Below are 144,179 nucleotides of genomic sequence, written 5' to 3' on the forward strand. Positions count from 1 at the left end.
CCTACACACCACCATCTCTCCTCCAGCTCTGACAGAGATGTTTGGGAGATAATCTGGGTAAGAATGGAGATTGCATGTTCTCCCTGGACCACAGAGGAGCCACACACTGGCGCCGGAGGGGATGGCTACTCCCAACCAACTGTGCTATTTTGTTTGTTTTTTCACATTGTTTGTAACTCATTTTGTACATAATGTTGCTGCAACCGTCTTTTATGACAGAACATAGCTTCTAGACATCAGAACAGCAATTACTCACCTCGAACTGGACAAATATTTTTTATTTAATGAGTCCGACGCGAATGATATACTGCTTTGTCAAGACAAGACCCAAATCTCTGTCATCAGCGTGAAGAAAAGACAGCATTATTGGCCAACGTGCAATCAAAACAGGAAACCAAACTGGACGATCTATGATTAAGACTATACTACCAATGGGACATTGGCTGAACGACAACACGGATAATATAAAGCTGCCTAGCTTCTCCGTGCATCAGCAGGACAGAGCAGCTACGTCTAGTAAGACGAGGGGCGGGTGTGTGTGTCTATTTGTCAATAACTGCTGGGGCGCGATGTCTAATACTAAAGAAGTCTAGAGGTATTGCTCACCTGAGGTAGAATACCTCATGATAAGCTGTAGGCCACACTATTTTCCAAGATAATTCTCATCTATATTATTCAAAGCCATCTATTTATCACCACAAAACGATGCAGGCACTAAGACTGCACTCAACGAGCTGTATAAGGCCATAAACAAACAAGAAAATGCTCATCCAGAAGCGGTGCTCCTGGTGGCCGCGGACTTTGATGCAGGCAAACTTAAATCCATTTGACCTAATTTCTACCAAAATGTCACATGTGCAACCAGAGGGGAAAAAAACTCAAGACCACCTTTACTCCACATACAGAGAAGCATACAAAGCTTTCCCTCGCCTTCCATTTGGTAAATCAGACCATAATTCTACCCTTCTGATTGCTGCTTACAAGCAAAACCTAAAGCAGGAAGTACCAGTTACTCGTTCAATACTGAAGTGGTCAGATGATGTGGATGCTACGCTACAGGACTGTTTTGATAGCACAGACTGAAATATGTTCCGGGATTCATCCAATGGCATTGAGGAGTATACCACCTAAGTCACCGGCTTCATCAATAAGTGCATCGACGACGTCGTAATCACAGTGACCGTACGTACATATCCCAACCAGAAGTCATGGATTACAGTCAACAACCGCACCGAGCTAAAGGCTAGAGCTGCCGCTTTCAAGGAGCGGGACACTAATCCGGACACTTATAAGAAATCCCTCTATGCCCTCAGATGAACCATCAAACAGGCAAAGCATCAATACAGGACTAAGGTTGAATCCTACTATGTCGGCTCCTACAACATTTTATGCTCGCTTCAAGGCAAGCAACACAGAAGCATGCATGAGAGCAACAGCTGTTCCAGACTGTGTGATTACGCTCTACGTAGCCGATGTGAGCAAGACCTTTAAACAGGTCAACATTCGCAAAGCCGAAGGGGCCAGACGGATTACCAAGATGTGTACTCAAAGCATGCACGGACCAACTGGCAAGTGTCTTCACTGACCAAGTCTGTTATACCTACATGTTTCAAACAGACCACCATAGTCCCTGTGCCCAAGGAAGCGAAGGTAACCTGCCTATATGATTACCGCCCCGTAGCACTCACATAGGTAACCATGAAGTGCGTTGAAAGGCTGGTCATGGCTCACATCAACACCATCATGCCAGAAAATCTAGACCCACTCCAATTTGCATACCACCCCAACAGATCCAAAGATTATGAGATTTCAATCACACTCCACACTGCCCTTTCCCAGTTGGAGAAAAGGAACACCTACGTGAGAATGCTGTTCATTGACTACAGCTCAGCATTAGACAATAGAGCCCACAAAGCTCATCACTAAGCTAAGCACCCTGGGACTAAACACCTCCCTCTGCAACTGGATCCTGAACTTCCTGACGGGCCACCCCCAGGTGGTAAGGGTAGGCAACAACACATCTGCCACGCTGATCCTCAACATTGGGGCCCCTCAGGGGTGCGTGCTTAGTCCCCTCCTGTACTCCCTGTTCACCCACAACTGCATGGCCAAGCACAACTCCAACACCATCATTAAGTTTGCTGACGACACAAGTGGTAGGCCTGATCACAGGCAACGATGAGACAGCCTACAGGGAGGAGGTCAGAGACCTGGATCGTGAACTATAGGAAAAAGAGGGCTGAACAGGCCCCCATTAACATCAAAAGAGCTGAAGTGGAGCGGATCGAGATTTTCAAGTTCCTTGGTGTCCACATCACCAACAAACTATCATGGTCCAAACTAAAGGTCGACCGATTATGATTTTTCAACGCCGATACCGATACCGATTATTGGAGGACCATAAAAGCCGATACCGATTAATCGGCCGATTTTTTTATATTTTTTATTTGTAATAATGACAATTACAACAATACTGAATGAACACTTATTTTAACTTATAATATTTATGTAATATAATACATCAATAAAATCAATTTAGCCTTAAGTAAATAATGAAACATGTTCAATTTGGTTTAAATAATGCAAAAACAAAGTGTTGGAGAAGAAAGTAAAAGTGCAATATGTGCTATGTAAGAAAGCTAACGTTTCACTTCCTTGCTCAGAACATGAGAACATATGAAAGCTGTTGGTTTCTTTAACATGAGTCTTCAATATTCCCAGGTAAGAAGTTTTAGGTTGCAGTTATTATAGGAATTATAGGACTATTTCCCTCTATACCATTTGTATTTCATTAACCTTTGACTATTGGATGTTCTTATAGGCACTTTAGTATTGCCAGTGTAGCAGTATAGCTTCCGTCCCTCTCCTCGCTCCTCCCTGGGCTCGAACCAGGAACACATCGACAATTAGCGTGCGCTAACTAGCTAGCCATTTCACTTTGGTTACACGAGCCTCATCGCGGGAATTGATAGGCTTGAAGTCATAAACAGCGCAATGCTTGACGCACAACAAAGAGCTGCTGGCAAAACGCACGAAAGTGCTGTTTGAATGAATGTTTACGCACCTTCTTCTGCTTACCACCGCTCAGTCAGATACTTGTATGCTCAGTCAGATTATATGCAACGCAGGACACGCTAGATAATATCTAGTAATATCATCAACCATGTGTAGTTATCTAGTGATTATGATTGATTGTTTTTTATAAGATAAGTTTAATGCTAACTAGCAACTTACCTTGGCCCACTGCATTTGCGTAACTCCTTGTGGAGTGCAACGAGAGAGAGACAGGTCGTTATTGCGTTGGACTAGTAAAGGTTGCAAGATTGGATCCCCCGAGCTGACAAGGTGAAAATCTGTCGTTCTGCCCCTGAACAAGGCAGTTAACCCACTGTTCCTAGGCTGTCATTGAAAATAAGAATGTGTTCTTAACTGACTTGCCTAGTTAAATAAAGATTAAATAAAGGTGTAAAAAAATGTAAAAATAAATTCAGATCCCAAAAGTTCTACAGCTGCACCATCGAGAGCATCCTGACCGGTTGCATCCCCACATGGTATGGCAACTGCTCGGCATCTGACCGCAAGGCGCAACAGAGGGTAGTGAGTACGGCCAAGTACATCACTGGGGCCAAGCTTCCTCACATTCAGGTCCTACAGTTGAAGTCGGAAGTTTACATACACTTAGGTTGGAGTCAATAAAACGTGTTTTTTTCAACCACTCCACAAATGTCTTGTTAACAAACTATAGTTTTGGCAAGTCGGATAAGACATCTACTTTGTGCATGACACAAGTAATTTTTCCAACAATTGTTTACAGACAGATTATTTCACTTATAACTCACTGTATCACAAAACCAGTGGGTCAGAAGTTTACATACACTAAGTTGACTGTGCCTTTAAACAGCTTGGAAAATTCCAGAAAAGGATGTCATGGCTTTAGAAGCTTTTGATAGGGTAATTGACATAATTTGAGTCAATTGGAGGTGTATCCGTGGATGTATTTCAAGACCTACCTTCAAACTCAGTGGCTTTATGCTTGATTTCATGGGTAAATCAAAAGAAATAAGCCAAGACGTCAGAAAAAAAATTGTAGACCTCCACAAGTCTGGTTCATCCATGGGAGCAATTTCCAAATGCCTGAAGGTACCACGTTCAAGCCACTGCTCCAAAACCGCCATAAAAAATCCAGGCTATGGTTTGCAACTGCACATGGGGACAAAGATCATACCTTTTGGAGAAATGTTCTCTGGTCTGATGAAACAAAAATAGAACTGTTTGGCCATAATGACCATCGTTATGTTTGGAGGAAAAAGGGGGAGTCGAAGAACACCATCCCAACCGTGAAGCACGGGGGTGGCAGCATCATGTTATGGGGGTGCTTTGCTGCAGGAGGGCCTGGTGCACTTCACAAAATAGATGGCATCACGAGGGATGAAAATTATGTGGATATATTGAAGTCTCAAGACATCAGTCAGGAAGTTAAAGCTTGGTCGCAAATGGGTCTTCCAAATGGACAATGACCGCAAGCATACTTCCAAAGTTCTGGCAAAATGTCTTAAAGACAACAAAAAGTCAAGGTATTGGAGTGGCCATCACAAAACCCTGACCTCAATCCTATAGAAAATGTGTGGGCAGAACTAAAAAAACGTGTGCAAGCAAGGAGGCCTACAAACCTGACTCAGTTACACCAGCTCTGTCAGGAGGAATGAGCCAAAATTCACCCAACTTATTGTGGGAAGCTTGTGGAAGGCTACCCGAAACATTTTACCTAAGTTAAACAATTTAAAGGCAATGCTACCAAATACTAATTGAGTGTATGTAAACTTCTGACCCACTGAGAATGTGATGAAAGAAATAAAAGCTGAAATATATCACTCTACATTATTCTGACATTTCACATTCTTAAAATAAAGTGGTGATCCTAACTGACCTAAAACAGGGAATTTTTACTAGGATTAAATGTCAGGAATTGTGAAAAACTGAGTTTGAATGTATTTGGCTAAGGTGTATATAAACTTCCGATTTCAACTGTATATACTAGGCGGTGTCAGAGGGCCCAAAAAATAATCCAGTCACCCAAGTCATAGACTGTTCTCTCTGTTACCACATGGCAAGCAGTACCGGAGCGTCAAGTCTAGGACCATTGGTCTCCTTAACAGCTTTTACCCCCAATCCATAAGACTGCTGCTACACACTGTTTATTATCTATGCATAGTCACTTTACAAATTACCTTGACTAACCTGTACCCCCGCATATTGACTAGGTATCAGTACACCCTGTATATAGCCTCGTTACCGTTATGTATTTTTCTTGTGTTGCTCTTTATTTTGTTTATTTCTTACTTTAGTTTATTTAGTAAATATTTTCTTAACTCTACTTCTTGAACTGCATTGTTGGTTAAGAGCTTGTAAGTAGGCATTTCACTGTAAGGTCTACACCTGTTGTATTCGACGCGTGTGACAAATAACATTTGATTTGATTTGAACATAACAGTCAACAAGGCAAGGCTGAAAAAAATTATATGCTGAAATCTGTTTTAGAAAAACTGGTCGGTCTGACGACATTTGTGTGACCTCCTGGCCTTTCCCACAGATATAAAACCCCTAGAGTCTGAAGGCTGGAGAGGGCCACTGTGGTGGGCAGACACACTGCTCTACCTCCTCTCTCCATCACTATATTATACTCTGTCTCTCTCTTGTAGGCTCCAATGGTAGAGTACAGTACCAAAGTGCCTGATTGGTAGTGAGTGGCAAGATGTGTCTCTCACCTGGTGTTGGGAACACCAGGGTGGATAATTCATCCAGTTTACTGTTTCAGACATCACATTGAGCTAGGCCAGCTTACCACAAAACACTTGTTATCAACAAGGCATAAGTCAGATGATACAGGGCGCAAAAAAATAAGACATTTGTAGAGAATTTATTTTTGAAAGATGAGAGGCAGAAGGGAGGCAGGAAGGAAGGGAGAGAATAAGAGAGACAGTTAATTGTATTAACATCACTGTATTAAACTGGTTGCAACAGCAAAGCTCTTAAAACATTCTTTATATAGTTTGCGACTTGCTAGCTTGTCTACGCAAACATTATACCTTTAAAGTATTTATAGACACTATGTTAATTTATACTTTTTGTCCCATGGATATGGACCGAACACATATAAATTAACCAAAGAAGAAGGCTTTTGCAAGATCATGAAGTTTAGAATTATAATTTTTTAGAGATGAGAGATCCGCAGTGAGTTTTACTGTAACCTGAGCTGTTTCACATACAGTCTTTAAGGGTTAATCTCTTCACAGGTTCGCCTCTTATCTTCTCACCTCAGAACAGAGATTGTGGTCGAACAAGAACACATGCCAGATGACAGAAAGAGTTTCCTGTCTTTAAGAGAAGGTGGCAAGTGAGTGTGTATACGTGCATGTGTGTGTGTGCATGCCTACGTGCATTTCTTAACGTGGGTGTGTGCAAGAGAGAAAGAGAGGGGAATACTGTATAGTCAGTGGACTAAATCATTCTTCATAGCCGTGAAAGATGCTCATTCTCATGGACTCAGACTTGAGGGAGTTGATAAATAACCCGTTTGAAATCGTCCGGAACTGTTTCAAACCACATTTGAGCGATCACATATCCCACTTTTTTTCCATTGGTGTCACAATTTAATAAGAGGAAGGTTGAAAATGTACTTTCAATAGATGTTATAATTGCTTAGACCTATTCAGTTTTATATAGAAAGTATAGCTTGCATGCTGTGTTGAGATGAGCAAAATGGTGAGCAAAATGTCTCATTACACATTCAGTTTGTGTATCAACAACCCTGCTTAATTGCAAAGATTAAATTTAAATGATTAAATTACCATCTTTGTCACTTTTTAACCACAATGGCCAGATTGTAAATTGATGTGACGATGCCAACTTGAGCAACTAGCACTGCCAAAAGTGCACAACAACAAACTCATGATCACAAACTGAATTTACAAGCAAACAAGTCTGTAAAAAAATGTATGATCTTACTAGTACAACCAACATATGGAATCTTGAATCCCTTAATGAGATGAAATGAAACGTGAAATAAGGATAAATTGTTAATGTATTAAATAAATTAATCATGAAGAAGGAATATTAATGCAGCAATAAAAAAGTCACAATCATTTAAAAAACTGTCCCAGTCAGAAGTATGAGTGATTAGACTGGACTGTGTAGCTATCGGCTCTATCCCCTCCCCCACTCCTTATCTCCCTCTCTAATCGAATATCAATGCAGGGCAGCTTTCACAGATTTTGTCCCCTTTTTTTTCTCTCTCCCAAAGTCTAAAGTCTAAAGCTGTTACAGATGTACAACCCAGGGAAGGCTGTTGTGGGTGTATTATACAGCGTGCGAGTTTAATCTGTGCTGAAAGGCTTAGTATCACAGCAGACTACTCTGGCCTGCGAGCGGCTGGGCTTGACCAGTGTGTGTGTGTGTGTGTGTGTGTGTGTGTGTGTTAGGGAGCTGTCCAGTCAGAGGCTGCATTTATCAAGTCCCTTGATTAATTATCTGACCCACTCTATTGGCACAGCTGAGGGATTTTCAATAACAATGTAGGGTTAAGAGCATTTTCTTCACAAGCAGTCAGACAGTGAGGGAATACTGCTACAATACACTACAATATACTACAATGCACTATAATAATACACTACAGTGCACTATAATACTACAGTACACTATAATAGTACATTATAATACTACAGTACACTACGATACTACACTATAATACTACACAAGATTACACTATAATACTACAGTACACTATAATACTACACAATAGTACACTATAATACTACAGTACAGTATAAGACTACAGTACACTATAGCACTACAGCCCACTACAATTCTACAGAACACTATAACACTGCAATACACTATAACACTACAGTAAACTATAACACTATGTTGATCTGAGACTGGGCAGAAAGAACATTGGCAGTCCCAAAGATATGCCACAAAAATATTTAAAAATCTAAATAAAACAGTGAAATACAGTACTACAACAGCCGAGACTGTAACAAATACAGTACAACTTTGTAATAATTGAAGACTATTGTTAACAGCGTGTGTGTTGTGTCTGTATTGTGTTCATGGAGGTCTATGAGTACAATATGGCTATTTTGGGAGTAGGTAGAGGTGATACCTAACCCCTGGCATAGGTTCACCCCTCTAGTCAACTTCTAGATTGAAAGCGTTCTTACATTCAACATTGCCTTCTGGTTTGGGAACCTCTCAGTCAAGAGCAGAGATGTTTTTTAATTGTGATATTCTACTCTCTTGTGTTTGGTGTCAGTCATATGGATTTGTATTTAGCTACGGTATTCAAATTCAATTTTGAATTAACGATAATTCGCTACTTACTAAAAAAGCCTATAGGGAACACAAGGATAATGCGATAGATATGTATTTTTATAACACATTCAAATGCCACAAAAGCTAATGCAAAAAAAAACAAATGCAACAGCATGCAACAGCATGCAATGAAAGGTTAGTTGAGATCAGTTGACATCAGTTCAGTCGATGATCAGACCCTCTGTCTCTTCTGATTGGTTCCTTCAGACTCTGAACTTCCTGGTCAAACGGCTGATTCCAGTGTCCTCTTCCGGGTGACCCTGGTCACACTTGAGGCGATCCCACTGTCACTGACCTTATCTGACCTAATAATACAAATATAAATAAAATGTTTAATTTTAAGCACTTTCGAAGTCACCCAAGTACACTTGTACATATGGGGGAGATAACACAAAAGCAAGAAAATGTCAAGATAAAAAATAAAACAAAACACCTTTTTGGCACTGGCTCATTCTCTTACAGGGAACCCATGGTGGCGTCATAGGGACGAGAAAACTGTCACAGTCCTCCAATCTTCTCTTCTTCTTGGAGAGCTGGCCCTCTGGCTGAAAGTCTCCTGGGTGACTAATGGCTGATTCTTGAAACCATAGAGGTGTTCTCCTTTGGTGAGTGGCTGGGGACTGCCTGGTCGGGTTGCGGCTGTGGCTGACTCCACATATGTTGGCACCCCCACAGGGACAACAAGGACGTAGTCAGGCCCTGGTGATCTCAAGGCTGGAGCTCTGGGGGTTCTCATGTTGCTCTCCCACTACGACCTCCAGGATCTCCAGGCCCAAAGGGGCCATAGCATCAGCCACTGCCTGTTCCAGATCACCCCGGCTCAGGGCATCATACCTGGCCACTGAGGCTTCTTGATCCTGGTCTTGGCCAGAGGGACCAAGCAGATGATGTCTGTGAGGGTGTGGGTTGGTATAGGGATGTTGGTCCATACGGACATGATGGCATCACGCAGTTGCTGCAGATTGGACAGCGGTACATTCATGCTGCGAACAGCCCATTCCATCGCATCCCAAAAATGCTCTATTGTGTTGAGGTCTGGGTCCTGCGCAGGCCACTCAAGTAAACTGTACTCGCTGTCATGTTCCACTCCTCAATTGTCCAGTGTTCGTAATCGTGTGCCCACTGGAGCTGCTTCTTCTTGATTTATCTGATAGGAGTGGAACCCGGTGTGGCCGTCTGCTGCAATAGCCCATCTGTGACAAGGATCGAGTTGTGCGTTCTGAGATGCAGTTCTGCACACCACTGTTGCACTGTACCGTTATTTGTCTGTTTGTGGCCTGCCTGCTAGCTTGCATGATTATTGTCGTTCTCCTTCGACCTCTCTCATCAACAAGCTGTTTTCACCTACAGGACTGCCGCGGATGTTTTTTGTTTGTCGCACCATTCTTGGCAAACTCTAGACACTGTCGTGTTAAAGCCCGGGAGGGGCGGCTGTTTCTTAGATACTTGATCCGGGACGCCTGGCACTGACGATCTGTCTTTAGAATGTTGACGTAGCATGCTATTAATGGTTTCCATGGCTCACCAAGCTGATTTCCTTGTGATGCACTAGATTCGTGCAGGTGTTGTCATAATGGTGGTTACTGTATGTGGCCAGGGAAAGACGGAGATTTAAACATTTTTTTATAATATTTGTCCAATTCAGATAACTATTTTTCAGGAACTTCTTGTGGTGGTTCATACAACAAAACCGTACAGACAATAGAGGACATGATATAAATTGCCAAACAATACTTCAAAAAGGCAGTCAGTGTGTGTATACAGGGTATTCTGGTCTCCTTCCCCAGAGAGCTTGACTGTGCACACTTCCTTTACTCTGCAAAGTGGGTGTGATGCTGCTATATGCTCTCTCCCTCTTTTTTCATTTGCCGTTTAAAAAAATAATAACCTATATAATAACCCCCTCCCTGTCCCTGTATTTAACAGTAATGATTGTAGGAGCCCCCTTCTGTCCTTTCCTCCTGTCTGAGGCTGAACCACTCTCTGATCACTTCCTGAGGGCCCCGGGGCTTCTCATCATAATACTCCCATCTCTGACCACCACAGCTCAACGACTACACGTCTCCTTACACACAGCTAAATGACAACTCTTCTCTCCTCTCTCTCCGCCCCTCACATCACAGCTGAGTTTGGGTGTCTACACACATGTAACCAGTTCAACTGAATAATGAGAACTCATCTATGATGTTGCAATCAAAAGCTGCATGTTATGCAAAAAAAAAAAATACATTCTTCAGTATTATTCATGTGCAGCAAGACACATTTTTGGAGGATTGTTTTCTTTGGGCCAATTGGGGTAGAGAGAGAGTAGAAACAGAGGATAATGCCTTAAAAATGTTGTGTGACTTGGTGTCAGGCCGAGACATGGATTGTCCTGACAGAGAGCAGTGAGCACTTTGTGGGATGGAATCAGTTCACCATCCCCGCTGCGGGGAGCTTGGCACAGAGCCTACTAATGTCACATGTGGTAGGAGACAGACAGGGCTGTCATTCACTGACAAAACAGTCCCTGCAAAGGGGAAGGCCAGCACTGGTCAGACGAGTTAGGCTCGACTCACCTTGGCGGCTCTGCAGATTCCAGGTATTTAGTAGCTTGCTTGGCTGACTGGGGCGCAGCACAGTAATGACAGGCAGCAGTAGCTCTGCGGAACTAGCCGAGGAATCATAATCAACACAACATTAGGGGCATGTCATTTTTTTGGGCTGCTATAGACACCAACTCCTGGGCTTTAGTGTTAATACCTCAGTGTGTCCTATATGTGCAGTGACACTATGTATTATATTATAGAGGTGTCTATTAAGGTGATGCTGTAGGTACCCCTGGTGTTGTGGTAGCATGCAATATTCACCCTCTTGCGACCTGGATTTGATTCCCAAGCGGCACCCCCCTAGAAACCAGTCATGGTGAATGGTTGTGCATGGGGATAGCAACCTCATCCTATAAACAGCAACAAATATACACTACCGTTCAAAAGTTTGGGGTCACTTAGAAATGTCCTTGTTTTTGAAAGAAAATCACATGTTTTGTCCATTAAAATAACATTAAATTGATCAGAAATACAGTGTAGACATTGTTAAGGTTGAAATGACTATTGTAGCTGGAAACTGCAGATTCTTTATGGAACATCTACAGTGGCTTGTGAAAGGATTCACCCCCTTGGCATTTTTCCTATTTTGTTGTCTTACAACCTGGAATTAAAATAAATGTTGGGGGGGTTGTATCATTTGATTTACACAACATGCCTACCACTTTGAAGATGCAAAATATTTTTTTATTGTGAAGCAAAAAAGAAATAAGACAAAATAACTGAAAACTTTAGCGTGCACAACTATTCACCCCCCCAAAGTCAATACTTTGTAGAGCCACCTTTTGCAGCATTTTCAGCTGCAAGTCTCTATAAGCTTGGCACATCTAGCCATTTGTCAAGGCATAACTGCTCCAGCTCCTTCAAGTTGGATGGGTTCCGCTGGTGTACAGCAATTTTTAAGTCATACCACAGATTCTCAATTGGATTGAGGTCTGGGCTTTGACTAGGCCATTCCAAGACATTTAAATGTTTCCCCTTAAACCACTCGAGTGTTGCTTTAGCAGTATGCTTAGGGTCATTGTCCTGCTGGAAGGTGAACCTCCGTCCCAGTCTCAAATCTCAGGTTTCCTTCAAGAATTTTCCTGTATTTAGTGCCATCCATCATTCCTTAAATTCTGACCAGTTTCCCAGTACCTGCCGATGAAAAACTTCCCCACAGCATGATACTGCCACCATGGTGTTGGGTTGCGCCAGACATAGCATTTTCCTTGATTGCCAAAAAGCTACATTTTAGTCTCATCTGACCAGAGTACCTTCTTCCATACGTTTGGGGATTCTCCCACATGCCTTTTGGCGAACACCAAATGTGTTTGCTTATTTTTTTCTTTAAGCAATGGCTTTCTTTCTGGCCACTCTTCAGAAAAGCCCAACTCTGTGGAGTGTAAGGCTTAAAGTGGTCCTATGGACAGATACTCCAGATACTTCATGGTTACCTTTGGTCTCTTTGTTGCCTCTGATTAATGCCCTCCTTGCCTGGTCTGTGAATTTTGGTGGGTCGCCCTCTCTTGGCAGGTTTGTTGTGGTGCCATATTATTTAAATGGTTTAATAATGGATTTAACGGTGCTCCATGGGATGTCCAGTTTCAGATATTTTTTATAACCCAACCCTGATCTGTACTTCTCCACAACTTTGTCCCTAATCTGTTTGGAGAGCTCATTGGTCTTCATGGTGCCACTTGCTTGGTGGTGCCCCTTGCTTAGTGGTGTTGCAGATTCTGGGGCCTTTCAGAACAGGTATATACAGTGCCTTGCGAAAGTATTCGGCCCCCTTGAACTTTGCAACCTTTTGCCACATTTCAGGCTTCAAACATAAAGATATAAAACTGTATTTTTTTGTGAAGAATCAACAACAAGTGGGACACAGTCATGAAGTGGAACGACATGTATTGGATATTTCAAACTTTTTTAACAAATCAAAAACTGAAAAATTGGGCGTGCAAAATTATTCAGCCCCTTTACTTTCAGTGCAGCAAACTCTCTCCAGAAGTTCAGTGAGGATCTCTGAATGATCCAATGTTGACCTAAATGACTAATGATGATAAATACAATCCACCTGTGTGTAATCAAGTCTCCGTATAAATGCACCTGCACTGTGATAATCTCAGAGGTCCGTTAAAATCGCAGAGAGCATCATGAAGAACAAGGAACACACCAGGCAGGTCCAAGATACTGTTGTGAAGCTGGATTTGGATACAAAAAGATTTCCCAAGCTTTAAACATCACAAGGAGCACTGTGCAAGCGATAATATTGAAATGGAAGGAGTATCAGACCACTGCAAATCTACCAAGACCTTGCCGTCCCTCTAAACTTTCAGCTCATACAAGGAGAAGACTGATCAGAGATGCAGCCAAGAGGCCCATGATCACTCTGGATGAACTGCAGAGATCTACAGCTGAGGTGGGAGACTCTGTCCATAGGACAACAATCAGTCGTATATTGCACAAATCTGGCCTTTATGGAAGAGTGGCAAGAAGAAAGCCATTTCTTAAAGATATCCATAAAAAGTGTTGTTTAAAGTTTGCCACAAGACACCTGGGAGACACACCAAACATGTGGAAGAAGGTGCTCTGGTCAGATGAAACCAAAATTGAACTTTTTGGCAACAATGCAAAACGTTATGTTTGGCGTAAAAGCAACACAGCTGAACACACCATCCCCACTGTCAAACATGGTGGTGGCAGCATCATGGTTTGGGCCTGCTTTTCTTCAGCAGGGACAGGGAAGATGGTTAAAATTGATGGGAAGATGGATGGAGCCAAATACAGGACCATTCTGGAAGAAAACCTGATGGAGTCTGCAAAAGACCTGAGACTTGGATGGAGATTTGTCTTCCAACAAGACAATGATCCAAAACATAAAGCAAAATCTACAATGGAATGGTTCAAAAATAAACATATCCAGGTGTTAGAATGGCCAAGTCAAAGTCCAGACCTGAATCCAATCGAGAATCTGTGGAAAGAACTGAAAACTGCTGTTCACAAATGCTCTCCATCCAACCTCACTGAGCTCGAGCTGTTTTGCAAGGAGGAATGGGAAAAAATGTCAGTCTCTCGATGTGCAAAACTGATAGAGACATACCCCAAGCGACTTACAGCTGTAATCGCAGCAAAAGGTGGCGCTACAAAGTATTAACTTAAGGGGGCTGAATAATTTTGCACGCCCAATTTTTCAGTTTTTGATTTGTTAAAAAAGTTTGAAATATCCAATAAATGTCGTTCCACTTCATGATTGTGTCCCACTTGTTGATGATTCTTCACAAAAAATACAGTTTTATATCTTTATGTTTGAAGCCTGAAATGTGGCAAAAGGTCGCAAAGTTCAAGGGGGCCGAATACTTTCGCAAGGCACTGTATGTACTGAGATCATTTGACACTTGAATAAAGTCCATCTGTGTGCAATCTAACTAATTATATGACTTCTGAAGGTAATTGGTTGCACCAGATCTTATTTAGGGGCTTCATAACAAAGAGGGGGAATACATACAGTGGGGAGAACAAGTATTTGATACACTGCCGATTTTGAAGGTTTTCCTACTTACAAAGCATGTAGAGGTCTGTATTTTTTTTAAATCATAGTTACACTTCAACTGTGAGAGATGGAATCTAAAACATAAATACAGAAAATCACAATGTATGATTTTTAAGTAATTAATTTGCATTTTATTGCATGACATAAGTATTTGATACATCAGAAAAGCACAACTTAATATTTGGTACAGAAACCTTTGTTTGCAATTACAGAGATCATACGTTTCCTATAGTTCTTGACCAGGTTTACACACACTGCAACAGGGATTTTGGCCCACTCCTCCATACAGACCTTACTTATGTCATGCAATAAAATGCAAATGAATTACTTAAAAATCATACAATGTGATTTTCTGGATTTTTGTTTTAGATTCCGTCTCTCACAGTTGAAGTGTACCTATGATAAAAATTACAGACCTCTACATGCTTTGTAAGTAGGAAAACCTGCAAAATCGGCAGTGTATCAAATACTTGTTCTCCCCACTGTATGTACACACCACTTATATTTTCAAATTTTTTGAAATAAGTTATTTTTTTCATTTCACTTCACCAATTTGGACTATTTTGTGCATGTTCGTTACATGAAATCCAAATAAATATCCATTTAAATTACAGGTTGTAATGCAACAAAATAGGAAAAACACCAAGGGGGATGAATACTTTTGCAAGGCACAGTACATAGGCGTACAGAGGCCCATTATTAGCAACCATCACTCCTGTGTTCCAATGGCATGTTGTGTTATCTAATCTAAGTTTATAATTTTAAAAGGCTAATTGATCATTAGAAAACACTTTTGCAAGTATGTTAGCACAGCTGAAAACTGTTTTTCTGATTAAAGGAGCAATAAAACTGGCCTTCTTTACACTTCTTTACAGCTTCATTAAATAGTACCCGCAAAACATCAGTCTCAACATCAACAGTGAAGATGCGACTCCGGGATGCTGGCCTTAAGTAGAACAAGGCTGTCTGTATGGGCCTGACTGACTGACTGTCCCTCCCTCCAGGATCAATAGTGAGCTCTTAGGCGATCGACTGACTGTGCTCAGAGGGCTGTCGGCTGTGCCTGCCTACCTGCCACAGAAAGAGAGAGAGAGAGCTGACTGCTGTTGGTGACGTCACCTCCCATGGGGCTGTGCACCGCCTCTCTCGTTATCCCAGCTTGGGCTCTCTGTGGAGGCAGAGGAGAAGTCTAAACATCCCAATCTCCTGTCTGACACACACACACACACACACGCACACACATACACACACACACACGCTCATGCATGTACGCACACACAAACACACATGCTTGTAGCGTGCACTCACTCACTTACACACCGTCGTGCACACAAGAGGCCACAGAGTGGACTCGCTTATCCTGAAAACCCAAGCCTCATTTCTCCTCATTTCCTCCCTGAAAACATCTTTCCCCCTGAGCAAATAGCCCTCCACCAACAGAGTAATCTTATGAGAAATGCTCTTGGATCTAAACACAAATACACCCCCCCCCCCCCCCCCCCCCCCGACACTTATCCATCCCCAGTGGGAGCAGAGTAGAGTGAGTGCTCAGAGACTTTTAATCCCACTCCGGGGGTGTCTCCCAAAAGTGGAGTCACATGACAAGCCATGACCTGAATCCTGCCCTTGTGGCCCTAACAGGAGGACGGGGATGGAGGTAGAGGGGGGTAGCTGCTATCTCCTCAACCTCTGGTGCCATCTGCCAGTGACTTTGCAAAAATGCAAATCATCTACCCATAGTGCACAGCAGCCTTGCTCCATTGGAATAGCCTACGAAAATAGGTCAGACGCACCATGAACCTAGTGTCTCCGGCAGCATGCTTAACTGCTTTGTGCGATGGGGGATAAAGATGAGTGGGGGGACTCTTCACAGAGAGAGACACACTGTCTGGATCTGGAGAGGCCCTTTTGTGCATGCATGTACAATGCTGTAAAAAATCACAGAGAGAGACAGAGATACAGAGAGAGAGAGAGAGAGAGAGAGAGAGAGAGAGAGAGAGAGAGCGAGACAGAGACAGAGGGCGAGAGAGGAGGGTGGATAAAAGAGAAAAGGAGTCGGGGGAACATTTTAAATGAGTTCTGGCAGTGAAACAAAGGCTTCACTTGACTTTGTCATTTACCAAGCCAGCGAGTGCTCTGCCAGCCAGCCAGCCAGCCAGCCAGCCAGCCAGCCAGCCAGCCAGCCAGCGAGAACGACACAGTGCGCGCCGCTCTTCTCACTGCTCCAAACGTGACACTGCTCTGTTCTGTCCCCCTCTCGCTCTTCCCACAGAACAATCCCCCGGCAGTCCCCTATCCAACCAACAACACACAAGCCCGCTGGCAGTACCGGGTTTATTCTACCAGCACCCCACATCCTACACACCCTCCTCAACAACCCAAATACAAATCCCCAGTATTCTTCTCCCCTCCGCCGCCTAGCTCTCTTCAACCTTAACCAATTAATTCTTGTCGGACGCTAAAAAAAGATCAAAGACCCCCAGCTGAGGATGGGCGTGTTAATGAGAGTCAGACAGGCAGGCAGAGCGGAGAGGCAGGCAGGCAGAGCGGAGAGGCAGGCAGGCAGAGCAGAGAGGCAGGCAGGCAGAGCAGAGAAGCAGGCAGCTGATGCAACGCCGTGGCAAGGCTAGTGCAATCCAGGCAGCTGACTTCTATTTCTCGCAGGATGACTGCGATGAATTATGCATCCCCTTGGAGCAAAAAGCTAGTCTCTCCCCACCCCCTCTCTACCCGTCGCTCTCCTGCTGCATTTGGGTTCTGTTCCAACCAGTCTCTGTGCCCTGGACGAGCATTAACATGTAATCCGAGGAGGCTCCATCTCTCTCCTCCTGCCCCTAACACATGTGACGCTCAGTGTGGCACAAGGGGCACAGTCCACTGACGGATGTAATCTACTGTCCGTGTGCTTTGTGAATGTCATTGCGACCTGAGTGCATATGTTACAGGATATCAAACACATGCATAGTGTTGTATTGTACACAAGCATGCACTCACACCCCTTGGGCCTTTACAATGATGCACTCGTGCAAGTTGTGGAAGGTCGGTTTCATATCACACTCCCATTGGAAAGCAGACAGTCCTGCACTGCAGTAAAACTGGAGAAACTGGAAATGAAACACTTCCATTTTATTCTACCATTGTGTTTATATTCTGTTTTCATATACTCACATATAAGATGACCCTGAGCGAAATGAGCTTGTGTCTGACCTTGAATTCACCTATTCAGTTAAGTGGAGGAGAGAACACTCGTCATTTAATGCACTGTTCAGTGACTGCCGGGGGAAAGAAGTGTTAGATCGATAATAAAAATACATCCAAAAACAGGGCAAACCCTTTAATAAAGGACAATAGCGAACCTGTCAAGCATGAAGAACAATACCCAAACCCCAAGAACAGAGATCAGGGTGATCCAATCAGCTACGATAGTGTCCTAAAACCACTCTCGCTCTCGTTTGTTTCTCTTGATGGTTTTGGCCTCTTCGAGCCAGTGTGTGAAGTCTGTGCAGTGGGCTGTTCATAATTCAGCATTCTGGGCTTTCTGTGGCTCACTGTGTTGATAGTGCTAGCACGCGAGAGGGCATAGCCTAATCACACACAGGCCTTTTCCCACTGCCAGTGTGGAGGCAGAGCCTGGTGCCATTGCGGGTGGTACTGCATGGGGCCTAAGGGCGATCAGGGTCCTGCAGCTGCAGGCTGGGTGTGTGTGTTTTGGTGCTGCTTGTTACTGCAGACTGTAAGTAGAGTGGAGTGAGCCTACTACTACCCCAGCTGCAACAGCCTGGATCTCCGGCCCAAAACGCTGTAATTATGTCGGATTAGTGGGGGCTCTTTCTCCAGACCGGCTGCCAAACATTTTGTCCCAGATTACTGTCCCGCCACTAAGCTGCTGAACTCGGTCAGTGTCGGGAGGCTGCCCCGGGTGGAATTACACCGCCACAGGCGCTGTATGGGGGTGGGGTGGCAGGGTTGGCAGGGCCACAGGGCTCTCACTGGGACACTTGACCTTCATGAGCACAGGGCAGACCTGGTGTAAGCCATACCAGGCAGTCATACCTAGAGTCCTCTGGCTACATCAATGGTGGGTGAGGTATGGTGTTAGCCATACCAGGCAGTCATACCCAGAGTCCTCTGGTTACATCAATGGTGGGTGAGGTATGATGTTAGCCATACCAGGCAGTCATACCCAGAGTCCTCTGGCTACATCAATGGTGGGTGAGGTATGGTGTTAGCCATACCAGGCAGTCATACCCAGAGTCCTCTGGCTACATCAATGGTGGGTGAGGTATGGTGTTAGCCATACCAGGCAGTCATACCCAGAGTCCTCTGGCTACATCAATGGTGGGTGAGGTATGGTGTTAGCCATACCAGGCAGTCATACCCAGAGTCCTCTGGCTACATCAATGGTGGGTGAGGTATGATGTTAGCCATACCAGGCAGTCATACCCAGAGTCCTCTGGTTACATCAATGGTGGGTGAGGTATGATGTTAGCCATACCAGGCAGTCATACCCAGAGTCCTCTGGTTACATCAATGGTGGGTGAGGTATGATGTTAGCCATACCAGGCAGTCATACCCAGAGTCCTCTGGCTACATCAATGGTGGGTGAGGTATGATGTTAGCCATACCAGGCAGTCATACCCAGAGTCCTCTGGCTACATCAATGGTGGGTGAGGTATGGTGTTAGCCATACCAGGCAGTCATACCCAGAGTCCTCTGGCTACATCAATGGTGGGTGAGGTATGGTGTTAGCCATACCAGGCAGTCATACCCAGAGTCCTCTGGCTACATCAATGGTGGGTGAGGTATGATGTTAGCCATACCAGGCAGTCATACCCAGAGTCCTCTGGCTACATCAATGGTGGCTGAGGTATGGTGTTAGTCAAACAGAACATAGTGTGCCTACTTTGCCTAATGTATTTAGAAGTCATTAAGGGATCTTGATTACTTTCTAATTGCTTTTTGACTACCCACATCCATTTTGTACGACTTTGCTCTGAGCTCTGTGCTGATTGGTTCCCATACCACCTGCCATCTTTCTAAGTAAAAAGAAAGTGGAGTAACAGACACAAAGGGGAGATATAGTTTTCAACTTTTTTATTCAATCTGAACCAAAATCAGATGTTTATAGAGAAATGCTGAGTAGCAACACCATATTTACTTTCAGTAAAGTACTTCATTGGAACGGAATCATGGTCCACCTTGTTGTATTAGTGGGTCATATACACACCGGTTCCACATCTAACCACAAGTGAACACAGCATAGCATCAACATGTTAAAAAAAAACATATACTTCAGTGGACAGTTCAACTCTTCTATTTGACAGATTTCATCCATGATGTTGGGGGGGGGTAATGGATCAATGGCAGTACCCCCCTCTCTGGGCTAGCATACTGTACACATAGAGGCCCCCACACTATACTCCCATCCCCCCTACCACCCCTGAAGGCATCAGAGAGAGGACTTCAGAACGTCAAACACCTTCAGGGCAGACTCGATACAGCCGTCGAAATTGGAATGTGTGAAGCCGTCGCCCCCACATACCAACAGAGGCTGGGACAGCGGCGTCATCTGCCCTGGGCAGTCGGCCACCGAGCTCGTCACCTAATTAGTTGAGAAAGAGAGAGGGGGTGGTGGGGTAGAGAAAGAGAGGGGGGTAGAGAGAGAGAGAGAGAGAGAGAGAGAGAGAGAGAGAGAAGGGCCATAGAGCAGCAGGTGGAGTGGCCCTAACGGTCACTAGACCCAATAGAGAGGGCTGATTAGACCTTCATGCTGCTGCTGAGCTATTGAGTGGAATTGGCAGCTCACTGTCCTTCACTGATAAATGACGCATTGATTGTGTACTACACTACTGAAGCCAAATTGTTGTCATGGCCACAGATGTATCTATTTCCACAGCTACAGTAGAATGTGTATTGAGACAATGATTTGTTTGTGATACAGTTATCCTGCAATCCAAAAAACTGTCTGTGCTCAAGTTACCTCTGGATGAACGTGGTGGGATACCACAGATCAAGCCATAAAATGCACCGCCTTTGGCCAGACAGGCAGATATCAAATCAGCCTTGCGGCCAACTGTCTTCCTCATGTTTAAGTCCTGAATGCTGAGAGTTAAGTGTGTTAATGACTTGGGAGTGTAAACACACAAGCCGGTGTACGTGTCGTAGCTTCTGTCAGAGGCCTGTACTAAGAGGAGAGGCAGCAGATGGATAAACATCGAGGTACGCTGCCCTGCACCGCTAAGGGTAAGGAAATAGTATCCATTTCCTGCTGGGGCTTTTAATAGGCATCGTTATAGGCTACTATGTGCTGCTATCATAACCCCCACCCTCCACCTCCCTCCATCCCCACTCCTCCCCAAAAACATAATTGTTTGTTTGCTCATGCATCCTTGAAAAGGTCATCACCATGTAAATCAATTGATGATAAGCATTTTTGTTGAAATGTGGCCATGGACAAATTGTTTGGTTCACTCTAGTGGTACGTTGATAAAGTGGCCCTGGGCCCTGCCGTCTCCATATACAGTGTGAGGCTGACTTCCCATGGCAAAGAGCACGGAGCGCCAAGGAGGAGGGTTTGGGACCTTAAGATAAACGCCCCAATATAAACACGTTTTATCGCAAGGAAAGCAAGAGAATTCGGCAACTGAGAATACGTCTACTTCAAAAGAGAAGTAATCTAAAGAGCACGCAACCTATATCCTATATTTTAGCAACAGTTAAACTGATATAACTGTTTAATCATGCATTTGTGTCTCTCTGTCACAATGGTCTTTGTTAGAATGACTGCTAGTGCATTTGACAGGGAGCTGATGTGTGTACAGTATGAGTGAGTGTGCATATGTGTGTGTGTCTGCGCATTCCATTATGAATGTGTGTGTGTCTATATTATAATACAAATGTGCTTGTGTGTGTGTGTGTGTGTTACAGTACAAATGTGCGTGTGTGTGTGTTCTATCATGGCCCATCCAGTTCCAGTGGGCCTTGGCCCATGCTCTGGCACTCCCAGTGATGTGGCCTCCCACACAGATGTTCTGTGGCCTCTGACCCCCAGCCCAGCCCAGCCTCGCTTAGCAGAGCGTGTGTGGGTGTGTGTTGGAGCAAAAGAGAAAGAGAGAGAGAGAGAGAGAGAGAGAGAGAGAGACAGAGAGACAGAGAGAGAAATACAGAGAGAGAGAGAGAGAGAGAGAGAGAGAGAGAGAGAGAGAGAGAGAGAGAGAGAGAGAGAGAGAGAGAGAGAGAGAGCACATTTAAGAGATTGAGTGATGCAATCGCCGAGTGTGTACTTCAATCACTACAGAAGAGTGATGAACAGCTACGAGAGCCCTTGGAGGACATATTCTTGCTGGACATAAATAATGTAAATAAAGTCACAGTATCTGGTCCAAGAGGAACATGGAGATCCAGGGAAACATCACAGTAAACAGGACATTGGAGCTACTTGAAAAAGGAACACCATGTCCAAGCAGCCTCCGTACACTACACTCGTGTGGTATACAGAAGCAGAAAAACGTAATATGTTCAAGTTTAGTACGGCGTGATCATGATCGACACAGCATGTCACTCATCAACGTTCTTTACACAGACGATGAGTTTACTGAACCGAGTCTAACCCTCTGACCTTCTTTCCATGTATCTTGACAGGACTGTGAAGTAGCGACAGTTATTATCTCTTAAAGTTTCTATGAAGAAGAAAACAAACACTTCCTCTTCTCTCAATGAGTGAATGAAATAAAACTCCTGGTATTTTCTCTCCTCACTCGATGAAGTAATACAGTAAAAATCCTGGTCTTATCTCTCCTCACTCGATGAAGTAATACAGTAAAAATCCTGGTCTTATCTCTCCTCACTCGATGAAGTAATACCGTAAAACTCCTGGTATTATCTCTCCTCACTCGATGAAGTAATACCGTAAAACTCCTGGTATTATCTCTCCTCACTCGATGAAGTAATACAGTAAAAATCCTGGTCTTATCTCTCCTCACTCGATGAAGTAATACCGTAAAACTCCTGGTATTATCTCTCCTCACTCGATGAAGTAATACAGTAAAAATCCTGGTCTTATCTCTCCTCACTCGATGAAGTAATACAGTAAAACTCCTGGTATTATCTCTCCTCACTCGATGAAGTAATACAGTAAAACTCCTGGTATTATCTCTCCTCACTCGATGAAGTAATACAGTAAAACTCCTGGTATTATCTCTCCTCACTCGATGAAGTAATACAGTAAAACTCCTTTCTGAGTAACCCCTCTCACCTGTAAGTATCTCCATTTCTGGCACTTGGTGCTGTCGGGCTGTGGCAAGCCAGGCAGCAGCTTGTTCAGCTTCACCAGGATGATAGGCTCCACCTGCTCATTGGCCTCCTCCAGGTGTTTGACACCAAATGGAACACTGATGTGGACCACCATGGAGGGACCACACTCTGGGAATTCTGCACAGGCAAGCACATACAGCACAGTTCAGAACCATACCACCATAGACGGACTGCACTCTGCAGACTTTGCACAGCACAGGGACACACAGGAATACGGCACAGCTAAGAACACAGTTCAGTTCACAATTCACAATGCAGGAAAGTTGTGGTAAAATTCTGGTTTTTGAATTGAATTTTTGATTCAATCTGTTTTTTAAGACATTTATGTTTTGGCCATACTGACTTTCATCAGAATCGACATCTAAGTCAGTGAATGCGCAATCGTTCAGTTGAACAGTAAACAGTAAACACTATGAAAAACACTATGAAATATACACATCGTTCAAAGGTTTGGGGTCACTTAGAAATGTCCTTGTTTTTGAAAGAAAATTATATTTTTTTGTCCATTAAAATAAAGATCAAATTGATCAGAACAACATTGTAAATGTTGTAAATTACTAGTGTAGCTGGAAACGGCAGATTTGTTATGGAATATCTACATAGGAGTACAGAGGCCCATTATCAGCAACCATCACTCCTAAGGCTAATTGTTCATTAGAAAACCCGTTTGCAATTATGTTAGCACAGCTGAAAACTTTTGTTCTGATTAAAGAAGCAATACAACTGTCCTTTTTTAGACTAGTTGAGTATCTGGAGCATCAGCATTTGTGGGTTCGATTACAGGCTCAAAATAGCCAGAAACAATTACTTTCTTCTGAAACTTGTCAGTCTATTTTTGTTCTGGGAAATGAAGGATATTCCATGCAAGAAATTGAAGATCTGGTACAACGCTGTGTACTACTCTCTTCACAAAACAGCGCAAACTGGGTCTAACCAGAATAGAAAGAGGAGTGGGAGGCCCCGGTGCACAACTGAGCAATAGGACAAGTACCTTAGAGTGCCTAGTTTGAGAAACAGATGCCTCACGTTCTCTGGAGTTTGAGAAACAGACGCCTCAAGTCCTCTGGAGCTCTGTCAGAGTGACCATTGGGTTCTTGGTCAATTCCCTGACCAAGGCCCTTCTACCCCGGTTTTTCAGTTTGGCCGGGCAGCCGGCCAGCTCTAGAAAGAGGTGGGTCCTTGGTGGGTCCAAACCTCTTCCATTTATGAATGATGGAGGCCACTGTGCTCTTGGGGACCTTTAATGCTGCAGAATTTTTTTGGAACCCTTCCCCAGATCTGTGCCTTGACACAATCCTGTCTCAGAGCACTGCTGACAATTCATTTGACCTCATGGCTTGTTTATTTACCTGACATGCACTGCCAACTGTGGGACCTTAGACAGGTGTGTGCCCTTCCAAATCATGTCCAATCTATTGAGTTTACCACAGGTGGACTCTAATCAAATTGTAGAAACATCTCATGGATGATCAATGGAAACAGGATGCACATGACCTCAATTTCGAGTCTCATAGCAAAGGGTCTGAATACTTATTTCTGTTTTGATTTTTTTTATACATATGCAAAAATATCTAAAAAAAACTTTTTTTGCTTTGTCATTATGGGGTATTGTGTGTAGATTGATGAGGATTTTATTTAATCAATTTTAGAATAAGGCTGTAACATAACAAAATGTGGAAAAAGTCAAGGGGCCTGGATACTTTCCGAATGCACTGTATGTTGAGTGTTTGGTAACTGTACACACAACAGCAAGGCTTGGAGCCCTGTCTGCTGAGGATCCGGTTGTGTGGCGGTGACATCATGCGGGGAGTGGACACGGTGAGATCCTGTTTCTAATGACAGACAGACAGACAGACAGACAGACAGACAGACAGACAGACAGACAGCTCTCAACCATACAGGATGTTTTGCATTGATTTATCGAGGCTGTACGTCATGAAGTTATCTCTCTAATGACATCGTCTTAAAACCATATTTAAACTGATTGTGGAGAATAATGGTTTACTGCCGCCAATAAACATGTCCCGCAATTGACCTGCTGGAGCGGGAAACAGAGTTACTACGAGGTCAATCATTTCCTCCAGCTTGGTTCGTTTTTTAAAAGCGGCAGACGGGACAACGTTGCGTGAGGGAGTGCACACACATCAAACACAGACGGTTGTTTTGTTCGGAGCCAAGCTGGAGATGCTGAATTCCCTTGTAGGGAACTAGGGATGGTCACTGTGTGGACAGTGTAGGGACAGGGAGACTTCAGTTTGGTGACAGTGACTATAGCACACAGACAGGCTACAGCACCCATTCCCTGGGGTCTGTCCAACTTCTGTCCAAAAGGCCATTCTGGTTTGGCTCATTGCTTAGATAGCCACCCTAACCAGTTTTTTGACATAGTCCCCTCCCATAGGGCCTGCCAGAGATACAAGAGAGAGGGAGAGAAAAAAAGAGGAGGAAGGCAAACAAAGATGAGAGAAGTAGGAGGAAAGTTGAATATAAAGAGATAAGATAGAAAGAGGTGGGGAAACAGTCCGTATGATGGTAGCAAGGTAGGCAGGTAGGCTAGAGACTGGCACAAACTCGGCTTCTGAAGGAGAAGTAAGAAAAAAAACCCACACAGGTTACTAAGTTCACTAGGTAGACAGGCACCAAGTTGGCACCAAATGATGCGTTGTGCAATTTGAACGAGTTGCTAACTCACATATTTCATTCCAATCGGAGTACAGATGAAACTCGGAACATGAAGCTGTTTACTCCTAAATCTTCCTCAGGGGGCCGTCCAATCTTGATGACGCAGGAGGGCCATTGTCCTGTCCTGTGTGCTCTGTGACCTGACACCTGTTCCCCTGGTCACAGCAAGCTCCCTGTTTTAGACCACTCGAGAGAGTTGGAGAGACGCTCCACAGCTATTCTTACAGTGCCTCTCCTGCTCTCTGCATTCCTAGGCCTTTCAAAGGGCCAGTCAGAAATCATCTGTGCTTGCACCCTGCTTACTTGAGCTACAAGCAAAACACATTACACAAAGGAACAATAAGATTAAAGCGTAGCGGGGGAGGGCGAGAGGAGGAGGGCGAGAGGAGGAGGGCGAGAGGAGGAGGGCGAGAGGAGGAGCGCAGTAGCAGCACCGGGGCAGAGGAGACTTGTAGAATGAAACATTTACCAGCTCCTCTAATTAGGATGTTGCCTTCTGAACACTGGAGTGGATGAGAGGTGACAGGTGCGTGAACACTTTCAAAAGAGTATCTATCGCTCTCAGTTTGTCTCGCACTCTTTCTCACACATACACAAGTGACGTGCAAACACACACACACACACACACACACACACACACAGAGAGAAAGGCACTTATCGTTTTTCACTGAAGCACACACGCACATATTTGTCTCTCTGTGAAACACACACACACCCCTCCAGGTCTGATATAAGATGTTGTTCCTTCTCATAGAAGCCGAGAGGCAGTGGTTTTCTAGCAGAGCTGATAATGAAGGCTGGTGTGTGTAGAAGCCTGATCTTAGGGTGTTGTGCTGTGTGTGCTCTCCTGCTCAGTATCTGCTTCATCTCCCTTCTGCGTTCACATCAGCAATGAAGTCGGACTACCAATGGCCAAGGCTTTCCCAGCACTCACAGAGCCAATCAAACACTAAGGTCTACGGAGGCTCTCAACAGCACGGCAGCGCCGTCAAATAAGAGAATGATGTGAGGTTGAATGGAAACAGAACAACTTAAACACTTACATTTACACACCAAATGCAGCTTGAAAGTCAAGAAAGAGGGGGGGAGGGGGGTGAGACAGAGATGCAGAAAAGGAAACAAAAAAATAGAGTGGAAATAAAGAGAGACAGAAAAAGAGAGTGGAAATAAAGAGAGACAGACAGAAAAAGAGGGTGGAAAATAAAGAGACAGACAGAAAAAGAGAGTGGAAATAAAGAGACAGACAGAAAAAGAGAGTGGAAATAAAGAGACAGACAGAAAAAGAGAGTGGAAATAAAGAGACAGACAGAAAAAGAGAGTGGCAATAAAGAGACAGACAGAAAAAGAGAGTGGAAATAAAGAGACAGACAGAAAAAGAGAGTGGCAATAAAGAGACAGACAGAAAAAGAGTGGAAATAAAGAGACAGACAGAAAAAGAGAGTGGAAATAAAGAGACAGACAGAAAAAGAGAGTGGAAATAAAGAGACAGACAGAAAAAGAGTGGAAAATAAAGAGACAGACAGACAAACGCACACAGAGAAAGAGAATGACACTGACCTAAATTGCGCTTTTGATCGTCGATGGCGATGAAGCGAATGCAGGGATTATTGGAGACGTACTTGGCGGCCCAGGGGACGTCGAAGTGAGCCTGGGCCTTTGTAGAAGAGGCCCAGCGCATAGCGCCGACGAGTAGCTTACCGCCAAGCTGCTGCCGCGGAATCTCCTCTAGCACTGTCGCATAGGGAAACAGAGGGACAATGTCAGGGAGTTTAAGCCTGTTACCAGGCCGGCATCAGTTAGCCGAGCATGGATACCTACAGAACCTACAGTATGCTTACAATGGATACCACTGTGAGGTGATGGGACTGCACCCCGAAGTCTAGGAATCTGTCAAGCTTTCAGGTAACCAGGGTCAGGCTTCACTCATTTATTCCCACTGAGCCCTCAACAATGAGACATTAAATGACATGGATTACATTTTCTTAAAGGATTGGATCCAAGCAGGCTTACGGCAGTAACATTAATGCATTATTGAAAAAAGGGACATATCATTCATATCAAAACTGGAGTATCCTATCTAATGATGTTTGTGTGCTCACAGTATAATTAACGAGCAAGCATTCAGTCTACTGAGGCAAGATAGCCACATGCATTCATCCTGTAAGCTTGGGCGCAACTAAATAACTAAACTAACGTCCATATTGCATATGGTAGAAGAGATGTTCTCTCCTTAGTTTATTTATAAGGGTTTGAGTTGTTTTTTCAAAGCAAATCTCTCCTTGTTTCCAGTCTGAAACATCTGTTGTTTATTGGCCTCTGAAGCGCTAGCTTGGCCGCGCTTTAGTTATTTAGGGCCCCAGAGTATGGAGCATACACAGGTCAGAGGTCAACGCTGTGGATTCGAATACATATTTCCACTAGAACACGTTGAACAGAAAAATAACTATTTTAATCTAGGCCAACAGTGAGTCCTAAGAGAAGCAGCAAGTCAGCTAACCTGGCGGTCGTCTCTGGACGGTCCTAAAAAATACATGACTGAGGCGATTCTTGGAGCGCAGAGCTGAAATGTGGGTAGATAAACTTTAGTTAAACTTAACCTATGTATGTAGGACAAATGGACTGGTTGTTCGACAGCCGTTTCTGAATCTGAACAACGACTTACAGCAGGGTCAGTAGAATATATTTGGAAATAATTGCAAACAAAATAACCATAAAGTAAAACAGGGGCAGAGAGGCAAAGAGATAAAAATGTGTGAGGCTAACGAACACAGAAATAGTCCTTGAGCACAAGCCATCTTAACATGTTGCACAGTACAAACAACTACAAGCACCACAGCTGTATGCCTAACGTCCCAGTGACCAAAGCTATTAAAACAACATAATTAAAAATGACCCCACCTATATTCCCCGTGCTGTAGTTATACTAACAAGCAAATGTTCATCTAATTAGCTACACAACAGGCTGACGATGGGGGAATATGACAGCGCCAGTCACAAGGTCACATGACTTTCCCAGGGTATGGGGCCTTTTATCATTTTCTGTGTCATCCTGGAACATCTGGCCCAGATTAGGCCCATGTAAATGTGGACCTCGGTATGGCCGGACAATCTGCTGCGGCATCGCACAAATACACGGGCGCACACACACACGCGGACGGACAAACACACACACACACACACACACACACACACACACACACACACACACACACACACACACACACACACACACACACACACACACACACACACACACACACACACACACACACACACACACACACACACACACACAGGGCCTGTCTGCACAGGGGAGAATGCAATACCACTATCTGACGCATCCATAAAGAGGCTTTCTGGTTTCTCATGAAAATGGAGCAAGCCCATTGTTGATGCCATTTAAAGATCTCAGATATGGGCAGGGCGGAAGCTAATCTCGTCTCAGAGTACCATTTTAAAACAGAGTACAGTCCCGCACCAACTGTGGATTTAGTACTCTTACTAAATGCATTCAACTTAAACACAGTCGGTCAGAACCTCGGCGAACATCTGGTAATGGAAAAGATTCTAATGATCTGAATAAAGACAAATCTTTTAGAAGACTTTGTTCAATTTAACAGTCAGCATTGGGGTCCACCCACCATACTTTACCTAGACCTCATTCATGGAGCTGTTCAAGTTATAGCCCTAGTAGATGTGAGGGGAATGTTTACTCAGGATCAAAATTACCCTGAGTAATGTGGCTTGTCCCAATGCTTGTTAATGGAATCCTCACAGTCCTCCCGCTTCAAATGAAGGCATGCTCCATTCCATCTCCTCTGCATGTCTCTACTAATTGTGTCCTGATGAAGGCTTATTGAAGGCTCATTCATCAGTTCAGTGCCTTCTCTGCTCATTCTCTGCTCTCTTCAGTGGTTTGCACTCCAGTGTTTTGTTGTGGGTGGGTGAGAGAGATGCCGTGCGTTTTTCCAGATGACTGTCCAATGTGGCAATCTGGGGGAGTTATTGGGTCCGGTGCCCAATTCTAGCACAGATGTTTAACAGGTGGTGGGTAGTGTTGCATTAAATGTTTTGGTATGAATAAATATGGAACAGGTGTGTGTGTGTGTGTGTGTGTGTGTGTGTGTGTGTGTGTGTGTGTGTGTGTGTAATACAGTACCTTGTGTTCAGGTCTCTAAATATACATTGCATTACTGTACATTACATTGCATAAAGATCTATTAGTTAAAGTCATCAATACATTAGGAACCATTCCATATTAGGGCTGACCCCATTTAGTCGACTGGTCAATAAATAAAAAAATCATGGTGTACAAGACTGTCTGATTCGCGCCTGTCTGAGTGGACTGATCCATCGCGGAGAGAATGGGGATGGCACAGTCCATCAGTCTAAGACATTTGCTACTGAAACTGTATATGGTTATATTATGTAAGAACAATGGTGCAACACAAATACAAATAACATTGTTTTATAACAAATGCGTTGTTTTCCCCACGTTAGCGTTTGCTGTCCACAATTCTGAAATATGTCTGTGCGCTGTTGAATTGGCACCTTTTCCTAGGCCATGTTTCTATGTGTATAATATAAAAGTTAATCGCATTTTGGTGTTGAGAAGAATGTGGCGGAGGCAGAAGCGGAAAGAAAACAGCCCTTGCCTTAATTGTCTAAGAAAAGTGAGGAGAGAGGAAAGCCCAACTTAATTAGGTCTATAATCAATAGCAGGGGTGCCACTTTGCTTGTAGAAGTGGTGGGGACATAACCTGATGTGGGGTCTGGGGGTCCTCTCCTTGAATTTTTGGGTCATCTAAAGCTCATTTCCTGCAATTTTATACAATCCAATATGCAGTCTCTATTTAGAACAACAGTAAGCAAAAATACCCACAGTCATCAAGCTATGTAAGAGGTCATTATTAAACCTGTTTAAGTGATTAATAAGACTGAACTAGATCAAAGGTAATTCAATAATAAAATATTGTGTTGCTCCTTTAACCAAGACTAACAAATGAGCAACTCTTGAAAAAATACAAATAAATAAAAAATTGCAGCCTGACTGACCAGCAGCCTGAGACGCCTGCACGCCCGAGCCCCACCAGTCTAGTCAATAACTCAACTCTCGCCCAACACAATTTCCTTCACCGTTCACACCTTTCACTTTTTTAATTGAATGGGAAAGGTTTTAAATAAATAAAACACATACATTTCAAATACACATTAACGCACAGAAACAGCAAATCCTCCACATAATTATTCTCATACTACTAATAGTACTGTAGAGCTCTTTTTACTTGCACACAATATATTTCGGTCGCCCCGTCCTGCCCCTAACGGTCCACCACCCTGCAGCCCCCCAACCCAACACACCCCACTTAGCTTTAGGATTTTAGTGAAACATTCATTATTGGTATCAGGTGTGTTAGGCCAAGGCCAGAGTGACAATCCACAGGACGGCAGACCCCCAGGACCAGGACTGAGCAGCCCAGCAGCTAGATATGTATCTCCCCTGACGTGGGCATGTTTTCAATACAGACTACTTTAGTCCTACTGTATTCCATATAAGTCATCCAGACCTTGTGAACATTGTCCAGTATACCTTTCATTGTGTAATAAATCAAATCTAGTGATACATAACTTGACATTGTGGGAGGAAAACCAACCTTTCAATTAATGGCAATGCCTTTAGCCACTATAAATGATTGGTTACACCGTTTCTTCAGAAAACAGTCTCCAGTTTCAACATTTCTAAGCAAACAAAAACAGGGAGAAGGGAGAATCTGTAGACATGCTGAGAAAAAAAGAAGATACTCTTGGCCAGAAATCAGCTAGCCTACACAAGACCATAACATATGCAAATATGTCCCCTTTCGTATTTTACACCTCCAGCTGAGGAAGTGCATTTCAGAGTGCATGATGTTCAGTTTCACTGGCATACAGTACATTCTATGGATGGTCTTAAACTCTAGTAATTTATGTCTGAGATGATATGAACATGACTGGAAATTCAAACTTATCTGTATCCATTCATCACCATCAATAGCTTCTACCAGGTCTTCCTCACATTTTTGCTTTACATGTTTTGTGTCATTGGGGAAAGCCTCTATCAACCCTTGACACAGTTTGGAAGTCAACTTTGGAGGTTTGTCAGACTGCCTTAAAATAGCATCTGGCTTGTCCAGTGTTTGCTGCAGAGAGAATAAAGAATTGTATCTGCAAAAATTCACCTCACCTCTGCCACAGATTGGTCTTCCCTGGTTGCCTGACCCTGCTGAGACCCCTGTCACCATCTGATCCTCCTAAAATGAGGCATGACAAAGAATTACCTTGGTGTACGTTTATACATTATATTATCCAAGAATATAATAAATGGTTTAACCTCTTGGTGTTAGGGGGCAGTATTTTAATTTTTGAAAAAAAAACATTCCCGTTTTAAACGGGATATTTTGTCAGGAAAAGATGCTAGAATATGCACTTTGGATAGAAAACACTCTAACATTTCCAAAACTGTAAAGATATTGTCTGTGAGTATAACATAACTGACGTTGCAGGCGAAAGCCTGAGAAAAATCCAATCCGGAAGTGCCCCAGGTTTTGAAAGCGCTGCGTTCCAATGACTCCCTACTCAGCTGTGAATGTACCATCAACGAGCTTACGCTTTCTACGTATTCCCCAAGGTGTCTACAGCATTGTGACGTAGTTTTACGCATTTCTGTTGAAGAATAGCCGTAGGCGGCCACATTGCGTAAGTGGTCACATGGTGGCTCCGAGAGAGATTCTCGCGTAAAATACAGAGTTAGCCATTACTCCAATCGGTCCTAGTGAAAAACGAATTGTCCCGACGGATATATTATCGAATAGATATTAGAAAAACACCTTGAGGATGGATTCTAAACAACGTTTGCATGTTTCTGTAGATATTATGGAGCTAATTTGGAATATTTTTCGGCGTTGTGGTGACCGCAATTTCCGGGCGATTTCTCAGCCAAACGTGAAGAACAAACGGAGCTATTTCGCCTACAAAAATAATATTTTGGGAAAAAATGAACTTTGGCTGTCTACCTGGGAGTCTCGTGAGTGAAAACATCCGAAGTTCATCACAGGTAAACTATTTAATTTGATTGCTTTTCTGATTTCCGTGACAAGGTTGCCTGCTGCTAGCAAGGCATAATGCTATGCTAGGCTATGATAAACTTACACAAATGCTTGTCTAGCGTTGGCTGTAAAGCATATTTTGAAAATCTGAGATGACAGGGTGATTAACAAAAGGCTAAGCAGTGTTCCAATATATTTCACTTGTGATTTTCTAGGAAGATTTATGTCCGTTGCGTTATGCTAATTAGTGTCAGATGATGACAACGGTCCCGTTCATGGGATGGGGTGTCACTACAGGTTAATAATTGAAATGACCATTATTCTCAGATCCCAGACCGTAGCTTTAAGCTTCAGGTTTAAGCTTCAGCTGCATCCCGCGGGATGCCTCTGCGGGACCTGCAGGTCTCGACAGAGATCATTGTGGCGCGGTCTGCATTTTTCATGCTACGGGTGGGAACGGGCGGTCAGGAGTAAAAGCTAGCCAAGTTCATTAACTTCTGAAACGGGACAAAATAAAGGCTACAAAACATTTCCATACAAACACCATCTGTTAGAAGCGATATGAGCTGGCTATTATTACGATCTGACAGATAACTAGAAGCTAGAGCTGACATGGCTGTGGTAGTTACTAGTTAGTGTAGCTTATATATTCACCTCAGTTGAGAGGGGATGAAACATTAGCTAACATTACTGTACATGTCAGTTACAATACTAGCTCAGCACTGTGAATAAACACTAGTTTAGTTTTCTGTTAAGTTAAACAGCAGTTACCTTGCCAGCTATATTCAGTCAACTAAAGAGTAGCCAGTTTCTGCTCTGCTTGCTTTTACAACTAAAGCACAACGTGTGTCCCCCGTCCCCAGTGAAAGTTGCGCCCCTGATCAAGAGCCTAACTATTAAATGCGCCTGGCTTTATAAAATCAGCCATATATATCTGCAGAAATAAGCCAGATCCTGCGTCTGTTGCCTGTTTGAGTGTTTGCATAATAGCCTACTAATTCCGTGCCTCAGGAAACCACAACATGTTGGATAAACAATTTCACAAATTCAGCAGTTTTAAATCTTTGCTATGCTATAAAGGCTTTCCCCTTTATTTTCGTTAGACCAGCTTCTCTGGTATTATTTATAATAATAACAACCCTCCTTTTTCCTTGACCTCCTTCTTATTGTTATTATTATTATGACGATCATTATAACAATAAGTAATGTCATTATCATTAGTAGGCTTAGCATAGCAGCTTTGTATAACCACCATCGAGTTGTAGGCCTAAGAGCGCATCCTGTTAAGTCTTAATACCGTACTCAAGCCTATATTCCAATACTTACATAGGCTACTGTATCAATAAATCATTTATTTGTTCATGTCAACACACAGGAAGGAGTCTTTCGTGATTTGAAATGCAATCAAACATTTTAGTTTTAAAATTAAATAACAAAGTGACCATTGAATAATTGGCGTAAACAATAAATAGGCCTAAACCGTTCCATTTTGGAAATTGCATTCACGAATGAATGTGACTGTTTTTAGTATTTGCTGTAATAAAGGATTCAAAACAACATTACAACAGATTCTCTAGTACGCTTATAATGTATTTAGTGTTGTTTACATTGTTCCAAACAATCCGAAAATATATAGTCAAAAAAGTATACTGTAATCTAACAACACCTGTTCGGCACATATAATATGCATGCATATTACCTTCTTTTTCTTGATTTCCAGTATTTTCCACAACTAGTCAAATGTATTACACACACCTGACTTCCCCTTTACCTCCTGAGCAACCAGTAAACATTCCCCCATTTTGAGTTTATTTGTCACGTCCTCTGCATCCATTTTTCGGTCACGTGTTATGGTGTTCACAGTTTAATATAATACATTTATTGATGTGATTATGATATGCTATAGGTCAGGCCCTATTGGTCACATGCATGCAATGCATACATGTCTCATGTGTCGAGAGCAAGGGTTGAGGGAATAGGGATAGCCTCAGACAACAACATTGATGTATACGCTGAATCGGTGAGCGAGTTTATTAGCAAGTGCATCGGTGATGTTGTACCCACAGTGACTATTAAAACCTTTTCCAACCAGAAACCGTGTATTGATGGCAGCATTCGCGCAAAAATGAAAGCGCGAACCACTGCTTTCAATCATGGCAAGGCGACCGGAAACATGACCGAATACAAACAGTGTAGCTATTCCCTCCGCAAGGCAATCAAACAAGCAGAGCGTCAGTATAGAGACAAAGTAGAGTCGCAATTCAATGGCTCAGACATTATACGTATGTGGCAGGGTCTACAGTCAATCACGGATTATAAAAAGAAAACCAGCCCCGTCGCGGACACCAACGTCTTGCTCCCAGACACAGCCCGCTACCAAAACTTTCGGGCTCTCCTTCACCACGGCCAATGTGAGTAAAACATTTAAGCGTGTTAACCCTCACAAGACTGCAGGCCCAGACAGCATCCGTAGCCGCGTCCTCAGAGCATGCGCAGACCAGCTGGCTGGGGGGTGTTTACGGACATATTCAATCAATCCCTATCCCAGTCTGCTGTTCCAACATGCTTCAAGAGGGCCACCATTGTTCCTGTACCCAAGAAAGCTAAGGTAACTGAGCTAAACGGCTATCGCCCCGTAGCACTCACTTCCGTCATCATGAAGTGCTTTGAGAGACTAGTCAAGGATCATTTCACCTCCACCCTACCTGACACGCTAGACTCATTCCAATTTGCTTACCGCCCCAATAGGTCCACAGACGACGCAATCGCAATCACACTGCACACTGCCCTAACTCATCTGGGACAAGAGGAATACCTATGTAAGAATGCTGTTAATCGATTACAGCTCAACATTTAACACCATAGTACCCTCCAAACTCGTCATTAACCTCTCTGATCTCCCAAACCCGGATCCGGTATCGTGACTACAGCCTCAAGCTCATTACCATAACGCAACGTTAACTATTCATGAAAATCGCAAATGAAATGAAATAAATATGCCATCTCTCAAGCTTAGCCTTTTGTAAACAACACTGTCATCTCAGATTTTCAAAATATGCTTCTCAACCATAGGAAAACAATAATTTGTGTAAAAGTAGCTAGCTAGCGTAGCATTTAGCGTTAGCATTAGCGTTAGCATCCAGCACGCAACATTTCAACAAAAACATAAAAGCCTTCAAATAAAATCATTTACCTTTGAAGAACTTCTGATGTTTTCAATGAGGATACTCTCAGTTAGATAGCAGATGCTCAGTTTTTCCAAAAAGATTCTTTGTGTATTAGAAATAGCTCCGTTTTATACATCACATTTGGCTACCAAAAAAACCCGAAAATTCAGTCCTCAAAACGCGAACTTTTTTCCAAATTAACTCCATAATATCGACTGAAAACATGGCAAACGTTGTTTAGAATCAATCATCAAGGTGTTTTTCACATATCTCTTCATTGATATATCGTTCTTGGACGCATGGTTTCTCCCCTATATCAAATGGAAAAGTACAAGCAGCTGGCAATTGCGCACCGAATTCCACGCAGGACACCAGGCGGACACTTGGAAAATGTAGTCTCTTATGGTCAATCTTCCAATGATATGCCTACAAATACGTCACAATGCTGCTAAGACCTTGGGGGAACGACAGAAAGTGTAGGCTCATTCCTTGCGCAATCACAGCCATATAAGGAGACAATGGAAAACAGAGCTTCAGAAATTCTGCTAATTTCCTGGTTGATGCATCATCTTGGTTTCGCCTGTAGAATGAGTTCTGGGGCACTTACAGACAAAATCTTTGCAGATTCTGAAACTTCAGAGTGTTTTCTTTCCAAAACTGTCAAGAATATGCATAGTCGAGCATCTTTTCGTGACAAAATATTGCGCTTAAAACGGGAACGTTTTTCATCCAAAAATGAAATAGCGCCCCTAGAGATCTAACAGGTTAAGCTTGAGGCACTAGGTCTTGACCCCGCCCTGTGCAACTGGGTCCTGGACTTTCTAACGAGCCGCCCCCAGGTGAGGGTAGGAAACAACATCTCCACCCCGCTGATCCTCAACACTGGGCCCAACAAGGGTGCGTTCTCAGCCCTCTCCTGTACTCCCTGTTCACCCATGAATGCGTGGCCATGCACGCCTCCAACTCAATCATCAAGTTTTCAGACGACACAACAGTGGTGGGCTTGATTACCAACAACGACAAGACGGCCTACAGGGAGGAGGTGAGGGCCCTCGGAGTGTGGTGTCAGGAAAATAACCTCACACTCAACGTCAACAAAACAAAGGAGATGATCGTGGACTTCAGGAAACAGCAGAGAGAGTACCCCCCTATCCACATCGACGGGACAGTAGTGGAGAATGTGGAAAGTTTTAAGTTCCTCGGAGTACACATCACGAACAAACTGAACGGTTCCCCCACAGATAGTGTGGTTAGGTAGGCGCAACAGCGCCTCTTCAACCTCAGGAGGCTGAAGAAATTTGTCTTGTTACCGAAAACACTCAAACTTTTACAGATAGCACAATCGAGAGCATCCTGTCGGGCTGTATCACCGCCTGGTACGGCAACTGCTCCGCCCACAACCGTAAGGCTCTCCAGAGGGTAGTGAGTTCTGCACAATGCATCACCGGGGACAAACTACCTGCCCCCCAGGAAACCTACACCACCTGATGTCACAGGAAGGCCAAAAAGATCATCAAGGACAACAACCACCCGAGCCACTGCCTGTTCACCCCGCTATCATCCAGAAGGTGAGGTCAGTACAGGTGCATCAAAGCTGGGACCGAGAGACTGAAAAACAGCTTCTATCTCAAGGCCATCAGACTGTTAAACAGCCATCACTAACATTGAGTGGCTGCTGCCAACATACTGACTCAATCTCTAGCCACTTTAATATTAAAAAATTGGATGTAAATAAATATATCACTAGTCACTTTATACACTGAACACTAAAATAACACATCCTAGATCTGAATGAATGAAATATTCTTATTAAATACTTTTTTCTTTACATAGTTGAATGTGCTGACAACAAAATCACACAAAAATGATCAATGGAAATCAAATTTATCAACCCATGGAGGTCTGGATTTGGAGTCACACTCAAATTAAAGTGGAAAACAACACTACATGCTAATCCAACTTTGATGTAATGTCCTTAGAACAAGTCAACATGAGGCTCAGTAGTGTGTGTGGCCTCCACGTGCCTGTATGACCTCCCTACAATGCCTGGGCATGCTCCTGATGAGGTGGCGGATGGTCTCCTGAGGGATCTCCTCCCAGACCTGGACTAAAGCATCCGCCAACTCCTGGACAGTCTGTGGTGCAACGTGGCGTTGGTGGATGGAGCGAGACATGATGTCCCAGATGTGCTCAATTGGATTCAGGTCTGGGGAACGGGCGGGTCAGTCCATAGCATCAATGCCTTCCTCTTGCAGGAACTGCTGACACACTCCAGCCACATGAGGTCTAGCATTGTCTTGCATTAGGAGGAACCAAGGGCCAACCGCACCAGCATATGGTCTCACAAGGGGTCTGAGGATCTCATCTCGGTACCTAATGGCAGTCAGGCTACCTCTGCCGAGCACATGGAGGGCTGTGCGGCCCCCCAAAGAAATGCCACCTCACACCATGACTGACCCACCGCCAAACCGGTCATGCTGGAGGATGTTGCAGGCAGCAGAACGTCGTCTCCAGACTCTGTCACGTCTGTCACATGTGCTCAGTGTGAACCTGCTTTCATCTGTGAAGAGCACAGGGCGCCAGTGGCGAATTTGCCAATCTTGGTGTTCTCTGGCAAATGCCAAACGTCCTGCACGGTGTTGGGCTGTAAGCACAACCCCCACCTGTGGACGTCGGGCCCTCATACCACCCTCATGGAGTCTGTTTCTGACCGTTTGAGCAGACACATGCACATTTGTGGCCTGCTGGAGGTCATTTTGCAGGGCTCTGGCAGTGCTCCTCCTTGCACAAAGGCGGAGGTAGCGGTCCTGCTGCTGGGTTGTTGCCCTCCTACGGCCTCCTCCACGTCTCCTGATGTACTGGCCTGTCTCCTGGTAGAGCCTCCATGCTCTGGACACTACGCTGACAGACACAGCAAACCTTCTTGCCACAGCTCGCATTGATGTGCCATCCTGGATGAGCTGCACTACCTGAGCCACTTGTGTGGGTTGTAGACTCCGTCTCATGCTACCACTAGAGTGAAAGCACTGCCAGCATTCAAAAGTGACCAAAACATCAGCCAGGAAGCATAGGAACTGAGAAGTGGTCTGTGGTCACCACCTGCAGAACCACTCCTTTATTGGGGGTGTCTTGCTAATTGCCTATAATTTTCACCTGTTGTCTATTCCATTTGCACAACAGCATGTGAAATGTATTGTCAATCAGTGTTGCTTCCTAAGTGGACAGTTTGATTTCACAGAAGTGTGATTGACTTGGAGTTACATTGTGTTGTTTAAGTGTTCCCTTTATTTTTTTGAGCAGTGTATAATGTTTACATACCCTACATTACTCATGTACTCTATACCATCTACTGCATCTTGCCTATGCCGCACGGCCATCACTCATCCATATATTTATATGTACATATTCTCATTCATTCCTTTACACTTGTGTGTATAAGGTAGTTGTTGTGAAATTGTTAGATATTACTGCACAGTCGGAACTAGAAGCACAAGCATTTCGCTACACTTGCATTAACATCTGCTAACCATGTGTATGTGACCAATCAAATTTGATTTGAATGTTTTTCCTAAACAAATTAGGGATCTTGGTAACGTAACTTTTCATTCAGAAATGGCTGTAATGACGTTGCAGCTTCAGCAACACGGACAGTGTGATACACACTGTTGATGTTCTGTGTTGGTCGCTGCAGCAGGGAAGGAAGCGAGATAAATGGGTGCTAGTTACAGAGTCACTCGCAGTTTTTTTTTAAACACACGCAGCAAGTGTGAGCCAGGTCTAGCACAATCAAATCAATTGCGGTTGGACTCCCTCTAGTCATTTGTGTATCTTAATTATTTCATCAAACAGTTTGCTTAAAGCTCAGTGCATATACTTGTTTTGATTCAAATGTGTCTATATATGGAAAAATACACATTTAAACATTTTGACCAATCGATTGGTCGACAGAACAGATGACTCCTGGTCAGCCGACCAAGATTTTTTTGGTCAGGGACAGCCCTACTTTTTATGTCTGTTGGTTTACTGACTATGACGCTCAATATTCATTCAGCACAAAAAGGAGAAGACAGATATATCTGAAAAAGTCGCTTCTGCAAAAGTGGGGCCTCTTTGGACCTCTCCAACCACCTTCATTCACCAAGAGACAGTACTGCAAAACACACACCAACACGCACACACGTTATCCTCTCACACTTGTCACCACAGAGGCCTCCGGAGTGGGGGTGCCTGCCCTCTGTCTGTCCATACATTATACATTTCCTCTGCATTCTCTCTGCAGAGACTTGGCCAGCTGTGCTTTACGTGCTGAGAGGAGTGGTTCCCTCCAACCCTGGTGGCTTTGAACAAATGCTTTACGGCTCCTATAAAACACATTCAGAGCGTACAGTTCATCACTAAAAAAGTCCATATGAGCAGGGGCCTTTACTATACAATCACCTGGATGTGTTGCAGGGATCTACGAAGATCGTCCGTATGTGTGTGTGCGAACACGTGTATGTGTGTGTGAGCATGGGTGTGCCTGCGTGTGTGTGTGAGAAATGAACATAAAGAGAGAACAAATGTGTGTATGTGCACGCACCCACACGTGTGTGTGTGTGTGTGTGTGTGTGTGTGTGTGTGTCAGTGTACTTGGAGTTCAGTGCAGATGTGAAGGTTAACATTTTCCAGCGGGGTGGTGGTGCAGCGGGGCTGCCGCTGTGTGTGTGTGTGTACCGGTGGCCTCCCTGGTCTTTGATGTGGGAGTGGGCACGTTTGAAATGCACATAAGCACACAGCCAAGACAACGCAGGAGTGGCTTCGGGAGAAGTCTCTGAATGTCCTTGAGTGAACCAGCCAGACCCCGGACTTGAACCCGATCGATCGAACATCTCTGGAGATACCTGAAAATAGATGTTCAGCGACACTCCCCATCCAACCTGACAGAGCTTGAGAGGATCTGCAGAGAATGGGAGAAACTCCCCAAATACAGGTGTGCCAAGCTTGTAGCATCATACACATGAAGACTCGAGGTTGTAATCGCTGACAAAGGGTCTTCAACAAAATATTGAGTAGGGTCTGAATTCTTCTGTAAATGTGATATTTCCGTTTTTTGTTTTTAATACATTTGCAAACATTACAAAAAATATATATATAAATATTTTTTGTCATTATGGGGTATTGTGTGTAGTTTGATGAGGGAAGAAAACAATGGAATCCATTTTAGAATAAGGCTGTAACATAACAAAATGTTGAAAAAGTCAAGGGGTCTGAATAGTTTCCGAATGCACTGTAAATGCCTATAAAAACGGTGGGACGGTGGGCATAAAAATGCCTCTAACTGATGGGATACACAAGCTACATTACTTGCACAATGACAACAGTTTTATCAAAATGGACTGGTTGATTGAAGTACGGAAATACGTGTTCCAACAACGAGCTGCAGTTTTAGAATAATTGCATCCCGTCTATTTTCCTCTTAGGCTACTTTGCAAACTGATAGTGCCATTTAGAATTGGTTAGACTAGGCTATAACCCCCTAAACATAGACAGGTTCCACAATGAAAATATGCAAAAACATTTGTTTGATAAAGACAACGATTATATTTTCATCAGAATCACCAAGCCTAGGCGTACTCACCAGACAGCTGTAATATATCACCATGCAGTGTTCAATTTGGAATTGATTAATCCATTAAGAAAATACAAAAAAACTGACAAAATAAACAAAATCGAACCTCTTTAGGCTTATATCGAAAATAACACATATTTTGGTTTGTAACCCTGAAAATGGTTTATTTCAATGCACCAAACTGAGCCCCTTTTCAAATGATCTCTCTTTGGCAATAACTGTTCCAAACGCGTGAGGTGTGTACTTTGCACTGCCAACTTTTTTTCGTTTGGAAAAAATATTGTTAGATTTGTATTATTTTATATTACATCATGTTTTTGCTATAAAAGAGATGCGTCTTGACTGTATAACAAAACAAGGCTCTGCCTTCACACAGCCATAGGCTTTTACAAGCAAGCGCCACTGCTGAGGTTACTGCCTTTTTGAAGATTGTGTTCCACGATATAATATAACCAGTTGATATTATAGATTCAATAAATTAATCTTAAAGGCAATAGTTTTTTATTGATTGAATATACATGAGGCAATTTAGCAATTAGGTTTTGTTATCTGTAATGGGTATGATAAATTAGGCATTGTTGTGCACTTTCACATATTTGTTTTCCATTGCTGGCCTTGCCCTTCTAAAAACATGTATTTTTTCCATTACAAGTACTTGAAAAAAATCATGGGAGTAGTCGAACAGTCATAAAACGTCAAATGCCCATCCCTAGTATAGAAGTTCATACCCTGTCAATACCCGTATTAAAATTAATGCACAGCACATATAGTACAGTAGCAAAGGTCAAATGAACAATTCCTTTTAAAATGCCCCTCGGGAATGCTTTACAATGTCTATACATCCGAATTGGGACTGTCTATGGTCTACACCCCATACTTTAAGAAAGATTTATTCCAACAGTCAATTACAATGGCCCTTTATATGTGGACCCGCAGGCTTACTGTCTGATGTGCTAGAATTAAACTGCCTATCAATGCCTTAATTAAATGCCATAATTCAAATCTTTATGACTATACTACAGCAAGAAGAAAAGAGAAGAGCTTTGTATAGTGAAGTATAAGGTGGATGTGGAAGTCACAGTATCTATAGTCAGTAAGGGAGGAAGGAGTACTGTAAAGCATAAATGAAAAAATAAGTTTACACTCTAAAATGTGCTCAATGTTAAGGTCACGGTCATTGGCAAACAAATAGCTATCTACCTGTTCTGGGGGTGGTGGGGAAGCCTTCAACACCATTCAAATACACAGTATTTTACCTAATTTCAAGATTCACAATGAGGTGCTCTGAAAACACACAACAGTTGCACTGAGGAGGAAATACATTGCCCTTTAAGACATGAATGTATGGTGAAGTGGGACATGTATAGTGCAATGAATGCACATCACACCATTTCCCCTGTTGAATGACATAATGTGAAGGAAACAATGCGTCCTTGGGAGAATCTCAATTGCATTTCCTTGATCCCTTGCATCTTCTCTCTTCTGCCTCCTTCTCAAAACCCATTGGATGAGAAGGTCAGAGGAGAGAGGACGTGAGGAATCAAGGAAATGCAATTGAGATTCTCCTCGTGTTCAAATAAAATGGCTGCTCCTCTCCTAGCCCCTCTACTCTCCTGTGTCTACATGTCCTCTAGTCTGATAGGATACATGCTCCCCTGCACGTCGCCATCCCCGGAGGCAAGCGCTTCGCCCCTTCACACCGCAATGTCTTTTCACTTAATTGCATTTTTGTCAAACCTTGTAAAGGATCTGTGCGGGCGGCGGAGTGGCAGCCATGTGGAGTCGCGCATCACTTGGAAGGCCCGGTTACACATCATAAACGGCAATGCCTCTTCCCCATCTGGCAGGGGCAAGGCTGTAAAAGAGAATGTTATTGTGAAACTCGCTCGACGGCTCACAGCCGATCAATGGGGTGTAAAAGGGAGGGGGAGAGCGAGAGAGGGAGAGAGTGAAGGGAGAAACATGCAGGCCAGGCAAGGGCGTTTTCACATAAAATCCCAAAGTTCAGAGTTGGGTATTAAACATTTGGCCCATCACTCCCCTGCTTGTGTGGCATGTCCTTAAGGCAACACCAGGAAGACCGACTGTGATGCCCAATACCCTTGCAGACTGTCCACAGTGTGAGTTCGAAGCACAGAACCAAGTGAATTGATCCAGCCTCTCCTTATACTTCCAGCATCTCACTGCTCTGCTATAGTCCTGTCCCACAATTCACTAATATGCAGACTGTTAGTAGAACTTCCGCAGGGTGTCTAGTGGTTAGAGAATTGAGCCAGTAACCGATAGGTTGCTGGATCGAATCCCCAAGCTGACAAGGTAAAAATCGGGCGTTCTGCTCCTGAACAAGGCAGTTAATCCACTGTTCCCTGGTAGGCTGTCATTGTAAATAAGAATTTGATCTTAACTGACTTGCCTAGTTAAATACATTTTAAAACATTTTTTATAATAAAATATACTCTGTGCCAGAAGGGAGGAGGGCCCAGGATATATATGGCATGTTTACTCACCATGTCAGGGTGCTAGACTGCCATGCTACATAAAGACTGTGCTGGGTTGGATGAGATTTATAGGCCCTGAAGCCTGGGCCAAGGAACTAGGAAGAACCACAGGCCTGCAGTGCTGCTGCTGGACTCCAAATGAGTGGGGAGTGTGAGCAGGGAGTGTGTACTGGCAGGCACTGTTAATCACTGCAGCTCTAGTGGGGGAGTCAGGAGTCTAGTTCGCTAAATGTAGGACTACTGTGACAGTCAAGGTGCATGTTTCCTTCCTAAAACTACAGGTTTAGGATCAGATTACTTTCCTAAATAATCCTATCTTTAACAATTAGGGGAATTAAATAATATCTGACCCTGGACTGGGGCAACATGGAGCTGCAGTGAGCTACCTTAATGATGCTCTATGAGGATCCCAGCTATGCCCATTAGTAAGGAGGAGAACATCACATCCATTGCATGGGGCGGCAGGTAGCCTAGTGGTTAGCGCGTTGGGTCAGTAACCGAAAGGTTGCTAGATCGAATCCCTGAGCTGACAAGGTAAAAATCTGTTCTGTCCCTGAACAAGGCAGCTGTTCCTAGGCTGTCATTGTAAATAAGAATTTGTTCTTAACTGCCAAGTTAAATAAAAATGTAAAAAATCATGAACATGATAATTGACCAGGTTAGACACCTGCTAAGTGTCACTACACAGGAAGAGCTAAGTGTCACACTGACTCTCACGTCTCTGTTTTCATCCTCCTAGATCTATCCGCTGCCTTCGACACTGTGAACTCCTCTTCACCGTCACAGAGCTGGGCATCTCAGGCTTTGCACAATGTTGGATTGCCTCCTACCGGACAGGCCGCTAGTACCAGGTGACGTGGAGAGGATCTGTGTCTGCACCACGTGCTCTCACCACTGCCTTGGCAGGTCCCTAATAACATTCAAATACAAATCCTCTGGTGTCCCCCAGGGCTCGATTCTAGTCACTCGGCTCCGTCAAATCCTCACATGGTCTCTCCTATTATTGCTATGCGGATGACACTCAACTACTTTCCTCCTTCCCCCCTTCTAACACCCAGGTAGCGACACAAGTCTCGACAAGACGGAGCTCCTCTTCCTCCCGGGGAAGGCCTGCCTCCACTAAGACCTCTCTCTCCATCACGGTTGACAACTCCACAGTGTCCACTTCCCAGAATGCAAAGAGCTTTGGCGTGACCCTTGACAACAAACACTCTGTGGTTCTCTGCAAACATCAAAGCAGTGACTCGCTCCTGCAGGGTCATGCACCACAACATCCATAGAGCACAACCCTTCCTCACACAGGAAGCTGCACAGGTCCTAATCCAGGCACGTCATCTCCCGCCTGGACTAGAAGTTCTCCCATGTCACACGCTACTCTGCACACTCCACTGGCATCCAGTCGAAACTTTGAAAGTTCTTAAAATTTTCCGAATTGACTGACCATGTCTAAGAGTAATGATGAACTGTCATTTCTCTCTGCTTATTTGAGCTGTTCTTGCCATAATATGGACTTGATCTTTTACCAAATAGGGCTATCTTCTGTATACCACCCCTACCTTGTCACAACACAACTGATTGGCTCAAATGCATTAAGAAGGAAAGAAATTCCACAAATTAACTTTCAACAAGGTACACCAATTAATTGAAATGCATTCCAGGTGACTACCTCATGAAGCTGGTTGAGAGAATGCCAAGAGTTTGCAAAGCTGTCATCAAGGCAAAGCCCCATATACTACCCACCATTGCGACCTGTACGCTCTCGTTGGCTGGCCCTCGCTTCATACTCGTCGCCAAACCCACTGGCTCCATGTCATCTACAAGACCCTGCTAGGTAAAGTCCCCCCTTATCTCAGCTCGCTGGTCACCATAGCATCTCCCACCTGTAGCACACGCTCTAGCAGGTATATCTCTCTAGTCACCCCCAAAACCAATTCTTTCTTTGGCCGCCTCTCCTTCCAGTTCTCTGCTGCCAATGACTGGAACGAACTACAAAAATCTCTGAAACTGGAAACACTTATCTCCCTCACTAGCTTTAAGCACCAACTGTCAGAGCAGCTCACAGATTACTGCACCTGTACATAGCCCACCTATAATTTAGCCCAAACAACTACCTCTTTCCCTACTGTATTTCATTTCTTTATTTATTTTGCTCCTTTGCACCCCATTATTTTTATTTCTACTTTGCACATTCTTCCATTGCAAATCTACCATTCCAGTGTTTTACTTGCTATATTGTATTTACTTTGCCACCATGGCCTTTTTTGCCTTTACCTCCCTTATCTCACCTCATTTGCTCAGATCGTATATAGACTTGTTTATACTGTACTATTGACTGTATGTCTGTTTTCCTCCATGTGTAACTCTGTGTCGTTGTATGTGTCGAACTGCTTTGCTTTATCTTGGCCAGGTCGCAATTGTAAATGAGAACTTGTTCTCATCTTGCCTACCTGGTTAAATAAAGGTGAAATAAAAAAAAATTAAAAAAGGGTGACTACTTTGAAGAATCTCAAATCTAAAATATACTTTTTTGGTTACTACATGATTCCATGTGTTATTTCATAGTTTTGATGTATTCACTATTATTCTACAATGTAGAAAATAGTTTAAAAAAAAAAAAAAAATTAAAAGTAGGTGTCCCCAAACTTTTGACTGGTACTGTACTTCAAGTATAAAAAGTAAACGTAATTGTAAAAATATACTTAATTACAAAAAGTAAAAGTATAAATCATTTCACATTTCATATATTAAGCAAACCAGATGGCACTGTTTTCTTGTTATTTAAATGTATGGATAACCAGGGGCACACCCCAACACTCAGACATAATTTACAAACAAAGCATTTGTGTTTAGTGAGTCAGATCAGAGGCAGTAGGGATGTTATCTTGATTAGTGCATGACCATTTTCCTGCCATGCTAACCATTCGAAATGTATCAAGTACTTTTGGGTGTCAGGGAAACGTATGAAGTAAAAAGTACATTATTGTCTTTAGGAATGTACTGGAGTAAAAGTAAAAGTTGTCAAAAATATAAATAGTAAAGTAAAAGTACAGATACCCCAAAAAACTACTTAAGTAGTGCTTGAAAGTATTTTTTACTGAAGTACTTTACACTACTGCCATTCTGCCACCTCTGGTTTCTCCCCCTACGGGAGGTCAGCTCAGCTCAGCTCAGCCCAGTCAAATCTATTTTTCTATCCTTGCACCTCAAATGGTGGAACCAGTTTCCCCCGAAGCTAGGACAGCAGAGTCCCTGCCCCCTTCCGAAAACATCTAAAAACCCTACCTCTTCAAAGAGAATCTTAAATCATCTTAAATAATCCCACAACCCATGAAAAATTACTAAAATAACACCCTTGCTTTTCCTGACCTAACACTTGCACTTGATAATCTGAGAAGATCCTTGTATGTCCCTCTCACTGTAATAAGGATGGTTTGTCCACCAACACCAACTCTATAATAAAGGATAGTCAACCGGCAAGACAAAATGAGGAAGGCTAACATACAACAGTACGATGAGATGAGAACACTGCAAATACACTGACCACAACCACAGGCCTGTTAACACAGAAGCTTAGGTGTCAAGTGATGTACACGCTTTCCTTGACAGGAATGATAAAGTGTGACAACAGTTAAGAAATAAGATGGTAAAATAGGAAGTACAAAGTGCCACATCTCAGCTGCTCTGCTCTGTTACTGTAAACATTCTTGAGTGCCATGCTTCCAAGCGTAATTTACAAAGCATAGCTGAATGTGATATGCAAAGAATGAACTGTGCCTCACAAACCAAGGACTCAATGAAAAAAGCGAAGTCCTGGCACTCTTACTGGCAAGTGTTTATTCACAAAATCATCAGCATCTGTTTATTTTTAAAACGGGGGTGGTAGGAGATTTATTTCACGTTAGTATTGTTTTAAATGGACATTGTTGCAAGTGAACACAAAGGTTTGAATGGGTCAGAACACTACTCCCAGCCATTCTCCATTGTTCCCAGCCAGGACCTTGCCTTTGGCTGCTTCCCTAGGGGGGCTCGGCCCCAGCACCACAGCAGCGCATTGAAAAGTTATTCATAGAGCCAGCACTCCGCGCGCGAGGCGAGCTCTAACTGCACCGTTCCCCCAATTTATGATCTCTTAGCCCTTTAAAGGTTGATTTAATATTTGCCTGAGAGGTTTTGGACGGCATCCCATTAGTTAGAAGGGGAAAAAAGAAAAAGGAGGTTGTTTTGCTAACCTTTAATGCACTTGTACATGAACTGTGTCCAACAATAAGTAAAATATTTATTGTGCAGGGTGAGTCATTGGCGTGCTTACTGAGAGGGGAAGAGAGGAGAGGTCAGCGGCTCAGCGCCCAGCACTCTGTGTCTGTCAGCGGTCAGAAAGCCCCCACACAGGAGTGACCGGCCCCGTCATTAGCCCCGTTTCCTAATGGATCCCATCTGAGAACTAATTTGTTGGAATGACGAATGGCGTAGACAATATATTTTAGGAAGGGGGCTAAATGACTTTTCCAACTGCAGCACGCATCTAGATTAAGGTCAGATTAGAGACACTCTACAAAGAGAATGAGGTAGTGTGTTGGCCAGACAGAGGAGTCTGGATGAAGTAGCCTACTTGGGGTTTTACCATTAGAAAGGGTCAGAATATCTCATTCATGCATTATTTCTCTCTGACTGTTTGGTGTCCTTCTGTTGGTGTATTTTGCATTATTAAAAGATAAAATCTCAGACAAAGCTCTCAGATAGCCATGCCAGTAACTGACTCTGCTGTTCCTCACCACAACAAAGATTCACTTTTAGCTACCACTTCTCCCCGAGCCACAGAGTCAGACTTAGAGATATGAGTGGCAAACATATAGACCGGTCTGGACATTCATACATCCCCTCACACATCTCTCTCGCTGTAGCATGCGTCTTGCTTCTGTAGAAGAAAACTTCTGGCCTCTTTATCTCCGGGGTGATGCATGGAAGACGGCAAGGAAAAGCGGATCTGATTCTGACCAACTCCTCCACAGCTGCAGACACAGTGTACTTTTAACCCTTTACACTCGTGGGAATTGGCTTATATGAATAGGGCTACATTGAAATGTTTCTTACAGAAGGAATATGAAGAGCATATGCATACACATCCGAGCAATTGTAAGGGAACAGATTGTAGATGATGGGAAAATTATTAGAGCAAAGTTGAGGACACAACATTTCACCTGACACAAGACTGAACCAAACATTACACTGTTGATTCTATGTGCATTTTACATTTACTGTATTTTTCACAGAATTAATTGATAACGATATCTGAATACATTCTGGATACATTCAGTAACATGTTCAGAATATTACTGGAAAATGTGGGGTAGGTGCAACATAAGACAACAAAAAAATACAAGGATATGAGTGAGAGGACGTTACTGGTGTCTCCAAGTGGCCACACACACACACACACACACCTTTCCAAAGTGTGCACAGTTCCTAAGTAATTTCAACGCACTTTCATGACTCAAAGAAGAGTCTTCAACTATGAGGTGCTTATTTTTTTTTAGCTCTCCAAGCTGTGCCTTTGAGGAACTAGAGCAGGCACACTTCAAGTTGTTTTGTTTGGAACACAACCCTGCATCCCCACCGTCACACAATTACTGTTGTTGTTAACAAACTTTTTTTTTTAATTAAAAAACGTATAAATCACGATCTGGGTCAGGTGGGCATCATTTGAATGCTTGTTCTATTGCCAACATGACTAGCTAAGTTATAAAATGCAATCTTAGTGTTAGGCTTTCACAAAGTCAATTCAGAGAAACAGATCGTCATTTTGGTGCGCATAGAAAGGAGTCATGAGTGCATTCAGGTGCGTGTCCCATTGCGAATTTTCTTCACAATACAGTGGGTTTTGACCAGAGGTAGTGCATCCTCTTGACAACGCTTCGCTCCAACGCTTCGCTCTCCAACGCTTAGCTTGAAATTAGCATGAAACAGAGCGCAACTTTTTCAACCGCTCCGCTAGCAGGGTTTCGCCACTCACCTTCTCACAATCCCCCGCACATTTCTCTGTGTGCCCTCGTTGAAAATGAACAGGGAAGTAAATTCTTCTGCTGAAAACCCTACGACAGACAAACATAGGCTCATTCTGTTCAGAACAACCCAAGGTATGACGCCATATCATCTTGTAACTGTGCATTAAACACCGTAGAGCTGGTCGATATGGCCAAAATATCATGTTATGGTATTTAAAAAAAAGCTTGGACGGTATTTTATGTTTTTGAACAATAAAAGTTCTACATTTGCTTTATGAGTAGTGCGTGACCCTAGAGTGACAACACATACATTCTAAGTGATTTCAATGGTGCTTTTTCCATTCTGATTGTTTTAAACTGTTCAATTCAACCCAAAATAATTGATCAATTTCTGCATTTCCTGCACTCATTTGATATCATTTCCAAACTGCCAAGCAGGGCTGCACGATATGGGTAAAACATCTAGGCCTTATTTTTAAATAAATGTTGCAATTGACATTTTACACTTGGGTGAACTGTTGGAATCTTGGAAATTTAATGAATATTATAATTCTATGGTTGGAATATAATAGTGGGCACTTTGAATACAGTGTTGTTTGACATGACAACAAATTAAAATGCCAGGGAGGAGTTGTGACAGGGTAGGAACCGAAGTGTTGATAAGTTTTTCCTAGTGAACCCTATAATCTACCTAATTTTAGCTAACATTCTTGCTTCGTGTATTCCTCTTTGATTTAGAAGATACTGTTTCACAAACAACATGCTGATTTAGGTCTGCACTATCACTGGTATTTTCAGGCTCTATAGCTAATTACGTTTGCGCTGACTCATTAACTAGCTAGTGATTAGCATTAGCAGCTAACAAGATTTAGGCCCAAGTTGCAGAGAACAAACTAGCTGTTTGCAGATGTAAGAAACACAAACAAATATTGTAATTATAGAACGCTAGTGGTTTTTATATTGAGAAGCAAAGATAAAACAGCATCGTTGTCATCGACATTGGTGCATGTGATACATTGACCATGCAGACTGAACTCAAGTGTCTCGTAGTCAAGAAACAAATGTGCTCCTTGAGTGACAGGGGGCGGGGCTAGGTCTGTGTGGAAAGTTGCGTCGAGAGAGAGAGATTACTTAAATAGCGAAGTAAACTATAAAAATGGACGTTGCACACAGCATATCACATTTGGCAAGCCAAATGTTCAAATGACGTTATAGAAGGTAAAGTAAAAACCCAAACCGGTCCGTGCATCAATACCGGTATATCATAAAATACGGTATACCGCCCAGCCCTAAAACACAATGATTATACATGTTGACCCTGTTTATGACATGAGTTTTATGATATGGAAGTGTGAAGTGCACATTTGGACTCACAGATGTTTACTTGTATGACATCAAAGTGGTATTTATTATAATCCTCAACGTCTCATCTTTCAAAAATACATAGAGTCCTCTTAATATACAGCATTTCCCTCACTGAGACAAACAAAACATTTAGGGGAGGGGTGGGAGCAACTACTTGTCGCGTGCGGTGCTCAAGTTCAGAATGGCTGTCAGTCAAAACCCACACAGCGCTGTGAAGTGCAGAGCTCTGACGTAATGTATAGCATGTTACTGTACAGCCACTGTGTTCCAATTTAGACACTTATCAGTGACTAAATCTGCCATTTTCAACCCGTATACGGGGTACGAGTATAAAGGGCTACAGCACACATTCTCGGGGGATGTTTCTTAATGTATTTGCTGGAGTTTTTTTTCCCTTTCTGCAAACAATCTTAACGGACCCCTTTGTGTAGCCAAGCAAATTAAGCTAGGTTGCTCCGATGTCAGTTAAACCATTTTCTGGGTAAACAGAGCACCGCAGGGCTTAAATGGCTAGGTTTATTTCAGAGATAGGTTGTGTTTAATTCTGTCCCAAACAGAGACATTTAGAGCGACAACCTGCAGGCTCCAGGACTGACGTCAAGCCAGAGTGGTTATTTTTAGCAGGGAGGGAGTAAAAATGTGCAAGTTCCACTGTCTTTTTATAGGGGGAGCTAAACACTAGTTCTGACCAGCTTAACCTATTCATACTAACCCAGCTATTCATATTGCTTCGTATCATGCAAACTAAACTAGAAAGGTATTTTTATTTCTGACTTTGAACTGGGTTGATGGATAGCTACCAAATGCATTCATAAAAGTTGCAGTAGTACACCGTTTACCTACGAAATATTAGTTATCTCTAAATCTATGGAACATCCCCTCTTCTCTCCTCTGTAGAAGTGTCACTGCTGCAGTCAGAGTGCTGCAGGACAGAACAGAATCGAACAGAATAGGAAATCAATAATCCCCATTTCAAACTACACAACAGTTCCTCTACGAATGAAAGCCGTTGGTACAACTGGAGGAGGGGAAAAAAATATCTACTTACTCAAATTCAGCCAGTGAGTAGAGAATTGAAAAATTGCATACCACCCATTTAGTGCAGAGCTTTGGCTGACATCTATGCAACCCCTAAAATGGATGTGTTTGGTGCTTTCAATCGATGACATCATCTGTGCACACTGGCAGGCCTGTGAATGTGAAGCCACCTAGCTGCTATATAAACCCTTCACAGTGCTCTGTGCAGCAGAGACAGAACCTGGCGAGACATCTGTGGCCATAGTTTCTATTTTGAATAAAAGTGCTGGTAGGCAGGAGTCTTTGGAAGTATTTTGGGTACTTACGGGTGAGCTATGTAAATAAGGGGTTCACGCGTTAAGTGGGTGTGAAATACTTGAACCCCAGAGGATAGGGGATGTGCGTCACCACTTGTTTCCGTCTCCTTTATAAAACGTCTCATCAACCACAGTGAGGAACCAATAAACCTTCTACTTGTTTCCTTACCCTTAACAAGCAACAGAAAGTCCATTATATATTTTCACATGCACTTGCAATGCAAAGCAGCAAGAAACAAGAGGACAGAAAAAGCAGCGAAAACAGGGTTGCTAGTGGAAACAGGAAACAATGTTGGTGTGACGTGAAATGAGGAACATACATACAGAACATATACTGTAGTCTACACTCTAGCATCATCATCAAGTCCTCAACATATATTTTGGACACGTATATTGCACATTTCTGTCCCCTCTATGGTTCGTCTTTGTAAGACGACACAGAGCAGGCAGCAAAAAAAAAAAAAAAAAACGATGCATCTCTGACAGTAATCAGAGAGAAGGATTACATCATTTTAGGCACACCAGACTGAAGCACTGCTGTAGCTACCCCAGGCAGACAGACATACACACTGTCTGAATAGAGAAGCTGTGCATAACAATACAGTCCAACTATAAACCTGAACCTGTTCAAAGGATACAACTGCATAAATAACTAAAAGGTATGAATGTTTCAACAATGAATAAACCGAAATGTGCAATATGGCTGTTTACTAATGAATTTGTAAAAGAATACTGTAAATAAAGGGAGTTCTGGGGAGAAATCCTCAGTGTGCATACTATTCATCTCAAACTATCAAAGCCACAAATCAAACTTGGCTGCCAAAAACACAAATTGCCACACAAGCGAGGCGTGCCTGCCAAGAACAGTTAGGCATTTCATAAGAACGGAACAAGAATTAGGTTTCTCAATATCAGACTGGCGTGGGAGCCGACACAGAGAATGAGGGGTCAAATATAGGAGGTGAGTGACTGCCTGACTGCTCTGGTTCTGGTGCTTCCATCATACTCCCCTCCGCCCCATGCGGCAATACTTATTCTTATTTCTATCCTGCTGTAATTATCTGTGGCTATCTGCAGCTCAGGGAAATCAAAGCAGTGGCCTAAAGGCTCTCAGCACTGTGCTGTGACCGGACAGGACGGATGATGTCATCGGAGAAAGGCAGGCGGTAGGGCAGGCGGGCAGCAGAGGAGGCACTGCTATGTGCTGGCCTCCATGGGAAGAGGGTGTGGTCCGGCCAGAGGGACAGATAACGGAGAGATGAACGAAGGGAGGGATATCAGTTCGAGGCCAGGGTCGCAAGTGGTGGTGACAGTCTATGGGCAATAAAAGTTGAGGAAACCTGAAGGGGTACTTTGGGGAGAGGTGAAATGCTGTGAACCCGCGAGGATGTCATAAACTACAGTCGAGTGGATCAGGGCTTTATGATTCATAGCTTGGTGGAGGCAGGTTATAATTTCTCAGTAAAAATAGTTGGGCCTTGGCTGAGGGAGAGCTGGGGAGGACCAAGTGCACTTTGATCATGCAGATCTGTGGCTAAATTGTTTGACAGATGATAAAACCAGTGCAAAGGGGATTGAGAGTGGCTACACACTGATAACCTTTGATAGATCTGCTCATTGCTTTTCATTTGACTTCCACCTCTATAAAAAGAGTAACACTTAAGCTTCGACTATGAAAGCGATCACACTCAGATAACACGGGAGATATCTACATTCATTTAGGCAGTAACACTGCTTTTACTAAGAAGCCAGTACTTGCAGTATATTATTGTAAATCAATATATCTCAACATATTTAGAGGACAGTGAAAACCATTTATCACTATTATACTGTACTTGCATGCATATACAGTATATCACAAAAGTGAGTACACCCCTCACATTTTTGTAAATATTTGAGTATATATTTTCATGTGACAACACTGAAGAAATGACACTTTGCTATAATGTAAAGTAGTGAGTGTACAGCTTGTATAACAGTGTACATTTGCTGTCCCCTCAAAATAACTCAACAAACAGCCATTAATGTCTAAACCGCTGGCAACAAAAGTGAGTACATGTTCAATGTTCAAATTGGGCCCAATTAGCCATTTTCCCTCCCCGGTGTCATGTGACTCGTTAGTGTTACAAGGTCTCACGCGTGAATGGGGAGTAAGTGTGTTAAATTTAGTGTCATCGCTCTCACACTCCCTCATACTGACTGGAAGTTCAACATGGCACCTCATGGCAAAGAACTCTCTGAGGATCTGAAAAAAAGAATTGTTGCTCTACATAAAGATGGCCTGGGCTATAAGAAGATTGCCAAGACCCTGAAACTGAGCTGCAGCACGGTGGCCAAGACCATACAGCGGTTTAACTGGACAGGTTCCACTCAGAACAGGCCTCGCCATGGTCGACCAAAGAAGTTGAGTGCACGTGCTCAGCTTCATATCCAGAGGTTGTCTTTGGGAAATAGACGTATGAGTGCTGCCAGCATTGCTGCAGAGGTTGAAGGGGTGGGGGGTCAGCCTGTCAGTGCTCATACCATACACTGTACACTTCATCAAATTGGTCTGCATGGCTGTCGTCTCAGAAGGAAGCCTCTTCTAAAGATGATGCACAAGAAAGCCTGCAAACAGTTTGCTGAAGACAAGCAGACAAAGGACATGGATTACTGGAACCATGTCCTGTGGTCTGATGAGACCAAGATAAACTTATTTGGTTCAGATGGTGTCAAGCGTGTGTGGCGGCAACCTGGTGAGGAGTACAAAGACAAGTTTGTCTTGCCTACAGTCAAGCATGGTGGTGGGAGTGTCATGGTCTGGGGCTGCATGAGTGCTGCCGGCACTGGGGAGCTACAGTTCATTGAGGGAACCATGAATGCCAACATGTACTGTGACATACTGAAGCAGAGCATGATCCCTTCCCTTCGGAGACTGGGCCACAGGGCAGTATTCCAACATGACAACGACCCCAAACACACCTCCAAGACGACCACTGCCTTGCTAAAGAAGCTGAGGGTAAAGGTGATGGACTGGCCAAGCATGTCTCCAGACCTAAACCCTATTGAGCATCTGTGGGGCATCCTCAAACGGAAGGTGGAGGAGTGCAAGGTCTCTAACATCCACCAGCTCCGTGATGCGGAAGAGGACTCCAGTGGCAACCTGTGAACTCCATGCCCAAGAGGGTTAAGGCAGTGCTGGAAAATGATGGTGGCCACACAAAATATTGACACTTTGAGCCCAATTTGGACATTTTCACCTAGGGGTGTACTCACTTATGTTGCCAGCGGTTTAGACATTAATGGCTGTGTGTTGAGTTATTTTGAGGGGACAGCAAATGTACACTGTTATACAAGCTGTACACTCGCTACTTTACATTGTAGCAAAGTGTCATTTCTTCAGTGTTGTCACATGAAAAGATATACTCAAATATTTACAAAAATTTGAGGGGTGTACTCACTTTTGTGATATACTGTAGGCCTTCATAGAAACACTACTCTTTTCTATGGGTTAGCCTGTAACATTTTTATAACAGAGGGTCAACTAACTTCCTCTTTTGTCCTATTCTTTCTTTACCCACAAGAACAGAAACGGTTCCTCTTATGCTTTAAAACGGTGTGTGCCAAAGCGGAAGTGAGTTTATATCGCATTCTAATTTTAAAAATGACCTTACTCAGCTCTTCTGCATTGTTCCAGGACCGGGTTAACCACCTGTTTGTAATACCGATAGTGCTCCACTTCTGGCCTGGATCCAGTCGAATTCGAGGAAAGTGTGGGGAAGAGGAGGATTGTGTCATGTTTTTTTTGTGGGTTGACATGTTTCATGGACGGTTTCCAATGTGGGTACAGCATGCTGTGTGTGTGTGGGCTGCGGCTGGCTGTAGGGAACACCCTCCGTACCAACAGGGGCCCCTGTGAACACTGCAACAGACACACTGGCCATCAGAAACCGTTCAAATGTCTTATGTCATTTAGTGACTTTGCAAACTCTGCCAGCTCTTGCAAAACCAACATTCCTGCTTCTGTTGTTCATTTTTGGCAGCTGGCTTGGGTTGTCAATGAAATCAGACATTTCGCTAGAGTAAAGGGTAAAAAGAGGAGATTCTGCAAAAGCTCCAAACATTAAGACAGGGAATTCACTTCCAAGAATAAAAAATAAAAAAAGAGTCATGCAATTGGCTAGGGTAGAATGCATTAAGCCTCTGGCAAAGACGTTGGCAAGCCACCCTGGATGAAAGGACACCTCTCCTCCCTAAAACTAGTGCTCCAGGAACCGTGTCAAACCGCTGACCCCAAATCCTCTGCAATATATTATGGGGAACAAATAAGCCAGGAGACCACAGTGATTTATATCAGGCGTGCCATGTCCCGCCAGTGCTCCCCGAGTTCATTCATCTTTTGCAAACGATACATGGCCGTATTTCCCACTCATTTCCCCTGCAAGGAAAGGAAAAGTGCTGTGAAGGCCAAGACACACCACAAGACGCGCACAAGCTATGCCTGAGTATTCAGCCGGATACCAATCATAAAACCAAACGCTTCAGACGAGACAACATTGAACAGTATGTTCAGAACTTGCCCACTGTACATTTGACAGCTTGGATATGTGGTTGATTGAAACCAAGGGCTTTGATTTCTTTCTTATTGTTTGCAGTTCTAAAGGGATAGTGGCCAGATCGTCAATCGTAAGGCAATAAATCAGAAATCAACAGAATAACATGCACACATCCAGTCCAATCATCTAATAAAACAACGTTTTAAATGTTTTTATTTAACCTTAATTTATACAGGTTTTTCTCATTGAGATAACATCTCTTTATCAAGACTAAACAACTTAAGTATTTTTCAAGACAGTTTCAGACTAAACAACTTACATACACTTACGCAACATTGGACAAAACTATAGGCACACACACAGTACAACAATTACATATTATGTAACAAAGGACTCCAGTACCTTTGACAGTACAGACAATGTTGATATGGGTCGATAGGTGTCAAGTAGCGAAGGATCTCCACCTTTCAGGAGAGGCAGTACAAAAACAGATTTCCATAACTTCGGGATTTCCTTAATGTCAAGCGTGAGGTTAAAAGTACATGTTAAGGGGGAGCAATGATGTCAGCAGCTAGGTGTAGGAGGCGGGGGTCTAGATCATCAGGGCCAGGGGATTTCTTTCTATCAATTTCTTTCAGGGCTTTATGCACTTCTGAAAAGGAGAAGGATGAGAAGGAGAACCTGGCGAAGGAGTGCACAGGGGTGTCGGGTAAATTCACGGGGGGCTCATTTATACCTTCAACCTTTTCAAATAAACTGCCTGCATCTAGAATATGCTGATTTAAGGCTTTCAGAATAGAGGTTCTCTCAGTTACAATCTGTGTCTCTACCAACAATTGTTTGGGAAGCTGTGTATCTTCTTTTGCACTCCAAACCTATCACTACTTTGCCAAAATTTGGAGGGATTATTTAAATTATCCGAAGTAGATTTAAGGTAGTGGTATGCTTTCAGTTTTCGGGTCATTGCCACACCCATATTTCAAAGACATTTAAAAGACATCCAATCATCCTCTTGCTGTAGCCCACATAGCATTTCGTTCCCTTATGATTTTAGTAAATTAATCAGTAAACCAAGGGTTCTTTCTGCACATAATCCTGATTTTTTTTTTTTAAAGGGGCATGCCTATTGCATACATCCTGGAATGCGTTGTGGAAGTAAGATAAGGCTAGTTCAACATCAGGGACTAATTCAATTCTATTCCATTCCATGCTAGATACGTCATGTAAAAAAACTTGACTATCAAACTGATTCTAGTTTATTTTCATAATGACACATGGAGATCGCTTAGGAGTTAGTTTTACCATCTCACACACAGGAAATAGCACAGTGATCACTAATGTCATTTGCAAAAATACCAGAAGCATTAAAACGATGAGGAGTATTGGTTAAGATCAAATCAATCAAAGAGGATACTTTATAATCAACCTAGTTACACTGTTGACAATCTGGGTGAGATTATAGGTATTCCATAGAATTTTGAGTTGATCAGAGCTAGATGTTAACCAATCCTGATTCAGATCACCCAGCAGGACAAACTAAGAGTTGACATTCTGTGATAACAATAAAAAAAAAATACAATCCAGAGAGCCAGCAGTAGCAGATGGAGGTCTATAAACAACAAGATACAACAATATCTAAAGATGAGACGAGGTTTAGGATCTAAGACAGATATTCAAATTGCTTAGGTTTGGTAACAGAAGTCAGAACGACCGTCAAGCTTCAGCAGAAGACTTCTTACATTCATATGCAGAAACTTTAGGCCACTCTGACTACTTACTTCGGCAGGGGTATAAATGTCAGAACCTGGGTTAGATTGCACATTTCCAGACAGTAGAAGCAGCAAGATAATGGCAAGTCTAGATCGGGGGTTTTTACAGACGGGACTTGAACGACAATCCATAGTCACCAGTCTTTAAGGCCGCATATTTCAGGAGATGTGTGAAGTCCAGAGACATGGTTAAGCGCCAAGAGAACAGTCCTGACATGTAAGCGCAAGAGTCAGATTTCTCCCATGTTGTTTGGGAGAAATATGCACAGTTCTCACGTGCATTTACGGAGCAAGAGGGTGGTTTCTCCCGAAACACGAAGGAGAAACAGTCATGTATTTCCTCATTCACAGAGCGACGGGCTCTAAAAGTATTGCCAACATGGTAAAAGCCAAGGTCAGACAACAGCAAAATGAGCTACAGCAGCATGTTAGTTTATTGCCCTATCAATTACCATGGGAGAAAACACAGTGCTAGGCACATACAAAGTTAACAGAACAACCTAAGATGTGTAGCCAACGCAATGCTAAACCCTCATTAAATGGGCTATGAATGGGCTACTTCAAATGAAAAACGTTCCTAAATAATAATACAAAACACAGCAAGAATCACTAATCAAATAGTCCAACAGCAGATCAGTAAACAAGTCTGCGAAGCTCTGGGGGGAGAGAGGGAGGGAGAGAGAGTGGCGAGGGCACCTGTAGCAGACTGGGAGAGACAGACCAGGGCAGACGGGGAGCAGTGCAGCAGGTAACAGGAGGTGGCCAAAGAGAGGCCCTCAACTAGGCAGACATCCAGGGCGACAATAAATTATAAAATAACCGTTGGGCAGAAAACAAAACCATGAAGGTGATATAATTGCTAACCAGTACGGTAATAAAAATGGCTAAAATCCAGACCAGAATGGACGGTCATGTAAAAGCAGGGAGCAAAATGTTTGGTGATCAGATCCAGTGTGATGCTGTGTTCACACTGTCCACAAAATGAGGTGGAAAAAAAGACATGCACTCTTGCATTCACACTAAATCTATATAGCCTATGACTAAAAACAGATAGAGGAACAGGTGCAGATAGGTAAGTCTTCACATACTGTACTCCTAACCTAAGTTTGCCCAGAGCAACACAAAAGGAATTATATGGAGGAAATCGTACCACTTTTTTGCAAACAGAGCCATGCTATATTGAAACCTTAAGAACAACAGGCCTATACCTAGACCATCTCTATTATGTTAACCAAACGTAGAACACATGAAACCATTATCTAAAGACTAACTGCACAACAAAGAGCTGGACCATTCAGATGCTTCAAAAAAACACTAGATCCCCGCGGTTTCAGATGCTTCAAAAAGCACTAGATCCCTGCAGTTTCAGATGCTTCAAGAAACACTAGATCCCTGCAGTTTCAGATGCTTCAAGAAACACTAGATCCCTGCGGTTTCAGATGCTTCAAGAAACACTAGATCCCTGCGGTTTCAGATGCTTCAAGAAACACTAGATCCCTGCGGTTTCAGATGCTTCAAGAAACACTAGATCCCTGCAGTTTCAGATGCTTCAAGAAACACTAGATCCCTGCGGTTTCAGATGCTTCAAGAAACACAAGATCCCTGCGGTTTCAGATGCTTCAAGAAACACTAGATCCCTGCGGTTTCAGATGCTTCAAGAAACACTAGATGTCTGCAGTTTCAGATACTTAAAAAAAATAACTAGATCCCTTTGGAGACTCAGTCAAGGTGATTCTGAGGGGTTTTACCAATAAACTAGTTCATTTCAAAAAGGGTCGGCAGAGAACAGATAAATCCACATTGACTCTGTTCAGCGAGATCAAAAGTAAAATTCATACAGTAGCTGCCAAAAAGTACTATTTTGTGTATGATTTGGCTTTCTAGACATGTTTTATTAGAATTACTGTTTGGGTAGATTTCTGCACATTATCCGCAGACTATTCTTATTCCCCATTGCTCTGTTCAACATAATGACAACACATTTATCAGTGTCTCATATTTTCAGAATTTTGAGCAACCAGGACAGAGGAGGAAGTGTGAAGCAAGGGTTATTTTGGAGCTTGATTCTGTTTAAATGACTTCCAGACTGCATCCTCATGGGGGCAGGGACTGGCTCCAGCTCACACCTGTTACTGCCCTCCTCTGTCCAGTCCCTCGCACTGCACCACTATCACTGACATCTTCACATTTTTCGGAGGACCTTTTTTGCTAAATAAAATGCATAATGAATGAATCTGACAAAGTTATTACTACCACCCACATTTAGAAATATATCTTATCTACTGTATATAATTTGCATCTAATCTATAAAGGTAAACCAATGTATGGTGGTCTTAAACATGTATAAATATACACTGAGTATACAAAACATTAAGAACACCTGCTCTTTCTTGACATAAGACTGACCAGGTGAATCAAGGTGAAAGCTATGATCCCATATTGATGTCACTTGTTAAATACACTTCCATCAGTGTAGATGAAAGGGAGGAGACAGGTTAAAGAATTATTTTTAAGCCTTAAGACATGGATTGTGTATGTGTGCCATTCAGAGGGTGAATGGGCAAGACAAAATATTTAAGTGCCTTTGAACAGGGTATGGTAGTAAGTGCCAGGGGCACTGGTTTGTGTCAAGAAGTGCAACACTGCTGGGTTTTTCACGCTCAACAGTTTCTTGTGTGTATCAAGAATGGTCCACCACCCAAAAGACATCCAGCCAAATTGACACAACAGTGGAATGCTTTCGACACCTTGTAGACTCCATGCCCCGACGAATTGAGGCTGTTCTGAGGGCAAAAGGGGGGTAGCAACTCAATATTAGGAAGGCGTTCCTAATGTTTGGTATACTCAGTGTATAAGTAGCCTTGTTGCACAAGCCATGGCTTGGAAGAGCCAGAATGGCTCATTAGGGGAAGGATATTATTTATTGTTGCTGTAGTGTAAGGCAGCTTCATGTGTACCACTTGGACAGGACGCTAGTCTATTGCCGGGCCTATTCAGAGTGTGGCAAAAAGTATATACACTATATATACAAAGTATGTGGACACCCCTTCAAATTAGTGGATTCAGCTATCTCAGCCACACCCATTGCTAACAGGTGTATAAAATCGAGCACACAGCAATGCCATCTCGATAGATACATTTGCAGTAAAATGGCCTCACTGAAGTGCTCAGTGACTTTCAATGTGGCACCCGTTATAGGATGCCACCTTTCCAACAAGTCAGTTCATCAAATTTCTTCCCTACTAGAGCTGCCCCGGTCAACTCTAAGTGCTGTTATTGTGAAGTGGAAATGTCTAGGAGCAACAACGGCTAAGCCGCGAAGTGGTAGGCCACACAAGCTCACAGAACGGGACCGCCGAGTACTGAAGCGCACCAAAAGAATTGTCTCTCCTCAGTTGCAACACTCACTACCGAGTTCCAAACTGCCTCTGGAAGCAACGTCAGGACAATAACTGTCCGTCGTGAGCATCATGAAATTGGTTTCCATAGCCGAGCAGCTGCACACAAGCCTAAGTTCACAATGCCAAGTGTCGGCTGGAGTGGTGTAAACCTTGCCGCCCTTGGACTCAGGAGCAGTGGAAACACGTTCTCTGGAGTGATTAAATCGCACTTCACCATCTGGCAGTCTGACGGACGATTATGGGTTTTGCGGACGACAGGAGAACGCTACCTTCCCCAATGCCTAGCACCAACTGTAAAGTTTGGTGGAGGAGGAATAATGGTTTGGGCTAGGCCCCTTAGTTCCAATAAAAGGAAATATTAACGCTACAGCATACAGTGACATTCTAGACGATTCTGTGCTTCCAACTTTTTCCTGTTTGTGCCCCTGTGCACAAAGCGAGGTCCATACATAGTTTGTCGAGATCGTTGTGGAAGAACTTGGCAGGGCTACACAGAGCCCTGATCTCAACCCCATCGAACACCTTTGGGATGAATTGGAACGCCGACTGTGAGCCAGGCCTAATCGCCCAAAATCAGTGCCCGACCTCACTAATGCTCGTGGCTGAATGGAAGCAAATCCCCGCTGCAATGTTCCAACATCTAGTGAAAAGCCTTTCCAGAAGAGTGGAAGCTGTTATAGCAGCAAAGGGGGGACTAACTCCATATTAATGTTCATGATTTTGGAATGAGATGTTCGATGAACAGTGTATATTCATACACTAACCATTGTTTTCCCAATGATGTTGAGTGTTCTAGAATGAACCAGTTGTCCTTCACATTCTAGGGGCATTTGCTGTTACTTACAACACACCCGATGAATACACACAATCAATCCATGATGAGATCAACACACTACATGCAGACAGATGGTTCGGTTGGGTCAGATTTAATTTGACCGAAAACTATAGCGAGAAGAAAATATGCATGCAAGTGTCAAAAGATCTGTGTATAAATTACAAACAACAAAGGAGCCGGGGCTCTGAAGAATGCTCCCAAATGACTCCAGCCTGTCTCTGTAAAGCAGAACCATTTGTATGGATAGAGTTTCTCACAGTAAACCTAAGCCCAAAAGGCACAGAGCACATTTCTCAAATGAATCCATAAATCTATTTCTAAGTCATGGGGGCTTTGAAGTCATTTCTATGGCTTTGAATGAAAGCAGTCAAACTGGGCCGACTAACTAGCTTTGGAATTTGTCTATTAAGTGAACTCACTAGCAGCACATTATGTACTTTTACCCCTACCCACATGTACATACTGTATTATCTCAATTACCTCAACTACTTCGTACCACTGAGCGTTGACTCAGTACTGGTATTCCTTGTATGTAGCCTCGTTATTGTTGAAATTGTGCTACTATTTCCTTTTTTATTTAGCAAATATTTGTCTTACTTTTTAACTCTGTGTTGTTGGGAATGTCTACAGTAAGCATTTTACTGTAAAGTTGTTGCATGTGACCAGCATGTGACCAATACAATTTGATTTGATCCCCAGTAGAGATTTTTTTTTTTTTTTACATTTTCTCGAGACAACACTGTGAATATTGTAGAGACAGGTTATTCGATATGTAATACTTACAGAGGCTCTGTCTTAATTTAAATAACCTATTCCCCTCTGCTCCTTAAGATTCAGCGAATCTTGAATTGGACTGACATTTACTGTTTGTAAAGTACATGTCACAGTCATTCAGTATATGGTAACATAGCTGACACCATCACTTCAGCCAGACTATAGTTCCTTTCAGGTGTACCTCCCAGCTTTAACTGTCACTCGCAGTGCAGCACAGTTCAGGAAGATATCTCCGCTTCACCAACTCATCCTCTACAGTCGTGACCAAAACTTTTGAGAATGACACAAATATTAATTTGAACAAAGTCTGCTGTCTCAGTGTCTTTTGATATTTTTGTCAGACGTTACTATGAAATACTGAAGTATAATAACAAGTGTTTCATAAGTGTCAAAGAATTTTATTGACAATTCCATTAAGTTTATGCAAAGAGTCAATATTTGCAGTGTTGACCCTTGTTTTTCAAGACCTCTGCAATCTGCCCTGGCATGCTGTCAATTAACTTCTGGGCCACATCCTGACTGATGGCAGCCCATTCTTGCATAATCAATGCTTGGAGTTTGTCAGAATATGTGGGTTTTTGTTTGTCTACCCACCTCTTGAGGATTGACCACAAGTTCTCAATGGGATTAAGGTCTGGGGAGTTTCCTGGCCATGGACCCAAAATATCAATGTTTTGTTCCCAAAGCTACTTAGTTATCACTTTTGCCTTATGGCAAGGCGTTCCATCAGGCTGGAAAAGGCATTGTTTGTCACCAAACTGTTCCTGGATGGTTGGGAGAAGTTGCTCTCGGATGATGTGTTGGTACCATTCTTTATTCATGGCTGTGTTCGTAGGCAAAACTGTGACTGAGCCCACTCCCTTGACTGAGAAGCAACCCCACACATGAATGGTCTCTGGATGCTTTACTGTTGGCATGACACAGGAGTGATGGTAGCGCTCACCTTGTCTTCTCAGGACAAGCATTTTTCCGGATGCCCCAAACAATCGGAAAGGGGATTCATCAGAGAAAATGACTTTAGCCCAGTCCTCAGCGGTCCAAACCCTGTACCTTTAGCAGAATATCAGTCTGTCCCTGATGGTTTTCCTGGAGAGAAGTGGCTTCTTTGCTGCCCTTCTTGACAACAGGCCATCCTCCAAAAGTCTTCGCATCACTGTGCGTGCAGACCCACTCACACCTGCCTGCTGCCATTCCTGAGCAAGCTCTGTACTGGTGGTGCCCCAATCCCGCAGCTAAATCAACTTTAGGAGACGGTCCTGGCGCTTGCTGGACTTTCTTGGGCGTCCTGAAGTCTTCTTCACAACAATTGAACCGCTCTCCTTGAAGTTCTTGATGATCCGATAAATTGTTGATTTAGGTGCAATCTTACTGGCAGCAAAATCGTTGCCTGTGAAGCCCTTTTTGTGCAAAGCAAATGATGACGGCACGTGTTTCCTTGCAGGTAACCATGGTTGACAGAGGAAGAACAATGATTCCAAGCAAATCACCCTCCTTTTGAAGCTTCCAGTCTGTTATTTGAACTCAATCAGCATGACAGAGTGACTCCAGCCTTGTCCTCATCAACACTCACACCTGTGTTAACGAGAGAATCACTGAGATGATGTTAGCTGGTCCTTTTGTGGCAGGGCTGAATTGCAGTGGAAATAATTTTGGGGGATACAGTTCATTTGCATGGCAAAGAGGGACTTTGCACTTAATTGCAATTCATCTGATCACTCTTCATAACATTCTGGAGTATATGCAAATTGCCATCATACAAACTGAGGCAGCATACTTTGTGAAAATGTATATTTGTGTCATTCTCAAAACTTTTGGCCACGACTGTACTGCCCTACTTTGACCATCCTCAACATTCTGTGCGTGATACCAAACTAGTCATTCGGAATTCAGCATCTTAGACCATCTCTTCACCCTAATAGCAATAGGCACTTTTCCACCATTTTCACTTGTCTTATTCCCCTTTTCAGTCCAGTGGCTCATTTGGAATGCAGCGACTTCTGCTCACACTCTGCATTATTCACCGTTTCCAATAAATTCTACACACCCTGGAGGACTATGCCTTCCTCTCCCATTTCCATATTCGTCCTTTAGGAATCTACACTACACTGCGTTAGGGTTTCGAAATCTCACTTGGAGAATACAAATTTGGCTGTGGATGCGAGCCCCTCGCAGCCAGAGAGACAGCTGGAGACTGATTTAACATGCGACTGGAGGGACCCGGACAGCGGTGTGGCAGCCAAGACAAGGCTTTGTGTTTGTTGGTCTACTGGTGGGGCCTAATCACCCACCGTCCAGCCAGTCAGCTGTCTTTCTGTCTGTCTGGAGAGGCCAGAGTGATGCATTCATACATATGTGTTGGAGAGAGGAGCAAATATCAAGAAAGATTTCTCATAACATCCAATTTCTTAAGTCAGAGGAATGATGGGGAGCTTCATCATGAACATAAAATTAAGTAGCAGCTTGTTGTCAGAGCCAAGGTCCAACAATGTCCAGCATACCTGGCACAATTGGGGGGAGCACAATGGCAGATTTTTCTACCTTGTCGGCTTGAACTGGCTTGAACCAGTTACCTTTCAGTTACTGGCACAACGCTCTAACCCTGAGGTTACCGTAAGACCTGGCTTTCTCCAGCTATGCCAAAACTCACATTTAACTAGAGGCAGAGGTGAACTAGACAATATCTGAATATCTCACATATTGTTCAATGCACATATTTTACTGATTATAAACAAAACCATAGGCTGTATATACACTGAGTATACCAAACATTTGGAACACCTTCCTAATATTGAGTTGTACCCCCGTTTTGCCCTCAGAACAGGATCAAATTCGTTGGGACATGGAGTCTACAAGGTGTCGAAAGCGTTTCACAGGGATGCTGGCCCATGTCGACTTCAATGCTACCCACAGTTGTGTCAAGTTGGCTCCTACTACCACACCCCATTCAAGGCAACTAAAATCTTGTCCTGCCCATTCACCCTCTGAACGGCACATACACAATCCATGTCTCAATTGTTTCAAAGCTTAAAAATATTTCTTTAACCCCGTCTCCTCCCCTTTATCTACACTGAATGAAGTGGATTTAACAGGTGACATCAATAAGGGATCATAGCTTTCACCTGGATTCACCTAGTCAGTCTGTCATGGAAAGAGTAGGTGTTCCTAATGTTTGTACACTCAGTGTACAGTATATCAGGGGTACATAACTCAGGCCCTCAAGATCCTCAGTCAAGCTGTTTTTAACCTCCTTGGATCCTAATTGATAAAAGGCCAGGATTAAAAAGGAGCAGCATACAGCACATCGGCCCTCAAAGACTGGAGCTGTGTAGTATTATGACTAACCATGCATATGTCTGTGCATCAGCGGATGGTTGGTAGATCAATACTCACAGGAGCCCACGTCTCCTTGCAGCTGTAGGATCTGCGGTATGGCCACGGTGAGGACCACAGCGTCAAACTGCTCCGTGGCCGTGCCCTTCCGACAAACCTCCCAGCTCGCGCCATTCTGGTAGATGTGGGTGACTTGGTGGTTAAATAACACCTCTGCACCTCACCGTTCCAGTGAAAGAGAGGGACGGACGGAGGAAGAGAAGGAGAGAAAGAGAGACGGTGAGGAAAAATCCAGAGAGGATGTCAAATACAGAGAACCTGTTTGATTGTGCATCACTGGGGAAATGATTCAAACTTTGTGGTTAATGATACACAGCCTGGAGATGGTTACACACACACGCTCTGCCGCACATGGCGGTGGCAAGCGACGAGTAGAACAGTATGTTACCTCACCACAAACAGTAATCAAATGATGCACAATGAGGAGGAAACACAGGATGAGATAGTAAATTAGAGCAAGGATGCACAGCTCTTCTCTCCGAGGACCCGGAGTTGTACATTCCAGAATTAGACTACAGAATCTCTTTAGAGATGAAGAACCAGGTTAGGCGCACCATAGAGATCCAGAAAAAATATAGATGGAGCCCTCAACCTCTTTTTAGTGGAGACTGGAAATAAAATAGCTGTTGTTGCATGAGGGTTGTGATTTGATCTGCTAACACTGTACTATTAGGTTTTGTAGGCTTCAATTCCTGTGAATGTTTTCTAAAAGGCCTGGGTATCCCCCTCCTTTATCTGTTGATAGTAGAGGTCAACTGATTACGGTTTTTAAACGCCGATACCGATAATTGGAGGACCAAAAAAAGCCGGTACCGATTAATCGGACAATTTAAATTATTTTTTTATTTTTTTTGTAATAATGACAATTACAACAATACTGAATGAACACTTTTATTTTAACTTAATATAATACATCAATCAAATCAATTTAGCCTCAAATAAATCATGAAACATGTTCAATTTGGTTTAAAAATGCAAAAACAAAGTGTTGGAGAAGAAAGTAAAAGTGCAATATGTGCCATGTAAAAATACTAACGTTTAAGTTCCTTGCTCAGAACATGAGAACACATGAAAGCTGGTGGTTCCTTTTAACATGAGTCTTCAATATTCCCAGGTAAAAAAGTTTTAGGTTGAGGTTATTATAGGAATTATCACCCCGCTAACTAGCTAGCCATTTCACATCGGTTACACCAGCCTAATCTCGGGAGTTGATAGGCTTGAGTAATAAACAGCTCAATGCTTGAAGCACAGCGAAGAGCTGCTGACAAACGCACGAATGTGCTGTTTGAATGAATGCTTACGAGCCTGCTGCTGTCTACCATCACTCAGTCAGACTGCTCTATCAAATATCAAATCATAGACTTAATTATAACATAATAACACACAGAAAAATTAGCCTTTGGTCATTAACATGGTAGAATCCAGAAACTATCATTTTGAAAACAAAACGTTTATTCTTTCAGTGAAATAAGGAACCATTCCGTATTTTATCTAACGGGTGGCATCCCCAAGTCTAAATATTGCTGTTTCATGTACAACCTTCAATGTTATGTCATAATTATGTACAATTCTGGCAAATTAATTACGGTCTTTGTTAGGAATAAATGGACTTCACACAGTTCGCAACGAGCCAGGTGGCCCAAACTGCTGCATATACCCTGACTGCTTGCACGGAACGCAAGAGAAGTGACACAATTTCCCTAGTTATAAGAAATTCATGTTAGCAGGCAGTATTAACTAAATATGTAGGTTTAAAAATATATACTTGTGTATTGATTTTAAAGAAAGGCATTGATGTTTATGGTTAGGTACACATTGGTGACAGTGCAGTTTTTACGAATGCGCTTGTTAAATCACCCGTTTGGCGAAGTAGGCTGTGATTCGATGAGAAATTAACAGGTACCGCATCGATTATATGCAACGCAGGACACGCTAGATAAACTAGTAATATCATCAACCATGTGTAGTTAACTAGTGATTATGTTAAGATTGATTGTTTTTTATAAGATAAGTTTAATGCTAGCTAGCAACTTACCTTGGCGTCCTGCTGCCCTCGCGTAACAGGTAGTCAGCCTGCCACGCAGGATCCTCGTGGAGTGCAATGTAAGGCAGGTGGTTAGAGCATTGGACTAGTAACCGGAAGGTTGCAAAAACGAATCCCCGAGCTGACAAGGTAAAAATCTGACGTTCTGCCCCTGAACAAGGCAGTTAACCCACCGTTCCTAGGCCGCCATTGAAAATAAGAATGTGTTCTTAACTGACTTAAATAAAGGTGTAAAAAAAAAAAAAACGGCCACAATCGGTGTCCAAAAATACCGATTATTATGAAAACTTGAAATCGGCCCTAATTAATCAGCCATTCCGATTAATCGGTTGACGACTTGCAACCTTTGACCTCGTATGACATTCCATGACTTTAACCTAGTATGACATTCTGCTATCTTATACTCAATAGACAACGACACAAGCAAATCACATCTCCAACAAGGTCCTTGTCAAAGATATTTGAGACAGACATGAAATGTGTGCTCTTCAAATAAAAGGTAAAAAGGGTAGGAGACTACCTGACTGCTTGAGGAAATGGTTGACGATGGACGACACTCCTGTTGGGAGTGACATAGTTTTTATAGCCTCCGTCCATCACCTCGCCTTCCACTGAGGACAACAGTGGCTTCAGAACACCATGGGCCAGCAGCTCTTCATAGAAACTGAAACACAATGTGATGATGAAGATGAGAGCCATATTGGAATCCAAAGAATAACTTGCTCAAAGTTGACAGAACAAACAGACACCAATGGATTGACATTTGTTGAGTCCCCTTACAAATATTATTGGTAAAATGTTGTAAAATATGTCCATATTTGATTATGCTAGTATCATATTGCCATAATTAGTCTGGTGGTCAACCTTCAAAAAGGTATTTCGTTTGAGATACCCCTACCTGAGGCACAAGAAAACACAACCATGTTTTTTCACATCTCTTAATGTCTCCCATATACAGTACCAGTCAAAGGTTGGGACACACCTACTCATTCCAGAGTTTTTCTTTAGTTCTACAATTCTCTACATTGAAGAATAATAGTTAAGGCATCAATACTATGAAATAAAACATATGGAATCCTGTACAGTTGAAGTTGGAAGTTTATGTACACCTTAGCCAAATACAGTTGAAGTTGGAGTCATTAGGTTGGAGTCATTAAAACTCGTTTTTCAACCACCATTTCCTGTTAACGAACTATAGTTTTTGCAAGACGGTTAGGAAATCTACTTCATGCATGACACAAGTAATTTTTCCAACAATTGTTTACAGACAGATTAATTCACTGTATCACAATTCCAATGGGTCAGAAGTTTACATACACTAAGTTGACTGTGCCTTTAACCAGCTTGGAAAATTACAGAAAACGATGTCATAGCTTTAGAAGCTTCTGATAGGCTAATTGATATCATTTGAGTCAAATGGAGGTGTACCCGTCCTACCTTCAAGTTCTACAAGTCCTACCTTCAAACTCAGTGCCTCTTTGCTTGACATCATGGGAAAATCAAAAGAAATAAGCCAAGACCTCAGAAAGAAAATTGTGGACCTCCACAAGTCTGGTTCATCCTTGGGTGCAATTTCCAAACGCCTGAAGGCACCACGTTCATCTGTACAAACAATAGTACGCAGGTATAAAACCCATGGGACCACGCAGCCGTCATACCGCTCAGGAAAGAGATGCGTTCTGTCTCCTAGAGATGAACGTACTTTGGTGCGAAAAGTGCAAATCAATCCCAGAACAACAGCAAAGAACCTTGTGAAGATTCTGGAGGAAACAGGTACAAAAGTATCTATATCCACAGTAAAACAAGTCCTATATTGACATAACCTGAAAGGCTGCTCAGCAAGGAAAAAGCCACTGCTCCAAAACCGGCATATAAAAGCCAGACTACGGTTTGCAACTGCACATGGGGACAAAGATCGTACTTTTTGGAGAAATGTCCTCTGGTCTGATGAAACAAAAATAGAACTGTTTGGCCATAATGATCATCGTTATGATTGGAGGAAAACGGAGGCGCTTGCAAGCCGAAGATTACCATCCCAACCGTGAAGCATCATGTTGTGGGGGTGCTTTGCTGCAGGAGGGACTGGTGCACTTCACAAAATAGATGGCATCATGAGGGATGAAAATTGTGGATATATTGAAGCAACATCTCAAGACATCAGTCAGGAAGTTAAAGCTTGGTCCCAAATGGGTCTTCCAAATGGACAATAACCCCAAGCATACTTCTAAAGTTGTGGATAAATGGCTTAAGGACAACAAAGTCAAGGTATTGGAGTGGCCATCACAAAACCCTGACCTCAATCATATAGAACATTTGTGGGCAGAACTGAAGGAGGCCGACAAACCTGACTCAGTTACACCAGCTCTGTCAGGAGGAATGGGCCAAAATTCACCCAACTTATTGTGGGAAGCTTATGGAAGGCTCCCTGAAACGTTTGACCCAAGTTAAACAATTTAAATTAATTCTTAAAATAAAATGGTGATCATAACTGACCTAAGATTGACAATTTTGACTATGATTAAATGTCAGGAATTATAAAAAACTGAGTTTAAATGTCTTTGGCTAAGGTGTATGTAAACCGACTTCAACTGTATATATTGTGTCTTGCCCATTCACCCTCTGAATGTCACACATACACAATCCTTGTCTCAATTGTCTCAAGGCTTAAACGTTATTCTATATTCTATTCCTGTCTCCTCCCTCTTACACTGATTGAAGTGGATTTAACAAGTGACATCAATAAGGGATCATACCTTTCACCTGGTCAGTCTGTCATGGAAATCGCAGGTGTTCATAATGTTTTGAACAATCAGTGTATGCATAAACAACATTGAAATGATAACTCAAACTAGATGGTAACTGTACATGAAGTAAAGTTGTGGGGCTTGCTTTAGCTCTTCAAAAGTATTTTTGTGGTAGTGGAAGAAGTGTACAAAGTTTAACCTTACTATTTAAAGCAAATTAGTTATATTGAACAAAAATATAAACACAACATGTAAAGTGTTGGTCTCATGTTTCATGAGCTGAAATAAAAGATCCAAGAACTGTTCCATACGCACAAAAAGCTTATTTCTCTCAAATTGTGCACAAATTGGTTTACATCCCTGTTAGTGAGATTTTCTCCTTTGCCAAGATAATCCATCCACTGGACAGGTGTGGCATGTCAAGAAGCTGATTAAACAGTGTGGCAGTTTTGTCAAACACATATGTCTCAAGTTTTGAGGAAGCGGCCAATTGGCATGCTGACTGCAGGAATGTCCACCAGAGAATGTTACCAGAGAATTGAACGTCTCTACCTTCAACGTTGTTTTAGAGAATTTGGCAGTACGTCCAACTGGCCTCACAACAACAGAACACGTGTCACCATTTCGCTACACTACAAGCATTTCGCTACACCACAAGCATTTCTCTACACTCGCATAAACATCTGCTAACCATGTGTATGTGACCAATAGAATTTGATTTGATTTGAACCATGCTAGCCCAGGACCTGCGGGATCGTCTGAGATCAGCCACCCGGACAGCTGATGAAACTGTGGGTTTGCACAAAAGACACATTTCTGCATAATCTGTCAGAAACCTCATCTGCGTGCAAGCTCATCTGCATGCACGTCATCCTCACCGGTGTCTTGATCTGACTGAAATTCAGCGTCATAATGACTTTAGTGGGCAAATGCTCACTATAGGTGGCCACTGGCACACTGAAGAAGTGTGCTTTTCACGGATGAATCCTGGTTTCAACTGTAGCAGGCATATGGCAGACAGTGTGTGCATGGGGTCGTGTGGGCGAGTTGTTTGCTGATGTCAAAGTTGTGAACAAAGTGCCCCATAGTCGCCGTGGGGTTATGGTATGGGCAGGCATAAGCTACGGACACAACGAACACAATTGCATTTTAACGATGGCAAGTTAAATGCACAGAGATGCCGTGACGAGATCCTGATGCCCATTTTCGTGCCATTCATCCGCCGCCATCACCTCATGTTTCAGCACAATAATGCACGCACAATGTCGCAAGGACACAATTCCTGGAAGCTAAAAATGTTCCAGATCTTCCATGGCCTGTATACTCACTAGATATGTGACCCATTTAGCATGCTTGGGATGCTCTGGATTGACATGTGCGACAACGTGTTCCAGTTCCCGTCAATATCCATGCACTTCACATAGCAATTGAAGAGGAGTGGGACAACATTCCACAGGCTACAATCAACAGCCTGATCAACTCTATGTTTAGGAGATGTGTCGAGCTGCATGAGGCAAATGGTGGTCACACCAGACATTCACTGGTTTTCTGATCCATGCCTCTACCTTTCTTTTTTAAGGTATCGGTCACCAACAGATGCATATCTGTATTCCCAGTCATGTGAAATCCATAGATTAGGGCCTAATGAAATACATTCAATTGTCTGATTTCCTTATAAACTCAGCAAAAAAAAGAAACGTCCTCTCACTGTCAACTGCGTTTATTTTCAGCAAACTTAACATGTGTAAATATTTGTATGAACTTAAGTTTCAACAACTGAGTCATAAACTGAACAAGTTCCACAGACATGTGACTAACAGAAATGAAATAATGTGTCCCTGAACAAAGGGGGGTCAAAATCAAAAGTAACAGTCAGTATCTGGTGTGGCCACCAGCTGCATTAAATACTGCAGTGCATCTCCTCCTCATGGACTGCACCAGATTTGCCAGTTCTTGCTGTGAGATGTTACCCCACTCTTCCACCAAGGCACCTGCAAGTTTCCGGACATTTCTAGGGGGAATGGCCCTAGCCCTCACCCTCCGATCCAACAGGTCCCAGACGTGCTCAATGGAATTGAGATCCGGGCTCTTCGTTGGCCATGGCAGAACACTGACATTCCTGTCTTGCAGGAAATCACGCACAGAACGAGCAGTATGGCTGGTGGCATTGCCATGCATGTCAGGATGAGCCTGCAGGAAGGGTACCACATGAGGGAGGAGGATGTCTTCCCTGTAACGCACAGCGTTGAGATTGCCTGCAATGACAACAAGTTCAGTCCGATGATGCTGTTACACACCGCCCCAGACCATAACGGAACATCCACATCCCTATCGATCCCGCTCCAGAGTACAGGCCTCGGTGTAAACGCTCATTCCTTTGATGATAAACGCGAATCCGACCATCACCCCTGGTGAGACATAACCGCAACTCGTCAGTGAAGATCCCTTTTTGCTAGTCCTGTCTGGTCCAGCAACGGTGGGTTTGTGCCCATAGGCGACGTTGCTACCGGTGATAGCTGGTCTGGTGATGAGCTGCCTTACAACAGGCCTACAAGCCCTTAGTCCAGCCTCTCTCAGCCTATTGCGGACAGTCTGAGCACTGATGGAGGGATTGTGCTTTCCTGGTGTAACTCGGGCAGTTGTTGTTGCCTTCCTGTACCTGTCCTGCAGGTGTGATGTTCGCAACCACTGATCCTGCGCTGGTGTTGTTACATGTGGTCTGCTACTGCGTGGACAATCAGCTGTCCCTCCTGTCTCCCTGTAGCGCTGCCTTAGGCGTCTCACAGTACGAACATTGCAATTTATTGCTCTGGCCACATCTACAGTCCTCATGACTCCTTGCAGCATGCCTAAGGCACGTTCACACAGATGAGCAGGGACCCTGGGCATCTTTCTTTTTGTGTTTTTCAGAGTCAGTAGGAAGTCCTCTTTAGTGTCCTAAGGGTTCATATCTGTGACCTTAATTGCCTACCATCTGTAAGATGTTAGTGTCTTAACGACCATCCACAGGTGCATGTTCATTAATTGTTTATGGTTCATTGAACAAGCATGGGAAACAGAGTTTAAACCCTTTATAATTAAGATTTGTGAAGTTATTTGGATTTTTACGAGTTATCTTTGAAAGACAAGGTCCTGAAAAAGGGACGTTTCTTTTTTTGCTGAGTTTACACTCGGACAACTACACTTGTATACAGTGTCCTACTAGAATACCACAGTATATGACAACTATAATAATAGAGCACAGAAGACAATGAGACATTGTTGAAGTTTTAAATAAATAAACACTTTTTTTCACAACGTATTTGGACCAGTGGAATGTTCATTAAGTCCTCTCTGGGCTGGAGGAGGATCAGTGGGAAGAGGTGGCCAGAAAGGGGGAACCCCTTCCCTCTGAGCATCTCAGCCCCCAAATCAAATTGAACATTTAATTTGTTTCCTAATTCCATTTAGGTTTCCATATCTTTTTCCTCTCTAAAAATATAACTTTTTAAAATAAAGAAAACTACACAATTGGACATTCTAAGTCCACAACAAAGCTTAAACCACATCAGGAGATCACTTTTGAGTTTTATGTTTGGGAATAGTTACACTTTAATGCAGGTGAACACCAGCAAGAGACCATTTTTGTTTGGTTAGCAATGTTTCTGTCGCGCTCATGTGATTACAGAGCTTGCAAAACAAATGGCCAGTGGATTGATGCAAGTAATCCTTGTATTTTTTTATGCGGTTACTAAAACAGCTGTATCATTAGGTTAGTAGCAGATATCTTTGTTTCAATTTGCCCGATTTGAATAGTAGATAAGTAGAAGAAGATGTCATATGCTCCAACATTTTCTAACTTGTTGGGAAAGTGGTCAAAGTAGCTGATTTGTGTCATAAATTGCATTGTTGCATTTAAGTGAATGGAATGTTGGAAGTGATGATGACAATGGGACATTCAGAATGTAGAAGAAATCCCATAAAAGTGGATGAAGGACAAAAAGAAAGAAACATTTTTTATAGTTTAAAAAGTATTTTAAAAAGTTGTATACAAGCAACTTAATCAAGACCGGTCTGCACGTTTTAAAGTTTAAAGATTTTTCCATGTTAATACTTGGTTTGCAGTGGGGCTTGTATAAACCGACCTGTCTCCCTCTACGACAGGGTTAGTCAACCCTGATCCTGGAGTGCCACAGGCACTTTAAGTTTTTTATTTACCAACTGAACCTGGAAGACCAGGTGTGTTGCATTTAGGAAATCACTGAACTGATCAATTAACTCAGTTGGTCAGGTGTGGTGCCTAGTTGGAACAAAATCATGCAGTACCTGCAGCACTCTAGGAACAGGGTCTACGACCTGTGCAACAATGTATAATTTTACAAATGCAATCTCTCCTCTGCCAGTAGGCTAGTTAGCCCAAGAATGAACGTTAAACTAATAATTACCCATGCAAACCATAAACACTCAAAATTCCATTAACCAGCACAAGTATGTGGATATCCCTTCAAACTAGTGGATTCGACCATTTCAACCACACCCGTTGCTGACGGGTGCCCACGCCGTGCAATCTCCTTAGGTAAACATTGGCAGTAGATTGGCCTTACTGAAGAGCTCAGTGACTTTCAACGTGGCACCATCATAGTATGCCACCTTTCCAACAAGTCAGTTCGTCAAATTTCTGCCCTATTAGAGCTGTCCCTGCCAACTATAAGTGCTGTTATTGTGAAGTGGAAATGTCTAGGAGCAACAACGGCTCAGCTACGAAGTGGTAGGCCATTCAAGCTCACAGAGCGGGACTGCCGAGTGCTAAAGCACGAATTCCAAACTGCCTCTGGAAGCAGCGTCAGCACAATAACTGTTCTTCGGGAGCTTCATGAAATAGGTTTCCATAGCCCAGCAGCCGCACACAAGTCTAAGATCACCATGCCAAACGAGTTCTCTGGAGTGATAAATCACCCTTCACCATTTGTCAGTCCGACAAGCGAATCTGGGTTTGGCGGAGGCCAGGAGAACACTACCTGCCCCAATGCATCGTGCCAACTGTAACGTTTGGTGGAGGACAAATAATGGTCTGGGGCTGTTTTTCATGGTTCGGGGTACGCATCTTAGTTCCAGTGAAGGGAAATCTTAACGCTACAGCATACAATGACATTCTAGACAATTCTGTGCTTCCAACTTTGTGGCAAAGTATGGGGAAGGCCCTTTCCTGTTTCTGCATGGCAATGCCCCCGTGCACAAAGCAAGATCCATACAGAAATGGTTTGTCGAGACCAGTGTGGAAAAACTTGACTGGCCTGCACAGAGCCCTGACCTCAACCCCATCGAACACCTTTGGGATGAATTGGAACACCGACTGCGAGCCAGGCATAATCGCCCAACATCAGTGCCCGACCTCACGAATGCTCTTTTGGCTGAATGGAAGCAAGTCCCCGCGGCCTTCCCAGAAGAGTGGAGGCTGTTATAGCAGCAATGGGGGAACCAACTGCCCATGATATTGGAATGAGATGTTTGACGAGCAGCTGTCCATATACTTTTGGTCATGTAGTGTATGCAGGCCTATTGGATATTTATTAAATCATTATTTATTTAAGTTATTCTCTCTTGAATGACAGCTAGCTACATGCCAATGATTTGTTAAGCATAGCAACGTCGAATTAATAGAACAAATTTACGACAGAAAATAACTAATGACCAGCCTGCTTGGGTAGCAACTTCAGAATGGAAAGGTTATTCGATGCGGGCTTGGAGGCAAGGGAAATAATGGCTGAGAGAACTCAAGAGTTATTGGTAGCCTAAAATGGAGAACAGAAAGCGCTGGAGTGCCATTTTAGCTGGCAACGATGTGTGTGACCTCCCATTCTCTGCCAAAGAAGAGGCAAGCACTGGCTGTCACCAACTAGCGGCAGGAACATGGACAGTTCTTCCACTCGTGCCAGCAACAAAAATGTCACTATTAACATCACCAACTAGCTTCATTGGCTATTACTCGATAACCATAATAGTTGTTGTCTATTTTTTATCCATTTTATCTTTATTTAACTAGGCAAGTCAGTTAAGAACAAATTCTTATTTTCAATGACGGCCTAGGAACAGTGGGTTAACTGCCTTGTTCAGGGGCAGAACAAAAGATTTTTACCTTGTCAGCTCAGGGATTCGATCTTCCAACCTTTTGGTTACTAGTCCAACGCTCTAACCACTAGGCTACCTGCCGCCCAAATGTAGGCCTATTGGATATTTATTAAATCATTATTTATTAAAGTTCTTGTCTTTCATTTTTATTAAATCTCTACTAGCTAGCTACAAGTAAAATGATTTGTTTATCAAGTCTGTCTGTGAATGATTAGAATTAACGACTGGGTCAAAACATGAGAAAATGGTCCTCCCAAATGGCACAGTCTTAGAGGCATCATTACAGATCCAGGTTCGATCCTGGGCTGTGTCACAGCCGGCCGCGACTGGGAGACCCATGAGGCGGCACACAATTGGCCCAGCTTTGACGGGGTTATTATGCCGGCCGGGATGTCCTTGTCCCATCGCACTCTATCATTTCCAATTATCCTCATATTTTTTTTCTAACTGTCCGTTATCTGGTTTTAATGTTCATTCTAAAATGACCCTTTTAGCCAATCAGAAACAAGTATTCAATAACGCTAATTATAAATTGGCTGACAGCCGTGGTATATCAGGGCGTATTCCACGGGTATGACAAAACATACATTTTTACTGCTCTAATTACGTTGGTAACCAGTTTATAATAGCAGTAAGGCACCTCGGGGGTTTGTGGTATATGGCCAATATACCACGGCTGAGGGCTGTATCCAGGCACTCTGCGATGCGTTGTGCCTAAGAACAGCCCTTAGCCGTGGTATTTTGGCCATATAACACACACCCTCGGGCCTTATTGCTTAATTATAAACTGGGTCGTTTGAGCACTGAATGCTAATTGGTTGACAGCCGTGGTATATCAGACCGTATACCATGGATATGACGAAACATTTATTTTTACTGCTCTAATTACGTTGGTAATTAGTTTATAATTGCAATAAGGCAACTCGAGGGTTTGTGGTATATGGCATATATATACCACGGCTAAGGGCCGTAAACAGGCACTCCCTGATGCGTTGTGCATAAGAACAGCCCTTAGGCGTGGTATATTGGCCATTTACCACACCCCTTGGGCCTTATTGTTTAAATAATAAGTCAGAAGTATGTAGAAGATTTAAAGTGGGGATTCTTGCTTCGCAAGCCCCATTAATGACATATCAACAGACAGACTTGATAATAGTTTACTGATGAGATTTCAAGTGTTCCATGTCAATTCAAACAAAACATCTGCATGTGGGTTTATGGAAGTCACAGGGAGGTCAACAGCAGCAGAGATAGCCTATGAATTAGAGTCAAATGTCATCATCAATATTTTGTGATTTATCCTTCTAAAGAAGTACTGAGATGCCACTGAGAGGAGCAGGAAGGGTTGAAATGTATGGTAAAAAAAAATCTCACGTCACAATTTGACCCTCACTTTTTTACTGTTATCTGTGGAATAATAAGCACGCAGCCGACATTGTAACGATATAAATTAATTTGGCCAATTATAATTATGTGAAAGTCTCGTCTCAAGTAGCACGCTTCGTATACATTTGATTTAAATACAATGTAACAACTTCCGCGGCAACTGACAAATTTACCTGCTCCTCGCGATTTGTCCCAGACAACAATAACTTTGTTTGGCATTTCTCTTCGCAGAAGACAAGCGCATAAACTGCATGTCAACCCTGCACCAACTATAAGAACTCGTGACATTGAGTTCAACTTAAACTATAAACAACTGTTGCTGGCAATACACAAATAATTTACTTTTTAAGTTTCGTTGCGCGTGTTTGGTAAAGCCAGATTTCACATTGTAGCCTAAAGATGAATGGCTGTTGGCCGACCAAAATGTTCCCTTGGATGCATGGAAAAAACAGTTTATTCAAGTAAAATAAACGTAAGACTTAGTTTCTATTACAAAATCGCACTGTCAGCAGTATTGTCATTGCCACATCTACAGGACTGATTAATTAGGCTAGAGCAGGGTGGAAAGATTACATCAGCATTTAATCTTTCCCAATGTTTGTTACAAGCCCAATCGGCAACAAAAGCTGTAGGGAGCCTCTGACGTTTTATCACGCTGCAGCTCCTGTGACTTCCTCTTCATTTGGCCAACCAAGAATACAGTATTATTATTCTACACAGCAGAAGTTGTCCGGGTAAGTGTTTGCACATGGACACATTGTAGCTATCGTAAAATACATTTATGGGGATATATTCGCCACTGATACAAATGTATAGCCTACATTTTCCATATATCACATATATGCCTGCCCTGTGATGTAATAGTTTAGACATGTACAGGTTTAGTGTCAGTGAGTAGAGACCACCTTGTGAAATGTAAATGTCTACAACAGCCTACTGAAGCATAACCTACTCATATTTTAACGCATGCTGGTCTAATTAGATAGTCAGTCCACATATGTCATAGTTTTGTATTGAATCTCCACAACTAAGAGTTTCAAGGCAAGCTTAGTTTATGAATAATGTGCAGGAAAACAAAAGATCAGGGGTAAAATAAATGATGAATTAATAATGTAGTAATTGGGTCAGAGTTTTTGTAAAGGCTAGAGATTGTTGTTACTTTCACATCCTCATGGACATCTTGGTGTTATATCTAGTTTACTCCCACAGTTATCTGAAACTCTTCACAACAACTAATACAAATTAATGTTTTGCTCTTTTGACTGCGAAGGCTTCATACTCAGTTTGTTTTTCTCTAACTAATCGGTTATGAGACTCCATCAATAGTCCAATGTCTATTCTAAGTCTGGAGCCACTCAAGCAATATTTGTAGAATTGATCATCTAGTGCTTTATTCTTGAGACAATGCAAACATCTTTTGATATATTACACAAACAAATGACTAACTTTGAACTGTTGTGAACACAGTATCAGGCCAGATCTCGTGGTAAAGAGAAGAGATAGCAGCCGACTAGTTTTTTTTAAAATTTGAACATTAGTAGTGGAGACAGCAACATTTGGATTGCAATCATTTTGGTTAACCAATAAACTATACAGTGGGGCAAAAAAATATTTAGTCAGCCACCAATAGTGCAAGTTCTCCCACTTAAAAAGATGAGAGAGGCCTGTAATTTTCAACTACTATGACAGACAAAATGAGAAAAAAAAATCCAGAAAATCGCATTGTAGGATCTTTAATGAATTTATTTGCAAATTATGGTGGAAAATAAGTATTTGGTCACCTACAAACAAGCAAGATTTCTGGCTCTCACAGACCTGTAACTTCTTCTTTAAGAGCCTCCTCTGTCCTCCACTCGTTACCTGTATTAATGGCACCTGTTTGAACTTGTTATCAGTATAAAATACACCTGTCCACAACCTCAAACAGTCACACTCCAAACTCCACTATGGCCAAGACCAAAGAGCTGTCAAAGGACACCAGAAACAAAATTGTAGACCTGCACCAGGCTGGGAAGACTGGATCTGCAATAGGTAAGCAACTTGGTTTGAAGAAATCAACTGTGGGAGCAATTATTAGGAAATGGAAGACATACAAGATCACTGATAATCTCCCTCGATCTGGGGCTCCACGCAAGATCTCACCCCGTGGGGTCCAAATGATTACAAGAATGGTGAGCAAAAATCCCAGAACCACACGGGAGGACCTAGTGAATGACCTGCAGAGAGCTGGGACAAAAGTAACAAAGCCTACCATCAGTAACACACTACGCCGCCAGGGACTCAAATCCTGCAGTGCCAGACGTGTCCCCCTGCTTAAGCCAGTACATGTCCAGGACCGTCTGAAGTTTGCTAGAGAGCATTTGGATGATCCAGAAGAAGATTGGGAGAATGTCATATGGTCAGATGAAACCAAAATATAACTTTTTGGTAAAAACTCAACTCGTCGTGTTTGGAGGACAAAGAGTGTTGAGTTGCATCCAAAGAACACCATACCTACTGTGAAACATGGGGGTGGAAACATCATGCTTTGGGGCTGTTTTTCTGCAAAGGGACCAGGACGACTGATCCGTGTAAAGGAAAGAATGAATGGGGCCATGTATCGTGAGATTTTGAGTGAAATGCTCCTTCCATCAGCAAGGGCATTGAAGATTAAACGTGGCTGGGTCCTTCAGCATGACAATGATCCCAAACACACCGCCCGGGCAACGAAGGAGGGGCTTTGTAAGAAGCATTTCAAGGTCATGGAGTGGCCTAGCCAGTCTCCAGATCTCAACCCCATAGAAAATCTTTGGAGGGAGTTGAAAGTCTGTGTTGCCCAGCAACAGCCCCAAAACATCACTGCTCTAGAGGAGATCTGCATGGAGGAATTGGCCAAAATACCAGCAACAGTGTGTGAAAACCTTGTGAAGACTTACAGAAAACGTTTGACCTCTGTCATTGCCAACAAAGGGTATATAAGTAAGTATTGAGATAAACTTTTGTTATTGACCAAATAGTTATTTTCCACCATAATTTGCAAATAAATTCATTAAAAATCCTACAATGTGATTTTCTGGATTTTTTTTCTCATTGTGTCTGTCATAGTTGAAGTGTACCTATGATGAAAATTACAGGCCTCTCTCATCTTTTTAAGTGGGAGAACTTGCACAATTGGTGGCTGACTAAATACTTTTTTGCCCCACTGTATATCTTGTGTAATTAGTCTGTCAATGAGAGATTAAGATTGCAATGAAACATAAAATTGAATGTATAAAGTCTCTGATATATGCTCATATTTAAGTAGGTGTGTACTGCCAGGGTTGTCTTGTACCCCCAACATCTGAAAGGGCATAAAGAAAGTGAGGATGGCTGGAGGTGGTCCGGAGGGGGGCTAGGCCCCCTACCCGGAAGTTGGAGAATTTAGCATTTTTCAAACACCTGCAACTTAAAGCCATAAACATTATGCTTAATTCTATGTTAAAATAGGTCTATATTTCTGCATATCTAAGCATACATCTTGAGCCGTCAGTATCCTCCTGACTGGTGTTTCTTTTTTGCATCTCTGCTAAAATCTGGGTAAAAGACTGAATGGAATGTCTTATTCAGTACATTTAGTTATTGCTTGCTTTCCTAAAGTCTAACAACTTTGCCAGCAGGCATACCAGGTAAGATAGATAGACAAGCTAGCTGCTCTAATTTATGTTGGGAGATTGGGAACCTATCTGGGCTAGCTAAAGCCAACTTCATAAAATTGCTAGTAGTAATTGTAAATTAAACTTTTTTTTTTTTTTGTTAAATGGGCATGATGCCTCTGTGCGATGCTGAATAGGTTCTGACATAATGTGGTCGGAGAGACTTCTGAAGGTTTATAACACATGTATTATGTTTTTCAGACTGAAGATGGTGTGGATACTACTTTTAATGGCCTTCCTGACCACTGGGGCGGTCCAGTGTCAGAGATCCTTGCTGAAAGACAAAAAAGGACTGGACCCAGAGGTCAACATGAATATTGTGAGTTGGCTAAAAATCAATAACAGACCAACTGTATTCTCAGAAACAAAGTGGACAAATACTGAGAAATTGTATTTGTCCACACAGTTTTTCCAGACAGACTTCAAACTGTTTTAATACCGACCATAGATAACTGAACACAATACTGGACTTCATAGGTCACAGAGCTCATTAACTATTCATAGAACTAGGCAATCTTCTGGGCCAACATGAGCAAATAATAGTCATGGTGGTTACCTCACATGGGGGGAGTTCTGCTTTGCCCACATTCTGCACTTTGTCCCCCATATATCCCATGAGTCATCTCAAGGAAAGTCAAAACATGTGATACTGAGGCTTGGGCAAGGTCACTCGAAAGGAAATCTCTCTGTCATGTATTAAACTTCAGCATATATTTATCACTAGATAGGACAATATCACACCCATATTATATGACTAAAACATTAAAACATTAAGTCTGAGATCTGACCTAACTAAACATAAAAAGCAGTATAAAAATGAGTCCCTGTAAGTTGGGAAAAGTGTTAAATGAAACGGTTATTTTGTGGCATGGCAGTCAATCAAATTCTTTCACCACACTTTTTCAGAAAATATATAATGTATGTTTATTCTGAGGTATGCCAATGATACAATCAACATTTGTGGATTTGGGCCTGGTACATGTCAGTGGTTAACCTCGTATCTTTTATAGGCACTGCATAGTAACAAAATGACATTAATCCTAATTCTAGTGTGTCTATAGTTAGTATACAGTATTTGTCATTGGAAACTACACACTATCAATGATATAAGCCTAATACAATTACCAGTACGAATAGTTCTCACATGAGAAAACATATTTCCCATTGTTGGCCTGCAAGCACAGACCCTTTCAATATCTCTCGCCATACTGAGGTCACGTGACATTACATTATTTTTCATACTCAGCCATTTCCCTGTGTAAAACCAGAAACAAAAATGAGTCAGAGCAGAACACCAATCCTTCCCTCCACCCCTGAGATGACCTCGGTGTGTCGAACCAGCAGGTTTATCCTTAAGTGGCCCAGAGTCAGTAGAATGTGCAGACTGGCAGCCTAGAGGGAGGGGGGGGGAATGGTGGTGTGTTTTAATTATGCATGGCTAGATCGCATGGCAGGCCCGGCTGGAACCAACAGGCTCAAACACTTTCTTTGAAGTTCCAGAGTAGCGTATATATAGATAATATCTGGGAGGGGGCGGTGAGAGGGAATGCAACAGGGGAAGAATTGTCTGCTTTAATTTTACTGTAATGTGAATACCAGTGATAATGGGGCTGTAAAATAAAGTGTTACCAGAGATCCCCATTATGTCAGAATTCAAAATATATTTGACAGTTTGTTTGTCTTCTTTCTATTCCACAGAGTGAGATCATCAGGCATTGGGGCTACCCAGCAGAGGAGCATGACGTCGTCACAGAAGACCTCTACATCCTCAGTGTCAACAGGATCCCACATGGCCTGAAGGACAGTAAAGGTGTGCACCAAAGGGTTTTAATGCAGTGCTTCCCAAACTTTTCACTCATGCCCCCCTGTCATCATGGGGGGACATCTCGTGACCAACTTGAATTGTGACCAAAAATCCAGCTTAATTTTCTCCTAAAGATAATTGAATAATTGATTTAAAATATACTGTATATACATACAGTATAAAGTTTAGACACACCTACTCATTCAAGCGTTTTTCTTTATTTTTACTATTTTATACATTGTAGAATAATAGTGAAGACATCAAAACTGTGAAATAACACATATGGAATCATGTAGAATCCAAAAAAGTGTTAAACAAATCAAAATATATTTTAGATTTTAGATTCTTCAAAGTATCCACCCTTTGCCTTGATGACAGCTTTGCACACCCTTGGTATTCTCTCAACCAGCTTCACCTGGAATTATTTTCCAACAGTTTTGAAGGAGTTTCCACATATGCTGAGCACTTGTTGGCTGCTTTTTCTTCACTATGCGGTCCAACTCATCCCAAACCATCTCAATTGGGTTGAGGTCGGGTGATTGTGGAGGCCAGGCCATCTGATGCATCACTCCATCACTCTCCTTCTTGGTCAAATAGCATTTACACAGCCTGGAGGTGTGTTGGGTCATAGTCCTGTTGAAAAACAAATGATAGTCCCACTAAGTGCAAACCAGATGGGATGGTGTATCGCTGCAGAATGATGTGGTAGCCATGCTGGTTAAGTGTGCCTTGAATTCTAAATAAATCACTGACTCTGTCACCAGCAAAGGACCCCCACACTATCACACCTCCTCCTCCATGCTTCACTGTGGGAACCACACATGGGGAGATCATCCTTTCACCTACTCTGCGTCTCACAAAGACTCAGCTGTTGGAACCAAAAATCTCAAATTTGGAATCATCAGACCAAAGGACAGTTTTTCTGTTGTTGTTTGTTGTTTGTCTTTGCTTATTTGAGCTGTTCTTGCCATAATATGGACTTGGTCTTTTACCACATCTTCTGTATACCAGCCCTACCTTGTCACAACACAACTGATTGGATCAAACACACTAAGAAGGAAGGCAATTCCACAAATTAACTTTTAACAAGGCACACCTGTCTGTTAATTGAAATGGATTCCAGGTGACTACCTCATGAAGCTGGTTGAGAGAATGCCAAGAATGAAGAATTTCAAATATAAATAGATTCTGATTGGTTTAATACTTTTTTGATTCCATGTGTGTTATTTCATAGTTTTGATGTCTTCAATTCTGCTTTACAATGTAAAAAAATAGTACAAATAATGAAAAACCCTGGGATGAGTAGGTGTGTCCAAACTTTTGACTGGTGCTGTATATATTTCATTTATTTTAGTTGTGTTTGTTTATCCCTTACTTCTCTGCCCTGTAATCAGATCCACATATCTAAGACCAACACAGACAGACCTTATCTAACATCTGAAGTGCTGATATTTCTCACATTGTCAAACATTAGTACTGAATCAGGATCCAAAGAGAAGTGGTTTTCAGCATTAGTCACCTTGAGGAGAGCGGAGGAGGAGGAATCCATTTATATATTTTAAGATTGCACCGCCCAGCCTACTCCTGGCTTTTCGTGTTATCACGAGCTATAATATCACATGCATCCAGTGAGGTTGTCCATCTGCTAATAGGTCACCTCTATGCTAATCATTTTGAACCCAGTCTATGATTGAATTTAATTTCTGTAGAGTTTTTATTTGTTTGGCATTTCTCGTAATCCGTCCCTAGTTTGAGCTGTTTCAAATGTAGCTTGGCTAACGTTCATCCAGCGTCTCATTTATTAAGCTCTTGTTACAATGTACTGTAATTACAGCTTATTTTCAATATGTGATGGGAACAGTAATAGTGACAGTAATAAGGAGCAAACTGTTTGCTACGTGATTTGAGTATGTTTAGGAATGCGCCATGGTATTAAAAGTTTTAGATTTCTTGTAAAGAGGAAGTTGTTCTCTTACAAGTTTAGTCTAAATACTGTGATGCACCGCTTCTGTCAGACACTGCCACTGTCCCTCTCCAGTTCCTACAAATCAGTATTCAGTTTCTCTTTCCTTTGTGGCACCTATATTTTATTAATGAGCAAAGTGAGTGCTAAACCTCACACTAATCTCATCGTGGGAACCCACTTGTGTAAAAACAAATTCAGAGGCAATAGACAATGCTTTTTCCTGAACACAGGGTCTCATATTATTCTGAACAATAACTAATGTTATCGATACAGATCTCTCTGTAGGTGAATGTAAGTGCCTTCGAGTATTAAACACTGGCTTTGGCCCCGCTCTTGTTTTTTCGCCATTGCTTTCTCCATTGCATTACTTTCCAAAACATGAATCAGTAAATGAATGCTGTGTACTTAATTTGCCCCTCTCCAACAATTTAAAATGTACATTCAGTTTAGTATTAATATTGACAGTGATTTGTCATTAGAAATGCTTCATCAACTAGGTAGGGGTTCCACTTTAAAGATACGCCCAATACGATGTGATATGCCAGGGCTGAGGTCGTCTGGGGAGTTAAAAATCTCAATAATACATTCTGATATCCTCTAAATAAGTAAAGAGCCATCATGTTGTTTGTATCTCTTGATGCCTCATACTCCCTGCTCAGTAGTATGTGGCAGCAGCCGCACATCCAGTAAGATAGGCAGCGGAGCTCTCTGATAGGCTGGAGAACATCTCATTTCCTGTTGTCCCACTTCCCCTGGTCACACGGGAGAGCGTCTGGATCTCAAAGGAACACAGCAGAGCTGGAATTATTTCAGCCCCCAAATGGAATTTTGATATGAAATCGTGCTAGCTAGAATAGCTATTGCTGGAAATCTTTGATGTTCAATCTAGGAGAGATAGTGTAGATTTCTTGCAAACAGCTGCATTATGGTTGAAATGCCTAGTACAAGTACAAGGCAGTCTAGGCAGCAGGGCAGACTAGGGGTCCATCTCAAATGCCATCCTATTCTCTATGTAGTGTACTACTTTTGACCTGGACCAGAACCCAAAGTAGTGCACTATATATAGGTTGCCATTTGAGACAACCTAGGGGTAGGGAGGGAGGAATGGCTGGTATGAAGTCAAACAATCCTATCATCTAAAGGTCTGTTTGTGCTACCGAAAGGACCCGCTCACATCCTGTTTCTGACAGATCGTAGCGATAAAGCTCCCAAAAAAGAAAAAGTGCAGGGCCACAAGAACGGCTGGGATATAGCTTAGACAGACACCCCCTCCTGGTGGTTACAATCAACACAACACTTGAATTATGAATAGAACATACTTTTTTGTAACTAACCATTTTTGTAACTATACACTTTCCGTTTATGTTGTTTCGGGCATGTTGGAATGTGAATGGATACTTCAACCATGTTTGAGAAGATTGGAGAAATACTATACATTACCACATGGGCTTTGCCTATGATCCTTGCTTGGAATAAGGTTCTCCTGTCACGTTCACTGTCTTCAAACTCCCTGTCATAAATGAGCCAAGGCGCAGCGGGCATGTGATTCCAACTCTTTAATCAAGTGAAAGCTTCACAAAGAAAAAAAACAGGTCAACTGAACGTGACGCAACCGTAGAGTTCACAAACACACAGAAAATAAATTACCCCCAGCATTAGGTGGGGAAAAGGCTGCCTAAGTATGATTCCCAATCAGAGACGATAGACAGCTGCCTCTGATTGGGAACCACACGAGGTCAAAAAGAAAAAAAAAAGAAAACATAGAATGCCCAACCCAAATCACACCCTGACCTAACCAAATAGACAAATAAAACTGCTCTCTAAGGTCAGGGCGTGACAGCTCCTCACTTAGTATTTCTTCCATATCTTGTTACAGTATTCATCCTATAGCATTATGCGTAATGTAGTCTTTTTCTCATATTCCTAGATCCCAAGCCTGCAGTGTTCCTCCAGCACGGTCTCCTAGCTGCGGGGAGTAACTGGGTGACCAACCTGCCCAACACCAGCCTGGCTTACCTGCTAGCCGACGCTGGCTACGACGTCTGGATCGGCAACAGCAGGGGAAGCACCTGGTCCAGGAGACACCTCACACTCAGCCCTGACCACGACGAGTTCTGGCAGTTCAGGTAGCTAGAGAGATTTATTCCACTTCTACTGATCCTTGCTCGCTCGGCTATTCACCCCATTGCTATGCGCCTAACCTGGATCTACACTGAGTGTACAAATCACTAGGAACACCTTCCAAATATTGAGTTGCACGCCCTTTTCCCCTCAGAACAGCCTCAATTTGTTGGGGCGTGAACTATATACGGTGTCGAAAGCATTCCACATGGATGCTGGCACATGTTGACTCCAATGCTTCCCACAGTTGTGTCAAGTTGGCTGGATGTCCTTTAGATGGTGGACGATTCTTGGGGAAACTGTTGCGTGTGAAAAACCCAGCATCATTGCAGTTCTTGACACACTCTTACCGGTGCGCCTGGCACCTACTACCCAACCAAACATTCAAAGGCACTTACATATTTTGTCTTGCTCATTCACCCTCTGAATGGCACAAATACCCCATCCATTCCTAATGTTTTGTACACTCAGTGTATATTCCCTGTGCTTACCAATAGAATCACAAGAGGTTGTAATAGAAATACAATATATTATTTGAAATGTTTATTTAAGTAGTCTTATTATGGCATTCACTGAGTTTCTTCTGTTCTTATTCTTCAGTTATGATGAGATGGCAAAGAAGGACCTGCCAGCAGTGGTCAATCACATCCTGAAGACCACAGGCCAGGAGACGATCTACTATGTAGGCCACTCTCAGGGAACCACTATTGGTGAGACGGCTTGATTTAGTTAAATGTGTTATATTACAGTATGAAGCAGTATATTTCTTATCTTATCTGTTCTTATCTGTTTGACACCGTTAACTACACTATGGTTTACAGTTTTAAACAGGGGCGCAACTTTCACTGGGGACGGGAGGGACACATTCTGAAATTGCATTTTGTCCCCCCAGTTTTATCATTGGAATGTGATACAAAACGAGGCAACGGTGTCCTTTAGGACCATGCGCATGCCTCCGAGCAGTCGGGTAGGCTGTTTGGAGTGTTTATCCGACTGGATAGAAAATAATAATAATAATGCCTCCCCCCCACTTCTTAAACCAAAGTTGCGCCCCTGTTTTTAAACCATGACATATCTGACTGTATGTCTCTGTCCCTGTAGCTTTTGTTGCATTCTCTTCAATGCCTGAGCTGGCAAGCAAAATCAAGATGTTCTTCGGCCTGGCACCAGTGGCCACCGTGGCTTTTACTGCCAGCCCCATAACCAAGCTCTCCAGCTTCCCCGATTTCCTCATTTGGGTGAGTAGCAAAGGCTATTTTTCTAACTTAAACTGCATTATGCCACAATTCATTCATACAATAAGTCTAACCTGTAGTTTCCTTTTTCAACCCAACTTGGGCATCATTTTTTTTTTTTATCTTGATCGATCTGTCAGAATTCTTTGAAAATATTTTAATACTGACTAATGCTAATCCATTGTTTGGTTTCCATATCCTAGGATCTATTTGGGAAGAGGGACTTCATGCCTCAGAGTTCTCTCATCAAGTGGTTTGCTACCAAATTCTGCAGTAAGGAGCCTCATAGTGAGCTGTGTGGAAACATCTTCTTTGTCCTCTGTGGCTTTGATGAGCTGAACCTCAACATGGTGTGTTCCACAGCGCTCGCATTTGATTGCTTTTTGAAAGTGATTTTTACATGATTACTATTGTGGACTTCCTTAAACCTAAAGCCTTCAACCTCAAGCCAATTATATAGGCACTGTATGAGTTTGGTGAAGATGTTCATTTCTCTTTTTGTCCAGACTCGCACACCTGTGTACATCTCCCACTGCCCAGCAGGCACCTCAGTGCAGAACATGATCCACTGGTCTCAGGTAAGAACATACCTGAGAGGAGCTTCTCAAAACATCCTCCAATATGATTCCACTTCTTCAAACCTACAGTACAGATCCCATCCCAACCCCTGTTTGTTAAAACTGTCATGTAGGCCTATAGTGTAGATTTCAGGCCTATAATTTTACCTATATCCTGTGAGGCTGGGGTGTGGTCAACACAGTCTGAATCGAGAATGAGTTTGCACTTGTCAAACCACAGTTATCAAACCGATACTGACATTTTGGTTTCACAAGCAACAGAGCAAAAACAGTTACTCAGGACAGAAATAGTTGATCTCAAAGACGTTGATCAATTATTTTTCCGCTTATTCAGTGTCACAAATAATTATTTACCTCAGTCTCACACCCAAGTCAACTATCATCGACATTCCACTGTGTGAATAGGTGAGGCACAGACATTCCTGCTGCACACTGACTCACACACCTATTTGTTGCCCGATCCTTGAGTAAAGGTCAATAGCAGATTTACCGAAGACAACGTTAACTTTACTGAAGTTGACATATTGTTGGACATACTGTATTACCTATACATACAGTACCACCATCTGTTCAGCTATCTTGAGACAAGTATTTTTTTTATGTGTATTCTTTTTACAGGCGGTGCATGTTGGAAAGCTGATGGCGTATGACTATGGGAGAGCAGGGAACATGGCTCACTATAACCAGGCAAGGCCAGCTCAGAGCTCATTAGTCTACCAATGTACACTGTGTATACAAAATATTAAGAACACCTGCTCTTTCCATGACAGACAAGTAAATCCAGGTGAAAGCGATGATCCCTTTATTGATGTCACCTGTTAAGTCCACTTCAACCAGTGTAGATGAAGGGGAGGACATGGATTGTGTATGTGTGACATTCAGTGGGTGAATGGGCAAGACAAAAGATTTAAGTGCCTTTCAACAGGGTACGGTAATAGGTTCCTAATGTTTGGTGTTCTCAGTGTACACACATATCACTTCACACAAGTTGTTTTCCAAAGCTCTCCGAAGCTACAACCTCTTTCTGAAAGTACCTTATCTTTACTGCTCGATATCCACTGTGCCGTTATGACCAGTCAATGCCGTTAGCTGACATCTAGTCCATTCTTGTCCCTCCTCCAGTCGACCCCTCCGTTGTACAACATCCGGGACATGAAGGTGCCTACGGCCCTGTGGTCCGGAGGTCACGACACACTTGCTGACCCTAAGGATGTTGCAGTGCTGCTCACCCAGGTCTCCAACCTGGTGTACCACCGCCACATCGAGCACTGGGAACACCTGGACTTCATCTGGGGCCTGGATGCCCCCCAGGAGATGTACCGTGAGATAATCAAACTGATGAGCCAGCAGGACTTGGTGTAAACAGTGGATAGGCAGGGAGATTTGGATAATTTTAGCCTCAACTCTCATCACAATCGCTGAAGAGATTTTAATACTGTATCTGACATATTTTGGGAGTCATATATCAGAGTGCCTGGGTGCGAGTGTTTGCACTGTATGTGTGTTTGATACTATAAGGGTGTGTAAGAGAGTATTAGCACGCATGTGTGTGTTTGACTAAACCATGAGCAATAATCATTCACCTCTAAATTGGGGTAGTGCGGTACACAAGCTGAGTTTAGGGTTATGTGTGAGGAATCATCTTGTATTATTTTTTGTCTTACTTTACTACTGTCCTCTCTTCCACAACACTTGAATGGATTTTAATCTGTGTTTTGAGAATTTCCCTGGTTTGTAAAAACACAGAAGTACATTTAGATCCTGTTGAAATCCTGCTTGTAGGTTTGGATGAATATATCTCAGTCATTGGTGCAATATCATGGTTACTGTCCAGGGCCCAGTTCAACACCCAGTACCTCTCTCTTCAGGACTTGTTGGGTTGGTTTATTTTGCTGTGCCTTTTTAGTCATACAAATTCATTGTTTTGTTTGTTGACCACTAATTTAGCTCTTTCCTGTGCTGTTGACTGTCTTTTTATTAGCTACTTCCTCAATGTATTTCTATTGGATTTTAGGTGATCTTGAGAATGAATTAGGAAGGGTGCTGACCAAAGAATGACTGACTTGTTTGTTCATTCATGGTCTACTTATGTTGTGTTATAACACTTATTTATGCCGCCTTGTAACTAATTGAGACGACTACTCAATAAATCTCCATTACAAAATCAGGTTGTACGATTCAATTACTTGACAACATTTATTGAAAAGTGCTTGTCTACTGAGTATCTACTCATATATTTTATTTATTTAAACATTGTCAAAGGCTTTAATCTGTAACAATGTTTTAATTCACTTACTCTTATGTACTGTACAAAGGACAATATCAAAACCAGAAACAAAACAAACACTCAACTCACTCACAAATATTTAGAGAAGCATACTATTAAGAAAAATAGTAGACACTGAGTGAACAAAACATTATGAACACCTTCTCTTTCCATGACAGACTGACCAGGTGAATCCAGGTGAAAGCTATGATCCCTTATTGATGTCACTGGTTAATTCCATTTGTGCATGTGTGCCATTCAGAGGGTGAATGGGCAAGACAAAATATATAAGTGCCTTTGAATGGGGCATGGTAGTAGCAGCCAGACGCACCGGTAAGAGAGTCAAGAACTGCAACGCTTCTGGGTTTTTCAATCACAACAGTTTCCCTTGTGTATTAAGAATGGTCCACCACCCAAAGGACATCCAGCCAACTTGACACAACTGTGGGGAGCATTGGAGTCAATATGGGCCAGCATCCTTGTGGAACCCTTTCGATACCTTGTAGTCCAGGGATCATCTAGTCAGCTGCGGGACTATTTTTTTCTTGAGCGGATAAATAGAAGTTGGGGAACCCTGTTGTAGTCCATGTCCCAAATAATTCTGAGGGCAAAAGGAGGTGAAACTCAATATTAGTGTAATGTTTTGTACTCAGTGTAAATGTTATGAATAATTCAAATAGGATCAACCATGAGGCATTTGAAAACAATTACATGGCCACTTGTACTGGTATTAACTTTAACGAATGGTTGATATACAGCTGAGGCTATGGTGTCCAGTACGAACTACAGACTGTATAAAAATGACTTTGTCAGACAAAAGACTACTGAAAAGAGGGTGATGTTGCCATGGTGAAAAGTTCCCCCTCGTCCTCAAAACCCCCTTAAAGCTTTCGGTCTGTCTTTTTCAGCATTGTTACAATATTCTTGAACTGCAGTCTCCTTGCTATATCCAGTGGGGTTTTATCATTCTAAAGGACAGAAGAATACATCATACTACCACCAAAACTTGGATAAATATATCCCTGTCAAACCAAGACGAAAAGCCGCCAACTTTACCATGACGCCAACTTTTGTCCGACTTTTATTTATATCTGAAAGGTATTTGCAGTAACAAAGCCTGTGCTTTTGTTTAATAGTCCCGTCAAAGCCTCAATATAAAACGTCCCTTCATTTTAACGGATTGGGAACGTTTTAAATCATGAACATGCCATTGTTGTCTGACATCAAACTTGTCCGCGTTAATCACAAAGCTTTACGGAAATGCTTTTAATGCATTTATGCTCTCCATCTAAATTGACTGTATGCACAGTGTTCGGAAAGTATTCAGACCCCTTGGCTTTTTCCACTTTTTGTTACGTTACAGCCTTATTCTAAAATGGATTAAATAAATGAAAATCCTCATCAATCTACACACAATCCCCCATAATGGCAAAGATAAAAAAAAAATATATTTTTTTTTTGCAAATTTATCAGCAAATCCAAACATCTGCTTTTCACTGGAATATGGTTTGTCTGGAATAAACTGTTTTCATGAACTGACTTCTGATTGTGTTCTTTCACACAAGACACCAACATCAAATATGCTAGTCCTTTAAATATTGTAAAGGCAGCGTTACCTCAGGTGCGGGAAGGTGTGTCCAAACCTGGCAATCCACCTGCTATGCTGTCGAGGAGCTAGCCTACTATTGTTGTTTAGGCTATGGTATGGGCCACTGTTGAACTTTTATGAAGTTGACACACACAGTTCCATCACAGCACATACCTTTTGGGGGGAAAGCGCACGTGTGGTTGCCGAACGTTGCAGATAGAAATGAACTGAATAGATCCGATGTGATTCGTTATTGTACATGTTAGTGAGGCATATTTGTTCTAAATATCCTTTTTCCATCTGAACGTTCCAAAACGCCCAGCAGGTATCGTAATGTAGCCTACGCCCTCTGGCGACGGAGTTTGATTATTACACTACACTTATTTCCAATGCACCCTATTTTAATCAGAATGGCTTCTTTGTTGGTCATTCTGTAGATGTTTGTATTTCTTTTTTCAACCCCACGTTTGTATGATGGCAGTGTGTCAAGCGCCGCTGTGGTGTGTGCGCCATGAATAATCTTATGAATTACAGGATGCAAATGCTGTTGCCGGTGTCGAAACTGTAGGGTATTTTCTCTTTTGTCCAGTAGTGTGCTGGAGTGGATTTTCCTCTCCACCCCTTTTATGTGTGGTAGGACACATCCCTTCATAGCGACCACGGCTGCTGTCACCAACACCACAGCGCCGATGCTATCATAGGAGGACTGGATGACAATCTCTTTCGCCTATTAGGACATTGGATTTGAAAGACAGCTTTCAGCCATTTTATCATCGGTAAACTTTCGCTCTTTCTATCCCTTTTCATTTTGAACAATGACTTCATGAAGTAGGCTTACAAAAGCGAAATACGCCAGGTTTGGATAAGATAACGGTGGCTTTTATTGACGCCAGTTTCCTGCTTTCGCACTCAATTCTAGCGTGTGACGACAGGGATGCGGAGTTTGGGGAAGCAAATAAACTGGTTCGCATTTTGAACAATTTACACGATTTATCAGTCTACTGCACGCTAAACTGTTAAATCAAATAGTTTCTTTAATTTTCCAGAACGTACACGCAGTAGCCAGTGATTGGGTTTTTATTAGGGAGTGAGTATCATTCATACCCCCCCTTAAATTTCTTGTTGTGGCAAAGCTGGTGAAATGACCAGAAATGGGTTTTAAATCACAAACAAGAGGTCGAATAGAAGGTCCTATATTGCTACATGGAATCTGGAACTACAAATGCAGTGTAGATAAAGTGATGATCGATGTCATTGTACAGATACAATGTTGCTGATGGGCCACATTCCTAATGTTGACATGTAGGCAGTGATTTTCTCATTTTGTTGACACACATGGCTATCAAAAGAAGTTGTACTACTTAGCTAGTGCCAGGTGCATCAGCTTACCAAAGCATACAGGAAGCACACAGACAAGTCTCAGTTTGAGAGAGGTAAGTTACAATGTTCATTCAATGTTTCATTTAGTTTCGTATGAATAGTTACCTACTTTCTATGTATATAAATTCACTGTGACTTTTGTTATTAAAATAATGCTATGCTACTGTTATAATGGGTATTAGTTAAGATAATAGTCCGTGATATCAGTAGTCTAACTAATACAGTGACTCAAATATAGTAGGCTGCCCTACAATGCAAGCACATGCCATAAACCATTTTTTTGTTTCCTGAATCTGTAAGTCATATCTTAAAATAGGTTACCATTTTTGAATGGTGCATGTATTGTGCAAATTCAATTGAAGGAAAGACTCAAATCATTTTGATGGAAAATACAGGTTCATTCAGAAAATGGGACATGTCAATCAAATGTGTTCTGTTGACTTGGCATCTTAGGTATGTTGTAAAACAACTTTTAGCTTTCTATGCCTTTCTATTCTCAAGCAACATTTTAATTATGTTGGTTCGTTGTCCTTACTGTAGAACACTCCTGATTGGGTCTTTCTCACAACTCACATTTGACCAAAAAAAGCAGAATTTTTCAGGAAATATATTTTTTTATGAAATGTCCTCCTTAAATCAGTGAGATTAGGATCTGTACTTATCTATTCGATAATTATTATAAGGTTTTTTATCCGATATTATGCATTTTACCACAATCAATGCAAAAATGTGCATTATCGCAACAGTTTTAAAAAGTCCCAAAAAGTAATAAACACATTTTTTTTGTACCCCCTTTTTCTCCGCTATTTCGATCTTATCTTCTTGCTGCAACTCCCCAATGGGTTTGGGAGGCAAAGGTCGAGTCATGCGTCCTCCAAAACATGACTTGCCAAACTGCACTTCTTAACACCCGCCTGGAAGCCAGATGCACCAATGTGTCAGAGGAAACACCGTTCAACTGACGACCAAGGTCAGCCTGCAGGCACTCGGCCTGCCATAAGGAGAAGCTAGAGCGTGATGAGCCAAGTATAGCCCCCGGCCAGGCAAAAACAACCTTTTTTTACTCACAAAAATTACAAAAAAAAACACGAGATGGATGAACAAGCTTTTTAAAGTTTCTAAAACAATACACGTATTACTAGTAAGAAGCAATGTGGTATATTGTTTAAGTACATTTTTTGTGAGCTCAGTCTTATAAACAAAATATCACAGATGAGACGAAAATGTTCGGTTACCGTGGTAACGCGACTCGAGTCATGTTTGTGCCTGTGAGATTGAGAGTCTGACTAGTAGCTGCATTGTCTTCTCTTCCCTAACATTCGAAACTCCAAACTTTGAAAAACACCTAGTTTGTGAACAAAATAATGTAAATTGCCAAGAAACACAAGGACAAAGTCTCACTTAAGTAGACTTTCGTTTCAAGTAAATTAGACCAACCTTTATACCTGTGCCAGCGCTACTAAAAAATAAAATATTCACTCAGTTCATCAGGTGCGCACAGCCCCCAGCCAGGCAGTGTTGCAGCACTGTGTGGGTTAAAGGTGCTGCAGCACTGTGTGGGTTAAAGGTGCTGCATGATCAATCTGACATCTGTATGGGCCTTGCAGCATTTACGATGATATGGCCTCTGCACAAGTCAGGGAATTCATACTTCTTGCGCTCCACCGAGCAACGCAGAGCTGTTGTTTAGTAAGTGAGTTTGTGTTTATACAGGACCTCTCGCACTCACGTTCCGTTAACCAATCATGTCAATGCGGAGCTCTACTGAGCCCTCCACGTAAAACATTTTTTAGAAGCGCACGGCGATGTGGTACAGAGCTCAATTTGGCCTCTGCGTGCCATAATGGCTCGCTCGACCACATTTTCGGATCAAGCATAAATTGTCTCTTACCTGCCAATGCCAAAATCTACCTGCATTTGACTGGTGGTGGGTGTTCATTTTAGGCCCTGTTAAAAACTAACTTGTCATTTAGAAAACAGCCTATGTGGGGTTAATATGAGTCAGTAACATTTATTCTACTGTCAAAATGTACTACAAAGCGTAAATAGGATAATTTTGTTCATAAAATCAGTCTTGTCCAAAACAGAGTTTTGAGAAACTTGTGGTCATCACTGCATCACAACGTAAATGAAGGTTGGGTTTGTTTCAACCCTACCCACATGCCCACAGCTGGCAGTAGCAAGTAATCATACATTTGGAGTGCAGCTTGCTCCTGACCAGATCAAAATGCCTGTGGTAAATTTGGGTTGACTTTGGATAGTCATATAAGGCTAGGTTGGGACCATCTGTAAATTACACAACTTACATGGGACAATATGTTAAAATTCCAACAGCTCCAAATTGCAATGACTTAAAAACCTCAAACTTCAAATTGTAGAAATGTATTTACAAATTGAAAGTGTTTAATGAGAAGTTGTGCAACATTAAAATATTGTCTCATTTGCATTGTGTAGTTTATTGACGTCTCTAACTAGCCCCGGAGATAGGCTATCCAAAGTGAAACCAATTTTGCCATGCTCTCACATCAGCCGGAAAAAAATATTTGCCTAACTCTTTCCACCTGCGAACACAAGACACGAGGCACCAACATCGAACCACACCCCGAAACCAACTCACATTTGAAATCAGTAATGGCCACCAGCATTTCTTAATGAACCAAATCTAAAATGAGGCCAAATCAGGAATGCAGTCGCCCTTTAATGCAATTGACTAAAATACCCCTTACTTCAGTGTAAGTATAAGTACTGTAATTACATGCATGTTTTTTCAAAAGTCAAAAGTGGATTTAAACGTAACACAGTGACTGTAATTTTTTTAAATATATTATACAGTACCAGTCAAGTTTGGACACACCTACTCATTCCAGGGTTTTTCTTTATTTTTACTATTCTTTACATTGTAGAATAATAGTGAATACATCAAAACTATGAAATAACACATAAGATCATGTAGTAACCAAAAAAGTGTTAAACAAATCAAAATATATTTTACATTTGAGATTCTTCAAAATAGCCACCCTTTGCCTTGATGACAGCTGTACAGGTCATATTATCTTTGTAATAGGATTTTGATATTTGTGGTTGTAAGGTATTTTAGATGTATTTCCCGAATTGAGTGGGAATGCAAACAGCACAACACATTATGCCTATAAAGTACCTCAATATGTGAGATACTGATCAAAAACGGTCTTGGGATATCAAACAACAGTATAGGTTAGTGTGAAAATGGGGGATATACTGGTGGGGTTGCTCTTTGCTGAAACAATAGCTGCGGATTGTGGCTTAAAGTAAGTTAAATGTGTTTTATACACCCCGTATTTCTTGACAAACCTTACTTAATCAAATAGCTGTTGTTTTACAAAAAATCTGTACAATCGGTTTATTAAGGAGGGGTCCTAGTAAATAAATAAAGTTACCAACACGCCCCCCCCCCCCCCCCCATTGACTATACATTAGAATTAACTTATTATCATTACCGAAATTACGGTTATCATTACCAAAACGGACCTGAAAATGATGTGGTAATGAGAAATGTGTGTATCGGTTATGAGAGGCACATAGCTCAATCGTCATATAGTAGGAGACAGCAATTATGAGTCAGCAAACAATTGACCACATCACTAAAGCCCATTCATGCCTCCATTCAGGTAAGGTAATGGTTCTCTGACATTTGACCAATTTGAGCTTTTTAGCCGTGTCGGTAATGAGAAGGCCAAGTGTGGTAAATGGAGTGTTTGAGAGAAATAACCTCATTCTGAAGGCAAACAACCAAATAAAGTAATGAACTTATGCTCATCTAAGGACAACTCCTCTCGATCAGTGGTTCCCAAACTTTTTATAGTCCCGTACCCGTTCAAACTTTCAACCTTCAGCTGCGTACCCCCTCTAGCACCAGGGTCAGCGCACTCTCAAATGTTGTTTTTTTGCCATCATTGTACGCCTGCCACACACACACACTATACGATACAGTTTATTAAACATAAGAATGAGTGTGAGTTTTTGTCACAACCCAGTTCGTGGGAAGTGACAAAGAGCTCTTATAGGACTAGGGCACAAATAATAATAATCAATCATTTTGCTCTTTATTTAACCACCTTACATATAAAAAAATATTTGTTAATCGAAAATTGTGAATAACTCACCACAGATTAATGAGAAGGATGTGTTTGAAAGGATGCACATAACTCTGCAATGTTGGGTTGTATTGGAGACAGTCTCAGTCTTAAATAATTTCCCCACACACAGTCGGTGCCTGTATTTAGTTTTCATGCTAGTGGTTGCAAAGGGCATCAGTGTCTTAACAGCGCGATTTGCCAAGGCAGGATACTCTGAGCGCAGCCCAATCCAGAAATCTGGCAGTGGCGTCTGATTAAATTCAATTTTCACTGAACCGCATGTTGCAATTTCGATGAGGCTCTCTTGTTCAGATATCGGTAAGTGGACTGGAGGCAGGGCATGAACGAATCCAGTTGTTTGTGTCATCCGTTTCGGGAAAGTACCTGCGTAATTGCGCACCCAACTCACTCAGGTGCTTCGCTATATCACATTTGACATTTTCCTTAAGCTTTAGTTCATTTGCACACACCTGTGTGTTGTCCTTGTTAATGCAGACAGAGAAGAGCTTCAACCGCTTAATCATAGCCTCAATTCTGTCCCGCACATTGAATATAGTTTCGGAGAGTCCCCTGTAATCCTAGATAAAGATCATTCAGACGAGAAAAACATCACCCAGATATGCCAGTCATGTGAGAAACTTGTCATCATGCAAGCTGTCAGACAAGTGAAAATTATGGTCAGTAAAGAGAACTTTAAGTTCGTCTCTCAATTCAATACTTTGCCCTTTGATAACCAGCACACTTCTGTATGGTGTAAAAGCGTTACATGGTCGCTGCCCATATCATTGCATAGTGCAGAAAATACACAAGAGTTCAGGGGCCTTGCTTTAACAAAGGTAACCATTTTCACTGTAGTGTCCAAAACCAATTTCAAGCTGTCAGGTAGCAAGAGCCTCTCGGGGGATGCTGCAGTCTACCCAAGTGGCGTCGGGAGAAACTGCTTGCACGCGCGTTACCATTCCACTCCATCTCATCACTTCATTCCATCTCTCCCTGTCATGACTTTTGCTCCATCAGTACAGAGACCAACACATCTTGACCACCAAAGTCCATTTGATGTCACAAAGCTGTCCAGTACTTAAAAATATCCTCTCCTGTTGTCGAGGTTTCCAGTTGTTTGCAGAAAAGGATGTCTTCCTTAATTGACCCCCATAAACATAACGGAAATGTACCAGGAGCTGTGCTAGGCCCGCCACGTCTGTTGACTCATCTAGCTGTAATGCATAGAATTCACTGGCTTGTATGCGAAGCAGTAATTGTTTCAAAACATCTCCTGCCATGTCACTGACGCATCGTGAAACAGTGTTGTTTGATGGAGACATTGTCTGTATAGTTTTTTTCGGCTTTTTCCCCCAGCATTGCCCCAGCCATATCCGCTGCAGCAGGAAGATAGTCCACAATAGTTTGGGGCTTGTCTGTCCTAGCCACTCGGTAGCTCACCATATAAGACACTTCTAGCCCCTTCTTATTAATAGTATCTGTTGCTTTTATACATGTCTTACTACTTGAAAGTCGTCTTAATTCTCACTTCAAATCCTTCCTGGCCTCTTTTTCATATTGGCATGTTTTGTTTCTAAATGTCTGTGCAAGAGTGAAGGTTTCATCGAGTTGTGAGATAGTGCTTTTGCACATATAACATACTGTGGCTGAGGAAAAGCTCTACTCCCTAATAAGTAAACCACAAATCAACGTAGTTCTCATCAGATTTGTGCCTCTTTAAAGGTCCAATGTCCCTGTCTGTTTTTTCGGTGCTTTCCCAGGAAAGGGGGCAGTAGCTCATCGGCTGCATCAGATTCACAACTGTCAGTGTCCATGCTAGCTAGGCTAACAACAAATGTAGAATTACTGATGCTATCATTGGATGTGCTCGAGGAAGCAGAACAACTTGTGTCGTCGACAGCAGTACTACCAGTAGAGCTGTTATGTGTTTCTTAATGGACTGTTTGAAAATGTGAAGGATTTAAAAAAAAATTTTTTATGTGAATCACATTTTTATTTGGTGTACCCCCGACGGCATTGCGCGTACCTCAGTTTGGGAATACCTGCTCTAAATTATGCATCATGCATGGGTGAATACAACTTTATTTTAAAACTATTTGGAGTTTTTACAGTGTTACGTAATTAGACACATCTACAGACACTGTGTTGTTACATAATACATCTAACAGTTTAATGTAAAATTAAACTAAAATACAATTTTTGTGAGTTTACGGACAAACTACAGCAACGGATTTTGTTTTATTAAAATAAGTTAGGCTTTCTAAAGTAAAATTGACCCGAGAATTTAATCCAGACACATTTTGATAATGAGAATTTTGGGTGATAATGTACAAAATGCCGGCTAAAATATTGTACATTTATTGAAAATAAGACACATTGCCAAAAATTAAAAATCTAGTTGATCTTTCATGCATTAAGTTAGTCATGCTGTGTTCATAATCTGTGAGTGACTGATTTGAATCAGTGAATGTTGTTCCCATCTGCTTGAGCATTGCTGCTTCTTGCAGAGAAAGTAGGAATCCAAACACATGAATGGTGAAATTTTCCATATGCAACATCTCCAGCACCACCCCAATGTCAATGTACACTACAGTTCAACAGTTTGGCGTGAAAATATTTCAGAATTCTAACCACTTTACAAAAATATATATGATTAAATACAGTTATTAACTGCAGAAATATGGTCATTTTACAGTCACTGACTTGAAGTAGTTTTTTTCCCCACAACATTAAAGTCAGCCTCAAGCAGTGTTAATTACACCCAGATTTCACACCATGTTCCCATTTTGTACTGTACACAATGGTTCAAATCTTTTGCAGTATCAAGAGTCATTTTTGGATTGAATAATAGAGGGAACCCAGATGATTAAATGCACTGCTGAAATCTGCTAATTGACCAAGCTAGATAAAGCCCCATCAAGGATTTCATCTCAGCAAAATATGTCCATGACTCACCCTATTTTGCTGCTTGGTTACAAGCTGCCATAGCAACAGTAGCACATTTTCTGGGAGGCATGTTGAGCTATTTTGAAAAACCTGTTTGAATTTGATTGAGAGGCTGCTTTTGGAAACTCTTGTGCTATGAAACAACAGAGAAACTATACGTCTGGAAAAGCTAAACAAATCCAATAGTCATACTTGTAATTCAAGTCAGGTTATAAGCCAAGCTCTTGACCATTTATTTATATGACTACTACCGAGGGTAAGCTGTCTCTGTGGACAACATGAATGGGTCTCTCTCAGTGAGAGGAAACCTTATCGATCCAATGGTCATAATTACACAACCGAGTCATGGCCATTAGCCAAGCTAAGGTTTCGCTCCTCTCGTCTCCAGTGGGCTATAATCTTGGGAGATGACGGATGGACACATTGGGAAGATTGGAACCTGTGACCCTGCAGTCTAAAGACACCATGGAGCAAGGCTTCAGCTTCAGCACACTGGTGAGTCTTGTCAGTCAGTGGTGAGGGTACTTAGGGTGAGGGGTGAGCTGTGTGTGGAGTGGGATAGGTAGGAGAAGAAGAGGCGGTGTGAAAGGAGGGGCTAGAGGGCTCTCGTCTTGGGAATGAAAAGATTCAAGGTTAGTATAGGAAAGCTGGGGTGAATGAGTTTATGGGGGTCTGGGAAGGCGTGTGGGTGGGTTGATTTATTCTGTAGAGTGGGGGGGGGGGGAGTGGGGTTAGTGGGTCTGGGGGGTCCACTCCAACGATTTCTTCTGACTCACTCCCATTAGTATTCCCACTGCAGCTGCTCTGTCATTCAGACTCATCTCTCCATTCAGGGCCATCCCTCCATCCTGCGTTGGGAGAGATGGATGGAAGGAGAGAATGGGGGACAGAGCGGATGTTAGCCTCTTCAGACTTTACTTCCGCTGCTCATGAATAGATGATTAGACAAAGGAGATGTTATTATTAAGCCCTCAAAAGAGAGAGCGCTCATGCCTGCTTCAACTATCACTGCCAAAAGGATGTCTAAATTTGACACTTTTGAGTGTCCAAACATTTCCCCCATTATTATGCCCATTATGTTCTGCGAGCAATGGTTCTGTCTGCAGGCTTCGTCAATTTCCCCCTGTAGAGTCCAGTAGGATCTTGATAAGACGCCCACATTCAATAGTAACCTTATGGGAACTCTGCATCAGCAGTGTCCAGTGTGTACTCTGCTGCGCTCATTAGTATGGTGCAGAGCAGGGCCGCTCAGGCCAAAGCGGGGGCTAGCATAGCAGCGAGCTCAGAGGGAGCAGGCTTCCGATCAGCTCCCCCCTTAATCCCCCCAACCCCCGCCCACTGAACCTGCACTGGCCGCCCTGTCCCTGTGAAGGATGAACAGTGATGATGTTGTCCGGTCATGTGACCACCTGGAGAGGGAGGGCTGGGAGACTACTGAGGGAGACAGCCCGTGCTGATGCTAGCTGTTGTTTCAGAAGAAGCTACAGTAGTACTGCTGCTAGGGGTGATAGGGTTGCTGTGTCAGACTGTTGGCCTTAGGGTTTTTCTGGTACTGATGCAATGTTAGTGATGAATGTGTTGTTTTAGGCCCTGGGGTGTAGAGAAAGAGGTGTTCTAATGCTGGTGTTGATAACCAGGATGACTTAGTCCTAGCCTAACCTTATCCATTAGATGGGAAAATGCAACACTAGCCTTTGATCAGTTTCTAGGGACACCTACTACACTCCGATGCTTGTGATTACTTTGACTCCTAAGTTGACCTCTGTGACTGCTCTGCCCGTGTCCTCTCGGACTCTGACCCTGGTGCTTGAACGTTGATCTCTGATCCCGGTGACCTTTGACCCCCGACAGAAGAAGCTGGCAGCCGAGCCGGACCACACGGACGTGAGCCTGACGGCGGCAGAGCGCGTGCGGGCCCTCAGCAAGATGGGCTGCAGCATCGAGATCAACGAAGAGATCACGCCACACCGCTACTTCCGGTCCGGGGTGGAGATGGAGCGCATGGCCGCCGTGTACCTGGAGGAGGGCAGCCTGGAGAATGCCTACGTCCTCTACAACAAGTTCATCACGTAAGGAGAGGAGAGAGAGAATATCTTATACCTGTGTCTAGACTAGGGCCTATGATAGAGTGTAGTACTAGCATACCGTTGGGCTATGTCCAATGTACTAATGGCAGATCAAGTACAGTGTCTGATGATTAATGCACTACTGTAATCTGTCTAACCACCCACTATCTCTCTGTTGTGTTCTAGTCTGTTTGTCGAGAAACTCCCCAGCCATCGAGACTACCAGCAGTGCAGTGTGCCTGAGAAACAGGTGATAATAAAGGTAAGCCCTTGGGCTTCTGTTTTGAGTGGACCCATGTGGTGCTCAGCCCTGCGGAAAGCTCATTAACATCAGGGCTTATTAGCCTGGCTGGAGGGATGGAGAGAGGGGTCGAGGGATGGAGAGAGCAGTGGTACGAGGGCCCTGTCTGTCTGGCTGAGTGGTTGGCTACTTAGTGGGTGCCTCATACTTAGTGGGGGGGATTCAGGTCTGCTTTGATTTAAGTGATGTCTGTAAAGGTAAGCGAGTCCAAGGTCAGCTCAGGAACAGCACTAGTTTAGAAAGGGCTGTAGATTACCTTTTGTATACAAACAATAGAAGCGCCACTACGGTCTATTAAGATCTTTGAAATGGTAGATGAATGGCTCATCGTTTTCTATTCGTCATGTAAGGATTTGGCCCACACTTATTGACCATTGGATCTGCAAAGCACCACGGCTAATGGAAGAAAGTATTTCCCTGCCTGCACTCACACAGTTGATTTTATTCTCAGAAGTTGCAAGATGTCGCATTTCCGCGGAAAGATGAATTGAAGAAGCTCCTCCACGAGAAGTACAACAAGGAACAAACAGAGTATCTCAAAAGTCAGGTAAGGTTTAGCATCGGAACCTTTCGTTACATTCCTTGAGAATCGCTAGGAGGCTGGCTGGGAGCGCAATGTGTGGCTCTAAGCCCAGTGCTAGTGTGCAACACCTGTTCATATTAGTTACAGTGCGGTGTTTGTACCACTTTTTCGGCGAATGTGAATGCTTCAATGCAGCAGTCTGTGGTTACATTTGTAGTTTGTGATAAGTAGTGATGAGGAATATTTAGGAGTAAGATCATGTATATCAACAAATTGTACTAATATTAAAATGGCACAGATCTGAAGTGTTGTGTCTGTATCTTCGGTTTGTGCCTGCACGTGCGTGTTCATGTGTGCACTCGTTTATATGCGTGTGCAGAGCCAGGCGGTGGTGGCGGATTGCTGCGGCCAGCAGCTGCAGAAGATGTCTCTGGTTGAGCAGGAGAGGCAGAGGGTGGCGCAGCTGCGCAGGATGCAGATGGAGTCGGAGCAGTTCCGCTACTTCGAGGACCAACTGCGCAGACAGGAGCTGGCCAATCGCAGAGACGAGGCGGTCGCTAAAGTGCCTGAACAAACAGACGGGGCCTGCCTGTCCCACTCCTCCAAGAACCATGTTCGTCTCGACCCAAACCGTAATAAACAGCTTCTCCCCAGCAGCAAGCCAGCAGCTACACTGGCTGGCGTACATAGTGAGTGTCCTGCTCCCATTAGTATATAACATCTATATTTTCGATTGAGTGATTGTTACTCAGAGACTAACCATGAGTAAGGTAATGGGGAAGTCAATAATGAGGTACATTAATAGATGGTGTATATATTTGAGCTGGTTAGTCACTGTTGATGCATGTTTTTGTGTTGCATGAGTCACACTGATGGACATCCTATTATTGTTGTTACACATACTGTGCTTACGTGTGGTGTGTGTGTCCATACAGATCAACGGGTTGAGGGCCTGAGGCGGGTGGTCATTCCTAGAGACCTGACCTACAGGTTTCTACTGCTAGCCGACAGTAACACAGCCAGGGGAATAGAGACATGTGGGGTACTCTGTGGAAAACTGGTAAGACATGCTCTGCTCTCCACACAAACATTGATCTATTTTATTTTGTCGACAAACTACCACTTTATTGGGGAAAGTCAAACTTCCCAGGCTACTGCTTATCTTATCTAAGCAAACCGTCGGAGATACCATTTTTACTCAGTGCCATTCCATCTGCAAACAGTAGTTATGTCAAGTAGGAGGAGAGCGGGAGGTTGCCAATGTAAGGTGTTCAAAGTTGATTGTAGTTGCTACAGTATTTGCTCTCATTTGATGGTGTACTGTATGTCATGTGCATTGCTGTGTGTAGGTGGGTGTTCTAAATCCTGCAAAATAGCAATAACAGTACCTCAGTGCCAGTAGACTTATGCACAGTTATTAGCGACTGTGTTGTGCATTGTAATGCATTAACTCATAGGAAGTGTTACCTTTGTCTCTTCCAGACTCAAAACGAGTTCATGCTGACCCATGTGGTGGTGCCCAAACAGTCAGCCGGCCCAGACTACTGTGATATGGAGAACGTGGAGGAGCTCTTTAGTTTCCAGGACCACCACAACCTACTGACTCTGGGCTGGATCCATGTGAGTCGACACTACACAAACACCTCCACACATACAGTTGAAGTCGGAATTTTACATGCACCTTAGCCAAATACATTTAAATCTCTGTTTTTCACAATTCCTGACATTTAATCCCTGTAAAAATTCCCTGTCTTAGGTCAGTTAGGATCACCACTTTATTTTAAGAATGAGAAATGTCAGAATAATAGTAGAGAGAATGATTTATTTCAGCTTTCATTTATTTCATCACATTCCCAGTGGGTCAGAAGTTTACATACACTCAATTAGTATTTGGTAGCATTGCCTTTAATTTGTTTAACTTGGGTAAAACGTTTCAGGTAGCCTTCCACAAGCTTCCCACAAAACGTTGGGTGAATTTTGGCCCATTCCTAATGACAAAGCTGGTGTAACTGAGTCAGGTTTGTCGGCCTCCTTGCTCTCACACGTGTTTTTCAGTTCTGCCCACACATTTTCTATAGGATTGAGGTCAGGGCTTTGTGATGACCACTCCAATATATCCACATAGTTTTCCCACCTCATGATGCTATCTATTTTGTGAAGCGCACCAGTCCCTCCTGCAGTAAAGCACCCCCACAATATGATGCTGCCACCCCTGTGCTTCACGGTTGGGATGGTGTTCTTCGGCTTGCAAACCCCTTTTTCCTCCAAACATAACAATGGTCATTATGGCCAAACAGTTCTATTTTTCTATCATCAGACCAGAGGACATTTCTCCAGAAAGTACAATCTTTGTCCCCATGCGCAGTTGCAAACTGTAGTCTGTCTTTTTTATGGCGGTTTTGGAGCAGTACTTTCTTCCTTGCTGAGCGGCCTTTCAGGTTATGTCGATATAGGACTTGTTTTACTGTGAATATAGATACTTTTGTACCTGGTTCCTCCAGCATCTTCACAAGGTTCTTTGCTGTTGTTCTGGGATTGATTTGCACTTTTTGCACCAAAGTACGTTCATCTCTAGGAGACAGAATGCGTCTCCTTCCTGAGCGGTATGACGGCTGCGTGGTCCCAGGCTGTTTATACTTGCATACTATTGTTTGTACAGATGAATGTGGTACCTTCAGGTGTTTGGAAATTGCTGCCAAGGATGAACCAGACTTGCGGAGGTCTACAAAAAAATGTTTCGGTCTTGGCTGATTTCTTTTAATCTTCCCATGATGTCAAGCAAAGAGGCACTGAATTTGAAGGTAGGCCTTGAAATACATCCACAGGTACACCTCCAATTGACTCAAATTATGTCAATTAGCCTAGCAGAAGCTTCTAAAACCATTACATAATTTTCTGGAATTTCCCAAGCTGTTTAAAGACACAGTCAACTTAGTGTATGTAAACTTCTGACACACTGGAATTGTGATACAATGAAATAATCTGTTTGTAAACAATTATTGGAAAAATTTGTTGTGTCATGCACAAAGTAGATGTCCTAACCGACTTGCCAAAACTATAATTTGTTAACAAGAAATTTGTGGAGTGGTTGAAAAACAAGTTTTAATGACTCCAACCTAAGTGTATGTAAACTTCTGACTTCAACTGTATGCACAAGCATATACACACGTGTACACACACAGATGCACTCAAACATGCACTTATGCTCATACATACACACTTATGCACTCTCATACACACGCACACACACACACACACACACACACACACACACACACACACACACACACACACACACACACACACACACTTGCCCACTCCCCACCCTTTAATTTGCATAATCAAATATCACCATAGAAACCCGGTCCATTGGTTCAGATGTCAAAGTTAATCATAGACCTGCCTTCTGAGTCTGTGCCAGGGATGTTTCTAGGAGTTGAGGACATTGGGAGCTTAGCCCAAAACCAGAGGGGGCATCCTCCCCCGAGAGAAGACATTTTTCTATTTCAACAGCATAAATGCATCAATCTGGTACACTTTGAGATAAACATAGAGAGATTGACTAAAATAGACTAATAATACAGTACCAGTCAAAAGTTTGGACACACCTACTCATTCAAGGGTTTTTCTTTATTTTTACTATTTTCTACATTGTAGAAAATAAAATGATCCCTTATGGAAAAAAACATGTTTTCATGTGAAGTTAATGTAATAACGTGACAACATGTAAAGCAATTTAGTAAAATTAAACTACAGTGGGGCAAAAAAGTGTTTAGTCAGCCATCAATTGTGCAAGTTCTCCCAGAACCACACGGGGGGACCTAGTGAATGACCTGCAGAGAGCTGGGACAAAAGTAACAAAGCCTACCATCAGTAACACACTACGCCGCCAGGGACTCAAATTCTGCAGTGCCAGATGTGTCCCCCTGCTTAAGCCAGTACATGTCCAGGCCCGTCTGAAGTTTGCTAGAGAGCATTTGGATGATCCAAAAGAAGATTGGGAGAATGTCATATGGTCAGATGAAACCAAAATATAACTTTTTGATAAAAACTCAACTTGTCGTGTATGGAGGACAAAGAATGCTGAGTTGCATCCAAAGAACACCATACATACTGTGAAGCATGGGGGTGGAAACATCATGCTTTGGGGCTGTTTTTCTGCAAAGGGACCAGGACGACTGATCCGTGTAAAGGAAAGAATGAATGGGGCCATGTATCGTGAGATTTTGAGTGAAAACCTCCTTCCATCAGCAAGGGCATTGAAGGTGAAACGCGGCTGGGTCTTTCAGCATGACAATGATCCCAAACACACCGCCCGGGCAACGAAGGAGTGGCTTCGTAAGAAGCATTTCAAGGTCCTGGAGTGGCCTAGCCAGTCTCCAGATCTCAACCCCATAGAAAATCTTTGGAGGGAGTTGAAAGTCCGGGATGCCCAGCAACAGCCCCAAAACATCACTGCTCTAGAGGAGATCTGCATGGAGGAATGGGCAAAAATACCAGCAACAGTGTGTGAAAACCTTGTGAAGACTTACAGAAAATGTTTGACCTCTGTCATTGCCAACAAAGAGTATATAACAAAGTATTGAGATAAACTTTTGTTATTGACCAAATACTTATTTTCCACCATAATTTGCAAATAAATAAATTAAAAATCCTACAATGTGATTTTCTGCATTTTTTGAAGTGTACCTATGATGAAAATTACAGGCCTCTCTCATCTTTTTAAGTGGGAGAACTTGCACAATTGGTGGCTGACTAAATACTTTTTTGCCCCACTGTGCATGTGAAAATCTGATCACATATGAAGGGTTCCAAAGGGTTCCAAAAACACATCTTCACATGTGACATCGTGATTTTTCTCACATGCGCCGAATACAACAGGTGTAAACTTTACAGTGCAATGCTTACTTACAAGCCCTTAAACAACAGTGCAGTTCAAGAAAGAGTTAAGAAAATATTTACCTAATAAACTAATGTAAAAAATAATAAAATTTCACACAATAAAATAACAATAACGAGACTATATACAGGGGGTACCGGTACCGAGTCAGTGTGCAAATGTACAGGTTAGTCGAGGTAAGTTGTACATGTAGGTAGGGGTGAAGTGACTATATAGATAATAAACAGCGAGTAACAGCAGTGTAAAAAAAAACGAATGGAGGAGTGTCAATGTTATAGTCCAGTGGCCATTTTCTGAATTGTTCAGCAGCCTTATGGCTTGGGGTTAGAAGCTGTTAAGGAGCCTTTTGGTCCTAGACTTGGCGCTCTGGTACCCCTTGCCGTGGGGTAGCACATGTGGGTAGCACAACTACCTCAATCAGCCTGACTAACCGGTGTCTGTATGTAGCCTCGCTACTTTTATAGCCTCGCTACTGTATATAGCCTGTCTTTTTACTGTTGTTTTATTTCTTTACTTACCTATTGTTCACCTAACACCTTTTTTGCACTATTGGTTAGAGCCTGTAAGTAAGCATTTCACTGTAAGGTCTACTACACCTGTTGTATTGGCGCACATGACAAATAAACTTTGATTTGATTTGTGAAATCATGTGGTTTTTCTATAAGAGATAGCCACTCATTAGGAATTGTTCCACTGAATTATATCAGCTGATGTGGGAGAAATAAATTAAACATAAAATCTTCTGAAGACAACAAAGCATAGCCTAAATGTACCCAGGGCTACACCCTACCCAAATGATGTCTATTCATTTTTTTCCACTCAAATAAAACGTATACTTTTGGGTTCACAATCTCTTTTTTTCCATGTGCATCTTAATCCAAATGTGTGCGTGTCCAGTTACAAGGTTGTTAGCTAAAAGGTAACATGACTGAACAGCTTGTTTGTTATGAGACAAATAGGCTAGTAAGCGGCCTGTGAGTAACCTAGTTTTAAAACTGCCCAGGACATTTTATTTATCCAATAATTCCCCCGAATTCATGATAGAAAAAACAAACAAGATACTGTACCTCCGGTAAAATGGATTGTATCTTTTTGAATGGTTTGGGCTACAGACACACGGTTTTGACTAAAGTAATGATAAAACCATGACAGTCACAAATCTGAACACTTGCCTAGAGTGTAAGTGATACGCCGTTTATGGAAACTTATAATCAGATTTACAGCCTGCAATTTCGAAATGTTTAACCATCGAAAGGTTCGGAACTTGACCCCCCCAAAAAATCAGGGCTGCGGCCCCACATGCCCAGGTCTAATAACACCTAACATGGGAGTTACACAGTGGAGGGGCAGACTGAAATCTAGTTCCACTGATTTTGGGGAATAAACATAATCTACAGTGCCTTGAGAAAGTATTCGGCCCCCTTGAACTTTGCGACCTTTTTCCACATTTCAGGCTTCAAACATAAAGATATAAAACTGTATTTTTTTGTGAAGAATCAACAACAAGTGGGACACAATCATGAAGTGGAACGACATTTATTGGATATTTCAAACTTTTTTAACAAATCAAAAACTGAAAAATTGGGCATGCTAAATTATTCAGCCCCTTTACTTTCAGTGCAGCAAACTCTCTCCAGAAGTTCAGTGAGGATCTCTGAATGATCCAATGTTGACCTAAATGACTAATGATGATAAATACAATCCACCTGTGTGTAATCAAGTCTCCGTATAAATGCACCTGCACTGTGATAGTCTCAGAGGTCCGTTAAAAGCGCAGAGAGCATCATGAAGAACAAGGAACACACCAGGCAGGTCCGAGATACTGTTGTGAAGAAGTTTAAAGCCGGATTTGGATACAAAAAGATTTCCCAAGCTTTAAACATCCCAAGGAGCACTGTGCAAGCGATAATATTGAAATGGAAGGAGTATCAGACCACTGCAAATCTACCAAGACCTGGCCGTCCCTCTAAACTTTCAGCTCATACAAGGAGAAGACTGATCAGAGATGCAGCCAAGAGGCCCATGATCACTCTGGATGAACTGCAGAGATCTACAGCTGAGGTGGGAGACTCTGTCCATAGGACAAAAATCAGTCATATATTGCACAAATCTGGCCTTTATGGAAGAGTGGCAAGAAGAAAGCCATTTCTTAAAGATATCCATTACAAAGTGTTGTTTAAAGTTTGCTACAAGCCACCTGGGAGACACACCAAACATGTGGAAGAAGGTGCTCTGGTCAGATGAAACCAAAATTGAACTTTTTGGCAACAATGCAAAACGTTATGTTTGGCGTAAAAGCAACACAGCGCATCACCCTGAACACACCATCCCCACTGTCAAACATGGTGGTGGCAGCATCATGGTTTGGGCCTGCTTTTCTTCAGCAGGGACAGGGAAGATGGTTCAAATTGATGGGAAGATGGATGGAGCCAAATACAGGACTATTCTGGAAGAAAACCTGATGGAGTCTGCAAAAGACCTGAGACTGGGACGGAGATTTGTCTTCCAACAAGACAATGATCCAAAACATAAAGCAAAATCTACAATGGAATGGTTCAAAAATAAACATATCCAGGTGTTAGAATGGCCAAGTCAAAGTCCAGACCTGAATCCAATCGAGAATCTGTGGAAAGAACTGAAAACTGCTGTTCACAAATGCTCTCCATCCAACCTCACTGAGCTCGAGCTGTTTTGCAAGGAGGAATGGGAAAACATTTCAGTCTCTCGATGTGCAAAACTGATAGAGACATACCCCAAGCGACTTACAGCTGTAATCGCAGCAAAAGGTGGCGCTACAAAATATTAACTTAATTAAGGGGGCTGAATAATTTTGCACGCCCAATTTTTCAGTTTTTGATTTGTTAAAAAAGTTTGAAATATCCAATAAATGTCGTTCCACTTCATGATTGTGTCCCACTTGTTGATTCTTCACAAAAAAATAAAGTTTTATATCTTTATGTTTGAAGCCTGAAATGTGGCAAAAGGTCGCAAAGTTCAAGGGGGCCGAATACTTTCGCAAGGCACTGTATAAGGCAAATATAACACCTAACATCTTTATCTCCGACCAACTCTTCTGACTGTGGCTCTCCTTTGTTCTCAGACCCACCCCACCCAGACGGCCTTCCTGTCCAGTGTTGACCTGCATACACACGGCTCCTACCAGCTCATGCTGCCTGAAGCCATCGCCATCGTCTGCTCGCCCAAACACAACGAGTGAGTCCCTGTACCTGTCTGCTAGAAGGAGTAAGCCTGCTGATGCTAACGCTAAAGAAAACCAATCCATGCAATGTGGGTGGTATCAAATTGTTTATTCAGTAAGGAAGCAATGTTACCGGAATTGCGTGGTGTGGAGCCGACATGATGATTCTCTGTGATGTGGAAGAATGGGTTGTGTCAGTTCTATACTTAACATCTCTATCTTATTCTACACAGCTATAAATGTTCTACCTCACTGAATAAGCCTCGGACATAAGTTCAGAACTCAGATGACTAACCTAATGTAGGCCTTACAGTTGCTTGGCTGGAAGACGCTCTAGTTTTACCAGATGGATGTCATGACTTCCTTTGGCCATGAGCCCTACTGTATATAGGCAAGTCCTGTGTCTGTGATCTGTGTGTTGCAGTACGGGAGTGTTCAGACTCACCAGCTCTGGGATGGGGGAGGTCGCTGGCTGCAGACTGAAGGGCTTTCACCCACACTCCAAGGACCCGCCGCTCTTTAGCGTAAGTAATACACACAGACATCCTCCCAGCAGACAGAGAGGCCTCACTGCTTCCGCAGCCTCTCTCTTTTTCAGCACAGTCTCAAATGGAGCTTGTGTGTATTATTGTGTGTGTGTGTGGGTTCATGTCGAATCCCAGAGCTGACAAGGTAAAAATCTGTCATTCTGCCCCTGAACAAGGCAGTTAACCCACTGTTCCCCGGTAGGCCGTCATTGTAAATAAGAATTTGTTCATAACTGACTTGCCTAGTTAAATAAAGGCCAAATAAAAAATATAAAAAATATGTCCCTATATTCATGGTTGTGCTTCTCCACTGTTGTTGTTAGTTAACCTGAGAATTAAACATGGCCTTTTCTATTTTCAGATCTGTAGGCATGTTGTTATAAAGGACTCGAAAACAACAGTGCTGGACCTCCGGTGACAGCGAGGGGAAGACAAGACACCCACAACCCTCACATACTGGAACTCCTATTTATTTAACCTTTATTTAAATAGGCAAGTCAGTTAAGAACATATTCTTATTGACAATGACGGGCCTACAGTGGGTTAACTGCCTTATTCAGGGACAGAACGACAGAGTTTTACATTGTCAGCTCGGGGATTCGATCTAGCAACCTTTTGGTTACTGGCCCAACTCTCTAACCACTAGGCTACCTGCCGCCCCATTTATACCTTTGTTTACAATGAAGGCTTTTGTATTTATTTATTTTTTTGAAATGAGGTACTGTGAATTGAAACTGCTTTGCAACACAATGATGTGAGCTATGGAATTGTTCTAATGGTGTTGTTTTATCAACTCTTTATTCACTTGAAGTATGGGATTTTTTTGGTTGGGGGCTTTTTGATAGCTTGGCTTGACAATTTTGGCAGAGGGTAGTTTTTGAGGCAGATAGTCTTTCTGCTTGTCAGATTTGATGTGAAATTCTCCAGAGAGAACTATTTTAGCACGCAGGCTTACTGTAAATGGCCTTAGGTGTTTCAGTGTGAGAACAACTGGCTGAGAATAAAGTGTGTGTGGGAGCAGGTGTGTGTGTTATATGAATGATTACATGAGTGATAGTCTCCCGTGAGGGTATCCTTACCCTTAACTTTCTTGGTACAGGATACAACAGATGAGACTTGAGAGACACAATGATACAGTATTTACACAATTGATTACATATGCAGAGATTCAACAAATAAACAAACATTTTTTTAAAAGGTCATATAAAATGGACTGATTGAATTGGGATGGCGCTATGTGGCTTAGGACGTTTCATGTTGTCTTTTTAGTCTTAGTTATAATGGATTACATTTGGCCAGTTGGATTTTAGCCTTGACATTTTTTGCATTATTTGTGAGTCTTGGATTTATCTTGGAAGTGTTGACCTAAAAGAAAACCGTAACTCAATTCTTATTTGAAGTAGCCCATCGAGGTGGAATGTCTTGTGCGGGGAGGAACAAACCGAAGTGCTCAAAGAATGAGTATTCATACCCCTTGACGTCTTCAACATGTTGTTGCTACAGCCTGAATTCAAAATGTATTAAATAGATGTTTGTGTCACCCATCTATAAACAATACCCCATACTGACAAAGTGAAAACGTTTTTTTTTTTGTGAAGATATTGAAAATGAAATATAGAAATATCTCATTTACATAAGTATTCACAGCCCCGAGTCAATACTTTGTATCACGATTACAGCTTTGAGTTGTCTTGGGTATGTCTGTATCAGCTTTGCACATCTAGATTTTGGGATTTTCTCCCATTCTTCCTTGCAGATTCTCTCCAGCTCTGTTAAATTTGTTTTGGAGCGGCATTGAAAAGCAATCTTCAAGTCTTTCCACTGATTTTCAATGGGATTCAAGTCTTGGCTTTGGCTGGGCCACTCAAGGACTTTCACATTCTTGTTCTGAAGCCATTCAAACGTTGCTTTGGCTGTATGCTTGGTGTCATTGTCCTGTTGGAACATAAATCTTCACACCAGTCTAAGGTCGTTTGCACTCTGAAGCAGGTTTTCATCAAAGATTTTCCTGTATTTGGCTCCATTTGTTCCCTCTATCCTTACCAGTCTCCCAGTCCATGCCGCTGAAAAGCACCCCTATAGCATGATGCTGCCACCACCATGCTTCACGGTAGGGATGGTGTTAGACGGGTGATGAGCTGTGCCTGGTTTTCTCCAGACATAGCGCTTTGCATTCAGGCCAAGTTTGTCTCATTAGACCACAAAATCTTTTGCCTTGCGCTCTGAGTTGTTCACGTGCCTTTTTGAAAACTCCAAGGGCCTCATAACTGGCTTGTAAATTTTACACAGAATATCTGCATGCACCATTTCTGAAAAGGGCGCACACAAAAAATATTTAGATTTATAAACTTGGTGCATCCCATATATACACGCATGTTTCCCGTTTTATAAATCAGACCTGAAGTAAAGCTGTGCACATGAAGGAACATTATAACTCTGAAAAACACCAATCAATGTGTACTTTGGAAATATTGGAATTTTGCCCATGCTACAGAAGGCTATATTGGTCTGCTAATACACCACTAGTAAACGCGTAGTGCACTAGGTTTGTGGGGGGGGGGGGGGATGTTTTGTGGGGGGGGGGGGGATGTTTTGTGGGGGGGGGGGGGATGATTTTTCATACTATAGGCCACTACTTATAGTGGTAGCCTATACACTTCAATGCAAAATATCAACTGTCTGTTCACCTGTTGAATTCTATTGAATGTTATAAAGCGCGCTCACTTTCGGAAATTAAAGCATATCTAATACTGGTGGTAAGCCTAATTAAATGAGAGCTGCGCATGGTAATTTGTTGTATGGCTACTTCGGGAATATGAATTCATCTTGGCCAGAAAATCTGAGGAATTTCCACTGCAATGGTTATGATATATATATTTTTTGTTTATACATTTAATTATTGTCTACTTGAGGAATTTGACATTAATGCATTCAACGTTTTTAGAATACAAAAAATTCAACAAATTGATTTTCTCACTAACGGCTAGTGATAGCATCTGGGAATTATATATTTAGCTACCCGACGGTCACATTTTCCTGCACAAGGCTAGTCTACTTTTGACTTCTTGCCATGCAATACCTCAACCACTAGAAACTGCATACGCATGGTCTAAAGTTTGCGAGAGAATAAGCACATTCTCACCAAGTTTTTTTTACATTAAAAAAATAATAATTGCCAACTTCAGCCTGAAACGGGAATTTTGGGGAATTTTTTGTGCATATAAAGTTTATAAATGAAGCCCCATGTGTGCTGTCATGTGCCTTTTTCTCAGGAGTGGCTTCCATCTGGCCACTCTCCCATAAAGCCCAGTTTGGTAAAGTGCTGTAGAGACTGTTGTCCTTCTGGCAGGTTCTGGCATCTCAGACAAGAACTTTATAGTTCTGTCAGAGTGGTCATTGGGTTCATAATCCCCTCCCTGACCAAGGTCCTTCTTGCCCGGTTGCTTAGATTGGTATTTCCATATGTTTGCAATTTCCCAATGATGGAGACCACTGTGCTCTTGGAAACTTTCAACACTCTAGAAATAGTTTTATACCCTTCCCCAGATATATGCCTCATCACAATTCTATCTCGGAGATCTACATACAGTTCCTTGGACTTCATGGTATAGTTTCTGCTCTGACTTGCACTGTCAACTGTGGTACCTTCTATACTGTATATACAGTAAATAACCTCCAAACAATTGAATTGGCCACAGGGGAACTCCACTTAAGTTGTAGCGATGTCTTATGGATGATCAAAGGAAATTGGATGCACCTGAGCTCAATTTGGAGTGTCATAGCAAAGGGGTGTGAATAATTATGTAAATGAGATATTTCTGTATTTGTTTTTGAACACATTTGCTACATTTCTAAAAACATGTTTTCACTTTGTCATTATGGGGTATTGTCTGTAGATGGGTGAGAGAAAAATACATATTTAAATGCATTTTGAATTCTGGCTGTAACACAAAATGTGGAATAAGTCAAGGGGTATGAATACTGTCTGAAGGCACTGTATAAGCAAAGACGCATTAGACACCTTATATGAGGAGTATCTTTTTGCCATCCCAAGGGCCTTGACTACACAGAGCTCAGGTATAAGTTCACTTTCCACCCCCATGAAGCAGTTAACTAGCCTGGTCTCAGACCTGTTTGTGCCGTCTTGGCAACTCATCATTGTTTGGCTTGACAATGACCATGGAAGTTAGCGAAACAGCATAAACAGATCTGGGACATGGCTATCCTTTAACCACCCCTCGCTGTAGAAATAGGAGCTGTCCTTTTTTCACCTCTGGCAGAAGCGGGCATATATTTTTTTACTCTGCACACGCCCTCACAGCAGTGCTGATAATGGCATTATCAGTTGTACAATGTGGTGTTGGACTATTGCTGCAGTGTGATCAGCTGTCCCAGTGGTGCTGCACAAACATGTTGTGTTGTAGTGGCTTTATGTTTGGCAATGGGAAAGACAACCAGTCAATGCAGTGACTCTACCACACTTTTCCACTGCCATTTTGGTAATAAAAAATGCATACTGCTTTATCTCCTTGTCCAAGATGTTGTTTAACTGCACTTCATGTGTTGTCAAATGTAGTTGTTCTGTGTTTTCCCCCCAAATGAACAGAACCATGTCATCAAGGGAAAGGAATGAGTGAAAACAGGTTATCAAGACAGGACCAGGGATCCAGTTCCTCTGCAATCCAGGGCATGAAGTATGTCGCTGTAATTATTTTGTTAGAGAATAAACAAAGCCATTCTCCTGAAAGGATGAACCAGGAAATAGTATTTTTTCTTTTACGAACAGGCATTCTGTTGTAGTTCACTTTCGGAGAATGTGGGGTAGCAGTGGCGCATAGATTCTGGTGTCTTTTGTATGAAAAGAAGAGTAACTGACAATGTGGCTCGATGCAGCAGTAGTTACAGTAGTTATATTAGAAACACTTGTAATACAAATGTATGAGCCAGAGGCCCTTGTATGAGAGCTTTATTCCTTCCTTGGGTGTTCGTTCATGTTCACATGGATCTTTACAAACAGTCAGATGGTTGAAGCTTTCAGCAGTGATCTGAGCCATGCGAGAGACCACATCCAGGGATGAAGTACTGAACAAAGTGAACAAAAGAGGGAGAATGCTATAGAATGCGCTGTGGAACAGATTCAGCCTCTTCTACTTCATTCTATCGCCACTGCTGGAATCTATATACACTCCCCCGGGAATGGCCCCCAATGGCCCCCAATGGCCCCCAAAGTTTTTTTATCAGCTGCACATTCAAGCTTTATTCATTCAACAAAAAAACAAAAAAACATAACCAACCAATAACATAACATAACATTCACTCAGGGGTGGGCAGTGCAAAGATAGAAACACAGGAGGGTAAATAGGGGACACATTCACAGTTTACAGGCAAAAGAACAAGAGCAGAAATTGGGGCTGGAGGGAGGGAGTGGGCTGGGGTGGGTGGGTGGGTCTGGGCCTTGTTTAGAAGCACTTGCGATGCACAATGGAAGGGCCGGCCTCGTCGTACTCCTGCTTGCTGATCCACATCTGCTGGAAGGTGGAGAGGGAGGCCAGGATGGAGCCACCAATCCAGACGGAGTACTTCCTCTCTGGTGGGGCGATGATCTGGTAACACAGAAGATGTCATTTAATACACAGAATGAGCCAATCACATATATGCAGTGACTAAGGTACAGTACAATAAAGCTTAGTGAGACAAAAATCTGTGATATTTCGCTTCAGATTGAGTCGTAACAACTTGCATGAAATCACAAAACATTTATCAAGACAAAGATTTATATTCAAAGTAAAAGAGGTCAAAAGGATAATTGCGTTGAAATGGACCAATATCATTACTGTCTGTGAATGGCAAAAAATAGACCTTTAAATTAGGATGAATACTATACCGAACAAGGTAAAGTCCCTACACAACATCTCACACAGTGACTTGTAAGTTAACTCTGGATGTTAGTATCTCCTACACACCTTGATCTTCATGGTGCTGGGGGCCAGGGCAGTGATCTCCTTCTGCATTCTGTCTGCGATGCCAGGGTACATGGTAGTACCTCCTGACAGGACGTTGTTGGCGTACAGGTCCTTACGGATGTCAATGTCACACTTCATGATGCTGTTGTAAGTGGTTTCATGGATACCAGCGGACTCCATGCCTGGGGAGGAAACCAGAGGAAATCACACAGAGTCACAACAAGAGACAGAGATAGATCCTTGTTTCAAACTGTTGAGAGAACGGCAGATGGAGAGAGTGAAAAAGGGATACAAGAAAAAGAGAGTGGGATTACCGATGAAGGAGGGCTGGAAGAGGGTCTCGGGGCAGCGGAATCTCTCATTGCCGATGGTGATGACCTGACCGTCGGGCAACTCATAGCTCTTCTCCAGAGAGGAGGAGGAGGCAGCGGTGGCCATCTCATTCTCAAAGTCCAGGGCCACGTAGCACAACTTCTCCTTGATATCGCGGACAATTTCTCTCTCGGCTAGAGATAGGAGGATAAGGGGGAGGTTAGATCAAGGATTGATTGGTAGTTTGGCAGAACAGCACCTCTGTGTCCGCGTAGGCCTCTGCTTAAAAGTCTTATACTGTACAGTATGAGAGAATATAGTCTCATCAGAGATTTGCCCATCTCTGAGTTCCTACTGACCGGTGGTGACGAATGAGTAGCCCCTCTCGGTCAGGATCTTCATGAGGTAGTCAGTGAGATCGCGGCCAGCCAGGTCCAGACGCATGATGGCGTGGGGCAGGGCATAACCCTCATAGATGGGGACGTTGTGGGTGACACCATCACCAGAGTCAAGGACAATACCTGTGGAGGTTTAGGAGGACACTGTTTTTTTGGGAGGACACGAAGGTTAAGACCCAGTGGAACTGAATGGTCAGTATAAAATGAGGCTGGTTTTGACTGGTGTGTTAGACTGACCTGTTGTGCGACCAGAGGCGTAAAGGGACAGAACAGCCTGGATAGCTACGTACATGGCTGGAACGTTGAAGGTCTCAAACATAATCTAGAACAGGACCATTTGTTTAGGTTACAGTGTTATTTTTTCACACTAACATATCATTCTCACGGCACTAATCAAAGGTCATAGCATCGTGTAACACATTTCTTCTGTATACATCAAGAGCCTTACAGAGCCTTAAAAGGCTAGGTTAGAGATATACATTGGACCAAGTCCCAGCTGTAGTGTATGAGGGTCATCACCTGGGTCATCTTCTCCCTGTTGGCTTTGGGGTTAAGGGGGGCCTCTGTCAGCAGGGTGGGGTGTTCCTCTGGGGCCACACGGAGCTCATTGTAGAAAGAGTGATGCCAAATCTGCCAACCCACACAAAACACACAAACCAATCAAACAAACAGCCTCACCACAACCTGGTGAAAAAAAAGGGGTTCGATTGAGGCCCGTGTTGAAATCCCACACAAAACATTGAGGTCGATCTTGAGAGAAATTTACGATTCTAAGTGAATAACACCATCTGTTGCATGCATCTGTTGAGGGGATGACAGCATGTGCCCTGAGATAATTGGTTGACATGTTTGTCTCCTAGTCACCGGTGATGAGTCATAGCTAAATTACATGACAAGACTGCCATGGTGGAGGATGGGGGGGTGCCAGTAGCATAACATCTCTTTAGCTAACCAATGATCATGTCGTAGTTCTGAGAATAGATCCTGGATCTAAATGCCACTGGATGGATCCCAAAGTGCCACCCGGGGAGTTGTGTTGGCTTAGGGGCTATTTTTGGGTGACATGATGGAAAATGAACGTACATCAAATTCCATGTTGGAGTGTGTTCCTGTTTTCCAATGTGATTTTTTTTTGATGGTCGTCCAAGTCATGTGGGTTTTATGAGTCTGTGTGTCATTGTTGTATTGTGTGTAGTAGGGTGTGGTAGGCTTACTTTTTCCATGTCATCCCAGTTTGTGATGATGCCGTGCTCGATGGGGTACTTCAGGGTTAGGATACCTCTTTTGCTCTGCGCCTCGTCACCCACATAACTGTCTTTCTGTCCCATGCCGACCATCACACCCTAGCGAGAGGAACAGGCTGCTCAGAAACACACTCACCACACTGTAAAGTGGATGCTATTGCTAGCACTGAAATTCAACAAATAGACTTTGCTGTGTGGAGACTTAAACCATGATGGGTAACAAAAGTGAAACATTTAAATAAAATTGCTTTGAAATTAAGAATATAACAAGGACCATGAAAGACTACGGTCAAAAAGTGGATGATTTCCCATCGCCCAATCAGAAGTCGGTTACATCCAGCCGCTCTTTTGATGGACAAATGGCGGCTCACCTGATGTCTGGGACGGCCTACGATGGAGGGGAATACTGCTCTGGGGGCGTCGTCCCCGGCGAAGCCTGCCTTGCACAGACCGGACCCATTGTCACACACAAGGGCGGTGCTCTCTTCGTCGTCACACATTGTCAATTCTTTGCTTTACCTTCCTTACTCCGACTGGAGACAATCACTGCAGGGGCACCAAACAGATGAGTAAGTTAACATCTACAGAATGGTAGATTAGTGTGTGTGTGTGTGTGTGTGTGTGTGTGTGTGTGTGTGTGTGTGTGTGTGTGTGTGTGTGTGTGTGTGTGTGTGTGTGTGTGTGTGTGTGTGTGTGTGTGTGAGTAAGTCTATCCCTCTAAAGTAATGTGACCACACCCTTCTGAGGTGAATTCATGAAAACCGTAAACCACAACAAAAGTCTGGTGTGGCAATTATTGACATTAATTCATGCAGGAATACATGGCTCAGGTAAATCCACTAGTCTGTACCAAAATGTGAAAAAAAGGATGTAGGCTATTCCTATTAAAAGTGAAAAAGTCCATTTGGAATGTTGGCATGTGCTTGGAGTACAATATAAATACATTTTTCCAAAAGCCTATGGAGCACATTGTTATACAATGTTATAACACTGTACAAATGTAACATTAATAGCAGAACATTCATGATTAAGACCAAAACTCCCCATAGGAGTTACCCTACAAACCTCCTGAGTTAGGGTTAGGGTTGTACTCCAGTCTGTAATGAATGGATTCAGCACCCTGGGAAAACTTCCTAATTAGGAAATGATGCGACATCATGTCTGTCTTTGGACTGGACTTTGAAAACCTTTCTCCTTCACTCCCTTCCTCTCTGGCCCTGCCTGTCTACAATTGTAAAAAAAACTAGAAAGGAGAGAAACATGACAGGGATGGGAGGGAGAGAGAGAGAGAGAGGGCAGCAGAATCAAGGAGAACCATATTTAGTCATAAACCTTTGGAATAAAGGTTTCCAAAGCTTTCCAGCAGAGGGCACCATGAGCAACTATGATGGAGTTCACTGCTGAAGATTGGCTGGTGTTGAACTCTTCAAGACTCCCGTCATTTGCAGAACATAGCAGAGACCCCTATATGCAACCAGTCATCACCTCATTTGCACATTTCAAAAGCTTTCCACATTTCAAAACTGTAGACAGTAAACGACCAAACTTTCCAAACTGACTGAGTTCCCAAGAGACTTAACACTCTATGAGACAATCTATGAGCCTGACTGTTTCCAAGAGACGTTACAAGACTTTGAGACAACCTTTGAGAGAAATGTTTATCTTGCGTTATGGCACTGACCCAGCTGTCTAATACTATGATCAACTAACTGAAAAAACAATTTATAAGTGATAACAGGTTTCTGAGCCTATACCTTGCGTTATGGCACTGACCCAGTTGTCTAATACTATGATCAACTAACTGAAAAAACAATTTATAAGTGATAACAGGTTTCTGAGCCTATACCTTAGTTGCAACAAGACATTGCAAATTGAGCATTTACAACTGTGTTATTCTACCACACTCTTTCAAGCAGCAACACTTGCTTCTTCAACCACAAATCCTAAGTGAACCACAACAGCATGATGATTAAGATCTCTTCCAAGAGCTGTGACACTTAATACCCACAACAGACCACAGTGACTTAGTTGTGAGACTTCAAAATCCCTGTCTTGCATTAACATACACCTGCGAGATTAGCCAAAGCTCTTCAAGGCTAATGAGCTTGGTTTAAATTGAGCAGCCGCCTGTGCTGTAAGGTGCTGACCCCTGCAGTTGACTCAGACTAGCAGATTAGCAGATACCAATTTAGCAGGTGTCGACTTGAGGCAGTCAGGCAGACTGGCAGGCGGTAGAGGAGGAGAGGGTAGAGGAGAGCAGAGAAGAAAGAAGTGGAAAGAAGATGATAGGAGAGGAGCAGGGAGGAGAGAGGACAGAGAGGGGCTGAGAGGAGCAGGGAAGAGAGAGGGGGAAAGAAGATGATAGGAGAAGAGCAGGGAAGAGAGAGGGAGAAAGGAGAGGTGAGGTGGTGGCCTACTTACCCTGACAGTGCTTGGCCGGGGTGTGCCTCTCAAGGATGGTGTGCCCCCTCACTGGCCTGGGGAGAGTTTATGTAGCTCCCAGACCCTATCCTCCACTTCCCCCTCCCACTTCCCAAACATGGAGCCGGGGCTGCACTCTCCCTGTCTGCCTCACTCAGCCAGAGCCTTATAGGGATGGCCGGGGGAAAACAGTCCAATCCTAGTGCTTTAGTGGAGGGCCCCAGTCCCATCATTCAGAGCATTCCAGGGGCCTTTTTTCTGTGAAAGGCAGGAGATCTCACCATCCTGGAACATAAACACACAGCACAGAGCTCATAGGACTGCCCCCTGTGACACACAGGGCCCTCACACACACACACAGACGGAGTGACACGGAAGAGTGAAACGGGTTAGGTCACAAATACAGCCTATAGGTGCTGTTTGAATTGGCATCAGTTAGATGAGGAAATATTCGATAGGTGTGAAGAAATATTATTTCTTGTCAGTTGAGGTAGAGGTCTGTTAAATTGTATTGTAACTAGGGAATATCCTGACCTTTCAAAATGTCAGATTGTTATTCTGCACATTTTTTTCTCAGTGCTTCTCTGGAATGATCTTCCAGATATCTTCTGTGATGACCCACACTGAAAGGAGAGTGGTCCCACTTTATCTGGATAATCTCATATAGTTGATCTTCAGATGGTCATACTAACACTAAACTATCTGTTGATAAGCAACTGGTTGCTACGGTTACTGTTTAGGGTTAGGATAAGGGTTCATGTTAGGGTTGGGCTAGGGTTAGTAGATAGTTAGTTGAAATGTTGTTGACAGTTATTGAACATCTACAGAACATCTACTTGGGGCAATCCAGATAAAGTGAGTGTTACCAAACCCGTTTGTGAGCGGCGGCGTGGGTAGGTAGACCTTGAGACCATAGCGAGGAAAAGTGAGGTTTTACTGACGGTGCTGAAAGAACCTGTCACCAACTGCCCATTGCCACAGCGCCGAGTCGCTGGCTCTTAGTATTACAAAGGCTACATCACTCGGCTCTAACAATCAGGGGGTCAGACGAACAGTTCTCCCCTGGTCAAAAATAACTTTATCTTCCAGCATCGTTTTTATGAAAGGGCCATTTCACCACATTTTAACCTGATATTCATTATCTACGTCACCATACCAGTGTTTCTAGCCTACACGTATGTGAAAATGACTCGTTTTCATTCTATGGTCAAAAGCTTAGGTGCCCCTTTAAGTTGAAGCTAAATAGATATTGAACGATATGAGGTGCCGCTGGTCATAAGTTGGGGATGGGACGGTCATCATCATCTACCCTGGCGCTGGTGAGATCCCATACTGTAAACCCATGAGCTCATCTTCAGACGGATTGGCCGGGTGTTGCCTCAGGTCCCAGGCTCTCTGGGCTCTCTGCTTGTCTGATGAGGTATGCTACGCTACAACAACGTACTGACGATGGCCAGCACAAAGCCATATCAGGATGAGAGACAGTAGGGGAGAGAGTGAGGTGAAAGGGGGCGGAGAGAGGGAATAAGGAAGTGAGAGAGTAAGAATATTATCAGCATGACTGGAGGACTATTGGGTTTGTAGTTGAGCTCAACTAAATGTACTGTGAAAGGCTATTGTCAGCGAATATGAATTGTCATTTGATGCAAATGGTACAGCAATCCCTCTGAAACAGTCCAAATGATCCGGACTCATCAGGCTGTGCAAAATAATGTAGCTGTCACCCAACGATCAGCAGCTTTAAAGCCACAGCAAAATCTCTCTATTTTGTTTCTAATTCAAGTTTTAAAAGTACATATTTTTCTTTCTCTGGCATAAATCTTGAAATAACATTCTCAATTCCTTCTCATGTTCTGCAAAGTCATGAGGATGATATTTGACTGATTTTGTTCCTTAGTTGTGTGATCGAGGGAATTCTCAGTCCTGTTGTATTAAAGGATTGGTCATGTTCAGTAGTACAGAAGCTAAACTGTTTCATGGAAAAAATGCTTGGAATGTTAGATCTGCTGTCAAAAATAAATGTAGTTTGTTGTAGCCTACACTCCATCCTAGACTGACGCTAGCTGATGCTGGTATTCCTTCGGTTCATACTTTTAACACTTGGAATTAGTAACAAGACGTTGTACAGCAAGATGGCCAAATGTACCACATTACAAGACTTTTCATTCATTGTAACACAAGGGCAAAATCATTCAACAGTACACAGCTCTCCCAATATTGTCTAACTAGTCAGACTTGCACATCTTTACAAAGAGCCCCTTTACCAATACATGACCTTTGCAATACTAGCATGGCTGGTGTTCATCACTCTCTGTCAGCGTGAAATCCCTCAAATTGGAGGTCAGCTTTACACATGGAAGGAAAGCCACTGACCTGCCTCCCACTCGGCCACAGTAACAGCGCACAGAAGATTTGAATGCAGCACCAAAAAAGGAGCTGTTCAGTAAATAAGGAGAGACTTGGCAGACCATGCTTCCTCAAGGCATGTAGGGAAGAAACAATCCCACCGAAGGTGTGGTCTGGGAAAAAACATACCCTCACTCTATTTTGTGTGTGTGTGTGTGTGTGTGTGTGTGTGTGTGTGTGTGTGTGTGTGTGTCTGTCTGTCTGTCTGTCTGTCTGTGTGTGTGTGGTGTGTGTGTGCGTGAGCGTGGGTGCGCGTGCGTGTGGGTGCGTCTGCATCTACGTAATACTGTGGGTGAAAAGTCGCTCTGTGTTTAAACTGAAGGTATCCTTTGCACCCCATCAGTCAGCGTGTGCTCACTTATTCCCATGTTTAGCTGCACTCTTTACTTCCTCTCCTCTCTTGCAGCGACTTCTCTTCTCCTTTATGAGACCTCCTCTCGTTCTTTGCCTCATTGAAGGCACATCTGCGCGCCTAAGTGATAGTAACGGCAGCAACTGATTCAGTGAGCCTTGTTTTGAAAGACAATGCATAACACTGCACCTTTCGGAAGACCAGGGGTATACAGCATCATGTAAGACATGTTGTTATCTATTTGAGAGGTTCTAAAGGAACATGATAGTCATCATAACCTTGATGTCACATAACTTGACAAACATCTCTGCCCCTCAGTATCTTCCACCTATGCCTCTTTCATTGAATCGAGTTAGCAGCATTTATAGGGGAACGTGGCTGTAGACCAGTACATCTCCCTCAACACAGCTACTGCTGCTACTGTTCCGACTATCAGCGTTGGAATCAATCCTCTCCACATTAAATCCCCATCTGACGCCAGGCCATCACGGCAGACATCAACCGATCAGAGCAGGCCAGTGTGTGCAGCAGGCCAGTGTGTGCAGCAGGGCGTTGGGCTCTTGCAGGGCTCTACTGGCATGTGCTTTGACCGAAAATGGCAAAGCAGCTGTGGTCTTTAAGGACGTTCCCTTCTGCCTTCTCATTGGACGCTTAGCATCAACAGGCATCTGCTCACAACCAGCTCTGGAATGTCTTATGGTGACTCCTCGCAAGCAAGGCCTGAGCCCGAGCCCATTTTCTTCTCGTCTCTCCCGTCTCTCTCTCTCTCTCTCTCTCTCTCTCTCTCTCTGTATGTGTGTGTGTGTGTGTGTGTGTCAAATCAAATCAAATCAAATTTTATTTGTCACATACACATGGTTAGCAGATGTTAATGCGAGTGTAGCGAAATGCTTGTGCTTCTAGTTCCGACAATGCAGTAATAACAAGTAATCTAACTAACAATTCCAAAACTACTGTCTTGTACACAGTGTAAGGGGATAAAGAATATGTACATAAGGATATATGAATGAGTGATGGTACAGAGCAGCATAGGCAAGATACAGTAGATGGTATCGGGTACAGTATGTACAAATGAGATGAGTATGTAAACAAAGTGGCATAGTATAGTATAAAGTGGCTAGTGATACATGTATTACATAAGGATACCGTCGATGATATAGAGTACAGTATATACGTATGCATATGCGATGAATAATGTAGGGTAAGTAACATTTATATAAGGTAGCATTGTTTAAAGTGGCTAGTGATATATTTACATCATTTCCCATCAATTCCCATTATTAAAGTGGCTGGAGTTGAGTCAGTGTCAGTGTGTTGGCAGCAGCCACTCAGTGTTAGTGGTGGCTGTTTAACAGTCTGATGGCCTTGAGATAGAAGCTGTTTTTCAGTCTCTCGGTCCCAGCTTTGATGCACCTGTACTGACCTCGCCTTCTGGATGATAGCGGGGTGAACAGGCAGTGGCTCGGGTGGTTGATGTCCTTGATGATCTTTATGGCCTTCCTGTGACATCGGGTGGTGTAGGTGTCCTAGAGGGCAGGTAGTTTGCCCCCGGTGATGCGTTGTGCAGACCTCACTACCCTCTGGAGAGCCTTACGGTTGAGGGCGGTGCAGTTGCCATACCAGGTGGTGATACAGCCCGCCAGGATGCTCTCGATTGTGCATCTGTAGAAGTTTGTGAGTGCTTTTGGTGACAAGCCGAATTTCTTCAGCCTCCTGAGGTTGAAGAGGCGCTGCTGCGCCTTCTTCACGATGCTGTCTGTGTGAGTGGACCAATTCAGTTTGTCTGTGATGTGTATGCCGAGGAACTTAAAACTTGCTACCCTCTCCACTACTGTTCCATCGATGTGGATAGGGGGGTGTTCCCTCTGCTGTTTCCTGAAGTCCACAATCATCTCCTTAGTTTTGTTGACGTTGAGTGTGAGGTTATTTTCCTGACACCACACTCCGAGGGCCCTCACCTCCTCCCTGTAGGCCGTCTCATCGTTGTTGGTAATCAAGCCTACCACTGTTGTGTCGTCCGCAAACTTGATGATTGAGTTGGAGGCGTGCGTGGCCACGCAGTCGTGGGTGAACAGGGAGTACAGGAGAGGGCTCAGAACGCACCCTTGTGGGGCCCCAGTGTTGAGGATCAGCGGGGAGGAGATGTTGTTGCCTACCCTCACCACCTGGGGGCGGCCCGTCAGGAAGTCCAGTACCCAGTTGCACAGGGCGGGGTCGAGACCCAGGGTCTCGAGCTTGATGACGAGCTTGGAGGGTACTATGGTGTTGAATGCCGAGCTGTAGTCGATGAACAGCATTCTCACATAGGTATTCCTCTTGTCCAGATGGGTTAGGGCAGTGTGCAGTGTGGTTGAGATTGCATCGTCTGTGGACCTATTTGGGCGGTAAGCAAATTGGAGTGGGTCTAGGGTGTCAGGTAGGGTGGAGGTGATATGGTCCTTGACTAGTCTCTCAAAGCACTTCATGATGACGGATGTGAGTGCTACGGGGCGGTAGTCATTTAGCTCAGTTACCTTAGCTTTCTTGGGAACAGGAACAATGGTGGCCCTCTTGAAGCATGTGGGAACAGCAGACTGGTATAGGGATTGATTGAATATGTCCGTAAACACACCGGCCAGCTGGTCTGCGCATGCTCTGAGGGCGCGGCTGGGGATGCCGTCTGGGCCTGCAGCCTTGCGAGGGTTAACACGTTTAAATGTCTTACTCACCTCGGCTGCAGTGAAGGAGAGACCGCATGTTTTCGTTGCAGGCCGTGTCAGTGGCACTGTATTGTCCTCAAAGCGGGCAAAAAAGTTATTTAGTCTGCCTGGGAGCAAGACATCCTGGTCCGTGACTGGGCTGGATTTCTTCCTGTAGTCCGTGATTGACTGTAGACCCTGCCACATGCCTCTTGTGTCTGAGCCGTTGAATTGAGATTCTACTTTGTCTCTGTACTGGCGCTTAGCTTGTTTGATAGCCTTGCGGAGGGAATAGCTGCACTGTTTGTATTCGGTCATGTTACCAGACACCTTGCCCTGATTAAAAGCAGTGGTTCGCGCTTTCAGTTTCACACGAATGCTGCCATCAATCCACGGTTTCTGGTTAGGGAATGTTTTAATCGTTGCTATGGGAACGACATCTTCAACGCACGTTCTAATGAACTCGCACACCGAATCAGCGTATTCGTCAATGTTGTTATCTGACGCAATACGAAACATCTCCCAGTCCACGTGATGGAAGCAGTCTTGGAGTGTGGAGTCAGCTTGGTCGGACCAGCGTTGGACAGACCTCAGCGTGGGAGCCTCTTGTTTTAGTTTCTGTCTGTAGGCAGGGATCAACAAAATGGAGTCGTGGTCAGCTTTTCCGAAAGGGGGGCGGGGCAGGGCCTTATATGCGTCGCGGAAGTTAGAGTAACAATGGTCCAAGGTCTTTCCTCCCCTGGTTGCGCAATCGATATGCTGATAAAATTTGGGGAGTCTTGTTTTCAGATTAGCCTTGTTAAAATCCCCAGGCTAATCTGAAAACAAGACTCCCCAAATTTTATCAGCATATCGATTGCGATTGTGTGTGTGTGTGTGTATGTGTGTGTGTGTGTGTGTGTGTGTGTGTGTGTGTGTGTGTGTGTGTGTGTGTGTGTGTGTGTGCGTGTGTGTGTGTGCGTGTGTGTGTGCGCGCGCGTGCGTGTGTGCGTGATTGTCTATGTGTGTGTGTGTGAGAGAGAGAGAGAGAGAGAGAGAGAGAGAGAGAGAGAGAGAGAGAGAGAGAACGAGAACACTGTGTTAGCTAACTCGAGTACAGATCCAGTACCTCAATACTCTTCAGACTTCAGTTCCTTGTTCCATTTCCTTAATGGCCTCTGATTGGTCAAAGGATTTGAAGGTCTCAACCATATTGCTTTCACCAGCCAAATCCAATCAAATCTGTGGTGATGAGGTGAAGAAGATGAGAAAAAGAAGACAGAATGCCCTACTGGGTAAACCTAGGGATATTATCTGGTGTAATTTGTCTTGTCTCTGTGGGCTTCCACCTCTTTTACTGTTGTATTTAGCCTCACCTGACCTCTGGCCAACTGGTATCCCCCTTCCCCTTTAGTGCCCTCACTGTCTGCGTTCTGCGAAGCACTGGCACTCTCTGTACTCCATGTGCCTTTTCCTCTCTCGCCCTCTAGTGGCATAATAATAACTTTTGTTTTTCAGCAAAACAGCTTTAGGGAAGAGTTCATATTTAGATGTTTTGATTTCAGATTCAACCCAACTGCTGGAATGAAGTGTTCGGTACCACTTTCTATGAAGTACATAACGCTTCATAACGTCCTTCATAATGCGTTATAACTTATAACTATCAGCGTCCATAATAACTCATAAGAGGTTATAAAACTCAGTGTGATGTTTTATTCACTTATTTATAAAACACTATAAAAGGTATTTGTAGGCTTTAAGTCAAGTGTAATCCTTTTCCAGAATATAAAGAAAAAGCAACAACACAGAGTTAGCTACCCTGGTAACGTACCCATTTTATTTAACAGTGGAAACATCATGTGGACATTTTTAAGCAAAGCTGTTTATTATTTCAACACAGCATTTAGCTCCAATTTTATGCAGAGAGACTACGGTTAAGTTCCTTGCTCAAACACACATTGAAAGGGCCTTGGGGATTCAAACCATCATCCAGCACCTGCTGCATTTGCAGTAGCTAATGGGGATCCTAATACACTAAACTAAACTACTGCACAACAAGAGCACTTTCTGTAGCAAACAGAAGGGGAAGGATATGTGCACTATAGGAGGCTGGTGGGAGGAGCTATAGGAGGACAGGCTACAGAGGACCACACAGCCTACTCATCACGTGAGCGTGTTCACTGAACCACCTGTCTTACACGTCACCCCCCTTTGACCATCTTCAAGAGACCCATCCGACACTCTGAAAATGAGGGGTTCAATAAGGGTTCTTCTAAGATCGTCAAAGTTCTTTGAAGAACCTTAGGGTGCTTGACACTGGAAATTGCTCCCAAAAGGTTATTCCAAGAACCCCATAGGAGGTAAGATTAATCAAGGGAGGGGGGGGTATTCTTGGAGGAACCTAACTGCCCAACTGAAACATTTGGATTTGAAAGGACAGCAGGAGCAGGCACATAACTTAAATGGAGGAGCTCTTTACATTTTTCAGTTAAGGTTTGTCCCTTGTACGATCAAATTGATACTGTTTTATAATGATACATTTATCATTATAAATTATAAAAACCTTATAAAAACCTATTATAAAAGCCTATTTATACATGGGTGGTATATTTGTAAAAATGTGTACAAATTGTTGTGTTGTTTATACACTTTCTCCCTTTTAAAACTCGTTCTCAAACAGAACATGGACACAATTTAATGGATATCAGTCAACAAAGAGGTAAGAATATGTAGGCTATAGGAACATGTTGAAGGCTGGCTGTATTGGGCGCAGATGACTGAACTGCTCACTACTGTGTGTGTGTGTCTGCAGGTATAAAGACGAGGAGGCATACAAAGGTAAGTCAATTGGTATGTTATGTAGATCACTTGTACCATCCTCCCCCCTTACCTCTTCATTTAAAATTCCAGAGGCCTCTACATTATGGACAAGGTATGTGTATGAAAACCATTATCAAAACAATCCTTCCCAGAGGATATACAATACCCATTAGACTTGGGGCTCTGCAGGGAGTTTACTTTAGGTTTAGATTTTTTAAATTCTGCTTTGCCACTAAAATCATAGTAAAACAACAAAAATGTTATGTTATTGTTGTTGTTGTTATGTATATTATTCTTCTTATTAGTCATAATAATAGGGAAGGGGAGGTGATTCAAAAATGAACCCCAAAAGGTTCTTCAAAAGGTTCTTTGACGATCCATTAAAAAGAGGTTCTTTGAAGAACTTACAGGGGTTCCCCCACAGTTGCAATTTGAAGAATCCCTCAAGGATACTCCATGAACCTTTTCTTTTTAGAGTGTAGTCACAGGAACAAATGCTTAGGCTTTAACTCAGCAGGCTAACACGGTCTTAACCCAGTCAGTCACATGTTAACCTTTAATGAGTACACTTGCTGGAGACTTGAAACTAGCACGTCTAACACAAACTAACACATGTCAAACTAACACGTCTTCAGGTCTCAGGCAAGGTTGCTCATCACGTCAGCATAGATCACCAAACCATGCTGTCTTGATGAGTAACCTTGCTGGATCTTGAAGACTTGTGTTAGTGTAACAGATGGGGATCTGTGAAACTCACTCATCAGCCTGAAGTGTCACCCCTTGCATAACTGAAGAAGGCCTTTTTCAATATGATGGGTTGGAATGCTTCAGGAAAGAGGGTCCATGTGTTTGCAAGGCAGAGGTCCTGAGTTTTTGTCTCGTATGTGTTATGGTGAGTGAATGAGGACCCAAAAGCGAACTAACTTAAACAGAGCTTCTTTAATAACCAAACATAGGTAGGCTCAGATAGACCGGCAGATTCCGACAGGACAGGACAAGGTTACAGCAAACATGACGATAGTCTGGCTCAGGCATGAAACACAACAAACAAGAATCCGACAAGGACAGGAACAAAAACAGAGAGAGATATAGGGACCTAATCAGAGGGAAAAAGGGAACAGGTGGGAAACGGGGTGAATGGGTAGTTAGGAGGAGACAAGGCACAGCTGGGGGAAAGAGGGGGAGAAAAGGTAACCTAACAACGACCAGCAGAGGGAGACAGGGTGAAGGGAAAGGACAGAAACACACAACATGACAATACATGACAGTATGAGCTGAATCAGGGGGAAGCGATACTTGCTATGCATACAGAGTAATTAACATGAACTTCTTGAACGAATTCTTATCGACATTAGCTAAGTGGGCTAACACAGTCTTGTGATATGCAGGAGACCCGGTTTGAACCCAGTCAGTCACAAGAACAATATTAAATGTGCTGTAAAGCCCAATGAATTTTTTATTTAAATACTTTTGTTAAATTGATCTCAAAGTCAATGAAAAGTCATCATTACTTAAAATGTTTTTGGTACTGACTCAAAACTAAATTAGTCACATCAACTGTATTTTATAAAGTTATGATAACAAATTAACTTTTTTCCCCAACATGCTCTACTGCGGGTTTATTTTTTGGGTATTGTTTTGAATATCTGTGTTTTTGCATGTGCATTGAGTGAATAATTCTATGCTACGCAAAGATAAATAACATACATTTTTCTAAACTAATCCTATCATTCAGTTACATTTTTTGCACCTGTTACGGAAATGGTTGTTCCAGTTTAAATGGCTTAGGTAGTCTCCTCACAAAGTTCCTAACCCTGGCAGTCATTATGAATGCAGTTTGTGAGTGAATACAAATGTCAACCATTGAAATGTCCTAACTCTGGCTTGATTGCAATAGGAATGATGTATCCCTTTGCAAGCCAACATAATGTGATTTGCAGGTAGGGTTGGAAAATTCTGGTTAATTTCCCTTGGTTTTTCCAGAAATCACAGCTGGAAGATTGAAAATCTGAACATTTTGGGAAAGTTACTGGAATTTTGCAACCCTACTTGCAAGCCGGATGTGGCTTGTAAACCATGAGTTTCAGGCCACTGTATTACGGTAAAGCTAAGCCTCAAAATAAGGCCTTATCAGATATGTAATGTATTGTCATAAAAAAGTTTAATTATAAAGATATCATTCATCATTCATTCGAATTAACTCGGTTAAAGCCACAGGACTGCAATGTTCATTCGATTCAGTTCCATATCATGGAATATAATGTATTATTTGTGAATTCAATGATTCAATGTACAGTGCCTTGCGAAAGTATTCGGCCCCCTTGAACTTTGCGACCTTTTGCCACATTTCAGGCTTCAAACATAAAGATATAAAACTGTATTTTTTTGTGAAGAATCAATCAGTTCTTTCAAGATAAATCATCAATAAAGCAAACTAGTTTCTCTGCTGTTGTTGATCAGATGGATCATAATGCATACATCAACATGCTTCTAAAAACCTTACCCAACAATTAAAAAATCCTAACATCAAGGTTTCACTGTATTGCATCATGTTATCATAGGAAGGAAGAGGACGAGGAGGGGTGGGTTGCGCATAAATTAATGTTTTGCTAGGAGCAAACAACGTGGTGAGAGCTGATGGAGGTCTGACCCACTGACAGACAGAGAAACTTTACCACTTTTACAACAGAGCTGTGGCCCGCTGATGACTCAACCTGGGTAGCAGAATTACAGTGAGAGCTGAGAACTAGGCATAGTGACTATGCAAATAGTAGGTGGTGCTGTTGATTGCTTTCTGTTTGCCTTCTACTCATTTGTCAGCTGCCCCATCGAGAGCATACTGACAGGTTTCATCACTGCCTGGTATGGCAACTGCTAGGCCTCCAACTGCAAGGCACTACAGAAGGTAGTGTGGTACATCACGGGGGCCAAGTACATCACTGGGGCCAAGCTTCCTGCCATCTAGGACCTCTATACCATGCGGTGTCAGAGGAAGGCCCTAAAAATTATCAAAGACTCCAGCCACCCTAGTCATAGACTGTTCTGCTACCGCACGGCAAGAGGTACCTGGAGCACCAAGTCTAGGTTCAAGAGGCTTCTAAACAGCTTCTACCCCCAAGGGATAAGACTTCTGAACACCTAATCAAATGGTTACCCAGACGATTTGTATTTTACCCCCACCCCCCTTTACACCACTGCTACTCTCTGTTGTTACCATCTATGCATAGTCACTTTAACAACTCTACCTACATGTACATTTTACCTCAACTAACCCGGTGCCCCCTCACATTGATTCTTTACCGGTACCCCCCTGTACATAGTCTCACTATTGTTATTTTACTGCTGCTCTTCAAATGACTTGTTGCTTTTATTTCTTATTCTTATCTGTATTTGTTTTTAAACTGCATTGGCGGTAAAGGGCTCGTAAGTAAGCATTTCACTGCTGTATTCGGCACGTGTGACTTATAACATTTGATTTGATTTGAAACAGAAACGTCTCATTCCTGATGTTGAGTGGTCGACTGCCTTGGTATTTCGAGTGAATAGCTGGATAGTAGACCATGACTCATATATGACCTACCAAGCCCTACTCTTGATAAGCATCTGTTCACACTTGTCTTGACTAGTCTTTTGGGTTTTGGAGTTAGGCTACAAATTGTGATCCTCCCATTGCTGGAAATACTTTCCAAGCTTATCCCACACACAATGGTTGATTTCACTGTAAGGTGAAATACCTGTTGTATTTGGCACATGTGACAAATAAAATTTGATTTGATTTGTAAGACTCATCTCAGCCTGAGAACTCACCATCATAGCAAAAACCTAAACACCATCATTCTCACATATTATCCAATAGCATACTTCTAGTTGTCTTTAAAAGTGAACCACGAATAGCAAACACGAAAGAATATAAAATTCTAAATCTGTGTGATATTGCTTCAAACAGTGCTTCTCCATTTTGTGGGATCCTCTGTGATTCACTGACTTGCCTAGTTAAATAAAAGGTTAAATGATAAAAAAATCAAAAAAACAATGCCAGTGCCTCTTGTAACCTCAAACCCATTGTTGACCACAACCCATGGACCAGTGGCAACACACCAGTGGGCCGCAAACCACAATCTGGAAAATACTGCTTGAAACGCTATCATAACATTCACAAAGAATCCTACATGTTCACAAAGATATAATCAGAAAACGTCATACAGTGTATTGCATAGGCCAGGAAACGAGTGTCTGATGGCTCTGTTTTGTCTGCAGAATTGTATTGTTTCTTCTCCTGTTCGGGAATTCTGCAATTACTTCTGGGAAATTCTCAATTGTCAATCTCAGGAAGATGTCCTTTTCCCTTTTTAGATGAGGCTTTGGCAACTTCATATTTCGTTTGAAAGTGTGGATGGGGGCAAGGTTGATTACTGCACTTTTAAAAATAGTGGACTTCATTCTGTACTTCCCCTCGCGGGGAGGTCAGGAAATGTCTGCATCCTGTCACCAGGGTATTCTGGCACAACTTTCACCTAATTCCAGTAACATTGGAAAGGGCCTAATTAACATGGATACTATTGTCCATCTATCGTAAGAAAGAAAGAAAACTGTTTGTTAGAAACTCATAAAATGAGTACATGCTAATGTAGAAAACCTTTGTTCATGTTCAGGTCACATGGTCCAGAAAAAACTCCTCGATCTTGCAATGAGCAATGACCTCTTTTGATCACAAGGTCACGATTAACAAAATAACACATTTGGGATGCAGCAAGACTTTGGTGAGAAGAATCCTTCCACTTAGACCACATGATTCATGTGGTCATCTGCCTCATGAAAGTGTCTCGAGCCCTAATGGACCCCTCGTAGAAACGTGTATCAATATAAATGTCTTTTGGCGCACGGTGGCACACTCATGGGTTTCAAATGACTGCATACAAATGATGTTTACGTATGTATGCGTCATAGAAAACCATCATGGTTGTGCTGCATGCAGCGTTGCTGTATCTGAAAACAGCCATCTCTATAAATCAACAACATCGTATAAACAAATAGGCTTATGTACGGAAGAATGTAGATGAATGAAAGCGAGCCACACAAATATTTAGGTCACAAGTTTTATTACATCTTGTTTTGTAACTAAAATGTTGGGAGTCATCCCTTGTTAATACTGCATACAGCTTGAAACAGCTGAACATTTTGTTCAGTGATGCTCACCCAGTAGCACTGAGAAGTCAACACAAACATGCACAATAGTCTTCAGTCATTCAATCTCAGTCAAATTCATTCTGATAGTTCTGACTAAACTGGTTAATTTAACCAGGTTTTAAATTTAACCTGAAAATGTTTGTACATTGTAGAGTCCATTGCATGAATCTTTAATATACAACTGTCATAGAAAATCTGCAGTCAGGCTGCGCCATTATAAACAACACACTTAATAAAAAATCATTTGATTAAATACAGCTTTATCTTTACTATGGTAAATAACATCGACACATAATAAAATATATCACAAAGTGATGTTTTCTGCATCCCATCCTTTTAACATAAAAGATATTCAAGATGTCCAATTGCACTTTCTTCTGTGCAGAAATTCAGTCTGAATGCTTGTGCAATGTCCCAAAAACCCTGTCCCAGTGTGTGAAGTACGGAGCATAGTTGGACTTGAACTTCAGATGGTGCAGGTCGTGGTGCGGAGCTCCACCGTAGAGCCCAAAGGGCACCAGTCTATGTGTGGACCAGGGCAGGTCATAGCCAGAGTGGTCCTCCACAGAAAGCCAGATATTCAGAACATAGAAGAGCATCTCTGTCAGGGGGTGGCAGCCCAGCAGCAGAGGGTTGACCCCAGCGAAGAATCCCAGAGACAGGGTTTCCCAGGCCCCAGAGTACTCAGTGGTCAGGGCGAAGGTGGATGTGTGCTTGTGGTGCACCTTGTGGAACGTCCGGTAGAGCCAGGGCACCTTATGGTGCAACAGATGCCAGATGAAGTATTGGAAGTCGAACAGCAGGAGGCAGGCGACCACGTCCCAGATGAGACGCAGCGTTCCGGGGGCCTCGGGCATGAAGGTGGCTGGTCTCCAGAACCAGTGCAGCACAGTGAGAGGGAAGAGGAACACTACATGGTTGTAGAGGGAGTGAGCCAGGCAGCTCCACATCATGGTCCAGGAGACGTGGCTCTTCTGCTGGATCTTAAAGGTCCTGATCCAGGCCAGCCTGGGGGAGAGGAGGTCCAGCACCACGAAGGGCAGGCAGAAGGTGAGGTAGACGCTGAGGGAGAAAAGCACAGGGAAGAAAGGTGATCTGAGCCAGGCATTATATCCCAGGATGAAGTCCCATAGGCTCTGTGGAAGCATTGTGTTCAGTCTTGTTGTGTGTGAGCTTGACGGGCGTGTTTAAACAACCTCCTGCAAAAGCGCTCTCCTTTTATGAGTTCTCTGTGCAAAGTATCCACCCACAGATGTCCTTATATAGACTTACTAAACTTCCAGGGGACTTCTTACAGTGCCTTCAGAAAGTATTCATACCCCTTGACTTATTCCACACTTAGCTCAGTTATCTGATTCAGAGTATGATTGTTCTGTATGCCTGTATTGAAAATCTCAATACAATCATTAAATAAATACATTCATAACCAGAAATGAGTGTTACTCTAAGCTAAGGTATATCAAGTTTCCCTGTACTGCATAATGTTATCAAGGAGAAGAGGAGGACAACGAGGAGGGGTGGGTTGAACATTTTTCTTTTGCCAGGAGCAAACAACGTGGTGAGAGCTGATGGAGGTCTGACCCACTGACAGTCAGAGAGACTTCACCACTGTTACAACAGAGCTGTAACCCTCTGATGACTCAACCTGTGTAGCAGAATTCCTGTGAGAGCTGAGAACTTGGCATAGTGACAATGCAAACAGTAGATGGCGCTGTTGATTGCTTTCCATTTCTGTTCAACTCATTTGCCTTCTATTCACATTCCAACGTTTGATGAAATGAACTTTCGTTTCATCAGCCTAGGGATTTGTTCCTGAACAGTACAATGTCAGTGCCAGAGGTGAAACAGAAAAGGAAACCTGTCATTCCTGATGTTGAGTGGTCGACTGCCTTGGTATTTAGAGTGAATAGCTGGATAATAGACCATTAGTCTCTTATGATCTATCAAGCCCTGCTCTTGATAAACATCTGTTAACAAAACCCCAGTAATTACAACATTTTGCAATGCATTACGAGGAATGTCAATATAACTTTCTGTAAACGGCATGTTGAAGCTAACTAGGGGTTAATTAGGGTCTAAAATCCATCCTCATCTCCATTAAAAAGTCTATCCATCTAACCTACGAATCACACTTTTAAACACATTTCAGCAGGTTGCACAGGAACCCATCATATTAGAGGCATCTTTAATGTTCACACATATGACAGCACAAGGAGAGAGTGGGAGAGAGTCAAGTGGTGACTGTCCCTTCTGAGATAAGATGAGGTGAGTTCAGCTGAAACTTGCCTTAACTGGTCTGTTGGAGTCAGGTTACAAATTGAGATCCTCCCATTACGGAAAATCCCGTGTGTACTTTCCAAGCGTACCCCACGCACATTCCCAAATCTCAATTCTGATCCTATCTGTGGCAGTGCCGACCGGATCTATTTGGACTCCCTCCTCAATCTGCCTTCTACAACCAATGCCCGTAGTGAACCACTTTATGTGGATCAAATCAAACTTTATTTGCCACATGCGCCGAATACAACAAGTGTAGACTTTACTGTGAAATGCTTACTTACAAGCCCTTAACCAACAGTGCAGTTCAAGAAGAAGAAAATATTTACCAAGTAGACTAAAATAAAAAGTACTAGTAAAAGTAACACAATAAGAATAACAATAACCAGGCTATGTACAGGGGGCACCGGTTGATTTTGCAGTGTAACATTTCTAGTGTTGATTTGGGTGTTACATGTACTCTGTAAGTGTAAGATTAACACCTATTGGTGTAAAAAAAAACTGTGTTGGTGTTAAACCAAAACCACGCACACCATTATCATATTTCCCACCATGCCCTATAGCAGGCAGATTTTTAGATACTCCAGAAACTGTGTAGAAATGATAATGAACCTATATTTTTAAATAATTTAACCTCTGAACTATTTGTCTTCAATCACAGTATATTTCCAATATAGAGTTATTAGAGCCTCTATTTCGCAGATTTGGTTGATTTTGTGGTCTCAAACCAGTGAGCTTAACATTCTTCATCACGAATATAGGCAAAATGTAATTATTGACAATGAAAAAGGTGGGATTGTTGTTCCCTTGTCCAATAATTGGTACATTTACTATCAATATAGCATTAAACATTGTTTTCCAGATTGCATTTTGGCAACAACAAAAAATCCTTTGTGAATATTGGATAACGACTGAGACAACAAGGTTCAATTCTGGTCTCGAGGCAAAACCTGTTGAGAACCACTGGTTTAGGTAGTCTCATATCTTAGTGTTCCCAACCAGGCAGTCAATCTGAATTCAGGTTGTGGGTAAATCAAATGTCAAAATGTTGGATATCCCCACTCTGGCTGGATTCCAAAAGGAATTACTCATCACTTTGCAAGCCAGCATAATGTGACTTGCAGGTCTGATGTTGCCTGAAAACCACGACTTTCAGGCCACTGTATTAGGGTAGAACTATGCCCATAAAATAAAGCCTTATGAAATATGTGCTTTATTGGGTAAAGTCATATCATTTGAATGATAACATATTCGTTTAGGACTTCATTTGGTGAAGGCCACAGGACTGAAAATGGATGAATAGCACAACTATTTCTATGTCACTAACAAATACAGTCATTGGTGGTACACTGCATTCGGAAAGTATTCAGACCCCTTGACTTTCCACATTTTGTTACGTTACAGCCTTGTTCTAAAATGGATTTAAAAAATAATCAATCTACACACAATACCCCATAATGACAAAGTGAAAACCGGTATTAAGACATTTTCTCAAATACCTTATTTACGTAAGTTTTAGGACCCTTTGCTATGAGACTCAAGTGCATCTGTTTCCATTTATCAACTTGATTGGAGTCCACCTGTGGTAAATTCAATTGATTGGACATGATTTGGAAAGGCACACATCTGTCTACACAAAGTCCGACAGTTGACAGTGCATCTCAAAGTAAAAACCAAGCCATGAGGTTGAAGGAATTATCCATAGATCTCTTGACACAGGATTGTGTCAAGGCACAGATCTGGGGAAGTGTACCAAAACATTTCTGCAGTATTGAAGGTCCCCAAGAACGAAGTGGCCTCCATCATTCTTAAATGGAAGACTTTCAATCGGGGGAGAAGGGCCTTGGTCAGGGAGGTGACTAAGAACCCGATGGCAGAGCTCCAGAGTTCCTCTGTGGAGATGGGAGAACCTTCTAGAAGGACAACATCTCTGCAGCACTCCTCCAATCAGGCCTTTATGGTAGAGTTGCCAGACGGAAGCCACTCCTCTGTAAAAGGCACATGACAGTCTGCTTGGAGTTTGCCAAAAGGCACCTTAAGGACTCTGAGACCATGAGAAACTAGATTATTCCAACTGATGAGACCAATATTTAACTCTTTGGCCTGAATGACTAACGCCCCTTCTGGAAGAAACCTGGCACCATCACTACATTGAAGCATGGTGGTGGCAGAATCATGATGTGGGGATGTTTTTCAGCGGCAGGGACTGGGAGACTACTTATTTTCCACCATAATTTGCAAATAAATTCATTAAAAATCCTACAATGTGATTTTCAGGATTTTTTTTCTCATTGTGTCTGTCATAGTTGAAGTGTACCTATGATGAAAATTACAGGCCTCTCTCATCTTTTTAAGTGGGAGAACTTGTACAATTGGTGGCTGACTAAATACTTTTTTTGCCCCACTGTAAATGTAACACTCTCAGTGTAGATTTAACACTCTAGAATTTAGTTAAAGAGGAGCGATGTATGTACAGTAAAATATATTTAGCGAAGATTAACCACACACAATGCTCAAATTTTTGTTTGTTGTAGAAATAAGAATTCAAAAGGCAAGCCTCTAGCTGTATGCTTCTCATGGGTGTTTCCTCTTTTTCCAAATGTCTGAAGGAAGATACAGTGCCTTGCAAAAGTATTAATCTCTCTTGGCGTTTTTCCTATTTATTTGTGATACAACATTTGGATTTCATGTAATGGACATACACAAAATAGTCCAAATTGGTGAAGTGAAATGTAAAAAAATTATTTGTTTAAAAAAATTAAAAACGGAAAATGTGGGTGCATATATATTCGGGGGGGGAATACTTTCGCAAGCCAGTGTATGTCATCAAATATCTCAGAACACTTGAGCTGGAGCTTTCATCTATAAATAAACATCCGTACGCATCATGGTCTTGAGAAATTGAAATTCTTTCAAGAAACATTATTACACAAGGTTCATTGAATTCAAGAGGAATTCATGTTTAGGCCACCACTGAACTTTTGATTGCTTGTAAAACAATATTTTCTAGGAATGTGTTTAAAACAAGAGAAAGAGGTCATGATTATCAAAGGTTTACTGAGGAGCAGTGACCTCAGAAAGGATCAATCGCACACAGGCAGATTTACTATAAATACACTAAAATGTACAGGACATATTTGACTGTGTACAGTAAAAACTGCTGCCAGATAATGTTACAGTCTTGGAGTACATCAAGACCAGTCAAATTCAAATCTAAACCAATTCCTTAAACTGTGTGAAAGGTGAAATACAAAGAGGTCTTTTCATTGAAGTATGACTCACACCAACCCACACAAACTATGATCAATCAGAGCAGTAGTCATTCGTTATTCGCACCATTCTCTATCATTCATATCATCTGCCTAGTACTTTCACAACAATACTCTGTTGCAATGCCTATTACTTAAAAAAAAGATTGTGTGGTAATGC

General features: G+C 42.6%; 5 protein-coding genes and 1 long non-coding RNA gene across 21 annotated transcripts; 3 read left to right on the forward strand and 3 right to left on the reverse strand.

Annotated features, from left to right (window-relative positions):
- Window positions 1-19,566: 19,566 nt before the first annotated feature.
- On the reverse strand, window positions 19,567-79,930 carry LOC110498987 (renalase). 14 transcript variants are annotated; one of them, XM_090212407.1, is made up of 7 exons: window positions 79,701-79,834; window positions 69,810-69,953; window positions 67,246-67,398; window positions 31,706-31,772; window positions 27,040-27,213; window positions 22,742-22,917; window positions 19,567-20,089 (listed from the first exon to the last, which is right to left on the reverse strand). In XM_090212407.1, exons 3-7 carry the CDS (start codon window positions 67,357-67,359, stop codon window positions 19,937-19,939), a joined length of 684 nt encoding a protein of 227 aa, XP_090068533.1. In that variant the 5' UTR covers window positions 67,360-67,398; window positions 69,810-69,953; window positions 79,701-79,834; the 3' UTR covers window positions 19,567-19,936. The 14 variants fall into 14 exon arrangements, with proteins under 14 accessions (XP_090068533.1, XP_090068535.1, XP_090068528.1 ...); XM_090212409.1 differs by having other exon boundaries at window positions 19,567-21,549; XM_090212402.1 differs by having other exon boundaries at window positions 19,567-21,553.
- LOC149974419 (uncharacterized) lies at window positions 44,578-46,325 on the forward strand. The gene is made up of 2 exons (XR_016489361.1): window positions 44,578-44,691; window positions 44,899-46,325. It is a non-coding gene; the product is annotated as an uncharacterized LOC149974419 (long non-coding RNA).
- On the forward strand, window positions 79,703-93,066 carry LOC110498985 (lysosomal acid lipase/cholesteryl ester hydrolase). Its single transcript, XM_021575755.3, has 10 exons — window positions 79,703-80,261; window positions 83,400-83,517; window positions 84,897-85,008; window positions 88,896-89,094; window positions 89,690-89,799; window positions 90,191-90,327; window positions 90,528-90,674; window positions 90,831-90,902; window positions 91,521-91,589; window positions 92,025-93,066. The coding sequence occupies exons 1-10, from the start codon at window positions 80,122-80,124 to the stop codon at window positions 92,262-92,264; spliced, it is 1,344 nt and encodes a 447-aa protein (XP_021431430.1). The 5' UTR covers window positions 79,703-80,121; the 3' UTR covers window positions 92,265-93,066.
- Window positions 93,067-95,232: 2,166 nt separating this feature from the next.
- LOC110498986 (AMSH-like protease) lies at window positions 95,233-115,922 on the forward strand. Of its 3 annotated transcripts, XM_021575758.3 has the most exons (12): window positions 95,407-95,532; window positions 96,106-96,189; window positions 103,586-103,692; window positions 105,049-105,266; window positions 105,450-105,525; window positions 106,016-106,111; window positions 106,467-106,776; window positions 107,023-107,147; window positions 107,570-107,707; window positions 114,088-114,200; window positions 114,611-114,710; window positions 115,075-115,922. In XM_021575758.3, exons 3-12 carry the CDS (start codon window positions 103,612-103,614, stop codon window positions 115,129-115,131), a joined length of 1,314 nt encoding a protein of 437 aa, XP_021431433.3. In that variant the 5' UTR covers window positions 95,407-95,532; window positions 96,106-96,189; window positions 103,586-103,611; the 3' UTR covers window positions 115,132-115,922. The 3 variants fall into 3 exon arrangements, with proteins under 3 accessions (XP_021431432.3, XP_021431431.3, XP_021431433.3); XM_021575757.3 differs by lacking the exon at window positions 96,106-96,189 and having other exon boundaries at window positions 95,233-95,532; XM_021575756.3 differs by having other exon boundaries at window positions 95,392-96,189.
- A 3,728-nt stretch (window positions 115,923-119,650) lies between these two features.
- On the reverse strand, window positions 119,651-125,097 carry LOC110498989 (actin, aortic smooth muscle). Its single transcript, XM_021575761.3, has 9 exons — window positions 125,052-125,097; window positions 123,002-123,176; window positions 122,601-122,729; window positions 121,906-122,016; window positions 121,624-121,708; window positions 121,348-121,509; window positions 120,991-121,182; window positions 120,677-120,858; window positions 119,651-120,316 (listed from the first exon to the last, which is right to left on the reverse strand). The coding sequence occupies exons 2-9, from the start codon at window positions 123,128-123,130 to the stop codon at window positions 120,173-120,175; spliced, it is 1,134 nt and encodes a 377-aa protein (XP_021431436.1). The 5' UTR covers window positions 123,131-123,176; window positions 125,052-125,097; the 3' UTR covers window positions 119,651-120,172.
- A 13,271-nt stretch (window positions 125,098-138,368) lies between these two features.
- Window positions 138,369-142,095, reverse strand: LOC110498990 (cholesterol 25-hydroxylase-like protein). The gene has a single exon (XM_021575762.3). The coding sequence runs from the start codon at window positions 139,619-139,621 to the stop codon at window positions 138,863-138,865; it is 759 nt and encodes a 252-aa protein (XP_021431437.3). The 5' UTR covers window positions 139,622-142,095; the 3' UTR covers window positions 138,369-138,862.
- Between the last annotated feature and the right edge of the window lie 2,084 nt (window positions 142,096-144,179).

This window comes from Oncorhynchus mykiss, chromosome 20, assembly GCF_057628025.1.
Source record: "Oncorhynchus mykiss isolate SJ-2025 chromosome 20, ASM5762802v1, whole genome shotgun sequence".
In the NCBI taxonomy this organism is placed as follows: Eukaryota; Metazoa; Chordata; class Actinopteri; order Salmoniformes; family Salmonidae; genus Oncorhynchus; species Oncorhynchus mykiss.

Bases quoted from the DNA above. Each gene is read 5' to 3' on its own strand.
- LOC110498989 (XM_021575761.3), bottom strand. From the start codon at position 123,130: ATGTGTGACGACGAAGAGAGCACCGCCCTTGTGTGTGACAATGGGTCC. The intron at 121,510-121,623 runs GTCAGTCTAACA...AAACCTCCACAG, and splicing joins CGCCTCTGGTCGCACAACAG to GTATTGTCCTTGACTCTGGT. The intron at 120,859-120,990 runs GTAATCCCACTC...TTTCCTCCCCAG, and splicing joins CTTCCAGCCCTCCTTCATCG to GCATGGAGTCCGCTGGTATC.
- LOC110498986 (XM_021575757.3), top strand. From the start codon at position 103,612: ATGGACACATTGGGAAGATTGGAACCTGTGACCCTGCAGTCTAAAGAC. The intron at 106,112-106,466 runs GTAAGGTTTAGC...ATGCGTGTGCAG, and splicing joins CAGAGTATCTCAAAAGTCAG to AGCCAGGCGGTGGTGGCGGA. The intron at 107,708-114,087 runs GTGAGTCGACAC...CTTTGTTCTCAG, and splicing joins TGACTCTGGGCTGGATCCAT to ACCCACCCCACCCAGACGGC.
- LOC110498987 (XM_090212400.1), bottom strand. From the start codon at position 79,815: ATGTCACGAGTTCTTATAGTTGGTGCAGGGTTGACATGCAGTTTATGC. The intron at 67,399-79,700 runs GTAAATTTGTCA...GGTGAGGTGCAG, and splicing joins GGACAAATCGCGAGGAGCAG to AGGTGTTATTTAACCACCAA. The intron at 27,214-67,245 runs GTGAGTATTGAT...CCTATGCGACAG, and splicing joins GCAAGGAGACGTGGGCTCCT to TGCTAGAGGAGATTCCGCGG.
- LOC110498985 (XM_021575755.3), top strand. From the start codon at position 80,122: ATGTTTGTTACAAGCCCAATCGGCAACAAAAGCTGTAGGGAGCCTCTG. The intron at 89,095-89,689 runs GTAGCTAGAGAG...CTTATTCTTCAG, and splicing joins GACGAGTTCTGGCAGTTCAG to TTATGATGAGATGGCAAAGA. The intron at 90,903-91,520 runs GTAAGAACATAC...TTCTTTTTACAG, and splicing joins ACATGATCCACTGGTCTCAG to GCGGTGCATGTTGGAAAGCT.
- LOC110498990 (XM_021575762.3), bottom strand. From the start codon at position 139,621: ATGCTTCCACAGAGCCTATGGGACTTCATCCTGGGATATAATGCCTGG.